Source organism: Oncorhynchus keta, chromosome 25 (assembly GCF_023373465.1).
Source record: "Oncorhynchus keta strain PuntledgeMale-10-30-2019 chromosome 25, Oket_V2, whole genome shotgun sequence".
NCBI lineage: Eukaryota > Metazoa > Chordata > Actinopteri > Salmoniformes > Salmonidae > Oncorhynchus > Oncorhynchus keta.
Window position 1 is genome coordinate 19,454,233 of NC_068445.1, and position 121,896 is coordinate 19,576,128.

Below are 121,896 nucleotides of genomic sequence, written 5' to 3' on the forward strand. Positions count from 1 at the left end.
TACCAAGAGATTCCATACCTTTGTGGCTAATAGGGTTGCTATGATCCGTGACCTATCGAAAGCAAAACAGTGGAGGTATTTGAACTCAAAACACAACCCAGCCGATGATGCCTCAAGAGGATTATACGTTGAAATGTTCCTGAACTCAAAGAGATGGCGTAAAGGACCAGAATTCCTGGAGAAACCAGAAACTCAATGGCCGAAAGTCCCAGAGGAGCTTAGCTCCATCCCTCCGGATGATCCAGAGGTGAGAAAAGACGTAATCGTAAACCATACAAGTGTGGAAGAAAAGAGTCCAACCAGCCAACTGATTGAGTACTATTCAACATGGAACAGCTTGAAGAAAGCAGTTGCCTGGATGCTGAAACTGAAGAAACGTCTTCTACAGTTAAGCCAGAAAAGGAAAATTCTCTCTCAAACTGGTCCAGATCAGAGTCTGACAAACTCACTGAAGGAACAAATTGACAAGTTGAAACTGACGTTTGGAAAAGAAAGTATGTCTGTGTATGACCTAGATGAAGCAGAAAAGGTCATCATTAGATTTGAACAACGACAGCACTTTAAACAAGACATTGCACTAGTTATGAAAGGAAAACAATGTGCCAAGAGAAGTGGCTCAATCTGTAAGCTTGATCCAATTGTTGACAATGGCATTCTGAGAGTAGGAGGAAGGTTAAGCAAAGCTGCTATGCCTACGGAACTAAAGAATCCTATGATCCTGCCCAAAGACTCCTACATCTCTAGACTGATCTTACTCCACATCCATGAGCAGGTTGGCCACTCTGGGAGAGGTCACATGCTTTCTAGACTTCGCCAGCGATATTGGATACCCTGTGCCAACTCTTTAGCAAGGAAGATCCTTAAGAGCTGTGTCTTTTGCAGGCGGATGCAAGCTAGAGCTGGAGAACAGAAGATGGCCGACCTTCCACAAGATCGGGTGTCACCTGATTTGCCGCCTTTCACCCATGTGGGCATAGATTACTTTGGCCCCATAGAGGTGAAGCGAGGCCGCGTTCATGTGAAGCGTTATGGTGTGATCTTTACTTGCCTTGTGAGTCGAGCTGTCCATCTAGAAGTTGCTAGTTATCTGGATACTGATTCCTGCATCAATGCCCTGTGCAGGTTCATCTGTCGAAGGGGCCCAGTAACAAGTATCAGAACAGACAATGGCACCAACTTTGTTGGAACACACAGAGAGCTAGGAGAAGCTATGAAAGAGCTGGATCACAACAAGATTCAAAAAGAATTACTGAAGGAAGGAGTGACGTGGTCATTCAACCCTCCATCTGGAGCCCACCATGGGGGGGTATGGGAGAGGTTGATCCGACTGGTGAAAAAGATCCTCTATTCAATCCTTAAAGAGCAAGTACTGGATGATGAGGCTTTGCAGACAGCCTTGTGTGAAGTTGAGGCGATTATGAATGACAGACCAATCACTACTGTAACAAATGACCCTAATGATCTAGAACCCCTGACTCCGAACCACCTGCTTCATCTGAAAGCTAAGCCAGTCCTGCCACCAGGACTATTCCAGAGAAGCGACCTATACTCACGAAGGAGATGGAAGCAAGTACAATATATCACTGACCTCTTCTGGAAGAGATGGATCAGGGAGTATCTTCCACTTATGCAGGAGCGGAACAAGTGGAACAAAACTAAGAGAAACTTCAGTCCTGGTGACCTCGTGGTCATCGTCGATGACACCACGCCAAGGAACTCTTGGCTAATGGGTCGTGTGGTGGAGGCTTTGCCAGGGGCCAAAGGTCTAGTCCGGAGCGTCATGACTAAGACCAATATCTTACAGAGACCTATCAATAAACTCTGTCTGCTCCTTGAGGCGACGGAGTGACACACACACACACAGTGCTCCATCTTAGAATCACGTGCACCTCTGATTCGTTGATGTCGTACTCTTACATTCTTTGATGTCATACATTTTTGGACGTCAAACTCTTGACATTTTTCGAAGTTGAACACCTTTACACTTCAACTCAGACTGAGATCTATGGACTATTTTCCTATATGGTACCTTGTATATTTGTATATAGCTATGAACTGCAATAGTGCTCTGGTATAGAATGTTTTGTGTATTGGCTCTACGTTTGAATTTAAAGTAATTGTTGTGCAGTCAACAATTAGGGGCCGGTATGTTAGAGCCGATTTGGACATATTTGTATAAAAGACCGAACATATGGAGCTCCATGTATATTTGTGTAAATATATTAAATATTAAATATTAATGTAAATTATTAAATATTAGGTACGTACCTTTATGATTTATATTTACCTGATTGAGATATATTAATTTGTTGTTAGTGTAACTCGGCCATTTGGCCCCCCCTCCATATAAAGTAACCTACGCTTTAAGTTGATTGGAGAATCATTTATTTGTTAGATATAAGAAGAATAAACATTTTTGTTGCACCATATCCCTGGATGTCATGGAATGTTTGGCCGTTTGGAAACCTTGAGTGTGGACTGTATGCGTACCAAACAACCCCGCTTCAGGCTTGGGCAGTGGCTATGGTAAAGACGAAAGGAAGCCACGACACCATCTTTTGTTCACTGAACCGCTCTAGACGCACGTGAAACGTGAGCAGCTTTACCTAGTCCGAACTGCACATGAGGAGTTTTGATTTTAGACATTGATCACGTCAGCACTAACATGTATATTTTTCCAAGGTTCATCGTGAGATACTCAAGCATTTTATGCTGAGACAGAAAGTGCTTTGCGGAAGACTACATGTGTGTGCGTAATCGTTGGATAGTGTGGTAGCTCTGTTCCGTTTTCCATTATTTAGGACAATAGTATAACTGTAATTCAATGTTTTGTTTAGAGGTCCATGCATGATATAACGTTAATGATAATGGTTTGGTCTAAAATATGTAAGTGCTCTGTGATTCCAATTAGTTAAATAGTGTAGGCTACAGCAATACATTTCTTAAGTCTTTAATAGCATGATAGAGTCTATTTAACGCGGACCGCGAGATTAGGGGTCATACAGATCATGTATTTATTTATTTTCAGCAAAAATGTATCTGAATATACTTGGGTTTTTCAAACAATTCGGTGCCTTTTGAGAAGTGTATCTTTGTCAAAAATTACTTTTAATTTCAGCTGATTTTAACAGTCTGTCATAAAAAGCAGGTTCGACTTTTTTTTAAAACAATTTCCCACTATAGTAAGTGCAAAATAAAATAACGGGTTGGACCAAGTGATACTAGCAAAGCAAGCAGCATGACAAGGTACAGCACAAAAGTTAAATTGATCCCCCAAAAATGCTAGCCTGTCTATCTGTATATTTGACCGTTCAAATTTTCACCACAAAAAAACATCAACAAAGAGTAGAACCAGCTTAACCGCTTTCACATTATGATTTGACTATTATATTTTCAATATTTCTTTAGAAAACACATGTTTTAAAAGGATAGTTTCACCATATTAAAGTGAGAGTTCAGTTCACATAACAGGGTTGACCTAAACATTAGGGATAGAAGTAAATGAATCACGCATTGAATAAATAAATATCTTCAGAAATTACTTTTTCAAAGCAGTAAAATAATTAAGGCTTTACAATGATGGTAAAGCTGGAGAAATGTTAGGATTAAGTGGGTTAAAATAATGTAAAACAGCACTTTAGTAAGTCTTTATTAATTTAAAAATCCAGATTGATTGAATTCTCCATGTGGTCTATATTAATGGTCTATATTAAAGGGCACCAATTTAATATAGCGGGCTTTTAAAATGCAATATTTGTGCACAATGTCGACTTAAAATATCAGAGGGACGAAAAAGGTTTATAGAACGACCCATTTGTTGTAATGCCTATACTCTCGGGATTCTCTTTATATTCCAATCCAGGGGCCTGTTGCACAAAAGTAGAATTAAGACATCCGGGATGAATGACTAAACTGAGCTCAATGAAGCCAAAACATGTGCGTCCAGGCTTAATTGGTTGCACAAAGACCAAGCCAGGATGAGCAGACACGGATTCATTAAGCCAGGTGAAACCAATCCTGGATAGGTGCGCGCTCACGGCTCACTCAAATAGACCCCGCCACAGATCACAGATTAACTGATTTACCATGGCAACTAGAGCCGCGTACTTTTCCCCGTCGGAAGCACAAATCCTCATGGAGGCATACGAGGAGGTAAAATATATAATTAAGAAGAAAGGCAACACCGCCACAGTGATAAAGCAAAGAGAAAAAGCGTGGCAAAGTATTGCAGACCGCCTGAATGCGTAAGTAGTGCACAATTACACACTCACCGCTCCGCTGAAACATCACAATTACAATTCAAATATTTAATTCACATCTCCAAAAACGCAGTTGTACTGTAATTATGAAACGGTTAAATTTTTAATTGAAATGCACTGCAGATATGAGTGAAATTGTGTAAAGTAAGTCCATCACACTGTATAAAGCTATGATAAATTATTAAAGCCTTACATTATTATTTAACATTACTACGCTCAGTACGGTTTAATCTTAGCCGTTGTACTCTGCTTCTTATGTTGTCCACCGTTTTTTTTGTGTTTCTCCTGCTTTCATTAATGTAAAGCTGCTTTGACAGAATGAAACAATTGTGAAAAGTGCTATATAAATAAAATGTAATTGAATAAATAGATGAGCTATAATAATAATCACTTTAATTTATATTGCGCCTTTCAAAGGACCCAAGGTCGGTTGCTCACTGCACTGCAAAAATGTCTTTCTTACTTAGTATTTTTGTCTTGTTTTCAGTAAAAAAAAATATCTAAAAAACATCTTGAATATTTTCTTGAGCAAAATTACCTAGGAAAATAAGCAAAAAAATCTGCCAGTGATGTGCATTGATTGGTGTAATATTCCTCATCTTATGATTTCAGATGGTCTGCAATGCTGACTGTGTGATCAGCAATGTTGTGGCAAAATGGCCTGGCTCAGTCCATGACTCCAGAATCTTTCGGGCCTCTGAAATCTATCAGTGCCTATCACAAGGTAAGCCACACAACCCCTATTTATAACCATCATGGCTGTGTCAAGAATATCACTGTGTTTATGAGGTAGTAATGATGAGATTTTGTGTTGACAGGTGAATTCTCTGGTGTGTTGCTGGGAGACAGGGGGTATGGCTGCCAGCCTTTTCTCCTGACACCTTTCACAGACCCCCAGGAAGTACAGCAGGCCTACAACCATGCCCATGCCAGGACCAGGGCCAGAGTTGAAATGACCTTTGGCCTCCTGAAGGCACGCTTTCACTGCCTTCACAAATTAAGGGTCAGCCCTGTTAGGGCATGTGATATTACTGTGGCTTGTGCTGTCCTCCACAATGTGGCCTGCCTGAGGAAGGAGAGGGCCCCCAGAGTGCCACCAGCCATGGACTGGGACAATCCGGCAATCTTCCCTGATGACGACAGTGGTCGGCTGCTGAGGGACCAATATGTGTTGAATTATTTTAGTTAGTATGTGTGCTTTCAATTTTGGTTAAATATGTCCTGCGGTGGCAGAGGAATTTGGTTTTTTTTGGGTTCGTTTTTTTACGAATTTGGCCTCTTATGATGTTTGTGCGGTATACTGTGTGTAATACAAGGCTGCAGGGAGGCTACTGCATCCATTCATTTGTCTGTTCAGTTGATGTGTATGGATTTGTCCTGCATTTATTTTAGTGTGCAGACATGCAGGGTGTGTTATATACAGACCTTTGAATGTGTATGTATCATTTTGTATAATATGCTTGGATTCTGTGCTTTCCATCTTGTAGAGTCACTGTGACTTCAGTTTCGAAAGGAGCTGATGGTTTACCTGCTTTGTTTTGTCCTTATTCAATAAAGGAACTTAATGTTACACATTGTGTTTTTATATTCATATGGAATGTGTATTTGTTTATATGACAGAGTACTAGGGCCACACTGAAGAAAAAGGATAAAGTCATAAATTTATGAGGCTGGTTCTTTCTGCAGAAAAGCTACATATTGTTTTTACAGTTTTGATACTTATGACAATGTGATACTTAATATTCTGGCACATCAGCATGTCTTTGTTTATGAAACCATACTGAAGTACAATTTCACGAAATGCCCCGCATCTGTCATTTTAACAACTGTCCTCCTTTAAAACAACTGGTTACAATATTATGACTTGTCTTTTTTTCCCTCTGTGGCCCTAATATTCTATCATTTTATATATAGTCTATGGGAAACTGTAAATTATCTAATGATAGCAACATCTAAAAATCATTTTTATCCAAAATCATTGAAATTAATGATCACAAACGTTTAAATAATGACAGTGGGTCTAGTTATATGTGATAACAATGTATAGTGAGCAGTGAAATAACTATTGGTTTCCATTTGTGGTGACTGCTGACTGACATTAGGGATGAGATTAAATAGATCCTGGAATTTAGCCTGGTCTGGAGCAGGCTAGCTCCACAGAATAAATCTCCATGGTAATTTATACCATAACATATCCTCCTGCCCCCTATCCATCTTTAGTGCAACCGGATTACGGATCAATTGAGCCAGGATCACCAAGATATCCTGGCTTAATCCCTTATCCTAGTTTTGTGCAACAGGCCCCAGATCAGTCAGGTTTGAGTCGTCAACATTTGCTGCCGCTGAGCAGAGGCCACTCGCCTAGATGTGTTCGGTCGAATCTGCCGCTTTTGGTAGCGCGGAGTCAAAATAGTCGCGACTCTTTTGGTAATGACAATGATATGGACCCCTGCAGCGCAGCCAGCGCAGCCAGAGGACACCGTGTAAAAATGGTCTGTACACGTATCTATAGACTGACCCAGTTTTGTACCCACGTTTAAATAATTAGTTCAGTAATTTATTACACACTGTCAATAACGTAAAATGTGAATACTACTAAAAAGGGTCGTAAAAGCAAGGGACACAAACGTGCATTTGTGAATACAAGCAAGATGCATTTCCTTCTGTATTGGGTATTCTCCTGCTAGGGAGGGAATGTAATTGAACGTTGTTTCCATTATCCAAATTATGACCATAATTTTAGCAATAGCCTACGTATTTTTGTAGGCCTATCTATAGGCGTATTTAATAATGCATGATGTAAGTTGAGGTGCCCATTAATTCAGTTACTAAAGTTTATAGCCTATAGACCCAGCAAATATAAATATAATGTATCATAATATGCAGGACAGTTAATACAGATTTGCTCTAACTTCCAAAGACATTATGTTTATCCTATTTTTCTTAAATGTAGCGGTGATCATATGGGTTAATCAATTTTAGTACATCACCATGCTAGCCTAAAACCAATACATTTAACAGAAATGTACGATATATTATGTTGTCTTAGACCTTATTAGGGGAATGGTGTGTGACAAAAGCTCTAAAATCCCCACGTCTCGTCCAGGGAAAGTGTTGTGTGACATCAGAGGAGTGCCCAGCGGAGTGCCCAACGGTGATTGGTTGCGGAGGGAGGTCCCCGCTGCGGAGTAGGAATAAAAACATCTTCTAATTCTCATCAGTGAAGTTGACCTGACTGTTGAGAAGTTTGCATTTTACCCTAAAACAGAAGTCTACTAAGGTAAAGTGAAACTTTACTTTGATTGTCTTGGTCTTAAAGCCTGCAATATATGTGCTTGTTTGGATTATTCATATTTTCTATTTATAGGGTCTGTTATTGAAGCAATTGTAAAAGCTTTAGAATAAAATTATAATATGCCTACATAATTAATTTGATGTAAGAAATATTATTATATTTAAGTACCTATTATAAGCACCTATTTTATGTATTTTGTTTACCTGTATTTTTACAAAGTTTGTATTGTCTTAGATTGTCAGTGTACTCCTTGCTTGCTTATAGGTTTTTATTGATGTTCTTTCTGTAGTGCTAATAGAGTGATATTGAACTCAACCTTTAATGTGGGGGATGTTCATTAATGTGGAGCTCTTCCTCTAATGCTTGTATCCACTGCTGGTCTTTCTCTGTGAATTAACACTTAAATAGCCTAGTGGTTAAGAGCATTGGGCCTCTGTCTATGTGCTCTTGATCAAGGCAATGATAATAATAATAATGTGGTGCATGAACACAAGAGTACAATCATGTTAAGCTCTTCCTCCACAATTATTGAAAATGTATGAATTAATGTGCTTTCACACTTGTAACACATTCATTAATCAACGTGTCTGTCCTCAGCTAGAGAAATGAACAACCCACAGGAGAGAGCTCTTCACGTGGCCACCCCACTGAGGGAGAGCCTTGCCCTTACCAAAATAGCAGGCACCTCTGTCTACCTGAAACTAGACTCATCCCAGCCCACAGGATCCTTCAAGATCAGGGGCATTGGACACCTTTGCAAGACAGTGAGTGAATCACCCATACCTATGAGTTAGGAGAGGAAAAGGATGTGGAGTGAGGGGGTGCTTGTGATAAGATGGGGTGATGTTGTTGTGCTAGAATGCATGTTAGGGGCCCCAGCAAAACAACATGGGGTGTGGATGTGCCGGCGAATGGTATATAGCATTTTCCCAGTAGGACCAGTCCAGACCAGTTTGAGGAGGTCAGTCCCTGTCTGAACACTGGACATGTGACTAATTTGGTTTAATTTGATATTTTCAATGTGGGGTCCCTTGAGTTCTTCTCATAAAGGGAACAGAACTGTGAGTCATATCATGTGCTCTTTGTTGTCTTTCAGTGGGCTGAACGAGGCTGTGAGAGATTTGTCTGCTGTTCAGGTAAGTAATCAATCACATCACAGCTTGAAATCACAGCTTAAAAATCTTTGTCACAATACAAGAAGCATAGCATATTATCTCAGAAATCTATATTCTTATGGGATCTTTCATCTAAGCACTCTCCGTATAGTATCCGTTTTCCTAAAGTGGCCAATGTCATTGCTCCATCACAGGAGGAAATGCTGGTATGGCAGCTGCTTACTCTGCCCGTAAGCTTGGGGTACCTGCCACCATTGTCGTGCCCAGTGTCACCCCGGAACCAACAGTTGAGAGGCTGAGGGACGAAGGCGCCGATGTGGTCATTCATGGCAAGACGGTGAATGTGAGTATCGAATATGGACAACAGCTTGTGGCCAACAACCCTGGATGGATCTTCATCTCTCCCTTTGATGACCCTCTCATCTGGTGAGTTACAGATACCATATCAATACACTTCAGCAACATCAGTGTTGCTCTATTTCCTGTGAATGTACTGATAATAATAGTCAAAGTAAGAGTGTCTTCCATGAAATAAGGAAAGCTGATAAGGGATAAGAAACATTCAACTCTATTCCAATCCAAATGAAACTTTGCGTGGCATATTTTCTTGTATACATTTATTATGCGTAGTATCCTGAGTGTTACCATGCTTTACTGAGTAAAACTTGTACATTGTTCTCTGTGCAATGATAGGATGATTGGCAGAATCTATGAGGATATCTTATCGTGCATTTTTGTGCTGCAGTTAACAAGAGGGATTGAAGATAATGTAATTCTACAAGATGACTGAACCCTCATGGCAGCCAAATGTTTCTGGTTAATTTCACAGCCAAACACTAACTATACACTTCAGCTGAATAGACTTCAATGTTATCAGCAGCATTATAGCAGAACCAGCAGCCTTTTCTTGTCTCATGAACGATTAACAACATAGCTTATTCCGAAAGATTGTTAGTGTTCCATTCCAGTCAACATAGAACGATCTATACAAAGCAGATTCTAAGGACTGCTTTGCAATGTATGATAAAATGTATTGTGAATGAAAAGTGAAAACACATTTTTTTTCAATGTGTGTGTGTAGGGAGGGCCATGCGTCTCTGGTGAAGGAAGTGGAGTCCGAGCTGCAGGAGAAGCCTGGGGCGATGGTGTTGTCTGTTGGAGGTGGAGGCCTCATGAACGGGGTTGTCGAAGGACTGCGTCGCGCCGGCTGGGGAAATGTTCCAGTCGTAGCGATGGAGACCATGGGGGCACACAGCCTTAATGCTGCTATAAAGGCTGGGAAGTTGATCACTCTGCCTGAGATCACAAGGTAAGAAATTGTAAGAGTCACACTCAAACCGAGAGACTTTTTAAATAACTTTTATTTAACCAGGTAGGCTAGTTGAGAACAAGTTCTCATTTACAACTGGGACCTGGCCAAGATAAAGCAAAGCAGTGCGACACAAACAACAACACAGTGTTACACATGGAATAAACAAGCGTACAGTCAATAACACAATGGAAAAAACGAAAGTCTATATACAGTGTGTGAAAATGGCGTGAGGAGGTAAGGCAATAAATAGGCCATAGTAGCGGAGTAATTACAATTTAGTAAATTAACACTGGAGTGATAGATGAGGAGATGGTGATGTGCAAGTAGAAATACTGGTGTGCAAAAGAGCAGAAAAGTAAATAAAAACAATATGGGGATGAGGTAGGTAGATTTGGTGGGCTATTTATATATCTCTTTAACATTACAGCCAAAAAGTAATATGTTAGCACAAAAAAAGAAGGCAAAGCCGTATGCACAACAACAATTCTATCATTTTCATCTACACAGCATTGCCACAACATTGGGCCTGACAAGAGTATCTGCACAGACCCTGAAACTTGCTGGCGAACATACCGTTTTCTCCGAGGTGGTCACAGACCAGGATGCTGTCAAAGCTGTCGAGCGCTTTGTTGGTGAGCATCACAAACAGTAGGCTAGACCTGTGTAGAGGATAATATGATTACTACTGTATACCTAAAAAAGCCCACAAGCCTCTCTGATACTGAATTCCTCTTCCTGCTCCAGACGATGAGAAGGTCCTGGTGGAGCCTGCGTGTGGCGCTGCCCTGGCAGCTGTGTACTGTGACATCATTCCCAGACTGCAGAAGGAGGGCAAGCTGAAGCAGGACCTGGGCCCTGTGGTGATCGTGGTATGTGGAGGCAACAACATCAGCATGGAACAGCTCCAGAAACTGAAGCAGCAGTTGGGCATGTCTTCTCGCTAGGCAGACAGACGGCTTTGGGTTCTGCTGATTCTTTCTCCATCACTCCATTCCCCAGATCGTTCCAGCTTTAGCTCCCCTACTTCATTGTGCACTACCAATATGTGCATCTGATTATGAGTCATGAACACCATTGTGCCAAATCATTCCAGACTGTGTGCAGTATACTCCTGAAAGGGCGTGACTGGCTGAAGGATGAACTGACTTTCGATTCAGCAATAGCTTACGGTTAAGATAGAAAAGCATTGAAAGGCGTTGATAGGCATACAGTCTACTGCTCTGGTAGTAGTAGTCTTTCAATTGAATTGCCTAGATGATAAAATTCTTGGTATAAAATTAACCAAGTAGAGTAGTATTGTTGTTTGTATTTAGCATGTTTTATGTTCATGTAAACTATACCATTGGTTGTATTTTCTTCATCCTCTTTTGTACTGTATGAGTGATATTTAAAAATAAATATAATTATACACATTTTTCCCGAATATCCTGTCTATAAAGTGTCCTGTGTGTAGCTGGTGAGAGAGTCAGGCGCAGGACAGCAGATATGAGGAAAAAACCTGTGTCACAATGCCTGGAATGGTGGGTGTGGAGTCAAATGCAGAGAGCAGAGGATACTGGGGAAACCTGACTTTATTAGGTTTCCAAAGCGAACGCCCAAAACAACAGGCAAAATCAGTCACAAAATTGGCCAACCCAACACAGGGCAGAAACGGACAGGAACACAACACGCACAACCTGATTAACAGAAAACAAGCCCGCACAAAAACAGACGGGCCTAACAGGCTTAAATAAACTGAATCTAAAAACGAAATAAGAGACAGGTGCGACCAATAAGACCAAACAAACAGAAAAAGAAAAGGGGATTGGTGGCGGCTAGTAGACCGGCGACGACGACCACCGAGCGCCGCCCGAACAGGCAGGGAGCCACCTTCGGTGGGAGTCATGACAACGTGCTTTACTCAAAAAAAGGCAAATATACAAAGAAACATATTTAGCACACACAGACGGACCGGAATATACAATAAACAATCACTCACAAAAACCATGTGGGGAACAGAGGGTTAAATAATGAACAAGTGATTGTGGGATTGACAACAGGTGTGTGAAACAAAGACAAAACAAATGGAAAATTAAAAGTGGATCGGCAGTAGCTAGAAAGTCAGTGACGTTGACCGCCGAACGCCGCCCCGAACAAGGAGAGGGACCGACTTCGGCGAAAGTCGTGACACTGTCTGGAGTACCATTTCTTATCATCTGTGTTATGAATTTACTATTTAGATTCTGGTGAGGCTTCTTTCCACAGTGCAAATAAATAAACTAAAACAACAAACTAAATTTAACGAAACTTAAACATCTTTTTTTTGTATTATTGGATGAAATTCTGACCAAAATCGATATTAGACATTAAATACATCTAATTGGCCAGTCATATTGTTCACGGCAGCGCAGGGTTTCATCCTAAAGATGATATGGTGAGGTTGGGAGATATTCATGCACTAAACATTTGAAGGTCTTTTATTTTGTATTTATTTTTACTTAACCTTTATTTAACTTGGCAAGTACATTTTAGACTATTTTATTTCACTGGAAGGAGGCAATTTTTCAATGTCCCAAGTGCTGCTCAATCAACTTCAACGAGAATAATTCGGAATAAAATTAGACATTTAAAAAAATATTTACACATTTTCTTCATTAAATGTTATCTTATGTATAGAACAAGCAAATCATTGCGAAAGTGACCTCTGTTAATATGTTGAACAAGTATACACTTCAGAAGTATGCCCAGACGGTGTTGGGCTTTTCAAATAAGAGAGCCAACGTTGGAAGGGGACCTTTGCTCTTTTTGACGAGGAAGGAAAGCAGAACAGAAACAGAAATCAAAAGGAAAGTGAAGGATTTCTTTCTCCGTGATGATGTAAGTCATATAACGACCGGCCGCAAACAAACCATCACATAACTAAAGAACAAAATGCAGAAGAGGCTTTTGACTGACACAATGACAAATCTGCATAGGAAATTCCTGTCTGAGGAACTTGGCCAGTTGTCCTATACCTCCTTCTGCCGCCTCAGAACATTTGGGGTTGTTACGCCCAAATGACACTGATTGTGAAACTTGTCACTGCAAAACCCATGAGAATTTACAGTTCATGGCAAATTCCCTTCACAGCCTTGGGCTTTTGTCCACCAAAAACCTTGAGGACATGGTCAACTCAAGTATGTGCGACCCGAAATCGAAGCTATGTGCTTATGGTGAATGTTTGCTTCCTCACCACTCATCCAACTCTGAAACCTACTGGGAATGTAGAAGTTCCTCTGACACAATGGAGACGATCCAAAAGATGAAGAGAAGTGCTCCATGATAACCGCGAAGAGGGAGGTCACAATAACAGAAACTGAACTGGTCAGTCAGTTTCAAGATAGGCTCGCCAAGTTTAGGCAACCCATCTTTAATATCAAGTGGCAATACCAGGCCTATAGGGAGCTTAGGGAGAGTCTGAAGAACAATGAATGCTTGATGTACATTGACTTCAGCAAAAACTATTCATGCAAATACAGTCAAGAGATCCAGTCCGTGCATTTTGGAGGATCTCATCAGCAAGCCACTCTCCACACTGGAGTGCTCCACACTGCTACATATCAACCACCAATTGCTTTTTGCTCCATTTCACCATCACAGAGACCATCATGATCCACCTGCCATTTGGGCCCACCTTGATCCGGTTCTTGCTATGTTGAAGCAGAAGTACCCTGAAGTCATTCAGCTTAATTTATTTAGTGACGGGCCGGCTACACAATACAAGCAAAAAGGAAATGTGGAAGGACCACCAGAGGGCAGGCTGGGCTCACGGATAGCAGCCCAACAAGGAATGGGAGACAAGAGTTCTTGTTAGCTAGGAGGAAGACATGGAGGGTTCAACGCTGACACAGAGGAGGGCTGAGTGTCAGTTGAAGGAAAGGGAGATCCAGACAGACTACATGATGGAGCTGGGAGCCAGGTTGGCTCTGGTGAGAAAGATCCAGAGGGAGCAGGAGAAGGAGATGAAGAGGGAAAAACTATCTCTGGAAGATGGCCACCGAGAGAGAGGAGCTATCCAGGAAGAACCACTAAGACGGTGACAATCCCGTGACTTTTTGTTGTAGTTTAAAGATAATCCTATTGTGTTCCTGTTTCATCTGGAGAAGAAGATGTATGTTTTGCTTTGGAAGATTTTCATTGATTATGTTGGAGTGTTTGTGTTGACCAAATGCCCTCAATAGAGAACTGTGTTCAATCAAGAAAACCTACTCCTGACTCGTTTATTCCACCTTTGCGCTTTAGAGTGACACCCAATTACTTGGTCCGCTCACATTGGTGGAGGATGCAGGCATTAGGTGGACGAGTGACACAAGGATAAGTGAGTAAATCAAGATTCTTCCAGTAGACCCGGAGGAACCATTCAAGAACGATGGATAACGCCCTACTGCAACAATTGATCATGGCACAGCAGACAACCATGACCGGGGTGGCTCAGGAAGCCTATTTTGACCTGGATTCCCGCGAAGCTGCGGACTATGGCCGACTAAAAACCGAGATCCTGTCCCGGTACCAGCTGACTGCCAGAGATAGGGCTGTAAAGTTCCATCAATGGACCTATACAGCTGATCAACCTGTCCGTGCCCAGATCTTCGCATTAATATGACTGACGAAACAGTGGCTAGAACCTGGAAAGGGAGTAGGACATGTGATAGAGACTCTCGTAGTGGACAAGATATTGAGAGAATTACCCAGTGACTTAAAAAGGGTTGTGGGGCAAGCCAACCCGTTGTCAGCCGACGACATAGCCCAGGCGGTTGAAACATATCGGTCTACAGGGGAGTTGTTAAAAAGTGACAAGGATGAACGGAAGGAGTCTTCCAATCCCGTACCACGACTCACACCGGCGCGCCCGCCACCGAAACGTCCAAGCCCCCCGGAGGTGGGAGACTAAGACCAATATCTTACAGAGACCTATCAATAAACTCTGTCTGCTCCTTGAGGCGACGGAGTGACACACACACACACAGTGCTCCATCTTAGAATCACGTGCACCTCTGATTCGTTGATGTCGTACTCTTACATTCTTTGATGTCATACATTTTTGGACGTCAAACTCTTGACATTTTTCGAAGTTGAACACCTTTACACTTCAACTCAGACTGAGATCTATGGACTATTTTCCTATATGGTACCTTGTATATTTGTATATAGCTATGAACTGCAATAGTGCTCTGGTATAGAATGTTTTGTGTATTGGCTCTACGTTTGAATTTAAAGTAATTGTTGTGCATTCAGTGCAGTCAACAATTAGGGGCCGGTATGTTAGAGCCGATTTGGACATATTTGTATAAAAGACCGAACATATGGAGCTCCATGTATATTTGTGTAAATATATTAAATATTAATGTAAATTATTAAATATTAGGTACGTACCTTTATGATTTATATTTACCTGATTGAGATATATTAATTTGTTGTTAGTGTAACTCGGCCATTTGGCCCCCCTCTTGCCTGTTCATTGTATTGTGGTAAGTGTGTTAGGATAAAGGCAGGAAGTTGGGCCTTCGGGAGAGGGAGTCCTTGCTAGATGCGGGAGCGGTATAGTTTTTGACCATACAGACATACAGACATAAGACCTAATATGTATTTTCCATATAAAGTAACCTATGCTTTAAGTTGATTGGAGAATCATTTATTTGTTAAGATATAAGAAGAATAAACATTTTTGTTGCACCATATCCCTGGATGTCATGGAATGTTTGGCCGTTTGGAAACCTTCAGTGTGGACTGTATGCGTACCAAACAACCCCGCTTCAGGCTTGGGCAGTGGCTATGGTAAAGACGAAAGGAAGCCAGGACACCATCTTTTGTTCACTGAACCGCTCTAGACGCACGTGAAACGTGAGCAGCTTTACCTAGTCCGAACTGCACATGACGAGTTTTGATTTTAGACATTGATCACGTCAGCACTAACATGTATATTTTTCCAAGGTTCATCGTGAGATACTCAAGCATTTTATGTTGAGACAGAAAGTGCTTTGCGGAAGACTACATGTGTGTGCGTAATCGTTGGATAGTGTGGTAGCTCTGTTCCGTTTTCCATTATTTAGGACAATAGTATAACTGTAATTCAATGTTTTGTTTAGAGGTCCATGCATGATATAACGTTAATGATAATGGTTTGGTCTAAAATATGTAAGTGCTCTGTGATTCCAATTAGTTAAATAGTGTAGGCTACAGCAATACATTTCTTAAGTCTTTAATAGCATGATAGTCTATTTAACGCGGACCGCGAGATTAGGGGTCATACAGATCATGTATTTATTTATTTTCAGCAAAAATGTATCTGAATATACTTGGGTTTTTCAAACAATTCGGTGCCTTTTGAGAAGTGTATCTTTGTCAAAAATTACTTTTAATTTCAGCTGATTTTAACAGTCTGTCATAAAAAGCAGGTTCGACTTTTTTTTAAAACAATTTCCCACTATAGTAAGTGCAAAATAAAATAACGGGTTGGACCAAGTGATACTAGCAAAGCAAGCAGCATGACAAGGTACAGCACAAAAAGTTAAATTGATCCCCCAAAAATGCTAGCCTGTCTATCTATGTATATTTGACCGTTCAAATTTTCACCACAAAAAAACATCAACAAAGAGTAGAACCAGCTTAACCGCTTTCACATTATGATTTGACTATTATATTTTCAATATTTCTTTAGAAAACACATGTTTTAAAAGGATAGTTTCACCATATTAAAGTGAGAGTTCAGTTCACATAACAGGGTTGACCTAAACATTAGGGATAGAAGTAAATGAATCACGCATTGAATAAATAAATATCTTCAGAAATTACTTTTTCAAAGCAGTAAAATAATTAAGGCTTTACAATGATGGTAAAGCTGGAGAAATGTTAGGATTAAGTGGGTTAAAATAATGTAAAACAGCACTTTAGTAAGTCTTTATTAATTTAAAAATCCAGATTGATTGAATTCTCCATGTGGTCTATATTAATGGTCTATATTAAAGGGCACCAATTTAATATAGCGGGCTTTTAAAATGCAATATTTGTGCACAATGTCGACTTAAAATATAAGAGGGACGAAAAAGGTTTATAGAACGACCCATTTGTTGTAATGCCTATACTCTCGGGATTCTCTTTATATTCCAATCCAGATCAGTCAGGTTTGAGTCGTCAACATTTGCTGCCGCTGAGCAGAGGCCACTCGCCTAGATGTGTTCGGTCGAATCTGCCGCTTTTGGTAGCGCGGAGTCAAAATAGTCGCGACTCTTTTGGTAATGACAATGATATGGACCCCTGCAGCGCAGCCAGCGCAGCCAGAGGACACCGTGTAAAAATGGTCTGTACACGTATCTATAGACTGACCCAGTTTTGTACCCACGTTTAAATAATTAGTTCAGTAATTTATTACACACTGTCAATAACGTAAAATGTGAATACTACTAAAAAAGGGTCATAAAAGCAAGGGACACAAACGTGCATTTGTGAATACAAGCAAGATGCATTTCCTTCTGTATTGGGTATTCTCCTGCTAGGGAGGGGAATGTAATTTAACGTTGTTTCCATTATCCAAATTATGACCATAATTTTAGCAATAGCCTACGTATTTTTGTAGGCCTATCTATAGGCGTATTTAATAATGCATGATGTAAGTTGAGGTGCCCATTAATTCAGTTACTAAAGTTTATAGCCTATAGACCCAGCAAATATAAATATAATGTATCATAATATGCAGGACAGTTAATACAGATTTGCTCTAACTTCCAAAGACATTATGTTTATCCTATTTTTCTTAAATGTAGCGGTGATCATATGGGTTAATCAATTTGAGTACATCACCATGCTAGCCTAAAACCAATACATTTAACAGAAATGTACGATATATTATGTTGTCTTAGACCTTATTAGGGGAATGGTGTGTGACAAAAGCTCTAAAATCCCCACGTCTCGTCCAGGGAAAGTGTTGTGTGACATCAGAGGAGTGCCCAGCGGAGTGCCCAACGGTGATTGGTTGCGGAGGGAGGTCCCCGCTGCGGAGTAGGAATAAAAACATCTTCTAATTCTCATCAGTGAACTTGACCTGACTGTTGAGAAGTTTGCATTTGACCCTAAAACAGAAGTCTACTAAGGTAAAGTGAAACTTTACTTTGATTGTCTTGGTCTTAAAGCGTGCAATATATGTGCTTGTTTGGATTATTCATATTTTCTATTTATAGGGTCTGTTATTGAAGCAATTGTAAAAGCTTTAGAAGAAAATTATAATATGCCTACATAATTAATTTGATGTAAGAAATATTATTATATTTAAGTACCTATTATAAGCACCTATTTTATGTATTTTGTTTACCTGTATTTTTTACAAAGTTTGTATTGTCTTAGATTGTCAGTGTACTCCCTTGCTTGCTTATAGGTTTTTATTGATGTTCTTTCTGTAGTGCTAATAGAGTGATATTGAACTCAACCTTTAATGTGGGGGATGTTCATTAATGTGGAGCTCTTCCTCTAATGCTTGTATCCACTGCTGGTCTTTCTCTGTGAATTAACACTTAAATAGCCTAGTGGTTAAGAGCATTGGGCCTCTGTCTATGTGCTCTTGATCAAGGCAATAATAATAATAATAATGTGGTGCATGAACACAAGAGTACAATCATGTTAAGCTCTTCCTCCACAATTATTGAAAATGTATGAATTAATGTGCTTTCACACTTGTAACACATTAATTAACCAACGTGTCTGTCCTCAGCTAGAGAAATGAACAACCCACAGGAGAGAGCTCTTCACGTGGCCACCCCACTGAGGGAGAGCCTTGCCCTTACCAAAATAGCAGGCACCTCTGTCTACCTGAAACTAGACTCATCCCAGCCCACAGGATCCTTCAAGATCAGGGGCATTGGACACCTTTGCAAGACAGTGAGTGAATCACCCATACCTATGAGTTAGGAGAGGAAAAGGATGTGGAGTGAGGGGGTGCTTGTGATAAGATGGGGTGATGTTGTTGTGCTAGAATGCATGTTAGGGGCCCCAGCAAAACAACATGGGGTGTGGATGTGCCGGCGAATGGTATATAGCATTTTCCCAGTAGGACCAGTCCAGACCAGTTTGAGGAGGTCAGTCCCTGTCTGAACACTGGACATGTGACTAATTTGGTTTAATTTGATATTTTCAATGTGGGGTCCCTTGAGTTCTTCTCATAAAGGGGAACAGAACTGTGAGTCATATCATGTGCTCTTTGTTGTCTTTCAGTGGGCTGAACGAGGCTGTGAGAGATTTGTCTGCTGTTCAGGTAAGTAATCAATCACATCACAGCTTGAAATCACAGCTTAAAAATCTTTGTCACAATACAAGAAGCATAGCATATTATCTCAGAAATCTATATTCTTATGGGATCTTTCATCTAAGCACTCTCCGTATAGTATCCGTTTTCCTAAAGTGGCCAATGTCATTGCTCCATCACAGGAGGAAATGCTGGTATGGCAACTGCTTACTCTGCCCGTAAGCTTGGGGTACCTGCCACCATTGTCGTGCCCAGTGTCACCCCGGAACCAACAGTTGAGAGGCTGAGGGACGAAGGCGCCGATGTGGTCATTCATGGCAAGACGGTGAATTTGAGTATCGAATATGGACAACAGCTTGTGGCCAACAACCCTGGATGGATCTTCATCTCTCCCTTTGATGACCCTCTCATCTGGTGAGTTACAGATACCATATCAATACACTTCAGCAACATCAGTGTTGCTCTATTTCCTGTGAATGTACTGATAATAATAGTCAAAGTAAGAGTGTCTTCCATGAAATAAGGAAAGCTGATAAGGGATAAGAAACATTCAACTCTATTCCAATCCAAATGAAACTTTGCGTGGCATATTTTCTTGTATACATTTATTATGCGTAGTATCCTGAGTGTTACCATGCTTTACTGAGTAAAACTTGTACATTGTTCTCTGTGCAATGATAGGATGATTGGCAGAATCTATGAGGATATCTTATCGTGCATTTTTGTGCTGCAGTTAACAAGAGGGATTGAAGATAATGTAATTCTACAAGATGACTGAACCCTCATGGCAGCCAAATGTTTCTGGTTAATTTCACAGCCAAACACTAACTATACACTTCAGCTGAATAGACTTCAATGTTATCAGCAGCATTATAGCAGAACCAGCAGCCTTTTCTTGTCTCATGAACGATTAACAACATAGCTTATTCCGAAAGATTGTTAGTGTTCCATTCCAGTCAACATAGAACGATCTATACAAAGCAGATTCTAAGGACTGCTTTGCAATGTATGATAAAATGTATTGTGAATGAAAAGTGAAAACACATTTTTTTCAATGTGTGTGTGTAGGGAGGGCCATGCGTCTCTGGTGAAGGAAGTGGAGTCCGAGCTGCAGGAGAAGCCTGGGGCGATGGTGTTGTCTGTTGGAGGTGGAGGCCTCATGAACGGGGTTGTCGAAGGACTGCGTCGCGCCGGCTGGGGAAATGTTCCAGTCGTAGCGATGGAGACCATGGGGGCACACAGCCTTAATGCTGCTATAAAGGCTGGGAAGTTGATCACTCTGCCTGAGATCACAAGGTAAGAAATTGTAAGAGTCACACTCAAACCGAGAGACTTTTTAAATAACTTTTATTTAACCAGGTAGGCTAGTTGAGAACAAGTTCTCATTTACAACTGGGACCTGGCCAAGATAAAGCAAAGCAGTGCGACACAAACAACAACACAGTGTTACACATGGAATAAACAAGCGTACAGTCAATAACACAATGGAAAAAACGAAAGTCTATATACAGTGTGTGAAAATGGCGTGAGGAGGTAAGGCAATAAATAGGCCATAGTAGCGGAGTAATTACAATTTAGTAAATTAACACTGGAGTGATAGATGAGGAGATGGTGATGTGCAAGTAGAAATACTGGTGTGCAAAAGAGCAGAAAAGTAAATAAAAACAATATGGGGATGGGGTAGGTAGATTTGGTGGGCTATTTATATATCTCTTTAACATTACAGCCAAAAAGTAATATGTTAGCACAAAAAGAAGGCAAAGCCGTATGCACAACAACAATTCTATCATTTTCATCTACACAGCATTGCCACAACATTGGGCCTGACAAGAGTATCTGCACAGACCCTGAAACTTGCTGGCGAACATACCGTTTTCTCCGAGGTGGTCACAGACCAGGATGCTGTCAAAGCTGTCGAGCGCTTTGTTGGTGAGCATCACAAACAGTAGGCTAGACCTGTGTAGAGGATAATATGATTACTACTGTATACCTAAAAAAGCCCACAAGCCTCTCTGATACTGAATTCCTCTTCCTGCTCCAGACGATGAGAAGGTCCTGGTGGAGCCTGCGTGTGGCGCTGCCCTGGCAGCTGTGTACTGTGACATCATTCCCAGACTGGTAGTGCAGAAGGAGGGCAAGCTGAAGCAGGACCTGGGCCCTGTGGTGATCGTGGTATGTGGAGGCAACAACATCAGCATGGAACAGCTCCAGAAACTGAAGCAGCAGTTGGGCATGTCTTCTCGCTAGGCAGACAGACGGCTTTGGGTTCTGCTGATTCTTTCTCCATCACTCCATTCCCCAGATCGTTCCAGCTTTAGCTCCCCTACTTCATTGTGCACTACCAATATGTGCATCTGATTATGAGTCATGAACACCATTGTGCCAAATCATTCCAGACTGTGTGCAGTATACTCCTGAAAGGGCGTGACTGGCTGAAGGATGAACTGACTTTCGATTCAGCAATAGCTTACGGTTAAGATTGAAAGGCGTTGATAGGCATACAGTCTACTGCTCTGGTAGTAGTAGTCTTTCAATTGAATTGCCTAGATGATAAAATTCTTGGTATAAAATTAACCAAGAGAGTAGTATTGTTGTTTGTATTTAGCATGTTTTATGTTCATGTAAACTATACCATTGGTTGTATTTTCTTCATCCTCTTTTGTACTGTATGAGTGATATTTAAAAATAAATATAATTATACACATTTTTCCCGAATATCCTGTCTATAAAGTGTCCTGTGTGTAGCTGGTGAGAGAGTCAGGTGCAGGACAGCAGATATGAGGAAAAAACCTGTGTCACAATGCCTGGAATGGTGGGTGTGGAGTCAAATGCAGAGAGCAGAGGATACTGGGGAAACCTGACTTTATTAGGTTTCCAAAGCGAACGCCCAAAACAACAGGCAAAATCAGTCACAAAATTGGCCAACCCAACACAGGGCAGAAACGGACAGGAACACAACACGTACAACCTGATTAACAGAAAACAAGCCCGCACAAAAACAGACGGGCCTAACAGGCTTAAATAAACTGAATCTAAAAACGAAATAAGAGACAGGTGCGACCAATAAGACCAAACAAACAGAAAAAGAAAAGGGGATTGGTGGCGGCTAGTAGACCGGCGACGACGACCACCGAGCGCCGCCCGAACAGGCAGGGGAGCCACCTTCGGTGGGAGTCATGACAACGTGCTTTACTCAAAAAAAGGCAAATATACAAAGAAACATATTTAGCACACACAGACGGACCGGAATATACAATAAACAATCACTCACAAAAACCATGTGGGGAACAGAGGGTTAAATAATGAACAAGTGATTGTGGGATTGACAACAGGTGTGTGAAACAAAGACAAAACAAATGGAAAATTAAAAGTGGATCGGCAGTAGCTAGAAAGTCAGTGACGTTGACCGCCGAACGCCGCCCCGAACAAGGAGAGGGACCGACTTCGGGCGAAAGTCGTGACACTGTCTGGAGTACCATTTCTTATCATCTGTGTTATGAATTTACTATTTAGATTCTGGTGAGGCTTCTTTCCACAGTGCAAATAAATAAACTAAAACAACAAACTAAATTTAACGAAACTTAAACATCTTTTTTTTGTATTATTGGATGAAATTCTGACCAAAATCGATATTAGACATTAAATACATCTAATTGGCCAGTCATATTGTTCACGGCAGCGCAGGGTTTCATCCTAAAGATGATATGGTGAGGTTGGGAGATATTCATGCACTAAACATTTGAAGGTCTTTTATTTTGTATTTATTTTTACTTAACCTTTATTTAACTTGGCAAGTACATTTTAGACTATTTTATTTCACTGGAAGGAGGCAATTTTTCAATGTCCCAAGTGCTGCTCAATCAACTTCAACGAGAATAATTCGGAATAAAATTAGACATTTAAAAAAATATTTACACATTTTCTTCATTAAATGTTATCTTATGTATAGAACAAGCAAATCATTGCGAAAGTGACCTCTGTTAATATGTTGAACAAGTATACACTTCAGAAGTATGCCCAGACGGTGTTGGGCTTTTCAAATAAGAGAGCCAACGTTGGAAGGGGACCTTTGCTCTTTTTGACGAGGAAGGAAAGCAGAACAGAAACAGAAATCAAAAGGAAAGTGAAGGATTTCTTTCTCCGTGATGATGTAAGTCATATAACGACCGGCCGCAAACAAACCATCACATAACTAAAGAACAAAATGCAGAAGAGGCTTTTGACTGACACAATGACAAATCTGCATAGGAAATTCCTGTCTGAGGAACTTGGCCAGTTGTCCTATACCTCCTTCTGCCGCCTCAGAACATTTGGGGTTGTTACGCCCAAATGACACTGATTGTGAAACTTGTCACTGCAAAACCCATGAGAATTTACAGTTCATGGCAAATTCCCTTCACAGCCTTGGGCTTTTGTCCACCAAAAACCTTGAGGACATGGTCAACTCAAGTATGTGCGACCCGAAATCGAAGCTATGTGCTTATGGTGAATGTAAGGATTGCTTCCTCACCACTCATCCAACTCTGAAACCTACTGGGAATGTAGAAGTTCCTCTGACACAATGGAGACGATCCAAAAAGATGAAGAGAAGTGCTCCATGATAACCGCGAAGAGGGAGGTCACAATAACAGAAACTGAACTGGTCAGTCAGTTTCAAGATAGGCTCGCCAAGTTTAGGCAACCCATCTTTAATATCAAGTGGCAATACCAGGCCTATAGGGAGCTTAGGGAGAGTCTGAAGAACAATGAATGCTTGTTGTACATTGACTTCAGCAAAAACTATTCATGCAAATACAGTCAAGAGATCCAGTCCGTGCATTTTGGAGGATCTCATCAGCAAGCCACTCTCCACACTGGAGTGCTCCACACTGCTACATATCAACCACCAATTGCTTTTTGCTCCATTTCACCATCACAGAGACCATCATGATCCACCTGCCATTTGGGCCCACCTTGATCCGGTTCTTGCTATGTTGAAGCAGAAGTACCCTGAAGTCATTCAGCTTAATTTATTTAGTGACGGGCCGGCTACACAATACAAGCAAAAAGGAAATGTGGAAGGACCACCAGAGGGCAGGCTGGGCTCACGGATAGCAGCCCAACAAGGAATGGGAGACAAGAGTTCTTGTTAGCTAGGAGGAAGACATGGAGGGTTCAACGCTGACACAGAGGAGGGCTGAGTGTCAGTTGAAGGAAAGGGAGATCCAGACAGACTACATGATGGAGCTGGGAGCCAGGTTGGCTCTGGTGAGACAGATCCAGAGGGAGCAGGAGAAGGAGATGAAGAGGGAAAAACTATCTCTGGAAGATGGCCACCGAGAGAGAGGAGCTATCCAGGAAGAACCACTAAGACGGTGACAATCCCGTGACTTTTTGTTGTAGTTTAAAGATAATCTTATTGTGTTCCTGTTTCATCTGGAGAAGAAGATGTATGTTTTGCTTTGGAAGATTTTCATTGATTATGTTGGAGTGTTTGTGTTGACCAAATGCCCTCAATAGAGAACTGTGTTCAATCAAGAAAACCTACTCCTGACTCGTTTATTCCACCTTTGCGCTTTAGAGTGACACCCAATTACTTGGTCCGCTCAAGGATGCAGGCATTAGGTGGACGAGTGACACAAGGATAAGTGAGTAAATCAAGATTCTTCCAGTAGTTCAAGACGATGGATAACGCCCTAAACAATTGATCATGGCACAGCAGACAACCATTACCGGGGTGGCTCAGGAAGCCTATTTTGACCTGGATTCCCGCGAAGCTGCGGACTATGGCCGACTAAAAACCGAGATCCTGTCCCGGTACCAGCTGACTGCCAGAGATAGGGCTGTAAAGTTCCATCAATGGACCTATACAGCTGATCAACCTGTCCGTGCCCAGATCTTCGCATTAATATGACTGACGAAACAGTGGCTAGAACCTGGAAAGGGAGTAGGACATGTGATAGAGACTCTCGTAGTGGACAAGATATTGAAAATTACCCAGTGACTTAAAAAGGGTTGTGGGGCAAGCCAACCCGTTGTCAGCCGACGACATAGCCCAGTCGGTTGAAACATATCGGTCTACAGGGGAGTTGTTAAAAAGTGACAAGGATGAACGGAAGGAGTCTTCCAATCCCGTACCACGACTCACACCGGCGCGCCCGCCACCGAAACGTCCAAGCCCCCCCCCCGGAGGTGGGAGAAGTCAGCCACCACACAGCAGGGTCGGTGTTATAAATGTCAGTCTCCCAACCATTATGCCCCACAATGTCCTAACAAGGATGAGCCCATGGTCACGGAGTCATCACTGCCTACCCCCACACATCCCGTTTTGAGGGGGCAGGATCAACACTGTTGGTTAGCAGAGATAGCCCCAGCCTCAGAGATTCCGGTGCGAGTCGAAGGACAAGATGTGGTAGCTATTCTCGACTCGGGAAGTATGGTTACGTTAGTAGAGGAGCGGATGGTGACCTCCGCAACACTGCTACCAGACAAAGTAGCCGTATCCTGTATCCATGGAGACACCCACTATTACCCCACTGTGAATCTGCCTATTCTCACTCCAAAAGGAAGGTGTACAGTCAGGGCAGGGAAAGTGCCCCAGCTGAAGGTGCCATTATTGATCGGGAGAGACTGTCCCTTATATAAGGAGCTTCGGCAGATGACGTTATGCACGGGAAGAAGGGGGACAGGAAAGAAGAGAAAATCCAAGCCCGAGGTAGTAGTCCTACAAGGAGATGTAGCTGTGTCCTCTTCCTCTGCAGTAGAGGATGAAATAGCGACCCAACGTTTACGACAGATATTCCAGGAAACCACTGATGAAGACACATGTGAAGGCTTATACACAACGCAGAAAGGAAGTAGCAACCAGGCGCTAAGGGATATATTTGAAGCTCCATCCGAGGAGGGAACCTGGAAGGGATTCTCCTCGGTCACACCTGATGGGGATGTGGAACAACCTCCACATCCCTCTACCGAGGTCGACCTGCCCCAGGAATTAAAGGGACAGTGCGGCACCTCGCAGCATAGAGACCCAGACCTAAGGGAGGCCATGAGGAAGGTGAAGGTGATCGACGGGAGGAACGTCAACGGATCAGGTGAGCCCCCTCTTCCTTACTATGCAATCAGGCGGGGTCTCTTATACTGGGTCGTACGACGAAGGGGGGGAAACCAGGAATTACTAATGGTGCCTAGGCCATACAGGGATACAGTTCTACAGTTAGCCCATTCCCACGTCCTAGGAGGACACCTGGCACGAGACAAGACTATTGACAGAATCATGCAGAGATTCTATTGGCCCCGGGTCACCCGGGACGTGGCCAGGTATTGTAGGACGTGTGATCAATGTCAACGGTCAGCCCCACGGCCACACCTACGTAACAATTTGATTCCTCTCCCCATCATAGAGACTCCCTTTGAACGCATAGCTATGGACCTCGTAGGACCCCTCCCAAAATCTGCCAGAGGACACGAGTACATCCTAGTGGTTATAGATTACGCTACCAAGTTCCCGGAGGCCATACCCCTGCGTAACATGTCGTCAAAGGGAATTGCCAAGGAGTTATTCCTGATGTTCTCTCGTGTGGGCCTCCCCAAGACTATCTTAACTGATCAAGGGACCCCGTTCATGTCCCGGTTGTTGAAGGACTTGTGCCGGTTATATCAGGTTCAACAGATACGTACAAGCATATTCCACCCTCAAACAGACGGGTTGTGTGAACGCTTGAACAAAACGATTAAAAGCATGTTAAGAAGAGTGGTGTCCCGAGACGGGAAAAACTGGGACATGCTTCTCCCACACTTAATGTTTGCCCTGCGAGAAGTACCCCAGGCATCCACTGGATTCTCTCCGTTTGAATTGCTCTATGGCAGACCCTGTCGAGGAATCCTCGACTTAGCCAAGGAGACCTGGGAGACCCAACCATGCCCCTTTCGATCCACAATAGAACACGTTACCCTGATGAGAGACCGCCTGTCAGCAGTGTGGCCCATAGTCAAGGAGCATATGGAGAAGGCCCAAAGAACCCAAGCCCGGGCCTATGATAAGTCTGCGACCCCCCCGTGAGTTCACCGTGGGAGAGAAAGTGATGGTGCTTGTGCCCACGGCCGAACATCGCTTGCTGGCGCAGTGGAGGGGGCCCTACGAGGTAATGAAAAGGGTCTCACCGGTCAATTACCTCATCAAGCAACCTGACAGGAGGAAGAAGGTCCAACTCTATCACATAAACCTGCTGAAGACGCACCATGGACGAGAGGAGGAGGTGGCTTTGATGGCCCTGGAGGGCAAAGGAAAAGAGGAGGCTCTACCACAGGTGCGCCGTGGCCAAACTCTCCTACCGGAGCAGTCAAGACAGCTAGACAAGCTGATTATGAACTTCGGTCTAATATTCTCTCCATTCCCAGGACAAACAGATGTCCTGTTCCACCATATCCACACTGAACCTGGCAAGAAGGTGCATATCCGCCCTTACAGGATTCCTGAGGCTCGCAGAGTCATCGCTAAGAAAGAGGTGAGGGAGATGTTGAGGATGGGCGTGATCGAGCCCTCGACGAGTGAGTGGTCCAGTCCCATAGTCCTGGTCCCCAAATCCGATGGTAGTATGAGACTCTGCAACGACTTTAGGGGCGTGAATGCCATCTCTACATTCGATGCGTATCCCATGCCCCGCGTGGATGAACTCTTGGAGCGCTTAGGAAAGGCCAAGTTCATCACTACCCTGGATTTGACGAAGGGATATTGGCAAGTGCCGGTGGCTCCGGAGGATCGCCCAAAGACTGCCTTCGCCACCCCAGAGGGGCTTTTCCAGTATGTGAGGATGCCCTTCGGACTGCACGGTGCCGCTGCAACCTTTCAACACCTCATGGATGCCATTCTACGGCCCCATCAAGAGTATGCAGCGGCGTACATAGACGATGTGGTCATCCACAGCGAGGACTGGGATATTCACCTCCTGCGATTACAGGCGGTGCTCGTGAGTTTGGAAGCCACAGGGTTGACAGCCAATCCAAATAAATGCTGCCTGGGCCTGTCCGAAGCGGAATACCTGGGGTACACCGTGGGGAATGGGAAAATACGCCCACAGGCAGAGAAGACCAGGGCAATTCGTGACTGGCCTCGACCCCGGACCAAGCGAGACGTTCGGGCCTTCTTAGGGATAACAGGATATTATCGCCATTTTATCCCGGGATATGCAACCATTGCCAACCCCCTCACAAACCTCATCAGGAAAAACCTGCCAAACCAGGTAGAGTGGAAAGACGAGACGGAAGAGGCCTTTCAATTGCTAAAAGATGGCCTGTGTTCTGATCCCGTTCTACAGGCTCCGGACTTCTCACAAGAGTTCATTGTGCAGGTCGACGACCCGGATACAGGGCTCGGTGCCGTACTAGCTCAGGGTAAAGGTGAAGCAGAGAAGCCGATTCTCTTCATTAGTAGGAAGCTCAGCGATCGGGAACAGAGGTATGCGACCGTAGAGAAAGAGGCCTTAGCCATCAAGTGGGCCCTCGATTATCTCCGGTACTACCTACTGGGTCAGAGGTTTGCATTAGTTACTGACCATGCGCCCCTCACGTGGATGGCTGGTAAGAGAAACAATAACAGAATAGCCAGATGGTTTTTGTCTTTACAACCTCGTTACTCGTTATATCTTATAATATGCTTTCTCTTCTCACCTCAGATGCCTGTCTTAGATGCCATTAAAGGAAGGATGAAGATTCATCCGGTTATCAGTGTCTCACCAGGCCAGATAACATATGGGGACATTACTTGTCTGTGCAAGAAGGATAGTGGCATGTTGGACTGTCTTTGTTTTCAGCTCAAAGAGGCAACTCTGGGTGACCCTGCAGCGTCTAACCAGCTCCCTGTATCTCATGACAAGCATGACACCATATGGCGACCTGGCACCATTGAACTTAATCACGTAGAGGAGTGGTGTGTTGTCAATTATGACCATGAAGGATACCCTGGCATCATCATGGATGTAGAGGAACAGAACATTAAGGTGAAATTGCATCAAGTCCAAAGGAAGATATTTGTTGGTACTCAGATAGACAGATCATTTGTCTGATGCCAGAGCCACAGACTGTTAATAGATGCTCTGTGCAGATGGAAAAATCCACCTGGAAGTATGTGGAAGAGCATTTGGGGTGAAAGGGGGGAGATATGGAAAGAGGGGGAGCGATAGAGGGAGAAAGGGACAGGAATGTGTTTTAATGCTAATTCCAATGATTTTGTACTGCCGATGTATTTTTTAGTTGTTTTTCACAATGAATATGTACCTAATAGCAGTTCCAGTGTTGTTACTACATGTATTACTATGTAGATGTCTATTCAGGGTTTAATTCATGTTCTGTCCCGTTATAGCTATCCACCCTGTTACCTTGGCATCTTATTCAAATTAATTCAGTTTCATTGTCAAATATCAAGAATTTGTGTCATGTATTTTAGAGTAAGACACGGCCAACACCACACAATTGTAAACTTGGATAAAATATAATTAATACCGGTCTCAATTTAGAGAGATAAGGTGCAAATTAGATGATGTTCTGTATAAAACCACACATTGTATACAAAATCTGTTATTTCTTTATAATTTGACCTGAACAAATGGACAGGGTTGACAAGGGGACACAAAAGCTTTATGAAAATGTAAATATGATTAAAATAGTCCAATGAAAGTAATTAAAGACAGTTAAGTGCATGTCCGTGTGAGTGTGTCTCCTTGGGCGCATAGGGCAGTCCGTGTGTTTTTCCTGAGTGTGTCTCCTGACACTAACACAAGAGAAATAAGTGAACAACAAGACGCTTACATCAAGAAATGTTTTATTGTGACACAGAAATCTCAAACGCCATCTTATTCTTTACCCCTCTATAATCCATTTTAGAGATCTGTGTTATGTTTCTGATGTGCAGAGGTAAGACAGTAAAAGTTAAGTTAATGCAAACATAAATAATTGTAATAAATATCAAGTAAATGTACAGCACACATTTTCTTACCGCAACACCCCTTTGTATGAATATGTCCATTTTAATGGTCTATTCAAATCCTCCAAAAGGAGGTAAGAACAGAAAGAGAGTGTCCTTGTTAGCAGCGATTTACCCTTTAAAAGAACAAAACCAAACTCATTTGGCAAGCAATCCAAACATCCATCTCAAATATTTTGTGGTAGCTTTCATTGTGTTCTTCAAGTCCCATCCAAGTCAAATAGCTGTTTAACTCACACAAGAAAACATGTTTCACCATTGAGTAGAAGAGAATGAGCGGTAGAATCCATCTGAGTTCCAAGACATTAAGGTGACATAACTAGTCATTTCAAAATTGGTAAAAAATAAAACCCCAACAAACTGGATATCCAATAAAGAATATCCTAGATATATCATTTTTATAATCATATTTTTTCCCTGGAAGAATAGCGCAGAACAAAACAAAAAAATAATTGTTGAAGTGAAGCATCAAATATAATGTAGAAGTCTATTTACATGTTTTCTTCTGTGAAGTCCTTACACAGCTAAAACATTTTGGTTATGGGTCAAACAAAAAAGCAGCAGAACCACTGCTCATTCGTCACAGGAAATATATAAAAAGGCTAGACCCCCTGGTGAGTGGATTGTGTGTGTTTGGCAGGGGGATTCGGCGCACATTCAGTAGCACACAAGCAGTGTGGGAGGGCAGCTCGGAATAACAACATCTCCCTCAAATTTCACAAAGCAACACAAGTTTCGTAACCTGAAATTCAAGTATAGCAGACCTGGCAACCCAGAAAGCCAGACTTGACAACCAGGTAGAGCTTTAGTCTGTTAGTCCAACTTCAGTGTACCTGACCTTACCCTGCTGCCACGGCTACTAGGATAGTTTCAAAACTCAAAACTGCAACCTCACGTTATAGATTAATATGACTTTTTACAAGACTTATATACATACCCTCTTTATAGACTTAAATAAACCATATTACCTGTATATATAGGCTGATAGTTAGTTTAGTCTTTTAGCAGTCTATCTTTACAGGCAGTAACTATATAATGCCATACAGAGTGCTTGTCAACGTTTTGACTGCAGAGAGCTGACCTGGTAAAAAAAAAACAGAGTTTCCTTTTCTATGTCAAACATCAAACAATACACAAGCCTTGATTCCAGAGGAATATTTGGAGTTTCCTTTTCACACAGAGACTCCCTCTCCCCTTCTTGAGGAGGAGGTGCTTGTGGTAAAGGCATGCCTTAGAAAGAGTACCCTCTGGAAGGGTGGGAGGGGAGCAGTAAGAACTAAGCGTAGAAGACCAAGTCCTCTGAAAGAAGCATGGGGAAAAAAGTGAGGGGAAATAAGGTGGAAGAGAGAGTACCTTTCCCTATAATCAAAAAGGGTATGTGCCCTGTCACAGGTCCCTCCCACTATGTGTGTAGTGATCAGTTAGCTCACTGCCACTTCAAAACAGAAGAGATAACAACATTAGTGTCAAGGAAAGTGGGGTTGAACTCCCCTACATCAGCTCTGAAAAAAATTGTCAAAACACACTCCTGAAATGCTCAACCTGATTAGAATGTTTTTGAAATTAAGCAAAGCCAAACATAAAACAAGTAGAAAAAAGAAAAGCTTCAGTGTCTTCTTGGAAAGCAGGTTGGCCTTCTGTTCTGTGGGTAGCTCCAGGAGAGGGTGGAAGTAAAGTTGGGCAGGAGAGGGGTTGAGAGGGTGGGACTGTATGGGTAATAAATAGTAGGGTTGGTGTTCAAGCTGCATTTATACAGAGGTGGTGTACTCCATCCATCAGGTCCCTTTAGCCGCTGAGAGGGTCCTCACGGTAGTGGATGGAGTAGCGCAGCTTCTCCAGCATCACATCCAGGGAGCTGTACTGGGGCAGCTTCACCATAAACATACAGGTCTCCACCCGGATGTAGCGAGAGTCTGGCGAACCTGGCAAACACACAAATAGGTAAACATACTGGATTAAGAAAAATCATCTTAAAACATTAAATGTAATATTTACATGTGAGGTTTTTTTGTAGGACACTGGCTTCTTACTTTATCTTAATGAAAAAAAAACATCAGTTGCAAAGATGTGAAGAAGTTTTGCATTGCTTATGTTTTTGCTATTGTGAACTCGTGAAGTGGTACATACAACAGCCGGATCGGCTAGTCACGGTAAAACATTGATATGTTTCACTCTTGTTTCTATTCCTCTGCTACTACTAGGATGTAATTGACATTTGGCACTAATTGCAGGTGGAAATGTTACATGTATAATATAACCTTTAAAACATTAAACATCTGCAGAAAGAGCCACTGCACTTCTACTATGTTCAAATTCTGTTCTGCTGAGAGCATTATGTGCCGTCTGGAAAGTCATTTTCCATCAATTCCATGTTCTCCATGTCATTAATGGCCCATAGTATGATTGTTATTGCCTGGAACAGAAGCAGGCTGTCTCGTTTAGGGACCCTAACCTCTAATCTATGGAAGCTACTGTACTCATCAATCTAGTTTTACTGTTCATACTGTTGTGGTTGGAGTCTGACATTGGTCACATTTTTTTGTTGCTATCTAAAATATAAAAAGTTGGTGTAAAAAGTCCTTTGAGCAGCTTTGACACTTTGGTCTACTCTAAATATTCTTTGGAGTTTGATCATAAGGTCTGAGGTGATCAGTTTTAAGATAACAGCTCTGCATCTTCTCCCCATAGAACATCCCCTACTAATTAACACACAATACATCCAGGAAGGGTGAAAATAGAAAATCATTGTTTCAAAGTCCGTCCAAGTTAAGACAGTGTGAGCTAATAAGGACGATAAACACAATCCTCCCAAGAGTTTGTGCACAAACAGCACAGAGGACATCAAGCACTTAGTAACCCGTGTGGCTTTGACTCGTGTGTCTGTTGTCCCACTACAATCTCCTATGACACACACCACTGACTTTTCCAGGCACTTACCTGCTCCCCCGTCCGGAGGGGCGATCTTCATGGGGTAGGGAGGTACGTGGGCGGTGTCCGGGCCCCCGTCCTTGCAGGGGCAGGTGAAGGGGACGCGCTCCTGGTTGCAGGAAAACTTGATGAACTTGCAGAGCTCCTCCTGAGTGAAAGCCTCCAGCGCCATCCAGAAGAACTCAATGTGCTGGTCGGTCTCCATCAGACCCACCTGATACATGGTGTGGGCCTACAGAGAGAGAGGTAACAGGGGTTCATGCAAAACAGGGACAATTATGGGACTCTTCTAGGCAAAGATATTCACTATTACTGCCCACCAAAAATATCTTCTCATTACTCTATACAATAACTCTTACTTCTTAGTGGTGGATGAGGATGGTGGAGTGATGACTGAAGGTGTGTGTGTCGTAGGGTTTCAGAAGGGGATATGTACAGTAAGTGTGAGAGTCCTAGGGTTTCAGAAGGGATTGTGTACAGTAGGTGAGAGTGTCCTATGGTTTCAGAAGGGATTGTGTACAGTAGGTGTGAGTGCCCTAGGGTTTCAGAAGGGGATGTGTACAGTAGGTGTGAGTGTCCTAGTGTTTCAGAAGGGAATGTGTACAGTAGCTGTGAGTGTCCTAGGGTTTCAGATGGGGATGTGTACAGTAGGTGTGAGTGTCCTAGGGTTTCGGAAGGGGATGTGTACAGTAGGTGTGAGTGTACTAGTGTTTCAGAAGGGGATGTGTACAGTAGCTGTGAGTGTACCAATGTTTCAGAAGGGGATGTGTAGAGTAGGTGTGAGAGTCCTAGGGTTTCAGAAGGGGATGTGTAGAGTAGGTGTGAGTGTACTAGTGTTTCAGATGGGGATGTGTACAGTAGGTGTGAGTGTCCTAGGGTTTCAGAAGGGGATGTGTAGAGTAGGTGTGAGTGTACTAATGTTTCAGAAGGGAATGTGTAGAGTAGGTGTGAGAGTCCTAGGGTTTCAGAAGGGGATGTGTAGAGTAGGTGTGAGTGTACTAGTGTTTCAGATGGGGATGTGTACAGTAGGTGTGAGAGTCCTAGGGTTTCAGAAGGGGATGTGTAGAGTAGGTGTGAGTGTACTAGTGTTTCAGATGGGGATGTGTACAGTAGGTGTGAGTGTCCTAGGGTTTCAGAAGGGGATGTGTAGAGTAGGTGTGAGTGTACTAATGTTTCAGAAGGGGATGTGTACAGTAGGTGTGAGTGTCCTAGGGTTTCAGAAGGGGATGTGTAGAGTAGGTGTGAGTGTCCTAGGGTTTCAGAAGGGAATGTGTAGAGTAGGTGTGAGAGTCCTAGTGTTTCAGATGGGGACGTGTAGAGTAGGTGTGAGTGTACTAGTGTTTCAGAAGGGGATGTGTAGAGTAGGTGTGAGTGTACTAGTGTTTCAGAAGGGGATGTGTAGAATAGGTGTGAGTGTACTAGTGTTTCAGAAGGGGATGTGTACAGTAGGTGTGAGTGTCCTAGGGTTTCAGAAGGGGATGTGTAGAGTAGGTGTGAGTGTACTAGTGTTTCAGAAGGGGATGTGTAGAATGTTTCAGTAGGTGTGTACAGTGTACTAGGGTTTCAGAAGGGGATGTGTAGAGTAGGTGTGAGTGTCCTAGGGTTTCAGAAGGGGATGTGTAGAGTAGGTGTGAGTGTCCTAGTGTTTCAGATGGGATGGAGATAGTGTGAGAGTAGTGTTTCAGAAGGGGATGTGTAGAGTAGGTGTGAGTGTACTAGTGTTTCAGAAGGGGATGTGTAGAGTAGGTGTGAGTGTACTAGTGTTTCAGAAGGGGATGTGTACAGTAGGTGTGAGTGTCCTAGGGTTTCAGAAGGGGATGTGTAGAGTAGGTGTGAGTGTACTAGTGTTTCAGAAGGGGATGTGTAGAGTAGGTGTGAGTGTACTAGTGTTTCAGAAGGGGATGTGTACAGTAGGTGTGAGTGTCCTAGGGTTTCAGAAGGGGATGTGTAGAGTAGGTGTGAGTGTACTAGTGTTTCAGAAGGGAATGTGTAGAGTAGGTGTGAGTGTACTAGTGTTTCAGAAGGGGATGTGTACAGTAGGTGTGAGTGTCCTAGGGTTTCAGAAGGGGATGTGTAGAGTAGGTGTGAGTGTACTAGTGTTTCAGATGGGGATGTGTACAGTAGTGTTGTCCTAGGGTTTCAGAAGGGATGTGTAGAGTAGGTGTGAGTGTACTAGTGTTTCAGAAGGGGATGTGTACAGTAGGTGTAAGTGTCCTAGGGTTTCAGAAGGGGATGTGTAGAGTAGGTGTGAGTGTACTAGTGTTTCAGAAGGGAATGTGTAGAGTAGGTGTGAGTGTACTAGTGTTTCAGAAGGGGATGTGTACAGTAGGTGTGAGTGTCCTAGGGTTTCAGAAGGGGATGTGTAGAGTAGGTGTGAGTGTACTAGTGTTTCAGATGGGGATGTGTACAGTAGGTGTGAGTGTCCTAGGGTTTCAGAAGGGGATGTGTAGACTAGGTGTGAGTGTACTAATGTTTCAGAAGGGGATAGGGTTTCAGAATGTGTAGAGTAGGTGGATGTGTAGAGTAGGTAGGTGTGAGTGTGAGTGTACTAGTGTTTCAGATGGGGATGTGTACAGTAGGTGTGAGTGTCCTAGGGTTTCAGAAGGGGATGTGTAGAGTAGGTGTGAGTGTACCAATGTTTCAGTGGGATGTGTAGAGTAGGTGTGAGAGTCCTAGGGTTTCAGAAGGGGATGTGTAGAGTAGGTGTGAGTGTACTAGTGTTTCAGATGGGATGTGTACAGTAGGTGTGAGTGTCCTAGGGTTTCAGAAGGGGATGTGTAGAGTAGGTGTGAGTGTACTAATGTTTCAGAAGGGAATGTGTAGAGTAGGTGTGAGAGTCCTAGGGTTTCAGAAGGGAATGTGTAGAGTAGGTGTGAGTGTACTAATGTTTCAGAAGGGGATGTGTAGAGTAGGTGTGAGAGTCCTAGGGTTTCAGAAGGGATGTGTAGAGTAGGTGTGAGTGTACTAGTGTTTCAGATGGGGATGTGTACAGTAGGTGTGAGAGTCCTAGGGTTTCAGAAGGGGATGTGTAGAGTAGGTGTGAGTGTACTAGTGTTTCAGATGGGGATGTGTACAGTAGGTGTGAGTGTCCTAGGGTTTCAGAAGGGGATGTGTAGAGTAGGTGTGAGTGTACTAATGTTTCAGAAGGGGATGTGTACAGTGGTGTAGTGTCCTAGGGTAGGTGTGAGTGTCCTAGGGTTTCAGAAGGGGTGAGAGTCCTATGGGGACGAGTAGGTGTGAGTGTACTAGTGTTTCAGAAGGGATGTGTAGGTGTGAGTGTACTAGTGTTTCAGAAGGATGTGTAGAGGGTGTGAGTGTACTAGTGTTTCATGTGTAGGTAGAGTGTGTAGAGTGTAGTGTGTCCTAGGTTTCAGAAGGATGAGTGTGGGGATGTGTAGAGTAGGTGAGTAGAGAAGGGGATGTGTAGGTGAGTGTACTAATGTTTCAGAAGGGGATGTGTAGAGTAGGTGATGTGTACAGTAGGTGTGAGTGTCCTAGGGTTTCAGAAGGGGATGTGTAGAGTAGGTGTGAGTGTACTAGTGTTTCAGAAGGGGATGTGTATGGTGTGAGTGTAGGTTTCAGAAGGGGATGTGAGTAGGTGTGAGTGTCTAGGGTTTCAGAAGGGGATGTGTAGAGTAGGATGTGTTTCAGAAGGGATGTAGGTGTGAGTGTACTAGTGTTTCAGAAGGGGATGTGTAGAGTAGGTGTGAGTGTCCTAGGGTTTCAGAAGGGATGTGTAGAGTAGGTGTGAGTGTACTAGTGTTTCAGAGGGGATGTGTACAGTAGGTGTTGTCCTAGAAGGGGATGTGTAGAGTAGGTGTGTGTACTAGTGTTTCAGAAGTGTGAGTGTGTGGTGTACCTAGGGTTTCAGAAGGGGATGTGTAGAGGTGTGAGTGTGTGTTTCAGTGTGTGTTTCAGAAGGGGATGTGTACTAGGTGTGTGTCCTAGGGTTCAGAAGGGATGTGTAGAGTAGGTGTGAGTGTACTAGTGTTTCAGAAGGGGATGTGTACAGTAGGTGTGAGTGTACTAGGGTTTCAGAAGGGGATGTGTAGAGTAGGTGTGAGTGTACTAGTTTCAGAAGGGATGTGTTTCAGAGAGGGATGTGTACAGTAGGTGTGAGTGTCCTAGGGTTTCAGAAGGAATGTGTAGTGGTGAGTGTACTAATGTTTCAGAAGTGTGTAGAGTGGTGTGAGAGTCCTAGGGTTTCAGAAGGGGATGTGTAGAGTAGGTGTGAGTGTACTAGTGTTTCAGAAGGGGATGTGTACAGTAGGTGTGAGTGTCCTAGGGTTTCAGAAGGGGATGTGTAGAGTAGGTGTGAGTGTACTAGTGTTTCAGAAGGGGATGTGTACAGTAGGTGTGAGTGTCCTAGGGTTTCAGAAGGGATGTTCAGAAGGTGTGAGTGTCCTAGGGTTTCAGAAGGGAATGTGTGAGTAGGTGTACTAGTGTTTCAGATGGGGATGTGTAGAGTAGGTGTGAGTGTACTAGTGTTTCAGAAGGGGATGTGTAGAGTAGGTGTGAGTGTACTAGTGTTTCAGAAGGGGATGTGTAGAGTAGGTGTGAGTGTACTAGTGTTTCAGAAGGGGATTTGTGAGTGTCAGGGTTTCAAAGGGGATGTGTAGAGTAGGTGTGAGTGTACTAGTGTTTCAGAAGGGGATGTGTAGAGTAGGTGTGAGTGTACTAGTGTTTCAGAAGGGGATGTGTACAGTAGGTGTGAGTGTCCTAGGGTTTCAGAAGGGGATGTGTAGAGTAGGTGTGAGTGTACTAGTGTTTCAGAAGGGAATGTGTAGAGTAGGTGTGAGTGTACTAGTGTTTCAGAAGGGGATGTGTACAGTAGGTGTGAGTGTCCTAGGTTTCAGAAGGGATGTGTAGAGTAGGTGTGAGTGTACTAGTGTTTCAGATGGGGATGTGTACAGTAGGTGTGAGTGTCCTAGGGTTTCAGAAGGGATGTGTAGAGTAGGTGTGAGTGTACTAGTGTTTCAGAAGGGATGTGTACAGTAGGTGTAAGTGTCCTAGGGTTTCAGAAGGGATGTGTAGAGTAGGTGTGAGTGTACTAGTGTTTCAGAAGGAATGTGTAGAGTAGGTGTGAGTGTACTAGTGTTTCAGAAGGGGATGTGTACAGTAGGTGTGAGTGTCCTAGGGTTTCAGAAGGGGATGTGTAGAGTAGGTGTGAGTGTACTAATGTTTCAGATGGGGATGTGTACAGTAGGTGTGAGTGTCCTAGGGTTTCAGAAGGGGATGTGTAGACTAGGTGTGAGTGTACTAATGTTTCAGAAGGGAATGTGTAGAGTAGGTGTGAGAGTCCTAGGGTTTCAGAAGGGAATGTGTAGAGTAGGTGTGAGTGTACTAATGTTTCAGAAGGGAATGTGTAGAGTAGGTGTGAGAGTCCTAGGGTTTCAGAAGGGGATGTGTAGAGTAGGTGTGAGTGTACTAGTGTTTCAGATGGGGATGTGTACAGTAGGTGTGAGAGTCCTAGGGTTTCAGAAGGGGATGTGTAGAGTAGGTGTGAGTGTACTAGTGTTTCAGATGGGGATGTGTACAGTAGGTGTGAGTGTCCTAGGGTTTCAGAAGGGGATGTGTAGAGTAGGTGTGAGTGTACTAATGTTTCAGAAGGGGATGTGTACAGTAGGTGTGAGTGTACTAGTGTTTCAGAAGGGGATGTGTACAGTAGGTGTGAGTGTACTAGTGTTTCAGAAGGGGATGTGTACAGTAGGTGTGAGTGTACTAGTGTTTCAGAAGGGGATGTGTACAGTAGCTGTGAGTGTACTAATGTTTCAGAAGGGGATGTGTAGAGTAGGTGTGAGAGTCCTAGGGTTTCAGAAGGGGATGTGTAGAGTAGGTGTGAGTGTACTAGTGTTTCAGATGGGGATGTGTACAGTAGGTGTGAGTGTCCTAGGGTTTCAGAAGGGATGTGTAGAGTAGGTGTGAGTGTACTAATGTTTCAGAAGGGAATGTGTAGAGTAGGTGTGAGAGTCCTAGGGTTTCAGAAGGAATGTGTAGAGTAGGTGTGAGTGTACTAATGTTTCAGAAGGGAATGTGTAGAGTAGGTGTGAGAGTCCTAGGGTTTCAGAAGGGGATGTGTAGAGTAGGTGTGAGTGTACTAGTGTTTCAGATGGGGATGTGTACAGTAGGTGAGTGTCCTAGGGTTTCAGAAAGGGATGTGTAGAGTAGGTGTGAGTGTACTAATGTTTCAGAAGGGATGTGTACAGTAGGTGTGAGTGTCCTAGGGTTTCAGAAGGGGATGTGTAGAGTAGGTGTGAGTGTCCTAGGGTTTCAGAAGGGGATGTGTAGAGTAGGTGTGAGAGTCCTAGTGTTTCAGATGGGGATGTGTAGAGTAGGTGTGAGTGTACTAGTGTTTCAGAAGGGATGTGTAGAGTAGGTGTGAGTGTACTAGTGTTTCAGAAGGGGATGTGTAGAGTAGGTGTGAGTGTACTAGTGTTTCAGAAGGGGATGTGTACAGTAGGTGTGAGTGTCCTAGGGTTTCAGAAGGGGATGTGTAGAGTAGGTGTGAGTGTACTAGTGTTTCAGAAGGGATGTGTAGAGTAGGTGTGAGTGTACTAGTGTTTCAGAAGGGATGTGTACAGTAGGTGTGAGTGTCCTAGGGTTTCAGAAGGGGATGTGTAGAGTAGGTGTGAGTGTACTAGTGTTTCAGAAGGGATGTGTACAGTAGGTGTGAGTGTCCTAGGGTTTCAGAAGGGGATGTGTAGAGTAGGTGTGAGTGTACTAGTGTTTCAGAAGGGAATGTGTAGAGTAGGTGTGAGTGTACTAGTGTTTCAGAAGGGGATGTGTACAGTAGGTGTGAGTGTCCTAGGGTTTCAGAAGGGGATGTGTAGAGTAGGTGTGAGTGTACTAGTGTTTCAGATGGGGATGGGTAGGTGTGAGTGTCCTAGGGTTTCAGAAGGGATGTGTAGAGTAGGTGTGAGTGTACTAGTGTTTCAGAAGGGGATGTACAGTAGGTGTAAGTGTCCTAGGGTTTCAGAAGGGGATGTGTAGAGTAGGTGTGAGTGTACTAGTGTTTCAGAAGGGAATGTGTAGAGTAGGTGTGAGTGTACTAGTGTTTCAGAAGGGGATGTGAGGTGTGAGTGTCCTAGGGTTTCAGAAGGGATGTGTAGAGTAGGTGTGAGTGTACTAATGTTTCAGATGGGGATGTGTACAGTAGGTGAGTGTCCTAGGGTTTCAGAAGGGATGTGTAGACTAGGTGTGAGTGTACTAATGTTTCAGAAGGGATGTGTAGAGTAGGTGTGAGAGTCCTAGGGTTTCAGAAGGAATGTGTAGAGTAGGTGTGAGTGTACTAATGTTTCAGAAGGGATGTGTAGAGTAGGTGTGAGTCCTAGGGTTTCAGAAGGGGATGTGTAGAGTAGGTGTGAGTGTACTAGTGTTTCAGATGGGGATGTGTACAGTAGGTGTGAGAGTCCTAGGGTTTCAGAAGGGATGTGTAGAGTAGGTGTGAGTGTACTAGTGTTTCAGATGGGGATGTGTACAGTAGGTGTGAGTGTCCTAGGGTTTCAGAAGGGATGTGTAGAGTAGGTGTGAGTGTACTAATGTTTCAGAAGGGGATTTCAGTGTAAGTGTTTCAGAAGGGGATGTGTACAGTAGGTGTGAGTGTACTAGTGTTTCAGAAGGGGATGTGTACAGTAGGTGTGAGTGTACTAGTGTTTCAGAAGGGGATGTGTACAGTAGCTGTGAGTGTACTAATGTTTCAGAAGGGGATGTGTAGAGTAGGTGTGAGAGTCCTAGGGTTTCAGAAGGGGATGTGTAGAGTAGGTGTGAGTGTACTAGTGTTTCAGATGGGGATGTGTACAGTAGGTGTGAGTGTCCTAGGGTTTCAGAAGGGGATGTGTAGAGTAGGTGTGAGTGTACTAATGTTTCAGAAGGGAATGTGTAGAGTAGGTGTGAGAGTCCTAGGGTTTCAGAAGGGAATGTGTAGAGTAGGTGTGAGTGTACTAATGTTTCAGAAGGGAATGTGTAGAGTAGGTGTGAGAGTCCTAGGGTTTCAGAAGGGGATGTGTAGAGTAGGTGTGAGTGTACTAGTGTTTCAGATGGGGATGTGTACAGTAGGTGTGAGTGTCCTAGGGTTTCAGAAAGGGATGTGTAGAGTAGGTGTGAGTGTACTAATGTTTCAGAAGGGGATGTGTACAGTAGGTGTGAGTGTCCTAGGGTTTCAGAAGGGGATGTGTAGAGTAGGTGTGAGTGTCCTAGGTTTCAGAAGGGATGTGTACAGTAGGTGTGAGAGTCCTAGTGTTTCAGATGGGGATGTGTAGAGTAGGTGTGAGTTTCAGGGATGTGTAGAGTAGGTGTGAGTGTACTAGTGTTTCAGAAGGGATGTGTAGAGTAGGTGTGAGTGTACTAGTGTTTCAGAAGGGATGTGTACAGTAGGTGTGAGTGTCCTAGGGTTTCAGAAGGGGATGTGTAGAGTAGGTGTGAGTGTACTAGTGTTTCAGAAGGGGATGTGTACAGTAGGTGTGAGTGTACTAGTGTTTCAGAAGGGGATGTGTACAGTAGGTGTGAGTGTCCCTAGGGTTTCAGAAGGGGATGTGATAGGTGTGTGTACTAGTGTTTCAGAAGGGGATGTGTAGTAGGTGTGAGTGTACTAATGTTTCAGAAGGATGTGTACAGTAGGTGTGAGTGTCCTAGGGTTTCAGAAGGGGATGTGTAGAGTAGGTGTGAGTGTCCTAGGGTTTCAGAAGGGAATGTGTAGAGTAGGTGTGAGAGTCCTAGTGTTTCAGATGGGGATGTGTAGAGTAGGTGTGAGTGTACTAGTGTTTCAGAAGGGATGTGTAGAGAGGTGTGAGTGTACTAGTGTTTCAGAAGGGATGTGTAGAGTAGGTGTGAGTGTACTAGTGTTTCAGAAGGGATGTGTACAGTAGGTGTGAGTGTCCTAGGGTTTCAGAAGGGATGTGTAGAGTAGGTGTGAGTGTACTAGTGTTTCAGAAGGGGATGTGTAGAGTAGGTGTGAGTGTACTAGTGTTTCAGAATGGGATGTGTACAGTAGGTGTGAGTGTCCTAGGGTTTCAGAAGGGGATGTGTAGAGTAGGTGTGAGTGTACTAGTGTTTCAGAAGGGAATGTGTAGAGTAGGTGTGAGTGTACTAGTGTTTCAGAAGGGATGTGTAGAGTAGGTGTGAGTGTACTAGTGTTTCAGAAGGGATGTGTACAGTAGGTGTGAGTGTCCTAGGGTTTCAGAAGGGGATGTGTAGAGTAGGTGTGAGTGTACTAGTGTTTCAGATGGGGATGGGAGGTAGTGTACAGTAGCTAGGTGTGAGTGTCCTAATGTTTCAGAGGGGATGTGTCAGTAGGTGTGAGTGTCCTAGGGTTTCAGAAGGGATGTGTAGAGTAGGTGTGAGTGTACTAATGTTTCAGAAGGGGATGTGTAGAGTAGGTGTGAGAGTCCTAGGGTTTCAGAAGGGGATGTGTAGAGTAGGTGTGAGTGTACTAATTTTCAGAAGGGGATGTGTAGAGTAGGTGTGAGAGTCCTAGGGTTTCAGAAGGGGATGTGTAGAGTAGGTGTGAGTGTACTAGTGTTTCAGATGGGGATGTGTACAGTAGGTGTGAGTGTCCTAGGGTTTCAGAAGGGGATGTGTAGAGTAGGTGTGAGTGTACTAATGTTTCAGAAGGGAATGTGTAGAGTAGGTGTGAGAGTCCTAGGGTTTCAGAAGGGATGTGTAGAGTAGGTGTGAGTGTACTAATGTTTCAGAAGGGAATGTGTAGAGTAGGTGTGAGTGTCCTAGGGTTTCAGAAGGGGATGTGTAGAGTAGGTGTGAGTGTACTAGTGTTTCAGATGGGGATGTGTACAGTAGGTGTGAGAGTCCTAGGGTTTCAGAAGGGGATGTGTAGAGTAGGTGTGAGTGTACTAGTGTTTCAGATGGGGATGTGTACAGTAGGTGTGAGTGTCCTAGGGTTTCAGAAGGGATGTGTAGAGTAGGTGTGAGTGTACTAATGTTTCAGAAGGGGATGTGTACAGTAGGTGTGAGTGTCCTAGGGTTTCAGAAGGGGATGTGTAGAGTAGGTGTGAGTGTCCTAGGGTTTCAGAAGGGAATGTGTAGAGTAGGTGTGAGAGTCCTAGTGTTTCAGATGGGGATGTGTAGAGTAGGTGTGAGTGTACTAGTGTTTCAGAAGGGGATGTGTAGAGTAGGTGTGAGTGTACTAGTGTTTCAGAAGGGGATGTGTAGAGTAGGTGTGAGTGTACTAGTGTTTCAGAAGGGGATGTGTACAGTAGGTGTGAGTGTCCTAGGGTTTCAGAAGGGGATGTGTAGAGTAGGTGTGAGTGTACTAGTGTTTCAGAAGGGGATGTGTAGAGTAGGTGTGAGTGTACTAATGTTTCAGAAGGGGATGTGTACAGTAGGTGTGAGTGTCCTAGGGTTTCAGAAGGGGATGTGTAGAGTAGGTGTGAGTGTCCTAGGGTTTCAGAAGGGAATGTGTAGAGTAGGTGTGAGAGTCCTAGTGTTTCAGATGGGGATGTGTAGAGTAGGTGTGAGTGTACTAGTGTTTCAGAAGGGGATGTGTAGAGTAGGTGTGAGTGTACTAGTGTTTCAGAAGGGGATGTGTAGAGTAGGTGTGAGTGTACTAGTGTTTCAGAAGGGGATGTGTACAGTAGGTGTGAGTGTCCTAGGGTTTCAGAAGGGGTGTAGAGTAGGTGTGAGTGTACTAGTGTTTCAGAAGGGGATGTGTAGAGTAGGTGTGAGTGTACTAGTGTTTCAGAAGGGGATGTGTACAGTAGGTGTGAGTGTCCTAGGGTTTCAGAAGGGGATGTGTAGAGTAGGTGTGAGTGTACTAGTGTTTCAGAAGGGAATGTGTAGAGTAGGTGTGAGTGTACTAGTGTTTCAGAAGGGGATGTGTACAGTAGGTGTGAGTGTCCTAGGGTTTCAGAAGGGGATGTGTAGAGTAGGTGTGAGTGTACTAGTGTTTCAGATGGGGATGTGTACAGTAGGTGTGAGTGTCCTAGGGTTTCAGAAGGGGATGTGTAGAGTAGGTGTGAGTGTACTAGTGTTTCAGAAGGGGATGTGTACAGTAGGTGTAAGTGTCCTAGGGTTTCAGAAGGGGATGTGTAGAGTAGGTGTGAGTGTACTAGTGTTTCAGAAGGGAATGTGTAGAGTAGGTGTGAGTGTACTAGTGTTTCAGAAGGGGATGTGTACAGTAGGTGTGAGTGTCCTAGGGTTTCAGAAGGGGATGTGTAGAGTAGGTGTGAGTGTACTAGTGTTTCAGATGGGGATGTGTACAGTAGGTGTGAGTGTCCTAGGGTTTCAGAAGGGGATGTGTAGACTAGGTGTGAGTGTACTAATGTTTCAGAAGGGAATGTGTAGAGTAGGTGTGAGAGTCCTAGGGTTTCAGAAGGGAATGTGTAGAGTAGGTGTGAGTGTACTAATGTTTCAGAAGGGAATGTGTAGAGTAGGTGTGAGAGTCCTAGGGTTTCAGAAGGGGATGTGTAGAGTAGGTGTGAGTGTACTAGTGTTTCAGATGGGGATGTGTACAGTAGGTGTGAGAGTCCTAGGGTTTCAGAAGGGGATGTGTAGAGTAGGTGTTGTACTAGTGTTTCAGATGGGGATGTGTAGAGTAGGTGTGAGTGTACTAATGTTTCAGAAGGGAATGTGTAGAGTAGGTGTGAGAGTCCTAGGGTTTCAGAAGGGAATGTGTAGAGTAGGTGTGAGTGTACTAATGTTTCAGAAGGGAATGTGTAGAGTAGGTGTGAGAGTCCTAGGGTTTCAGAAGGGGATGTGTAGAGTAGGTGTGAGTGTACTAGTGTTTCAGATGGGGATGTGTACAGTAGGTGTGAGTGTCCTAGGGTTTCAGAAGGGGATGTGTAGAGTAGGTGTGAGTGTACTAATGTTTCAGAAGGGGATGTGTACAGTAGGTGTGAGTGTCCTAGGGTTTCAGAAGGGGATGTGTAGAGTAGGTGTGAGTGTCCTAGGGTTTCAGAAGGGAATGTGTAGAGTAGGTGTGAGAGTCCTAGTGTTTCAGATGGGGATGTGTAGAGTAGGTGTGAGTGTACTAGTGTTTCAGAAGGGGATGTGTAGAGTAGGTGTGAGTGTACTAGTGTTTCAGAAGGGGATGTGTAGAGTAGGTGTGAGTGTACTAGTGTTTCAGAAGGGGATGTGTACAGTAGGTGTGAGTGTCCTAGGGTTTCAGAAGGGGATGTGTAGAGTAGGTGTGAGTGTACTAGTGTTTCAGAAGGGGATGTGTAGAGTAGGTGTGAGTGTACTAGTGTTTCAGAAGGGGATGTGTACAGTAGGTGTGAGTGTCCTAGGGTTTCAGAAGGGGATGTGTAGAGTAGGTGTGAGTGTCCTAGGGTTTCAGAAGGAATGTGTAGAGTAGGTGTGAGAGTCCTAGTGTTTCAGATGGGGATGTGTAGAGTAGGTGTGAGTGTACTAGTGTTTCAGAAGGGGATGTGTAGAGTAGGTGTGAGTGTACTAGTGTTTCAGAAGGGGATGTGTAGAGTAGGTGTGAGTGTACTAGTGTTTCAGAAGGGGATGTGTACAGTAGGTGTGAGTGTCCTAGGGTTTCAGAAGGGGATGTGTACAGTAGGTGTGAGTGTACTAGTGTTTCAGAAGGGGATGTGTACAGTAGGTGTGAGTGTACTAATGTTTCAGAAGGGGATGTGTACAGTAGGTGTGAGAGTCCTAGGGTTTCAGATGGGGATGTGTACAGTAGGTGTGAGTGTCCTAGGGTTTCAGAAGGGGATGTGTACAGTAGGTGTGAGTGTCCTAGGGTTTCGGAAGGGGATGTGTACAGTAGGTGTGAGTGTACTAGTGTTTCAGAAGGGGATGTGTACAGTAGGTGTGAGAGTCCTAGGGTTTCAGATGGGGATGTGTAGAGTAGGTGTGAGTGTCCTAGGGTTTCAGAAGGGGATGTGTACAGTAGGTGTGAGAGTCCTAGGGTTTCAGAAGGGGATGTGGACAGTAGGTGTGAGTGTCCTAGGGTTTCAGAAGGGGATGTGTACAGGAAGCGTGAGGTGGCAGGGAGGGTATGGTATATGTATTAGCTACCTCGCACTCTCTGCGGGGTTGGAAGAAAGCGGATATTTTCGGTTTTCAGGGATACAGTATTTTCAATCTAACTTCCGTTTCCCCTGAAAAACGGATGTGGGGACTCCGCTAACGGCGTTTCTACGCCTGCTACGTTAGGTTAGCTACCTTGAGAAAATCCAGGTTGATGTAGGGCAGGCCACAGGTTCGTAGCTCCACCTCCAGGGGGCTGAGCATGGTGAGGAGCTGCAGGGGAATGATGGAGCCCAGGCCTGCACGCACCGCTGTCATACACTCCACATTCTGCAGCTCCCTCAGGCGCAGGCCCCGCACTGCTCGCGCATACACATCCTTATTCTGCCAGCTACAAACACACACACAGGACAGACAGTGTAGAGGGATAGAGGGGTTAAACAGAGAGAGCACATTCTGTGAAAGTCAGACATTACTGTGCTGAAAGGACAAAATTATTTGGAGAGACAAATTGACAGCTAAAGGGAATCGCATTAGATAACATCAACAAAGACCCATACGGACTAAACAAGTCCCTGGGCCATAGAGACAGAATGTCACTGTACCTGACACCAAGGTTGTGCCCCCCCTGGCACAGGTCCACCTCCTCTCCAGTCATAGTGATGTAGGTGAAGGTGCAGCAGGGCTGGCTGGGGGAGTCAGGACTCTCTCCTGAGTGGTGCTGGGTCGAGATCTCTGCACACAGGGCCTCCAGATCGTCCTCGTCACTCACCTGGGTTGCAGAGGGAAAGGGTCAGGTAGAGGTCAATGGAACACTGTTGTTTGGGAACAAGGGTGGGAAGTGGTATGGTGAAACTACAGTCTGGGTTTGAACTGTAGAAGTCAGTAGTGACTGTATGGAGTTTACAGTAGAAAGGGACTGGTCAATAAGCTAGCTATTGGCCGAACCATGGAACATCTGCATACAGCATCATCAGTTTTTTGATGGGTTCGTTTCTGGTCAGAGCTTTCAAAACTTCCAGGGAGTCAGGGAGTAAGTCAGTTCCTCCTTTCATTATATAAATCACCTCAACTTCTCCAGAAACATGACCAATATGCATGTCTAAATGACTGTCTCTTACACCCTCAAACTTCTTGACGTAGTTGTATGTGAGCAGGTCGGCCTCCTGCAGGTCCTGCTCTGGGTCCAGAGGCTCACCCACCAGGCTCTTCCAGAAGGAGCCCAGCAGGTCCAGGGGCAGGGGCACATCTGCCCGGATGGCAATGCCCAACAGCTGGCCAAAGAACTGCAGCAGCTGCTCCTCCGCATAGCTGATCGGACAGGGCGTCAGAATATACTTCCCCTTTGGAACAAAACAGCACAGAAGCACCACAATCAAGTTAGAGACTCTTCTAGCCTATCAGTAATACAGTGATCACTGGCCATGTAGTGCCCAACTGGTTTGTAATCCAGACACGGTTTACACTCCTATTATAAACTGGGTGGTTCGAGCTGTATCCATTCCGGCGATGCGTCGTGCCTAAGAACAGCCCTGAGCTGTGGTATATTGGCCATATACCACACCTCCTCGGGCCTTACTGCTTAAGTATATACTGTGGGGAGTAGGATTAATACATATGTGCACTAACTATTGAGACATTATCATCGTTCCTAGTGTTAAAATGGTGCTGCAACCAGGGAAGGCAGATGGGGTTGGGGGGGTCACTGTACCTTGTTGCAGTGAAGGCAGATGGGGGTTGGGGGGTCACTGTACCTTGTTGCGGTTGGCTGCTGCACTGGGGCAGGGGAGCAGCAGGGAGAGGGCGGAGCTCTGGAGTTCCTTACACACCTGCCACAGGAAGTGACGAAAGGAGCCACCTGGGAGAGTCACAGAAGTCAGGGGTCAACTTAGACAGTGTTTCAGTCTTATTAAACAGATTTTATTCCTATAGGACAAAGGTGGGAGAAGAAGGTTGATACTAACTGGTGCCGTGGACCTCCTCTCCAGTGAAGCGGATGTTGAAGGCATAGGTGGGGTCTCCTCCGCTGGCCAGCTTCACACACAGCTGGGACGAGGGCACACAGGCTAGCTGGCGTGCCGCCTGGCAGAAGTAGGTGTTCTCTGAGGAACGGATCTCTCCTGGAGGAACACACACCATCAACACTCAACGTAGAGGGCATCATATGAATGAAGGTAAAACAGGGCTCTGGGCTTGTCCTGTGAGCTCACCTCCAACAATCTCCAGAGGGTCCAGTGTGATCTCGGGGGCAGCGTGGTCTGCAGTCCGCTGTACTGTGGCGTTCAACACCTGGTTCATCACTATCACTTTGTTATCATAGAACACCAGGCCTGCATAGAGATAGGGTGGAGGTAGAATGAGTAGGTCAGCAAGACTGTTTTAATACTATTCATATGCCCCACCTACAGCTTAAACGATTTAACAACCAGCCAATTCCCTGACACAACACCACTCCTTAATGATCCATACAGCACACTGTTGCTGTGTGCCATTGACCTGACAGAGCAGTTCTGATATGTTATTTTTGTGTGTGTGTCACCTTTGGCCCCAGAGAGCAGTGCTGCGATGCTGTTCTGGTAGGTGTGTGTTTGTCTCAGCTCCACCAGGGGCAGGAAGAAACTCTCCAGGGTGTTGTTGAGAGACTGCAGGAGAGCAAAGCGCAGACGCAGGCTCTCCACAGGCACATCTACACACACAGGGGAAATGTGAACACAGCAACACATATACGCAAATACACATATTCCCACCCACTCACTAACATGCGCTTACACTCATGATTACTGATGTCCAATACCACACAAACACGTGTAATAATAGACTGTGTATGTAAACTAATGACGTGGTATGTCAGTGAGAAGGTCACATACTGAGAAGACAGGCCAGGCGTGGGTCAGCGACGTCACTGGGCTCCAGGTAGGCCTCATGGGGGTGCAGCCTGGCAGGTGTGATGGCCAGGTGACCACACAGCCTGTTGATGTACTGAACCAACGCTACGTCCATCTCCAGGCTCCACCTCCTACAGGCCTTTTGGGCATGCCGCGTGTCTATACAGGTACATCTGGAAAACCAGAGGAGAGGGAATACAACAGAGTGGATAACCACTACATATGAACAGATCCTCTTAATGCAGATGTAGGATCTTAATTTGATCACTATTGTTGCTGAGATTTCCTGCACAGCAGGAAAACGTGTAGTATATTTGATGTTTAAAAGGCTTCTGAAGTTTGTAATTTCCACTTTAAAATGTCAGACTTGATTTGCCCTAACAAAAAATGTATCAACCCTTACAAAAATGTAAATGAATTATAATCCACATTTCCTGGCTCAAATCAAGATCCTACATCTGTGTATAAAATGGCTTAATCTGGCACCAGCTGGCTTTCTCTAATTACAGAGATTACATGTACTGTACAGTGCAGTATAGTGTGTGATTCAGATGATTACACGTGACATCATTTCTTAGAGTACATCATGTGTAAATGTGTGATGTGTGTTGACGTAACAATCACAGTGTGTTCCATGCTCCAACTGTTTACAACATGCTCCAGTCATGTGTGTTCCTTTCCACACTCGGAATGTGAAGGCTGACTGCAGGGCCTGGTGGGGGGCGGGTCGCCAGGCTCACCTTTCAAAGTGAAGGTCGTAACCGCAGGCCAGAATGGCCCTCCACACGCTACGGATGTCCTGCTTGGCCCGGTCCACAGCAAACTTATGGAAGCCCTCCAGAGTCAAGTACTTCTCCTCTGGGACTACGTGAGAGGGGTGAGGGAGGAGACAATACATGTAGAAATACATTAACAGCCAAACTCACAGATGCATGGACTTTATGCTCTCAGTTTCCATCTAGTCATCTACATTCTAACTGGAGGGAACTGTTCCTCAGCTCCAGAGAGATATTGGCTGGACAGATGGGTAACATGAGAGGGTACAGAGTGGTCAGTACCTTCAGGCTTCTTGGCAGGAGATTTCTCTGTGTCCTTCTCATCAGGCCTGGATTTCTCAGGGGACTTGGGCTTCAGTACAGTCTTCTTCTCACTCAGTGCAGTCCTGACAGAGACATGGAAAAAGGTCAGGAACAGGGGCCAATGGAAAATGTCTGTCCAAATGAGTACTGACGAAAGTTATGTCTGAAATAACAGTATACTGAACGAGGCTTGATTTGATGATTAAGCATAATAAGCAACATTTAATTACTCTCCATTTTCCTTCTGTAAGTGGATAAAGAATCCACAGAGAACAGTTTTTATTGCTATTTTTTTGTTTCTTAACATGAGAATTGAATTCGTAAGACTCGCTATTTAAGTAACACATTTCATAGTGGGAAGCATAAGAGAAGGCTCTTGGGGGGAGTGTAATTTTGAAACCCACTACTTTCCATAATTACAGGTGGGAGTGGAAACTATTTCAGAAAATGGTGTTCAGGGTGGCATTGTGTGTGTGGTGAAGGACAAAACTCACCTGACGCTGTTGAGCACAGACTTCTCCTTGCTGGGTGGTTTGGTGATGGTTCTCTTGGTGCTCACCACCTTGACTGCATGCTGTTCCTTACCCGCCTTGCTGTATTTGTTCTTGTTGGGCTTGGGGGTGCCATATTTACGCAGAATCTGTGGAACATATAACCCTGCTCAGACAAACATGGCTGCAGATGCATATAGATGAGTGTGTGTGTGTGTGTGTGTGTGTGTGTGTGTGTGTGTGTGTGTGTGTGTGTGTGTGTGTGTGTGTGTGTGTGTGTGTGTGTGTGTGTGTGTGTAAAATCATGTGGATGAGGCAGGGTCAATTAAGCATATATCTATTTTGTTGTCTTCAAACACTCATGGTGGGGGGGTGTACCAACCTGCGTCAGTTGGTCCTCCAGCACCTTCTTAGGCGGCCGTACATTAGTGAAGAAGACGTGGAGGAGGTTTCCAGTAGTCTGGGAGTTGATCTGCTCCTTGCTCAAGTAGATGTCTGACACTTTGACAGGCTTGGCTGGTGTGAGGCTGAGCATCTGCTCTGAGTGTACACAACTCTTGAAGATGTCCATCAGCACGTCTCGTGCACTTGGAACCAACTTGTCCCCTGGGAACATAGGAGAAAAGATTAAGACCCCTCCAGATGTAGGACTTTTATCTGTATTGATAGAGTACAGATGATTGAGCCATAAACTACTTACCTCTGAGAGACTTGTTCAGGAAGTAGTCCTCAAGGGCGGAGCTACCCTGTGTGTCAAACAGGCTTGGGTTGACGCTGGAGGCTGTGAGGATCTCCTCATTGGTCAGTTCCATCAGCTCCTCCTCACCCTCCAGGCTGGATAAGCCAATCAAGTCGCTGCTGTTGAAGAGACTAGCGCGGATCTTTTCCACTTTGGCTCGGGCGCGAACCTACATTCAGGATGTGCAAAACAGATGAAGGACATGCAAGTCTGTCTCCATCAAAGCAAAACATATATATAAATCAACAATATCAATATATCAAGTTCTTTGTAAAATGCACTTGTGACCCACCTCTATGACAGCATAGCCCTTGATGGGTCGGGCCAAGATGGAGTTGCTGTCCAGAGAAGTGACGGTGTACATGGAGCCCCCGTCTGACACAGAGGCTGTTTCTGCGTTGTCCAGAGGTTCCCCCAGGCTGCCAAGACTGCCCAGGCTCCCCGTGCTGCACAGGGAGATATCCAGGCTCTCCTGGCTGGACACCGTGTGGGGATCCAGGGGCACTTGCTGTGGGGAGGGTATGGTCGAGGCTGCAGCCACAGGGGTGAGAGGTGGGGCAGCCAGCAGCTCCTGGTCCACAGAGAGTTCACTGGCGGTGCGGGACACGCCCCCCTGAGAGGAGCTGCAGATGGAGGTCTGGCTGGTGGAGGCTGAGGCCGAGACACTCAAGGCTGGAGTCAAGCAGCTGGAGCTGTCTGGGCTCTCGTTGCTGGGGAAGGAGCGCCCAGGCTCGGGGGCTGTTTTGCCGTCCAGGGGGATGGACACCCCGGCTCCTGCCTTGGGCTTCTTAGGTTCTTCCTCCTGCAGGGGGATGAAGATCTCGTCCTTGAAGAGACCCCCGTGAGCATGGCAGGCTCTGCGGATGGCGCTGCGCACCACAGCCTCCTCCAGGTGGGTGGGGATGCCAGAGAGCACCAGCAGACGGCTGTGAGCGGTAGGTCCCACCAGGGCCTGGCAGGCGTCCGTCACAGCATCACTTGTTACACTCAGCCCCTGGGGATCCTTGTTGGCCAGGTGACGGAGGATCATGAGCAGGGTGAGGCCACGGTGGAACCACAGCATGTCCTCAGGTTTACTACCGGCCATGTTGAGCAGGGCGCTGTCGCTCTCTGACAGACGAGCCCCTCCAGCAGAACCCCTCTTCCCTGAGGCCACTGCGGCCACTGCTGCTGCCGCACGCTCCCTCTTCATCTTCACCTTCTTACGCTTGGAGAGCAGGCTGGGGCTCTGGGGGGTCTGGCCTGGGGAGGAGGAGGAGGATGAAGAGGAGTCGCTGAGATTAGGGGCACTGGTGGAGGACAGGGCTCCCACTCCTGAGCACCCCATGTTGAGGGGGACGGTGACCTCAGCTATAGCCAGGCACACCTCCATCAGGGCGTGGAAGTAGGTGGAGAATCTGCTCTGCTCAGTCCCCAGGGCCAGGCCACCGCCACCAGAGGAGGAGCACCCTGCTCCGGCCCCTGCAGTCACCCAGCCCTGGGTCTCCCGGTCATACAGCTTGCGGAGCTCTGTCTGCAGGGCCATGAGCACGGCCAGGCAGGGGTTAAGCAACAGAGCGATGGAGTTGGACAGGCCTGCAGGGCTTTTCCGCTGCTCCAGGTGGTGGATCTTACGGAAGAGCTCAGCCAGCAGATGGAAGGAGAGTTCTTTGACGCAGGGGGCCAGATCTGTGGTCCATAACAGCCCACCTAGAACGTCACAGACAGGAAGAGAGAGGGAACAGAAACTCTTAGAAAATAGTGACCAACTTGTTGTCAGCACAAAACAGGATGCGATATTAGTCCCATACAACGAGTGACTGAAGGTTATGTAAAAGATGTAGACGTTGGACACCTTCTGTAGCTCAGTTGGTAGAGCATGGCGCTTGTAACGCCAGGGTAGTGGGTTCGATTCCCGGGACCACCCATACGTAGAATGTATGCACACATGACTGTAAGTCGCTTTGGATAAAAGCGTCTGCTAAATGGCATATATTATTATTATATATTATTATATATATATCATGGATCGCCATGGAGGCAGACATTTCAAAGATTTTACGAAAGTGTAGCACCTACCCAGCAGCTCCACCACCTGCAGCAGCACAGACGAGGGCACAGTGTCCAGCTCCTCCTCAGAGTACTCATTATTCTCCCCTAGCTTCCACGTCAGCAGCTGCTCAGCAAATGCCATAGCCAGGGGGAACTCCAGTGGCAGGGAGTGCAGCACCAGCACCACGCCAGGAGGGGGCGACACCCCTGAGAGAGAGACAATGAAACAAACCAAGCTATTATCAATACATGTTAATCATTTGAAACAGAGAGAAACATAATTAACATATATACGCTGAAAATAGTTATTACTGTAAGCCAGGACTAGGGGAGATCAAGCACTCACCCAGTTTGATGTGCACTTTGTCGGTGGGGATGATGACAGTGGGGAACTGGTTGGTAGTGGGAGGGGGGGTGAGGCCTGTGTTGGAGGGTGAAGCATCCAGAGGGTAGCACACCGCCTCCATCAGGTTGAGCTGGCCGTTCCTGCGCACCTTGTGACCAAGGCCATAAACCATAACCCGCGCCCATGGGGCTTTGTACAGGGAGGAGCTAGTGGGGAAGAGAGGAAACGTGAGAGAGGCAGAAAATGGGGGCAAAATGGGGGCACTGTAAGACATCTAGGATGGTCAAGGGTCAAACAAAAAAGTTTGTTAAATTAGCTCACTCTTTGCGGCAGCCTAGTTGGCTCTCTTTGCAGGAGACGATCACGAAGGCAGCACCCGGGAAGTTGACATCCATGCTGACCTTTGACTCTGATACTGGGAAGTCCTCTGAAGTGAACTGCTCTGGTGCATTCTACATAATGGAACAAGGGAAATAATATATGAACCATATAAAAACAAAAGATCTCCATCCCTAGGGAAATATCCATTCAGACAGACTCAGGTCATTAGTTAACCCTGTGCAGACCTGTAGGAAGCAACAGATCTGCTTGGTGAGCTCCAGCAGGCTCTCCTCCCCCTGGTGCAGGGCGCGGGTGATGGCCACGGTGAGCCACTCCCGGATGGGCTGTGCGTTTCCCTGGTAAAACAGTTCTGTGGGAGAACAGCTCTGGCCCTGCAGATTGTGGAGTAGAGACTGGGCCACCAGGATGGAGCTGGAGCTGATGGTCCCATCTGCAGGACAAACAGAGAGCACAAAGATCATGGAAAGGTTGCCTAATAAATCAGTCTGTGATACCAGCTCGGGTAACACAGTCTGAAATAAAGCACTGCAAAAATGTTGAAAGATTTCTTACAAGCCAGAATGTCACATTAGGTGACAACAAATCGTGATAGCCACACACAGAGACCTGCGTTTTGAAGTCGGTTCAATAATATTTCCTGTGGATATTTTATCATAAATTTACACCGGCAGCAGGACAAAATCAGTGGACAACAGGTATATATTCAACATTCTGACATGTAAAGGGACTGTTTGGAATTTTGGAATCTAAATGTTAGAGACGGTAGTGGATGCTTGTCCAGTCTACACTCGGATTCTTAAAAGCAGACTCCAAATCACTCCATTCATTGAATTGTACACCTAAAAATCCATGTGTTATTTCAGTCTAGTCCATTTTCTAACTTCTATTTAACCCATTATTTTCCGTGGATCATCATGTCATCCAGAGAGAGTCTGCTCACCAGGCAGAGGCGGAGCCAGCAGCTGATTGGACAGCAGCTGCAGGTGTTCCAAAGTGATGTCTCTAATGGCTGGGATGTGGAGGAGGCGGGTGAAGGTGTGGGGGCTCTTGGGGGCAAAGATGTTGAGTAGCGCCATGCGGCAGTAAAGCCGAGCCAGGGCACTCTCACAACGTAGAAGCTCCCTGAAACACAGCAGGCCACGGGGGATGATTTACAGTTCATAGCAGTGTGTTATTTCAGTGTGTGTGTGTTAGTTACCTATGGATCTGGATGTTACTGCTGTCGAGATTAACAAGGCCATTGGCAGCAGTACGGCGGGACCCAACAGGGGGACGCTCCAGCATTTCAATGGGGTACCAGTACCTCACCAGCACCCCCTCACTGCGCAGGTACGTCTCTACCTGTACCAGCTCATTCACCTGAAAACACAGACACACACAGTAAATAACAAAGGACAAAGCTTAACTTATTTTCGCTTTGTTTCTATGACAACTGAAGTGAAGTGTTCCACACTCACTGAGTCCACGTCCAGAACCACTCCGTGCAGGCCGAAGGTTTTCAACATTCCTCGGATGGCAAACTTGGGCAGGGCTGTTCCACCTGTGGTGCTGTTGGTGTTGTTGTTGTCTGGACAGCGGATGACCACGGTCAAACCTGAGACGAGGAAACATACTGTATAAGTAAGGGCAAAGCTGGGTAACACTACAGCCTATATGTTCATAATGATAATGATCATTACAAAAAATTCTTAAAAGAAAATATTGCTTCAGTAATTGTTAAACCAGCTATCAGGAAAACTCCTGTGTTTAATAATGTATTTACAGTTAGGGTCAAAGGTGATGAAAACAATCACGGTTCAATAACCGAGGTCTCTGTCATGGTGGTGGGTGCAAGTGCAGGGTACCTTTGCGGACTTTATCGATGGTGAACTTGTTGGCCTCATCCTTGATGTCCTCGATGGTGGGGAGGTAAAGGTCCCGGGGGATACCCCCGTTCTCTTCATACAGGAACTCCACTGTCTGCCGGGCTATGTCAACCATGCCTGAACAACATTTCAAGCAATAAAAACACCACAAAGAACAAACGTCAAAAAGCATCCCTTCAAAAATGTCAAACAGTGGAGTCAATGGGGAGCTGCTCTTTAAACAGAGCTACAGGGTTGACCACCTCTTACCACCTGGTTTTCAGGTGAGTGTGAGTGTCCCAAGCTGCTCAAAGAGCAGAGGAGCAGAAACGAGAGACTGAACATAAATCCTCACCCAGCTGCAGTGCTCCCTTGATCTGGTCCAGACCAGACTTCCTCTCTGCCTCATTGCGGAAGCGACGGCGGATGGTGGGGAACACCTTGGTCTCCCAGGCCTTCACCAGCAGGGCATAGTGGTCCTCCTGGGTGGGTGAAACAGTACATTCATGCCAACAGTGAAAATCCAGGATACCAAAAAGTGAATGTGTTATTTGAAGGCTCTTCTCAGAACAATAAGCACCAGAAAGATATTCAACTCACCCTGGGAACATCGTCATCATCTTCGTCATCACTCTCGTCGTCAGCGATAGGCGGGGGGTGTGCTTCAGGCCCTGAGGTGACCAGGTTCTCGTAGCTCAGCTCTACCTTGTAGAGGCACGACGAGTCACTGTTGTACTCTGTCTCGACAGGGGAGGACAACAACAAAGCCAGTTCTTACAAACGCTACCAACTGGGACAAATACACGGACCAGACAGTGAGGGTGAGGGTTAGGGCTGCGGGGCGGGGCGGGGTGGGGTTGATCAAACAGCAAACGCTACCAGCTGGGAGACATATACACAGACCAGACAGTGAGGATGAGGGTTAGGGCTGCGGGGCGGGCGGGGTGGGGTGGGGCGGGGGCGGGGCGGGGTGGGGTCGACCAAACAGCAAACGCAACCGAGGACTGAAATCACACCAGGTTAAAAGGTCCAATGCAGTTGTTTTCGATATCAAATCATTTATGGGGAACATTTAAGTACCTTACTGTGATTGTTTTCAATTAAAATGGTAAAACGTTTCTCAAGGAATAATTTTGCTCGGACTGTCTGGGAGTGGGGAGGAGAACACTGAAAAGTAGCTGTTATTGGCAGAGTGGTTTGGAACTCTTTCTTGTTGGTCTATTAACTAATTTACCGCCTAATGATGTCACTAGGAAGGCCAATACTCCCTCCCACCAAAAATCAGGCAGACATTTCAGACAGTCTTTTCAAACAGCTCTTACACTAAAAGGATCAACATAATTTACACAATTTCACAGTATTATTTAACCTCAGTGTGACAATATATTTAAACACAGGAAAATCACATTTTTGACTGCACTGGGCCTTGAAGTAAAACAATACATTTTAGGTTATGTGACCGGAAAGTAACTGAAACACATGCATTTGGTGAAAGGTGAAAGTGAAAGGAACATACGTTGCTGGGCAACTGCTACCGCGGCGATCCGACAGGGAGGTCCGTGAGATCCAGAGTCAGATGCCACACTAGCACCCGCATCATTGTCGCTGTCGGATGCCATGGCGAATGGGAGGGCCTCGAAGTTGGCACTGATTTCCTCTGCCAGGTCAACACAAAAGTCAGCAGCATTGCGGTGTGCTTGGCCCTCTGCGTACGCAAATGCCCGGCAACCAAAGTTGGCACGAATCTTTGTGTTCTAAACAAAATGCAAAACACACCATGATGACATTGAGCTGCATTAATTAGGCTTCAACTTTTTTTATTTTTTTTATTTCACCTTTATTTAACCAGGTAGGCTAGTTGAGAACAAGTTCTCATTTGCAACTGCGACCTGGCCAAGATAGCAGTGTGAACAGACAACACAGAGTTACACATGGACTAAACAATTAACAAGTCAATAACACAGTAGAAAAAAAGGGGAGTCTAAATACAATGTGTGCAAAAGGCATGAGGAGGTAGGCGAATAATTACAATTTTGCAGATTAACACTGGAGTGATAAATGATCAGATGGTCATGTACAGGTAGAGATATTGGTGTGCAAAAGAGCAGAAAAGTAAATAAATAAAAACAGTATGGGGATGAGGTAGGTGAAAATGGGTGGGCTATTTACCAATAGACTATGTACAGCTGCAGCGATCGGTTAGCTGCTCAGATAGCTAATGTTTGAAGTTGGTGAGGGAGATAAAAGTCTCCAACTTCAGCGATTTTTGCAATTCGTTCCAGTCACAGGCAGCAGAGTACTGGAACGAAAGGCGGCCAAATTAGGTGTTGGCTTTAGGGATGATCAGTGAGATACACCTGCTGGAGCGCGTGCTACGGATGGGTGTTGCCATCGTGACCAGTGAACTGAGATAAGGCGGAGCTTTATCTAGCATGGACTTGTAGATGACCTGGAGCCAGTGGGTCTGGCGACGAATATGTAGCGAGGGCCAGCCGACTAGAGCATACAGGTCGCAGTGGTGGGTGGTATAAGGTGCTTTAGTGACAAAACGGATGGCACTGTGATAAACTGCATCCAGTTTGCTGAGTAGAGTGTTGGAAGCCATTTTGTAGATGACATCGCCGAAGTCGAGGATCGGTAGGATAGTCAGTTTTACTAGGGTAAGCTTGGCGGCGTGAGTGAAGGAGGCTTTGTTGCGGAATAGAAAGCCGACTCTTGATTTGATTTTCGATTGGAGATGTTTGATATGAGTCTGGAAGGAGAGTTTGCAGTCCAGCCAGACACCTAGGTACTTATAGATGTCCACATATTCAAGGTCGGAACCATCCAGGGTGGTGATGCTAGTCGGGCATGCGGGTGCAGGCAGCGATCGGTTGAAAAGCATGCATTTGGTTTTACTAGCGTTTAAGAGCAGTTGGAGGCCACGGAAGGAGTGTTGTAATGGCATTGAAGCTCGTTTGGAGGTTAGATAGCACAGTGTCCAATGACGGGCCGAAAGTATATAGAATGGTGTCGTCTGCGTAGAGGTGGATCAGGGAATCGCCCGCAGCAAGAGCAACATCATTGATATATACAGAGAAAAGTTGTTTAACTTGTTATCTTGTTTTACCCACCTTCTTCTGAATGTGCACCAGAGGCCACATGCCCCCTGCTACATCCTCCAGGAAGGGGCTGAGGCGGTGGCCGCAGTAGGTGAAGTAGACCCGCCCTTTAGAGACATGGCCAGGGGGTGGAGGGGTGCCCTCAGAGCGCTCCCAGCCAATGCCCGCCACATCCCCTGTAAGCAGGAAGAGAATGGTCACCATCCCAAGATACAGTTCAAAATCAGATGTTTCACCAAAATGTTATAAATATGCAATACACATTGGTTCCATAAGCAAAAACAGTCAAAAATAGGAGGTAGGTGATATTATGAAACTAGATGAGAGGATTGTTTCCCATCTCACCAGGAAGTAGGGCTACGTCCAGCCTCACACTCTTCCACTGCAGCAGACTGGAGCCATTATAGTGCACAGCCCTGCCATTACTGAAAGGGAGAAACACAGAGACAGCACTCAATCTCAGACAGGGCAGTGGGAAACCTCACAGAGATTACATATGTCAAATCCATAGGAGCATATACTTGTGAAAGAGGCAGGTGCCAACAGGGTTGGTCCATGCTCCGTCTCTCTTCTCCGCCTCTGTGGCAAAGCCAAAAGACACAATAGGGCCGCTGTCGTCTTCCGAGTCTCCATAGGAGACAATCTCTATTTCCCAGTAAAATGAAGGAGCCTACAGGAAAAAGAGGGAGAGGAATTTAAAGATTCCAAATGAGTTAGCCTGCTTCCTAAGCATGCAAAACTGAATTATCATTAATATAAAACCTAGCATGTGCCATTCCCAAGACATCCAGTAAGTTTAGGGGTGCCCACCTGAACAGGTACAGGTGAGGTGGCATAGATGAAGGTTCCCCTGGGCAGACCTCCTCCAGCGCTGGGGTCGGCCAGGAAGGTGACGGAGGTAAGGCGAGATGAGAACATGCAGGCACGCACTGGAGGGAACACCCTAGTTGGACTCCATGTAATCTCCTTGGGCTAGGGAGAGATATAGACCGGAGCAGAGAGCGTTACAAGGCCCCACAAACTTCAAACGGAATCCCTTCATCCCTCAAAAAATCCTAGTATGGTTTTGTGTCAGTTATTCGATCAGTAGATCAATGAGTACAGCGACACCCACCTGGCACCTGTCTGTCTGGAGGGGAGGGGGTGGCGGTCGAGCGCAGTCTCGGTACAGCATCCTCACTCGCTCACACTGTGCCTCGACCATGCCCAGACGCTCCCCTGCACAACACAGCAGAATCAATACTACGGTCATAGAGAAAATATGGCCAGTAAAAGTACAGTCATGCTGCATTGTAGAAGTTGTGTCATCATTGAGCACTATGCTACTGGGTGAGAGTGGGTGGTCACTCACCAGGACTGCACTCCTGGGCCACAAGGTTAAGCACCTCCACAGCAGCAGGACACTGCTGAATGAACTCTTCACAGAACGAGCTGTCCTCCAGGAGCTGGGCCATCACCAGACATGCCCTGGGAGCCAAACACAACAGACACATTTAAACCTGCACACTAACTAAGAAAAACAAATGTATGACATACAGGTGCAGACACACACTTGAAGGAGCAGCAAAACATATTGACCGAGGTAATTTCCTCCTTAGTGATTTACCTGGTCCTGATTTCAGCCAGCAGGCGGACAGCGGCCATGACAGGACTAGAGCCATCTCCTGAGGCGGGGAGGGAGGTGTGGATGGACAGACTACCCTCCTGTGGCAGGAGCATGGACTGTACCGCCTGCACCACCTTCTCTGTGATAGACAGCTTGTAGAGGGGCAGCGCCTGGGAGAGAGAGGGGGAGAGGGACATTGACGAGAAGAGAACATTAAATGAGTCTACTGCCATCGTGCATTAAAGCCTTATGTGCACTTGCATCAATTCCAGTCGATTTACATGTGTTAGTTGTATGTGTTAGTTGCACGTGTTTGTTGTATGTGTTATTTACATGTGTTAGTTGCATGTGTTAGTTACATGTGTTAGTTGTATGTGTTAGCTACATGTGTTAGTTACATGTGTTAGTTACATGTGTTAGCTACATGTGTTAGTTACATGTGTTAGCTACATGTGTTAGTTACATGTGTTAGTTACATATGTTAATTGTATGTGTTAGTTACATGTGTTAGTTGTATGTGTTAGTTACATGTGTTAGTTGTATGTGTTAGTTACATGTGTTAGTTACACGTATTAGTTACACGTATTAGTTACACGTATTAGTTACATGTGTTAGTTACATGTGTTAGTTACATGTGTTAATTGTATGTGTTAGTTACATGTGTTAATTGTATGTGTTAGTTACATGTGTTAGTTACACGTGTTAGTTACACATATTAGTTACACGTATTAGTTACACATGTTAGTGACACATGTTAGTGACACGTGTTAGTTACATATGTTAGTGACGCGTGTTAGTTACATGTGTTAGTTGCATGAGTTCGTTACATGGGTTAGTTGTAGGTGTTACACATGTCAGTTGTATGTGTTAGTTACACGTGTTAGTTGTATGTGTTAGTTACACGTGTTAGTTACACGTGTTAGTTACACGTGTTAGTTACACGTGTTAGTTACACGTGTTAGTTACATGTGTTAGTTACATGTGTTAGTTACATGTGTTAGTCACACGTGTTAGTTGTAGGTGTTAGTTACATGTGTTAGTTGCATGTGTTAGTTGTATGTGTTAGTTACATTTGTTAGTTGTATGTGTTAGTTACACGTGTTAGTTGTATGTGTTAGTTACACGTGTTAGTTGTATGTGTTAGTTACACGTGTTAGTTGTATGTGTTAGTTACACGTGTTAGTTACACGTGTTAGTTGTATGTGTTAGTTGTATGTGTTAGTTACATGTGTTAGTTGTATGTGTTAGTTACACGTGTTAGTTGAATGTGTTAGTTGTATGTGTTAGTTACACGTGTTAGTTCCATGTGTTAGTTACATGTGTTAGTTGTATGTGTTAGTTACACGTGTTAGTTACATGTGTTAGTTGTGTGTGTTAGTTACACGTGTTAGTTCCATGTGTTAGTTACACGTGTTAGTTACATGTGTTAGTTGTATGTGTTAGTTCCATGTGTTAGTTACATGTGTTAGTTACATGTGTTAGTTACACGTGTTAGTTGTATGTGTTAGTTACACGTGTTAGTTCCATGTGTTAGTTACATGTGTTAGTTACATGTGTTAGGTGTTAGTTACACGTGTTAGTTGTATGTGTTAGTTACATGTGTTAGTTGTATGTGTTAGTTACACGTGTTAGTTGAATGTGTTAGTTACACGTGTTAGTTACACGTGTTAGTTGTATGTGTTAGTTACACGTGTTAGTTGTATGTGTTAGTTACGTGTTAGTTGTATGCGTTAGTTACACGTCTTAGTTGCATGTGTTAGTTACATGTGTTAGTTGCATGTGTTAGTTACACGTGTTAGTTGTATGTGATAGTTACACATGTTAGTTACACATGTTAGTTACATGTGTTAGTTGTATGTGTTAGTTACACGTGTTAGTTACACATGTTAGTTACACATGTTAGTTACAAGTGTTAGTTGTATGTGTTAGTTACACGTGTTAGTTACGTGTGTTAGTTACATGTGTTAGTAACATGTGTTAGTTGTATGTGTTAGTTGTATGTGTTAGTTGTATGTGTTAGTTACATGTCTTAGTTGCATGTGTGACTTCTCTAACCCTCCCTGTCCTTACCTCAGAGCGGGGAGTGCAGAGGCGGGAGATGGGCACCGTCAGGATGTCGGAGGCCTTGCAGGCCTTCCTGTACTCGCAGGAAGGGAACTTTACTGTTGCGAGGCCTTCTTGCTCATTGATGGACATGACCAGGCCCACGCTGTCCAGCACTCCTTTACCCACCACCTGAGGAAGCAGAGGGACCATGAAGAGAAACATTCACTGATAGACCATTCACTAATATAGATCTTTCTGCCCACAGCATTATTGACTTGGTATAGTGTTGTTGGCATGTGAATGTTGGCATGTGAATTTCAGAGACAGGTACAATTTGTATTGCTAAGTCTTCTAATGGATCTATCAACTTCTGCTCATCTCCTAACCCACCTGGACCTCTGAACCGATCTTGATGGTCTCCTTGAAGCCTCCGAGGGCGCAGAGTGCCGCCACAGCCTGCCTGCCGATGGCCTGGAGTTTGGCCAGCTTCCTGCTGCTGCTGCTACCGTTCTCCAGGATGCTCTCAGCATACTTCCCCAGCTGTGGGATGAACATCAGTGCTCTGGACAGCACCTGGCACAGTCAAATCAAATCAAATCAAATGTTATTTGTCACATACACATGGTTAGCAGATGTTAATGCGAGTGTAGCGAAATGCTTGTGCTTCTAGTTCCGACAATGCAGTAATAACCAACAAGTAATCTAGCTAACAATTCCAAAACTACTACCTTATAGACACAAGTGTAAGGGGATAAAGAATATGTACATAAAGATATATGAATGAGTGATGGTACAGAGCGGCATAGGCAAGATACAGTAGATGGTATTGAGTACAGTATATACATATGAGATGAGTATGTAAACAAAGTGGCATAGTTAAAGTGGCTAGTGATACATGTATTACATAAGGATGCAGTAGATGATATACAGTATATACGTATACATATGAGATGAATAATGTAGGGTATGTAAACATTATATTAGGTAGCATTGTTTAAAGTGGCTAGTGATATATTTTACATCATTTCCCATCAATTCCCATTATTAAAGTGGCTGGAGTTGAGTCAGTGTGTTGGCAGCAGCCACTGAATGTTAGTGGTGGCTGTTTAACAGTCTGATGCCTTGAGATAGAAGCTGTTTTTCAGTCTCTCGATCCCAGCTTTGATGCACCTGAACTGACTTCGCCTTCTGGATGATAGCGGGGTGAACAGGCAGTGGCTCGGCTGGTTGTTGTCCTTGATGATCTTTATGGCCTTTATGGCCTTCCTGTAGCTCAGTTGGTAGAGCATGGCGCTTGTAACGCCAGGGTAGTGGGTTCGATCCCCGGGACCACCCATACGTAGAATGTATGCACACATGACTGTAAGTCGCTTTGGATAAAAGCGTCTGCTAAATGGCATATATTACTGTGACATCGGGTGGTGTCGGTGTCCTGGAGGGCAGGTAGTTTGCCCCCGGTGATGCATTGTGCAGACCTCACTACCCTCTGGAGAGCCTTACGGTTGTGGGCGGAGCAGTTGCCGTACCAGGCGGTGATACAGCCCGACAGGATGCTCTCGATTGTGCATCTGTAGAAGTTTGTGAGTGCTTTTGGTGACAAGCCGAATTTCTTCAGCCTCCTGAGGTTGAAGAGGCGCTGCTGCGCCTTCTTCACGATGCTGTCTGTGTGTGACCAATTCAGTTTGTCTGTGATGTGTTTTGCCGAGGAACTTAAAACTTACTACCCTCTCCACTACATCGATGTGGATAGGGGGTGTTCCCTCTGCTGTTTCCTGAAGTCCACAATCATCTCCTTAGTTTTGTTGACGTTGAGTGTGAGGTTATTTTCCTGACACCACACTCCGAGGGCCCTCACCTCCTCCCTGTAGGCCGTCTCATCGTTGTTGGTAATCAAGCCTACCACTGTTGTGTTGTCCGCAAACTTGATGATTGAGTTGGAGGCGTGCGTGGCCACGCAGTCGTGGGTGAACAGGGAGTACAGGAGAGGGCTCAGAACGCACCCTTGTGGGGCCCCAGTGTTGAGGATCAGCGGGGTGGAGATGTTGTTGCCTACCCTCACCACCTGGGGGTGGTCCGTCAGGAAGTCCAGTACCCAGTTGCACAGGGCGGGGTCGAGACCCGGGGTCTCGAGCTTGATGACGAGCATGGAGGGTACTATGGTGTTGAATGCCGAGCTGTAGTCGATGAACAGCATTCTCACATAGGGATTCCTCTTGTCCAGATGGGTTAGGGCAGTGTGCAGTGTGGTTGAGATTGCATCGTCTGTGGACCTATTTGGGCGGTAAGCAAATTGGAGTGGGTCTAGGGTGTCAGGTAGGGTGGAGGTGATATGGTCCTTGACTAGTCTCTCAAAGCACTTCATGATGACGGAAGTGAGTGCTACGGGCGGTAGTCGTTTACCTCAGTTACCTTAGCAGCGTTAAATCCATGTGTTATCACTATAACCTTCATATACAGTATATTCTTAGAATTACATGGATCTAGCATTGCAAGTAGATCTTAAAATGGCTGCAGCGGCCTCCAAAACCTATGCATTCTGATGGTGCTTTACCTTCTCTGCAGTGCTGGTCCAGATCTGGGCGGTGTTGGACTCGGGAGCTGTGAGCAGGCTGTGCAGCAGGGCAATAACCTCAGCAGCCATACTGTTGGCCACATGGCCACTGATGAAGGGCCTGATTGGGTCGGACCTGAACAGTGGAGGGAGAGAGGAGAACGCTCAGAACCACTATCCCCGGTGTTATTTTTTAAACATTTTTTACCTTGACACATTTTGGGGACTAAACTATTTTTCTTTATTAAAAGGTTTCTTTATTATAAAAAATACTTTGACATTTTTGGGGTGGTTATTTAATTCCTAGGCTTTTTTCCCTTCTCTTTATTAAAAAATATATATATCATAGGCATGCAATACCATTGACATATGTTACAAATACAATCCCACAATAGGGGAGTGGAAGCTAAAGGTTCATTGTCCCCAAGAACACCTCACCATTTTCAGCCCACTACCTCAGTGCGGTGGACACACAGAAGCGTACAAACAAGCAATTACCCTAACAAACTACAAAGAACATAAACATGAATTACATACAAAAAATACCACAATAAATACAACTAAACAAACAAAAGAACCAACAACTACAATTATCATACGACTGGCGATCCAGGAGCACCTTTCCTTTGTCTCTGAAATCAAATCACGCCCAACCCTCGACGACCTCCCACTTTCTTTTGCAATCAAGCCTTCTAGTGTATAATAGTGTTTGACAGTTCTTTTAAAGAATCCAATACTAACATATTTGTTTTCTGAGTTTTAAAAATCAAAAACTTCCCCAGCTGAACCAAGAGATTGTATATCGTGTTGCATCTGTCCCTTAAGTCACCCAATGGAACTGTTTGTGGAGAGATCAAAAACAAGGAGGAGCCACTCTTGTACTTTTGTCCAAAAGTTAGCAACTATGGGTCATTATCAGAAGATGTGGAACAAAATCCTCTACTTCCACACCACAAAAAAGGCACAAATAAGAATCTTCAATAGCCCATATTTGTAACTTTCAAAGACCAAAGAAACACATAACAAAAACAGAGGGTTGAAACCCAACCAAAAGAGCGAGGAGTACCTTGAATAAAAAACACACGCACAATGATTAACACACGGGGCGAGACCCGTAATCATCTGCCCAATCCACACGGGCACGAAAGCCCAAAACACACAGCAAAGGTACTCACACACACCAATGGACACTGTAACAATAATGAACAGCACCATGGTGAACAAAGGGCACATACAGTGCCGTGCGAAAGTATTCGGCCCCCTTGAACTTTGCGACCTTTTGCCACATTTCAGGCTTCAAACAAAGATATAAAACTGTATTTTTTTGTGAAGAATCAACAACAAGTGGAACACAATCATGAAGTGGAACGACATTTATTGGATATTTCAAACTTTTTTAACAAATCAAAAACTGAAAAATTGGCTGTGCAAAATGATTCAGCCCCTTTACTTTCAGTGCAGCAAACTCTCCAGAAGTTCAGTGAGGATCTCTGAATGATCCAATGTTGACCTAAATGACTAATGATGATAAATACAATCCACCTGTGTGTAATCAAGTCTCCGTATAAATGCACCTGCACTGTGATAGTCTCAGAGGTCCGTTAGAAGCGCAGAGAGCATCATGAAGAACAAGGAACACACCAGGCAGGTCCGAAATACTGTTGTGAAGAAGTTTAAAGCCGGATTTGGATACAAAAAGATTTCCCAAGCTTTAAACATCCCAAGGAGCACTGTGCAAGCGATAATATTGAAATGGAAGGAGTATCAGACCACCTCAAATCTACCAAGACCTGGCCGTCCCTCTAAACTTTCAGCTCATACAAGGAGAAGACTGATCAGAGATGCAGCCAAGAGGCCCATGATCACTCTGGATGAACCGCAGAGATCTACAGCTGAGGTGGGAGACTCTGTCCATAGGACAACAATCAGTCGTATATTGCACAAATCTGGCCTTTATGGAAGAGTGGCAAGAAGAAAGCCATTTCTTAAAGATATCCATAAAAAGTGTCGTTTAAAGTTTGCCACAAGCCACCTGGGAGACACACCAAACATGTGGAAGAAGGTGCTCTGGTCAGATGAAACCAAAATTGAACTTTTTGGCAACAATGCAAAACGTTATGTTTGGCGTAAAAGCAACACAGCTCATCACCCTGTCTACACCATCCCCACTGTCAAACATGGTGGTGGCAGCATCATGGTTTGGGCCTGCTTTTCTTCAGCAGGGACAGGGAAGATGGTTAAAATTGATGGGAAGATGGATGGAGCCAAATACAGGACCATTCTGGAAGAAAACCTGATGGAGTCTGCAAAAGACCTGAGACTGGGACGGAGATTTGTCTTCCAACAAGACAATGATCCAAAACATAAAGCAAAATCTACAATGGAATGGTTCAAAAATAAACATATCCAGGTGTTAGAATAGCCAAGTCAAAGTCCAGACCTGAATCCAATCGAGAATCTGTGGAAAGAACTGAAAACTGCTGTTCACAAATGCTCTCCATCCAACCTCACTGAGCTTGAGCTGTTTTGCAAGGAGGAATGGGAAAAAATGTCAGTCTCTCGATGTGCAAAACTGAGAGAGACATACCCCAAGCGACTTACAGCTGTAATCGCAGCAAAAGGCGGCGCTACAAAGTATTAACTTAAGGGGGCTGAATAATTTTGCACGCCCAATTTTTCCGTTTTTGATTTGTTAAAAAAGTTTGAAATATCCAATAAATGTCGTTCCACTTCATGATTGTGTCCCACTTGTTGTTGATTCTTCACAAAAAAATACAGTTTTATATCTTTATGTTTGAAGCCTGAAATGTGGCAAAAGGTCGCAAAGTTCAAGGGGGCCGATTACTTTCGCAAGGCACTGTATATACAAATACAATCAGTGGGAATAGGGGCCAGGTGTGCGCAATGAAAGTTACAGAGGGATCCGTGACAGTAACATAGTAGAGGGATCCGTGACAGTAACAAAAATGTGTACAATATCTTCAATTGAAACATTCAGAGAGTGGAGTCTAATGATGTTTTATAAATCAAACCAAAAACCTGCTTCTAAAGGATGGGAGTATAAAATTATACATTTTTACAAATGTTCTCTCGTTAAACATCTGAGATTTAATATGCCTACAAACAGTTTCTATTTTCTTTCCCTTTTCCCTTTTTCTTCCATTCCGTTGGAATTTTTTATTTGATTTTTCATCTTTATTTAACCAGGTAGGTTAGTTGAGAACAAGATCTCATTTACAACTGCGACCTGGCCAAGACAAAGCAAAGCGACAAAAACAACAACACAGAGTTACACAAACAAACATACAGTCAATAACACAATAGAATAATCTACGTACAGTGTGTGCAAATGTAGAAGAGTAGGGAGGTAAGGTAGTAAATAGGCCATAGAGGCGAAATAATGACAATTTAGCATTAACACTGGAGTGATATATATGTGCAAATGATGATGTGCAAGTAGAGATACTGGGGTGCAAAAGAGCAAGAGGATAAATAACAATATGTGGATGAGGTAGTTGGATGGGCTATTTACAGATTGGCTATGTACAGGTACAGTGATCGGTAAGCTGCTCAGACAGTTGATGCTTAAAGTTAGAGAGGGAGATATAAGACTCTAGCTTCAGTGATTTTTGCAATTCGTTCCAGTCATTGGCAGCAGAGAACTGGAAGGAAAGATGGCCAAAGGAAGTGTTGGCTTTGGGGATGACCAGTGAAATATACCTGCTGGAGCGCGTGCTACGGGTGGGTGTTGCTATGGTGACCAGTGAGCTGAGATAAGGTGGGGCTTTACCTAGCAAAGACTTATAGATGACCTGGAGCCAGTGGGTTTGGCGACGAATTTCTAGTGAGGGCCAGCCAACGAGAGCATACAGGTCGCAGTGGTGGGTAGTATATGGGGCTTAGGTGACAAAAAACGGATGGCACTGTGATAGACTACATCCAGTTTGCTGACTAATGTGTTGGAGGCTATTTTGTAAATGACATCACCGACATCTTTTGCTGCCAGTAACTGATTTGACTTATGATGTGTACCTCCACTGAGTATACAAAACATTATGAAAACCTTCCTAATATTGAGGTGCACCATTCTAAGTGCTAAACATTTTGCTAGAATACGGGTGTCACAGCACAATAAAGCGAGATGTCTCCAGTTGAGGTGTACAGGGCTTTTATATTGGCCATTTGCCTCATGCTCCAATAGTAATGTAACCAGGCCCTCTCTTTGGGTTGTTGATAGTTCTCCCTGTTCAAATGAAAAAGCATGCAAGCAAAGGTTCTTTGATTTCTGTAAAAAATAATAATAATAATAATTTGCCCATTCAGAAAGAGTTCATTGCCATTAATAGTTAAACATCAGCTGTCAACCTCTCATAACATAAATACAAACATTATCCTAAGTGGATATTATCATAGTCTTCAGTGAAGATGACATTACAATCAAGTTTTGAAAACAGGGTTGGATCCTCCTCGAAATAAAAAAATGAAATATTGTACTTGCACCTGTAATATCTAGTGGGGTAATAATAAATGAAGCCCTACAGAGGAATGCAGTTATGTGACAGTTTTCTTATATTCTACTAGTATTACTAGTGGAACAGTGTTATGATAGTTTCTAATCCACTTGTATTACTGTTATGAAAAATGCATAATCTAATGTTTGCACAGCTCGAGTCAGACTGACCTGGCCAGTTCAGAGTTCCTGTCCCGACACACAGCGGTCTGAGCGGTCTTCTTCTTGTCCCCCGTGGTGACTCCTCCAGCAGCTTCCTGTGCCAGAGCCTCCACAGGCGGGCCCACGCTCACTATCAGCCCAGACTGGGCCCACTTATTGGCCTTCCTCAGGGCGGCTGCAGCCTCCTCTGTGATTACCTCACAGCTACCACTCTGGTGGGGTGAAGGAGCAGATCAGCCAGGAATAATGGTATGATTAATGAACACGCCTTCACAAGTAAAAATGCTTCTTTCACTTAGTGACAGCCAAATGACATATGAAGCCACATTAAACAGGCCTGACCTTGGTCATGTCTCTGTCCATCTTCACCACTTTCTCCATGTTTGCTCCAGTTCCAAGGCGGAATGGCCGGCCCTCTGAACTGCTGCAGGCCACCAGAAAGAAGGTGTCAGAGAAACTTTATGGATGGTTTGGCACACAAAACGTATCAGGAGGTATTATGATGAGTCTTACCTGAGCAGTGGCTGGAGCACCTCATGAGAGGACTGGTCCTCCCTCTTGTGGATAAAGATGGACAGTTTGCCATCCACAGCCTCGCTCTCCTCCCCCGCATCCTTATCAGACTTCAGGGTTCCTTTGGGGCTGGAGCGGCTCAGGCTGGTGTCTGGCTCTGAGGAGCTGGGGGACAGCAGGGTCTGGCAGCCTGGTGAGGGACATGGTGTTAGAAAGATCACTAACTGAGACCAGAGATCTCCTGACCAACATGTCGAGACCAAAGGCTCCTACCTGGTACTACGTAGTCAGCCAGTTTGGCCAGCAGCAGGGCAGCAATGCGCGAGGCGGGGTCGGCGGCATCCTGCTGCTCAGCATCCAGGGTGTTGATGGAGTAACTCCAGGCGGGCAGCGCCACGTTGCCACAGTCCTCCACACTCATCAGGGGCAGGGCAGCGCGGCACAGCTGCAGGATGATCAGCACCAGCTTGGGAGACGGCCGCTGGTCCAGCAACAGGGACAGGAGCTTGGATACACAGGCTGGCTGGCTCAGGATGGCCTTCCCTATGTGGCTCCTGGAGAAGCACCAGACAGTCAGGAATAATTAGAAGACGAAAACCTAACAGTAATTTCTAAAACACAGAACACGAAATAACATTAAGCCCTCATGTTGATAGGAGTTTGTTTAAGGTCTTGTTGTCTGGTGGTGTTTACCTGGACAGGTCGTTGAGCAGGCTGAGGACATCTTGCAGGGCATCGTTCCCTGCTGCCTGGTTCCCACAGCACTCTGTGGCTCTGGCCAGGTGGTTGGTCAGCAGGCTGGATACCTGCCGGGCCAGACCCGAGTGCACCGCATCTGTTGAACCACCTTTAGAAAGGGGTAGAGGGATTTCTGTAGTTGCTAGAATCACCACACTGACTATTATTGTAAATAAACACTGATGTGAGGTTGCATCTTAATATATGCCATTTAGCAGACGCTTTTATTCTACGTATGGGTGGTCCCGGGAATCGAACCCACTACCCTGGCGTTACAAGCGCCATGCTCTACCAACTGTGCTACAGAAGGACCATCTTAAAGTCTGATCATCTGTATTCAAAGGTCCTGTAGTGGCTTCCTTTCGTCTTTACCATAACCACTGCCCAAGCCTGAAGCGGGGTTGTTTGGTACGCATACAGTCCACACTCAAGGTTTCCAAACGGCCAAACATTCAATGACATCCAGGGATATGGTGCAACAAATTTTTTTATTCTTCTTATATCTAACAAATAAATGATTCTCCAATCAACTTAAAGCATAGAATACTTGATATGGAAAATACATATTATGACCTGTCTGTATGTCTGTATGTCTGTATGGTCAAAAAACTATACCGCTCCCGCATCTAGCAAAGACTCCTCTCCCGAAGGCCCAACTTCCTGCCTTTATCCTAACACACTTACCACAATACAATGAATAGGCAAGAGGGGGGGCCAAATGGCTGAGTTACACTAACAACAAATTAATATATCTCAATCAGGTAAATATAAATCATAAAGGTACGTACCTAATATTTCATAATTTACATTAATATTTAATATATTTACACAAATATACATGGAGCTCCATATGTTCAGTCTTTTATACAAATATGTCCAAATCGGCTCAAAACAGGTCCTCAAAGATGAAGTCATACTTATGTTTCTGAACATAAGCTATTTTAAATCAACCCATCTTTCCTCTGGTTTCTGAATTAGTGGCCTAATTCAACTTTTGTCAAGCTTGCCTAACTTTTACCTCCAACTATTCTTCTGCATCTTGTCCTCACTTTGATAGTAGACCCTGAAGACATTGAGACCGTCTTTCAAACCTTCCTCTTCAGCTAAAGGCACAGTGTAATATCAATATATTGGAAACTGAAATGTTCTTACATGCTCTGCTTGAGTGCTGAAGTTCTCTTAATTTCTTGGAGTGAGCTACCTGCTTCACAAGCGGATAAGTCCCCCACCCTCAAAAAACTATATTGCATACCTTCCACCTTCTCCCACTCAATGCAGCGGTTGGCCAGCACCTGGAAAGCAGCCCAGGCCATGGTGGCCACCTTCTGCTTCTTGGTTTGCTTCTCATTGGAGCTGCAGTCCCTCTGGCCACTCAGGCTGCACAGGCGGTCCATCAGATGTACCAGACCACTGCGCACCAGGCACTGCTCCTCACTCCTACAGGAACACAGGACCAGACGGGTTGGGATTTGGAGGATGGCAATTATTGGAAGTCAGCCATTTTTGGGTGCCAGGAGAATGAGTTAAGTTGTTTGTTACAAAAGCAGTTACAAAACAGTTTTCCAAGAGTAGCATGAAAAAGATGGAGGATCATTTTCTTGCCTGGTATAGGGGATGGTGCAGAGCATGCCGATACTGTTAGCACAAGCGATGGGGTAGCGGGCACATAGTGACACTACAGACGTCATGGTCTCCCCAAAGGCCTCCTGCACCTGCTCCACCATTCCCCCACAAGTCAGCTCCTCGATCCTGCAGAGGACACACACAGATACACATACATTTAGAAAACTACATTTTATTTCAGAATGTTAATTGATGATAGGTTTGTGTGTGAGTGTGTCTGTGTCCATCCCTTACCTGGGCCCTCCCTGCAGCACCATGGTAACAGGGCCCACCAGATGAGTGACCCCGCCCACCCTGACTGCGGCAGTGAGCAGCTCCCTCATGTGAACCAAGGCCTGCTTCCTCGTGCTGCCCCGCCTCCACCGTGTCTGAGCCGCAGATAGGAAACTGCTGCTGGACACCTGGAGGAGGAAGAATTAGGGTAAAATATGAGTAGACTCATCTTCTCTAATCATTTGGCACCAAAAACAATTTCAGTGTGTATGTGCAGTGACTTTGTGGTGGAGGGCTGGACTTACAGACTGGTCGGGCGTGGTCCCAATGAAGGCAAAGAGCTGTCCCAGCAGCACACTGTACGTTGGCTTGTCCCGGCTGTCCTCCATGGCTAGAGACTGCAGCAGTGTGAAGGAGCTGCTGCGGTGACTGGTAGGGTGGTGTCGCCTCCTACAGTAGGGGAGGACATCAAAGTGGAGGGGTGAGTACTCTCTCCATTCATCATCAACTTAGTGTAGTTACACTTGTAATCCACTTTCTTGGTGTCATCAAAAACAGTTCAGTGTACAGAAAACCTTTGGCTGCTGTGTGTGAACTCCAGGTCCTGGTTGGCGATCATTTCCAGGTCGGAGGGTGCAGACATGCTGCGCAGGAAGACTGGCTGCTTCACCCCGGGGACCACCGTCTTAGTGTCTGACACAGACTTACAGGCTGCAACAACAAAAAGCCAGTATTGGTTACCCCTATTTCATCATACTACATGCAGGCAGTCAAAGTAAATCAGGGAGGGCTATAGAGGAGCAGGTGAAAGCTAGGGAAGTGTAGTAGGTTGGGGAGGTGCAGTAGCTGGGGAGGTGCAGTAGCTGGGGAGGTGCAGTAGCTGGGGAGGTGCAGTAAGTTGGGGAGATGCGGTAGGTTGGGGAGGTGCAGTAGGCTGGGGAGGTGCAGTAGGCTGGGGAGGTGCAGTAGGTTGGGGAGGTGCAGTAGGCTGGGGAGGTGCAGTAGGTTGGGGAGGTGCAGTAGGCTGGGGAGGTGCAGTAGGTTGGGGAGGTGCAGTAGGCTGGGTGCAGTAGGCTGGGGAGGTGCAGTAGGCTGGGGAGGTGCAGTAGGTTGGGGAGGTGCAGTAGGCTGGGGAGGTGCAGTAGGTTGGGGAGGTGCAGTAGGCTGGGGAGGTGCAGTAGGTTGGGGAGGTGCAGTAGGTTGGGGAGGTGCAGTAGGTTGGGGAGGTGCAGTAGGCTGGGGAGGTGCAGTAGGTTGGGGAGGTGCAGTAGGTTGGGGAGGTGCAATAGGTTGGGGATGTGCAGTAGGCTTGGGGATGTGCAGTAGGCTTGGGAGGTGCATTAGGTTGGGGAGCTGCAGTAGGTTGGGGAGGTGCAGTAGGCTGGGGAGGTGCAGTAGGTTGGGGAGGTGCAGGTTGGGGAGGTGCAGTAGGTTGGGGAGGTGCAGTAGGTTGGGGATGTGCAGTAGGCTTGGGAGGTACATTAGGTTGGGGAGCTGCAGTAGGTTGGGGAGGTGCAGTAGGCTGGGGAGGTGCAGTAGGTTGGGGAGGTGCAGTAGGCTGGGGAGGTGCAGTAGGCTGGGGAGGTGCAGTAGGCTGGGGAGGTGCAGTAGGTTGGGGAGGTGCAGTAGGCTGGGGAGGTGCAGTAGGCTGGGGAGGTGCAGTAGGTTAGGGAGGTGCAATAGGTTGGGGAGGTGCAGTAGGCTGGGGAGGTGCAGTAGGCTGGGGAGATGCAGTAGGCTGGGGAGGTGCAGTAGGTTGGGGAGGTGCAGTAGGCTTGGGGAAGTGTAATGTAGGAAGGTGTAAGCTTAGTTGTACCTGGTGTGCCAGCAGGCGTGGTGCTCAGGCTCCTGCAGTGAGGAGCGATGGTGACGTGGAGCAGCAGCTCTGTGCGGTTCATCAGGCTCTTCACCAGGGCTTTGGTTTTGGCCAGCAGCACACCACTCTTCAGGTGGACAGAGTTCACCTCCTGGAAGAACTTCTCCCTGTGGACAAATTCAGATGATAACAAACCAAAAGACAACATGGAGTCTTCGAAAGCAGTGTAGATGTTACCTCATCAGTCAACATCTGTATTGTCACGTCGCTCTTCTCTTACCTCAGTGTGAGGACAACGTTTTCCAAATCACTGCAGTCCAGTGGCACCTCTTTTAGTGAACACAGCAATTCTAGTTCCTTCATTTTGTTCTGGGGAAACAAAAACAAATTATGTGAGCTGAACAGTGAACAATTTTAAGAGAATCTGTAGAGAACTAGAGGTAGAGGGATGTGTACCTCAAAGAAGTGGTAGTCATGGAAGAATGGAGCATTGTTCTCCAGCTTTCCCTGCTGAGCTTCCTCCACCTCATTCTGCCACTTCTGTTCCAGCTCTGCTACACTCTGGGGGGGGCAACAGACAAAGTTATACACACATACACACACTTGGAGAGGGAAAAGCTGAATTGTGCCACTTGTGTACCTGCAGCTGGCGCTCCATGGCGTTGATCTTCTTGAAAGTCTCGGCCATGATCTTACAGAGCAGGTCGTACTCCTCAGCGTGCTCCTCGCGGTACTGGAAGTTGACGAGTGACTGGAGAGCATCCACCAGCGTCAGGTGCTTTATCACACACGACACTATGACCTCCTCCATAACATCTGGCCTGATCACCTCCCTGACACGGGCAAGTCAGAGAGAAAGGGGGAGAAAAGGATAGACAGTAATGACTGGTTAAAATAGAATTAGGATGGCAGTTGTGCAAGCCTGCCGTAGATATCGTCACCCCTTCTCACTTGATGCTGGGACGGAACTGTGGTCGCCCCCTGCCGGACACCTCTCGTAGCCGGCCCATGATTCCTGGAGGCAGGCGGATACGCGGCAGGTCAAAGTAGGCCCCAGGCATGAGGCCCGGGGGAGGGATGAGGACATCAGAGGGGTAGGTGAACTCCTGGTCCTCCTCTATGGTGAGGGGTAAGGGTGAGGGGCTGGGGGTGAGGGCTGGAGAGAGGGCACCGTTAGCCTCCACCTGCCATTGGCACCTGAAGGAAACACAAAGCAGAAACACAAAGCAGCCTCTGCTGTGTCACACATGTTATTTTACTAATTTATTCTTATACATTGGTTATAGCTGTGTACGACTGTGCTTCTATATTGCAGTGCATTTGTGCTATCTATAGGGTGGGCTCTGTATCATTCTCCATTTATGCTGTGTCACCTTTGGAGCAGCTTGGAGCAGAGCAGGTCATGGCAGGCGTCCTCCTCTCGGGTTACTTCAGGTCCATTGTATAGGATGCGGAGCATGGAGCAGGCTAGTACAGACAGACCCAACGCCAGGTCTGCCAGGAAGGGGAGACCCCCAGAGACATCCTCCGATGACTCCTGGAGTGGGAAAACAGATACAGTTCAATGTAACACTGTAACAACGTCTGGGTGTGTATGTCCAACATGGCAGCAACATGCTAGAACTCATGCGGTATTTTACAACTCCACAGCTGTGTGTACCTGGGCTCGGACAGTGCAGGAAAACCCCCACATGGCTTTATCTGGGGTGTTGTGCTCACGCCCACTCCTCATCTCAAAGGAGAACGTCACTGTGTCCCCCTCCACCTTGACCAGGTCTTTGGGCCAACCTGTCCCTAGGACACTGCGACTGCCATAGCCCAGAGTGTTGCCTCCATACTCAGTCACCTTGCGACTGTTAGTGTTGGGCCCGGCATACATCACCAACTGGAACATCAGAGAGAAAAGATCAAGTATAATACTAGACATGTTATGCCATAGCTTTACCAGGGAAATATGATGTGGGGTGTAGAGGTGCAGCGATTGGTCACCTTGTCGTAGTCGTATTGTGAGGAGCAGCGGGAGTCGAAGCGCAGATAGAGGCAGCGTGCTCCTGGAATGTGTACCGTCTCTTTGAACTTATAGTTGTCTCGCACCGGGTGGACCGTCTCCACCGTCTTCCCAGCAGCCCACGGGGCAGGGATCTTCAGGCCTGTCAGGAAGCCTGGCTCCTCCCGCTCATCTAGGATTCTAAAGCTGGAGAAGGACAGACCGTCATTGGCGACAGAGGAACAGTCGTCAGGGACAGATACACAAACACAGTTTGAAAACCAGGCTTATGGTCCTGATAAACCTGGCCTACACAGAGGACCGTGCGTGCACTTACTTGTCATCAGCAGCAGCAGGCGTCTTTTGGCCCAGCGGCCCTCCTACCAATGGAGTGCTGTCAGTGAAGAGAGGAGACTGGGTCTTGAGCAGCAGAGCAGTCTGGGAAATGACCAGGGGAAACCCATATAAATATATACTCATTCTCCGTCCAAATTATCATCAACCTTCATTTAACAATCACCATATGTCTACACATATTCCACCACAGAAACTAGAGATGACGGCCACAAGTTCTAAACCAGAGAAGAATATCTGCATTGAGGTGAGACTGTTTGAGTGCCCCCACCTGGCTGGTGTAGAGGACTAGCTGCACTAGTTGGGGCATGAGGGCGTCGGCGAGCGCAAGTGTCTGCAGGTTGGGATGCATCAGAGAGGTGAGTAGAACCGGCAGCAGGTGCCCCAGCATTGTAGCCTTGGTAATCTGCTCCAAGCCCTTCAGCCTGCGGCCCAGGAGGAGAGGAAGAGGGGAGAGGGGGAGGAGGGGAGAGGAAGAGTAGGGACAAGAAGGAGAGAGGAAGAGGAAGAAAGAGAATGAGAGAGAAATGTTAGATGAAAGGTATGTAGAAGAAGAGGCAGTCAGAAAGGGAACATGCAGATACACAGGCAACAGGTTGAGGGCTTAGGGGTAAGCAGACAACAGGTAAAATGACAGGTAGACAGGCAACAGGTAGACAGGTAAAGCAGAGAGGGGAATGGTGATGGTCACCTGGTCTCTCGGTCAGTGATGTCACTGTTGATGAGGGCAGTGGTCACCTGCTGCAGGCTCTCCAGCACCTCGTCACACCCCACCAGGATCTTGGTGGCCAGCGACAGGATACTGGTCTGCAGCTCCTGGAAACCACACACAGAAAAGGCAATGCTTCCGTAACAGTGCCTACTTGCTTACAACAGGAAAAACAACTACATGAATTCCAAAAAAATTTACAGTCGCAGCTATACTATGTGCCTGTGGGTAAGAAAACAAACACCCATAGATAAAATCACGAAGAAAAAAGGGCTTACTGTTGAATATGCTAAATGGGGTGGCTATGCTGTGTCATGATTGAACATTTCCTTGCTCCATTGCAGCAATTGAGGCCGCTCAGAGAGAGAGAGAGAGAGAGAGGGAGAGCGAGAGAGAGAGGAAGAGAAGAGAGGGGCGGACATATGGACTCCACATGGACAGACAGCAGTAGGGGTATTTAAAGGGGGTGTTTACCTGTACCTTCATTGTTTCCCCTTGTAGGGAGTTGTCACTGTCGTCGTTGTCGTCGGGGCGGATCAGAACAGTGTTGCTAAGCAGGTGGTTCTGAATGGCCATGAGGTAGCGCAGGCTTGATGAGGCCACCTGGTAGAAGGGAAGGAGGGAAGTCAGTATACAAGAGGTAACACACAATCTACTGCTGATTAGACAACAGACGGTCTGACCAGACAAAGCCCAGTTGATCCTCGGTGTAGTTGAGCAGTGACAGAGACACATACTGGCACAGTGGAGAGAAGCTTCTGGAAGTCATCCCTGGCGACAGTCTGACATTTGGTGATAAGACGGCAGGATTCACGGACAACGGTCTTCAGGATGCTGTGCAGGAGTTCATCACTGAGTCTGATGGGGAAACACAGGAGAGAGATGCTCAGACTGATTCAGCTGAACAACCGTCTAATACAGAGACAGTGTCATATTGCATTATTATTAATGGGATAGAACATTTTATGGCATCAGGTTACTCAGAAAAACCCTTTAGCTCTGGTGAGGGGAGGAATTGAGAGTTCTTTTTCAAGCAGGAATGCATGAAATTGCAAAGTGTTGAGCAAATCTCTGCAATAGCTGTGCTCTACCTGTAGTGGTCATCTTCGTCACTCCCAAATCGATTTTTCTGCAGCTGGTCAGCCAGGTTGGTGAGGATGACATCACGGAGCTGGGACAGACCACTGTTCCTCTCCCCTAAAGATCACACAGATACACACAGACCACATTCAGCGATTCCATTGTACCAGATACAAGCCCTATACGAAGATGATTAGAATGTGTTAAGAGTGTGCATAAAACCCAATGAGTAGGTTGCAACTATCACCTTCTGTCAGGACCAGCTTCAGCAGGTTGTTGAGTTCAGACTCCCCCTGATACAAGGTATTCAAACCCGAGCTACAGAGAGGGAGAGATAACCGAGACAGTAGATGCCAATCAAGGGACCGATAGTCGTCTCAAAGTCCAGGTCTTTATGTGTGTCCTGTGTTTATGGTTATGAATTTGTGCTGTACTGTGTTTACCTGATAGCCAGACACACCTCTGCCTGGATCTCTGGTCCGATCTGATCCACCGGTGTCATGAGCAGCTGCCACAGGAGCAGACCTGAACGCCGCACGCTCTCCCTGTTCTGCTCCGACTGAGGGTTGAAGAACCTGAACACCACCTGAACGGCAAACACCAATGTGTAAATATGAGTGATTTAGACGTCAGTTGGACTCCAGGTAGCATCACAGCAGCAGGCTGGATCTCCAGCTCCACCGTACCTGGAATACCACCAGGATGCAGCGGATGATGCAGCTGTCTCCATTGACCATGGCTTTCTCCATGATGTCACAGATGCTGCTGAAGTGGCGAGCATCGATGGGGTGCTGCTTGCCCAGGAGGGTGCCCAGGGGCAGGCTGCTGCTGGCTGCCAGCAGGTTGAGCTGGTGGATGCACATAGCGCCCACATGGTGAAGCAGCTGGTTGATCACCTCACCGGTGGCCACGGTCTCCTCTGCAGCAGGGAGAGAAAGGAAGGGAGGGTAGTAACTATTAACTGCCTGATCTCACGTGAATGAAGAAGCTGGTTCAGACACTACTTAGCCTATGATTCTGCAGCACATCACTTGAGGTCAGCGTCGATTGACAAACAGGATTAGGGCTATTTTTGTTACCTTGGGGTTCTTTGATGACATTGCTGACGCCAAGCCTATGGCACATGTGATGGAAGGCCTGGTTGCCAGGGTTACACCACTGGTCCATGTAGTCACTGGAGCAGGTCCAGATCAAGTTGTTGAGGGCGTCATAGCAGGCTCCTACAGCACATAGGAATGGGTGCAGGGGTTACAACACAAATATGTGCTGCACTTTATACATTTCAGCTCACACAGAAAAAAACGAATTCCTGAACAGGAGCTTACCTAGCCCTGCCACCTGGGCACCCCTGCCCAGAGAACTGCCAGGGGCATCAATGAGGTCTGCCCGGCTGCTGAACTGACCATCAGCTAGGTTGAACACCAGACTGGATGAGAGGACTGATCAGAGAAAGAGAGGAAAGCAGTCAACAAACATGCCACTGACAGTAGAAAGAAGAGACTTAAAAACACAACAGAGATTCCCAGTGAAGATGAACATGTCTGCTCTTACTTTTCAGGGAGGACAGACCGCTGGTGCCTCCAAACAGGGAGCGTGTGGTAGAACTGCCAGACACGCCGGGCGGAGACGCCAGCATCACCAGAGAGGTCCCACACACATACATGGGCGTTTTCCTCAGAGTCTTCAGAGGGAGGCCACAGCTAGTGTTCACTGCTGTGGAAGAGGAGCAAAGACATGCTTCAACACACAACATAAATATACAGGACTAAGGGACGTGAAGTGTGAATTGCACAATGTGATGAGGATAATGGATTCAATCATAATTTTCACTGCCTGGTTATTTCACATTTAATTGAGTGTGAAACAATGTGTACAGTATATATATCTAAATAGTATGAGTGTATTATGACTATTGAGTGTGAGTATTACCGGACTGCTCCTCCTTGACAGTGTTGGAGATGGCAGAGCCGGTGAGAGCGGCCAGCGTGGCGGAGTGGGAGGCGCGGAAGCGCGACATGCGACTCAGCAGCAGCTCGTTGAGACATTTGGAAGACTCGCCCTCCTTCCGTGTCAGGATCACCCTCTCCTGCAGGACGTCTGCCACACACAACCCTGTCTCCGTCTGCACCGGGAGGAGGAGGAACAGAGGGGTGAGAGAGGGGAACGAGGGAAGAGCTTTGCTAAGCATAGTTGAGAGGCTAGATGACGCATGCTCACTTACCGACAGCTGAAAGACATCCATGAAGATTGAGTGGCCTTTCTGGGTCTTCTCGTTAAGGCTGGCGGGAGACCACACCCAGTACAGGTAGGTTCCATCTGAGCACAGGTGCAGCGTGGTCACACTGCTGCCCACAGGGAAGTGGTGGGCTGGCATTGACACGATCTGGCACACCTGAGATGGGTAGAAAGAGCACAGTCAGTCTTTTAGTGGAGATACACTACTGTGTAATTTGGTCATCATAAGTGACGTCATGAAGCCTGTCACTAGATGCCAGCTGGCATTACCTGAAGGGTGAAGGGGTCGATGACGTGGCACAGCTGATGGGGCTTGAAATCAAAGGAGGCGGGACGGTGGAGAAGGCGGTCGCTGCTGAACACCACCCAGCCCGCCTCAAACTCCTCATTCCGACAGTACACAAATCCCCTGCACAAACACAAAACCAGGCTCTCCATTTCCTTTGACATCTTGCTCAGAAAGTGAAATCAGAGGGGGATTTCCAGTAGGGCAGAAGAAGGGAACAGGAGGTATCCCTGTGGCAAGGGTATTTTATTGTGGCACTCTCACTTTTTGGGAGGGTAGATATTGTAGATAGATTGTGGCTTCCATCAATGTAATTGTCTGCATAATTTCCAACCCCCCCCCATACATTTGTTTGTAGCAGTAGCAGTAGCAGTCAAAAGTTTGGGCACACCTACTCATTCAAGGTTTTTTCTTTATTTGAACTATTGTCTACATTGTAGAATAAAAGTGAAGACATCAAAACTATGAAATAACACATAGTAATCATAGTAACACATAGTAACTACATGGAATCATGTAGTAACCAAAAAAAAGTGTGGAACAAATCCGAATATATTTTTCGAGATTCTTCAAAGTAGCCACCCTTTGATGACAGTTTTGCATTCTCTCAACCAGATTCATGAGATAGTCAACTGGAATGCATTTCAATTAACAGGTGTTCCTTGTTAAAAGTTTATTTGTGGAATTTCTCTCCTTCCTAATGCATTTGAGCCAATCAGTTGTGTGACAAGATAGGGGTGGTATACAGAAGATTATTTTGGTAAACGACCAAGTCCATATTATGGAAAGAACAGCTCAAATAAGCAAAGAGAAACGACAGTCCATCATCACATGAAGGTCAGTCAATGTGGAAAATTTCAAGAGCTTTTAAAGTTTCTTCAAGTGCAGTTGCAAAAACCATCAAGCGCTATAATGAAATTGGTTCTCATGACGACAGCCACAGGAAAGGAAGACCCAGAGTTAACTCTGTGCAGAGGATAAGTTTTTGATTTTTGGTTCTATCTGCCATGTGTTTGTGAGATGCAGAGTAGGTGAACGAATGATCTCCGCATGTATGATTCCCACCGTGAAGTATGGATGAGGAGGGTGATGGTGTGGGGGTGCTTTGCTGGTGACACTGCCTGTTATTTATTTAGAAGGCACACTTAACCAGCATGGCTACCACAGCATTCTGCAGCGATATGCCTTCCCATCTGTTTTGCACTTAGTTTGACTATCATTTGTTTTTCAACAAGACGATGACCCAAAACACACTTCCAGGCTGTGTAAGGGCAATTTGACCAAGAAGGATAGTGATGGAGTGCTGCATCAGATGACCTGGCCTCCACAATCATCCGACCTCAACCCAATTGAGATGGTTTGCGATGAGTTGGACGCAGAGTTAAGGAAAAGCAGCCAACAAGTGCTCAGCATATGTGGTAACTCATTCAAGACTGTTGGAAAAGCATTCCAGGTCAAGCTGGTTGAGAGAATGCCAAGTGTGCAAAGCTGTCATCAAAGCAAAGTGTGGCTACTTTGAAGAATCTCAAATATAAATTATATTTTGATTTGTTTAACACTTCTTTGATTACTACATGATTCCATGTGTGTTATTTCATAGTTTTGATTCACTATTATTCAAAAATGTAGAACATTTTAAAAATAAAGAAAAACCCTTGAATGAGTAGGTGTGTCCAAACTTTTGACTGGTAGTGTGTATGTCTGAGCGTGTGTGTGTGTGTGTGTGTGTGTGTGTGTGTGTGTGTGTGTGTGTGTGTGTGTGTGTGTGTGTGTGTGTGTGTGTGTGTGTATATATATATATATATACACACACATACACTAATGGACAACAACTCTTAGGCTTCCACCTCCAGCATATACATACATTTTCCTCTCACTCTCTCTCTGCATTATCACTCTCCCTGCATTATCTATCCATCTGCATTATCATTCCATCTACATTTTCTCTCTGCGTTATTGCTCCCTCTGCATTATCACTCCCTCTGCATATGAAAGCAGGGGTGCCATGTTACCTCAGTGTCCCGTGCAAACCGGAGCCCAGCTTGCTGATTCCTCTCCCAAAGGAGTTAGTGGTGTAGAGATAGAGCCCGTCTGTGGCCAGACAGCGCCCCAGGTCTGTGTCTGCAACAGCAGGGAGGGAGGAAGAGACGGAGTGAGAAACAGCAGAAGAGGGAGAAAAACGGAAGGAGGGGTAAAGAAACAGGGAAGGAGGGGAAAGAGGGAGGACAGTATAGAGAGCACGGGACAACAACAGTGAAAGGGTTGAGGCAACAAGACGATGTCCATCCGTTTGCTTTCTCACATCTTCCCGCAAGTGTGAGGAACCATGGTGCAGGCAGCAGTGACAGTCATAGTATAGCCCTTATTGTCCGATTGATCATTTGTGTTTACATATACTACTACTAATAATAATAATAGTAATACACTACGTGACCAAAAGCTTTTTAATTCTGTCATGGAAATAATTGTATTTCCTATTACCACGTCATATATGATTTCTATGCCTTTAGTTTTCCATGTGGGCCAATTTCTTGATTAATTCTGAAAAGCTATCCAAGGACTGTTCCATAAAGGTGTGTTTTAGGGTGGGATATTGTATTTTATAGAATCCATTTTCTTTTCTTCCATACTTTTATAGTGTTCTTAACTATGAACTTGTTAATGTTTTTAGCTTTATCCTTTGAAAATAGACATGTAAAAAGTTTCTGGGGATGAGCATGTGGATCTTCAATATGTACCCATTGTTGCTCTTTAGTACATTTAACTACACTACTCAAAAAAATAAAGGGAACACTTAAACAACACAATGTAACTCCAAGTCAATCACACTTCTGTGAAATCAAACTGCCCACTTAGGAAGCAAAACTGATTGACAATAAATTTCACATGCTGTTGTGCAAATGGAATAGACAACAGGTGGAAATTATAGGCAATTAGCAAGACACCCCCAATAAAGGAGTGGTTCTGCAGGTGGTGACCACAGACCACTTCTCAGTTCCTATGCTTCCTGGCTGATGTTTTGGTCACTTTTGAATGCTGGCGGTGCTTTCACTCTAGTGATAGCATGAGACGGAGTCTACAACCCACACAAGTGGCTCAGGTAGTGCAGCTCATCCAGGTTGACACATCAATGCGAGCTGTGGCAAGAAGGTTTGCTGTGTCTGTCAGTGTAGTGTCCAGAGCATGGAGGCGCTACCAGGAGACAGGCCAGTACATCAGGAGACCTGGAGGAGGCCGTAGGAGGGCAACAACCCAGGAGCAGGACCGCTACCTCAGCCTTTGTGCAAGGAGGAGCAGGAGGAGCACTGCCAGAGCCCTGCAAAATGACCTCCAGCAGGCCACAAATGTGCATGTGTCTGCTCAAACGGTCAGAAATAGACTCCATGAGGGTGGTATGAGGGCCCGACGTCCATATGCTGGTGCAGTTGGCCCTGGGTTCCTCCTAATGCAAGAAAATGCTAGACCTCATGTGGCTGGAGTGTGTCAGCAGCTCCTGCAAGAGGAAGGCATTGATGCTATGGACTGGCCCGCCCGTTCCCCAGACCTGAATCCAATTGAGCACATCTGGGACATCATGTCTCGTTCCATCCACCAACGCCACGTTGCACCACAGACTGTCCAGGGGTTGGCGGATGCTTTAGTCCAGGTATGGGAGGAGATCCCTCAGGAGACCATTCGCCACCTCATCAGGTGCATGCCCAGGCGTTGTAGGGAGGTCATACAGGCACGTGGAGGCCACACACACTACTGAGCTTCATTTTGACTTGTTTAAAGGACATTACATCAAAGTTGGATCAGCCTGTAGTGTGGTTTTCCACTTTAATTTTGAGTGTGACTCCAAATCCAGACCTCCATGGGTTGATACATTTGATTTCCATTGATAATTATTGTGTGATTTTGTTGTCAGCACATTCAACTCTGTAAAGAAAAAAGTATTTAATAAGAATATTTCATTAATTCAGATCTAGGATATGTTATTTTAGTGTTCCCTTTATTCTTTTGAGCAGTGTATATGTCACAACTTAAAGCCTTGGGTGGCGAGTTGATACAATTCCAAGTCTGGGAGGTTAAAACCACTCTCAGACTTAGGAAAATGTAGAACCTTCCTTTTTATTCTAGGAGTTTAATTTACCTATATAAAGACTTATGACCAAGTATACTTTTTTAAAAGAATGTCTTCGGTAGGATAATTGGTATTATCCAAAATAAATAAAAGAACTTTGGCAGCCATACCCTTCTAAAAAGGTTTATTCTACCTGTAAGATTTAAGGTAAAATTGTTCTATTTAAATAAATCTGTTGTTTTCATGTTGTTGAATAATTGGATGAAGTTATCTTCATGTATTTGTTCATATATTTGTCCCTTAATAAGCATCTTAAGTACTGTATATGCCATTTAGCAGACACTTTTATCCCCCCCCCAAAGACCAATGGAGCTAATGTTCTCACATACACAAAGGCTTTAAAAAAGCGTCAGTATAGAGACAAAGTAGAGTCGCAATTCAACGGCTCAAACACGAGACGTATGTGGCAGGGTCTACAGTCAATCACAGATTACAAAAAGAAAATCAGTCCCGTCGCAGACATCGACTTCTTGCTCCCAGACAAATTAAACAACTTCTTTGCTCGCTTTGAGGACAATAGAGTGCCACTGACACGGCCCGCTACCAAAGCCTGTGGGCTCTTCTCCGTGGCCAACGTGAGTAAAACATTTAAACATATTAACCCTCGCAAGACTGCAGGCCCAGATGGCGTCCCTAGCCGCGTCCTCAGAGCATGCGCAGACCAACTGGCTGGTATGTTTACGGACATATTCAATCAATCCCTATCCCAGTCTGCTGTCCCCACATGCTTCAAGATGGCCACCATTGTTCCTGTATCCAAGAAAGCCAAGGTAACTGAACTAATGCCACGTTACACTCACTTCCGTCATCATGAAGTGCTTTGAGAGACTAGTCAAGGATCATATCACCTCCACCCTACCTGATACCCTAGACCCACTCCAATTTGCTTACCACCCCAACAGGTCCACTGATGATGCAATCGCCATCACACTGCCCTATCCCATCTGGACAAGAGGAATACCTATGTAAGAATGCTGTTCATTGACAATAGCTCCGCATTCAACAGCATAGTACCCTCCAAGCTCATCATTAAGCTCTCCTGTACTCCCTGTTCACCCATGAATGCGAGGCCATGCACGCCTCCAACTCAATCATCAAGTTTGCAGACGACAACGACGAGACGGCCTACAGGGAGGAGGTGAGGGCCCTCGGAGTGTGGTTTCAGGAGAATAACCTCTCACTCAACGTCAACAAAACAAAATAAATGATTGTGGACCCCGCCATCCACATCGACGGGACAATAGTGGAGAGGTGGAAAGTTTTAAGTTCCTTCTGCGTACACATCACGGACAAACTGAAATGGTCCACCCATACAGACAGCATGGTGAAGAAGGCGCAACAGCGCCTCTTCAACCTCAGGAGGCTGAAGAAATTTGTCTCATCATCTAAAACACTCAAGCTTCTACAGACGCACAATCGAGAGCATCCTGTCGGGCTGTATCACCGCCTGGTACGGCAACTGCACCGCCCTCAACCGCAAGGCTCTCCAGAGGGTAGTGAGGTCTGCACAACGCATCACGGGGGGCAAACTACCTGCCCTCCAGGACACCTACAGCACCCGGTGTCACAGGAAGGCCAAAAAGATAATCAAAGACAAAACCACCCGATTCACTGCCTGTTCACCTCTTTACCATCCAGAAAGCGAGGTCAGTATAGGTGCATCAAAGCTGGGACCGAGAGGCTGAAAAACATTTTTTATCTCAAGGCCATCAGACTGTTAAAACAGCCATCACTAACATAGAGAGGCTGCTGCCAACATACATACTCAAATCTCTGGCCATCTAAATAAATGGACTTAATAAAGGTATCAGTTGTCACTTTAAATAATGGCACTTTAATAATGTTTACATACTCTACATTACTCATCTCATATGTATATACCATCTACTGCATCTTGCCTATGCCGCACAGTCATCGCTCATCCATATATTTATATGTACATATTCTTATTCATCCCTTTACATTTGTGTGTATACATAAGGTAGTTGTTGTGAATTTGTTAGATTAATTGTTAGATATTACTGCATTGTCGGAACTAGAAGCACAAGCATTTCGCTACACTCGCATTAACATCTGCTAACCATATGTATGTGACAATAACATTTGATTTGATTACCTTTGCTCTCTGCCCCTCCATTGCTGCTGTCAGGTGTAGGCAGCATGTCCTCAAAGCCCCAGGAAACGCTGTGCTTGCCCCCGAGCAGACAGGACGGGGAGCCTGGCCCCCCCTCCAGCACTAGGAGTCTGGGTGGGACAGACAGGGAGAGAAAGAGGTCACAACCACGGCAAGACAGGGAAGGGACACAAGGGTGTCTCACCAAGCACATCCAGACATATGGATACTAGACTCAGCTTCTGTCTCGGGGCCATCAGACTGTTGAACAGCCACCACTAACATTGAGTGGCTGCTGCCAACACACTGTCATTGACACTGACCCAACTCCAGCCATTTTAATAATGGGAATTGATGGGAAATTATGTAAATATATCACTAGCCACTTTAAACAATGCTACCTTATATGATGTTACTTACCCTACATTATTCATCTCATATGCATATGTATATACTGTACTCTACATCATCGACTGCATCCTTATGTAACACATGTATCACTAGCCACTTTAACTATGCCACTTTGTTTACTTTGTCTACACACTCATCTCATATGTATATACTGTACTCGATACCATCTACTGTATGCTGCTCTGTACCATCACTCATTCATATATCCTTATGTACATGTTCCTTATCCCCTTACACTGTGTACAAGACAGTAGTTTTGGAATTGTTAGTTAGATTACTTGTTGGTTATCACTGCATTGTCGGAACTAGAAGCACAAGCATTTCGCTACACTCGCATTTAACATCTGCTAACCATGTGTATGTGACAAATACAATTTGATTTGATTTGATTTTTTTGACTCACTTGTAGAGCACATCAGCCACAGGGAGCTGGCCCAGGTCTGTCTGTTTCTGCAGCAGGTGAACAGTGTGGATAAAGGTCTTTAAGGACCCCCTGGAAACACAAAGCACGTGTGTTAAACTAGGGAAACGGAGGGAGCGAAAGTCAGTGCAGTTGAGAGGTCTTCTCAGGTAGTTCCAGTTGTGTGCACTAGTGGGAATGCTCCAGCTGTGTCGTGTGTGTGTGTGTGTGTGTGTGTGTGTGTGTGTGTGTGTGTGTGTGTGTGTGTGTGTGTGTGTGTGTGTTTGTGTGCTTCTAGGATAGTACAAAATGTTACTTTACAGTCATTCTAAAAATGGATTACATTTTGAAAATCGTCATCTACACACAATACCCCATAATGACAAAGTGAAAACAGGTTTTTGGAAATGTTTGCAAATGTATTAAAATTAAAAAACAGAAATACTTTTACATAAGTTTTCAGACCCTTTGCTTTGAGAGTTGAAATTGAGCTCAGGTGTATCCTGTTTCTATTGATCATCCTTGAGATGTTTCTACAACTTGAATTGGAGTCCACCTGTGGTAAACTCAATTGATTTGACATGATTTTGAAAGGCACACACTAGTGATGCACCGATATGACATTTTTGGCCGATGCCGATATTTTCCTTGCCCCAAAAAATTGATACCGATAATAGATTTTTACAATTTTAGCAGCCTTTTAAGCATTCTAGTACAGTTACCGTAATTTCCGGACTATAAGCCGCTACTTTATTCCCACACTTTGAACCTCGCGGGTTTATACAATGACACGGCTAATTTATGGATTTTTCCCGCTTTCACAAGATTCATGCCGCCAAAAAACTGAGCACCGTCACATAATGTGACGTAAATCGAGCGCGCTCTAACTTCCCATCATTCTGATTACGGTAGTAATTTTGTCACCCTCATCATGGCAAAGACACGAAGAAATGCATATGATGCAGCTTTCAAGTTGAAGGCGATCGATCTGGCTGTTGGAAAAGGAAATAGAGCTGCTGCACGGGAGCTTGGCCTTAATGAGTCGATGATAAGACGTTGGAAACAGCAAAGTGAGGAACCGACTCAGTGCAAAAAGACAACAACAGCTTTCAGAGGGAAGAAAAGCAGATGGCCCAAAGTATTTGCAGCCACTCGACATCAGTGTAAATCGTGCATTTAAGGTGGCGCTCCTTGTTCAGTGGGAGGCTTGGATGACAAGTGGGGAGAAATCCTTCACTAAAACGGGCCACATGCGAAGAGCAACTTATGGTCAAGTCTGCCAGTGGGTTCTGACAGCGTGGAGCATTGTCAAAAAATCCACTATCATCAACGGGTTTCGAAAGGCTGGACTGCTGCGTGTTGAAGGGGCAGCATGAGCTCAGCGGGGTATTTGCCTCCGGATGAAAGTGACGAGAGCGACAATGAAAACGATCCAACATCGGATGAAGCAATTCTGAGGCTATTCAACTCCGACACCGAAGGAGATGGCTTCAGTGGTTTCAGTGCACAGGAGGAGGAAGATAGTGACCAATGACTTTCTTGGTAGGCCACTGTTTAATTTGTTACAAGCCGTGTTTCGTTTAAAGGCTGTGTAAAGTTCATTTGTTTCAATGTACCGGTAGGCACCTGCGGCTTATAGACATGTGCGGCTTATTTATGTACAAAATACATATTTTTTAATAATTCAGTGGGTGCGGTTTATATTCAGGTGCGCTTAATAGTCCAGCAATTACGGTAAATAGTTAACATGTAACGATATTCGTCTTTCTCTGACAAGGAGTATGAAGGATCGGACCAATATGCAGCGTGGTACGTGTCCATGTTGACAATTTATTAACATTGAACACCAAAAACAAAATAACAAGGAGAACAAATGAAAATGAAACAGTTCTGTCTGGTAAAGACAGAGACAGAAACAATCACCCACAACTATAATGGGGAAAACAGGCTACCTAAGTATGATTCTCAATCAGAGACAACAAACGACACCTGCCTCTGATTGAGAACCATACCAGGCCAAACACATCAACACAACATAGAAAAAATAACATAGACTACCCACCCCAACTCACACCCTTACCAAACTAACACAAAGACATAATAAAGGAACTAAGGTCAGAACGTGACATAACACACACATGGACGCAGCGGTCTAAGGCACTGCATCTCAGTGCAAGAGGCGTCACTACAGTCCCTGGTTCAAATCCAGGCTGTATCACATCTGGCCTTGATTGGGAGTCCCATAGGCTGGCGCACAATTTGCACAGCATCGTCAGGGCCGTCATTGTACATAAGGGTTTGTTCTTAACTGACTTACCTAGTTAAATCAAGTTTTTTTATATATATATATACACGCACGCACGCACACACCAAAAGTTATTTTGTTGGCATTTACTTACGTCCCCATTACCAGTAAAACATAATCAAAACCTATTTCTTTCACTTACTTGCTGTGCTGTTCCGTTGTTCATTTGTTCAGTCGTTTCATTCTCAACCCGGATATCTATGGAATGCCGTTTGGGTCTTTGCGTGTCAAAAAAGATAACACGACATAATCTGTTTCAGTAGCTACAGTTAGCTAGCTAACAATATAGCAAGGTGTCGTCACCTAAAATAACCCTCATTTATAAGACAGTTCTTATTTGTAGAATGGTTGTCGGACCCATCTATGTGAAGCTAGCTACAATAAGGATTAGGCACAATAGTGGACCCTGCGGGTAGCCTTCAAAATAAAAGTATGGCATAATGCTACTATTTGTATTCAATACAAATATCAATGACGGCGGCAGCGTAGCCTAGTGGTTAGAGCATTGGACTAGTAACCGAAAGGTTGCAAGTTCAAATCCCTGAACTGACAAGGTACAAATCTGTCATTCTGCCCCTGAACAGGCAGTTAACCCACTGTTCCTAGGCCGTCATTGAAAATAAGAATGTGTTCTTAACTGACCTGCCTAGTTAAATTAAGGTTTAAAAAAAAAAGGCAAACAGCAAATTCCACTATTGTGGCTAGCTTCACAACACATGAACCGGTCCGGTCACAAGCCAGATGAAGCTAGCTTGCTGCTTATAACGTTAGCTTTGGGCAACACAGTTAAGTAGCGGCTAGCTATTTATTTTCATGAACTGAAGTTCAATTTCAATAGGCGAACAACAAGTGGCAACCTAGCTAATACTTACTCACAAGGATTCCTAAATCATGGCTAAGAATAATGACAATGACTGCAGTTTCTACTGATCATTGTTTTTAGGCTGGTTGTATTGGTGCTATCTAAATACCAAGCTAAAATTAGCTACCCCAGAAGTTGCGGGCGAACAAATTATGCCTTATTACCAACGCGGTATTGTAAACGCATCATTCGTGGCCTGTGCTTGCTTGTTTGCTGACTTTTTTGTACAGCTTTGACAGGACTACTGTATCTTTTTGGACATGCAAAGACCCTAACGGCGTTCCATAGTATGTATGTCGTGAAGCTCATAGCAGTGACGCTATTACTGTGTAACTCCGGTAGGGCAACATCTGAAAAATAGCACACTTGGTAGTGTGTACCGGTACTCGACCAGTCAGGAAAAACCAACATCACCAACAACAGAACGGCATATTGTCAAGGGTTGTCTCGCAGAAATATTCTTACTCTTTCAAATGACTGCTCGACTTGTTGACTGCTCGATCCACACAGCAGACATTGTGGGCTAGGTTAGGAATGCTGTGTTGCACATGTTGTGCAAAGTTTTATATGCCGTTATTACGTCATTATTACGTCATGCACGGTACCTTTGACATCGGTTTTTAACATCGGCATTAAACTAGACATCGGCCAATACCGATGTTGGCATTTTTAGCTAATAACGGCCAATTCCGATATGTTCACCGATATATTGTGCATCCCTAGCACACACCTGTCTATATGGTCCCACAGTTGACAGTGCATGTCAGAGCAAAAACCAAGCCGTGAGGTTGAATAGACACAGGATTATGTAGACACACAGATCTGGTCTAAGGGTATCAAAACATTTCTGCGGCATTGAAGGTCCCCAAGAACACAGTGGCCTCCATCATTCTTAAATGGAAGTTTGGAAATGCAGAGACTCTTCCTAGAGCTGGCTGCCTGGCCAAACTGAGCAATCAGGGGAGAAGGGCATTGTTCAGGGAGGTGACCAAGAACCCGATGGTCACTCTGACAGAGCTCCAGAATTCCTCTGTGGAGATGGTTGTCCTTCTGGAAGGTTCTCCCATCTCTGCAGCACTCCACCAATCAGGCCTTTATGGTAGAGTGGCCAGACGGAAGCCACTCCTCCATAAAAGGCTCATGCCTTTTGTCAAACTCCAAGCAGGCTGTCATCAAAAGGACTCTCAGACCATGAGAAACAAGATTCTGTGGTTTGATGAAACTAACATAGTACACTTTGGCCTGAATGCCTGAATGCCAAGTCTAGAGGAAACCTGGCACCATTTTTACAGTGAAGCATAATGGTGGTAGCATCATGCTGTGAGGATGTTTTTCAGTGACAGAGACTGGGAGACTAGTCAGGATCGAGGGAAAGATGAACAGAGCAAAGTACAGAGAGATCTTTGATGAAAACCCGCTCCAGAGCGCTCAGGACCTCATACTAGGGCTAAGGTTCACCTTCCAACAGGACAACGACCCTAAGCACACAGCCAAGACAATGCAGGGGTTGCTTCGGAACAAGTATCTAAATTTACTTGAGCGGCCCAGCCAGAGCCCGGGCTTGAACATCTCAGGAGAGACCTGAAAATAGCTGTGCAGCGACGCTCCCAATCCAACCTGACAAGAGCTTGTGAGGATCTGCGGAGAATTGTAGCATCACACCCAAGACTCAAGGGTGTTATCGCTGCCAAAGGTGCTTCAACAAAGTACTGAATAAAGGGTCTGAATACTTATGTAGATGTGATATTTCCATTTATTTTTTGTACACATTTGCAAAAAAGAAAAAAAAATGTTTTGCTTTGTCATTATGGGGTATTGTGTGTAGATTGATGAGGAACAAATATATTTAATACATTTTACAATAAGGCTGTAATGTAACCAAATGTGGAAAAGGTCAAGGAGTATTTGAAAGACATTGCACTGTATTTGAAAGACATTGAAGTTATCATTATTTGTGTCTGTGAGTGTGTTTGTGCCTGTGAGTGTGGCTTAGGTAACTGTATTCACATGAGTCTTGCTGGTTCCCACATGTAATAAACAACAGATGATTCAGCCTGGAACCAGCATCCCCCTCCCCACCGCAGACCACTTTACACTAACACATTAACAAGACGTGGTGTGATCATAACAACATACAGGAACTCAAGTCCTTCTGTTCACCTGACTTAGAATTCCTCACAATCAAATGTCGACCGCAATATCTATCAAGAGAATTCTCTTCGATTATAATCACAGCCGCATATATTCCCACCCAAGCAAACACATCGATGGCCCTGAACGAACTTCATTTGACTCTATGTAAAATGGAAACTACATATCCCGAGGCTGCATTCATTGTAGCTGGGGATTTTAACAAGGCTAATATGAAAACAAGACTCCCTAAATTCTATCAGCATATCGATTGTGCAACCAGGGTTGGTAAAACCCTGGATCATTGTTATTCTAACTTCCGCAATGCATATAAGGCCCTCCCCCGCCCTCCTTTTGAGAAAAGCTGACCACGACTCCATTTTGTTGCTTCCTGCCTATAGACAGTGTGACGTAGAAGTCCGTCACTGGCCGCGGGCAGCATTTGGTTCTTTAACGCACACACATATTCATCACTCCTCCCTGCGCCATTATAAGATAAGTTAACAATGTGGGTCGACACACAAATTAACTTCTGTCTTGGTGCATGCATTTCACACTTGTCAGTGTTCATATTTGAGAGATACAATAATTATTATACTTATCAATGTTGTGGATGAGCGCATTGTTTGTTTGTTCTGTTCCTCTCTCTCCATCTCTGTAGCTTCCGGGTATGCTGGAAAAGGACCCGAGCTAAGGGAATTGGGTTGGCTTTATAGTGCCTGTCCCAAATGGCTCATTAATGCATATGGGCATATTGAAAGATATTGTCAGTAGTGATGTAATGTTGTAAATGTTATGTTGTGATATTGTTTAAAACCGTGTTGCAATGTATATCCTTTAGTATGTTTAGTTCATGGAAAATGTAGGTTTGTATTGTTAATTGATTAATTAATTAGGGTTAATTGTTCTGAGGGGAGGGGATAGCCCTACAAAAGGAGCCTCCCTTTCAGTCATAGAGGGGAATTTTGGATTGAGCTGTGGATGGGGCAGCATTGTTTTTAAGCTGTCCCATAAGGTAGACGTTGATGGCAGTACTGTTGTTTTTTGTTCCGGAATCACTTGTAAATAAACACCTTTGCACAGAAGAACTTTTGTGGCTCCGCCATCTTTTTATTTGATAGAGGTTAGGTTATCCAGTTTAGCCTTCTGGCCGACACTACGTGACATATGGTGGCAGTGGTGGGATGGCGTACCGTAAATCAGTGAATTCCAACAAGAGAGGTAAAGGAATGCGTACAGGATTGCGTTCTCAGCAACAGCATCAACTGTCAGAAAAAGTACCTGAAGTTGAACCGGGGTGGAATACCATGGAATCGTCTGGTGAAGAAGAGGTCAAGTATGAGAAACTAGGAGCCCGACCGCGGGGCCAAAGACAACCAGAACTGGGTGAGCTGCTGACTGAAGGAGCAGTTGGGGGACCAGAACCACACCCAACCATGGTAACCCTTTTTCAGCAACTTTTCACCTGCCTTGAGAGGAGGGACGAAGACCTCAAGCAGGAGTTACGTGGCCTACGCCAATCTATCCTCACAGCTCCCCACCAGGCGGAACTCGTCAGTGAGAGCCCAAGATTGGGTCTTCCAACACCAGGACGACAAAGGCTCGATGCAGCAGGGACTTCAACTCCACAGCAGGCACCCCCAAGCAGTAATGAGGCCAGCACCAGGAGACCAGTCCAGCAGTGTTAACGTCCATCTTCCAGCATTCCTGAGGAAGGAGCCAAAGATGCCCTCATACCAGCAGGGGGAGGACATTGAAAACTACCTGCTGAGGTTTGAGCGCATGGCTAAGACGTGGCAGTGGCCTGAGGTAGAGTGGGCCTGCAGGCTTGTCCCATTGCTCACGGGCAAGGCCTTAGAGGCTTACACAGCAATGGATGAGGGGCTGTCCAATGTCTACAAGGGCTTGAAGGAAGCGCTGCTGGTGAACATTACATTTAAGTCATTTAGCAGACGCTTGACATCTCACCGGAATCCTACCGTCAACGCTTCAGAGCTGCATCAACGCCATCGGGTGAGTCGCCGACAGAGACGTACCACCGCCTCAAGGGTCTCTACCGACGATGGGTTCGACCGGGGGAGAAGACACAGGACGAAATCGGGGAGGTCATCATCCTCGAGCAACTTCTACAAGTTCTACCACACGACATTCGAACCTGGGTCCGAGAGCACGAGCCCAAGGACGGGCTTATGGAGGCCAAGCTTGCACTGCAGTATCTTAATGCATGTAAAGGGGGCCCACCACAACCTGCAGCACCCGCTCCAAGGAGTCTCAGAGACACAAGGGACATCAGAAACGCCAGAGATGGTGGAGGTAACTCTGGGGGTTATGTGTCTGGGAGGGAGGTAAGGGATCATGCAGTTTGCTCTGATGGGAGGGGTCTGACCTGTTTTTACTGCCGGCAGCAGGGGCACAAAGCTTCAATGTGTCCGCTACGTAAATCCAAGCTCTCAGGTTACTGTTATGTACCCAGAGAGGGGGATGGTGTTCAGAATAGACAGACTCGGGAAGGGTCATGCTTGGTACCTGTAAAAGTGAATGGTAAAAGTCTTACTGCAATGATTGACACCGGCAGTTCCCTGTCATTGATCAGAAAAGGTAATGTACCTGTTAATGACATTGATTATGGTCATCAGACACTGATACAATGTGTCCATGGTGACCAGTCACAGCAGCCCACAGCTGAGCTCACAGTTGAGATTCAGGGTCAGAAATACCTCCTCAAAGTTGGGGTAATGGAGAAGCTACCTTTTGAGATGATTTTGGGGAGGGATGTGCCTGTACTCTCTGATCTGTTGGGAAGTGTGGGGGGTCAGCTATATGAGCAGTCAGTTTGCCAGTCTGATGTTCAGATGGCATGTTCAGTTGTCACTCGTGCCCAGGCCAAAGCTGGTTTACAACCTCTGCCTGACTTGTGTGATAGTCTGTGCGAGGGGGGAACCAAAGGGCCCAGAAAGTCACGCCGCCAGCGGCGTCTTGAGAAGTATGTGGGAACCCCTGTACCTGTTGCTGATGTGTATGGGTTAGAGGTGCAATGGGATGTTCCACAAAATGTTGCTACACTGCAGAAGTCTGACGCAACCTTGAAATGTTTGTTTGACAAGGCCTTAGCTGGGGACAGTCAATCTTCATGTGGGGGGATTTACACAGTAGACAACCACATACTCTACCTTGGGTCAGAGGCAGATAGCAGGAAGTTGGTGGTGCCATCTACCTGTAGACCACTTGTTCTCAAACTTGCACATACAGTTCCATGGGCAGGCCATCTAGGGCAACATAAGACCTATCTTAGGCTAGGCTCCCGTTTCTTTTGGCCCTCCATGTATACTGATGTACAAAAATACTGCAAATCATGCCCCACGTGCCAGAAAACCAGTGCTGTCCGTAGGTCTGAATGGGCTCCTCTATGTTCACTGCCTGTTATCTCTACCCCATTCAAGAGAATTGCAATGGACATTGTTGGACCCTTGGAGAAGAGTAGTGCAGGTTACAAGTATATATTGGTGATCTGTGACTATGCCACCCGGTTCCCAGAAGCCTTCCCACTCCGTTCCATAACCACTCCAAAAATAATCAGTGCTCTTGTTCAGCTCTTCTCTCGTGTAGGAATCCCAGATGAAATCCTGACGGACCAAGGGACAAACTTCACCTCACGACTGATGGTTCAACTCCACCGACAGCTGGGCATTAAAGGCTTGAGGACGACTCCCTACCATCCCCAAACGGATGAGCTCGTAGAGAGATTCAATCAAACGCTCAAGAACATGTTGAGGAAGTTTGTGGCTGACACTGGTAAAGACTGGGATAAGTGGTTACCCTTTCTGCTTTTTGCTTACAGGGAGGTGCCTCAGGCATCGACAGGTTTCTCGTCATTTGAACTCCTCTATGGATGGCCATTGCAAGGACCACTGGACCTGCTGAAGAAGTGCTGGGAAGGTTCCCCAGTAGCTACCTCAGGACAGGGGATTGTCCAGTATGTCCTCCAGATGCGAGACAGGTTGGAACGGTACCGAGAGGAAGCTAGAGCAAACCTTCAGCAAGCCCAGAAGGCCCAGAAGAGAGGCTATGACCAGCACGCTCGCCACAGAGAGTTTGAGCCAGGACAGAAAGTCCTGCTCCTCCTTCCCTCGTCTACCAGCACGCTCCTTGCGCAATGGCAAGGACCGTACCTAATCGGGAGGAAGATGGGCCCAGTGACCTACGAGGTGCTGCACCCGGACAAGGGTAAGAGGAAGCAAATCTACCACGTGAACCTTCTCAAGGCCTGGGAGGAGAAAGAGGAACTCTCCAAAGGAAAGTCCTTTCTGGTCCGCAGAGTAGAAGAGGATGAGTCGGATGGGGTCACAGAGGCATGGAAAGAACGAGCAGAAGTCATACTGGCTCACCTGGAAGAAGACAAGCAAGATGAGCTGAAGCAGCTGTTTGGCAAGTATCCGGCCCTCTTCAGTCAGAGACCAGGAAGAACCAAAGTCTTAGAACACGTCATTCGTTTGAAACCTGGCCAGAACCCTGTCCGCCAGCATCCTTACCGTGTGCCTGAGAGGCTGGTGGTAGCCCTCAAGGAAGAGGTCCACACCATGATAGAGATGGATGTTGTCGAGCCATCTTCAAGTAAATGGAGCAGCCCTATTGTCATTGTCCCAAAGAAGGATGGCTCTTTGCGCGTCTGCATGGACTTCCGTAAGGTGAATGCCATCTCCCAGTTTGATGCCTATCCCATGCCCCGCATCGACGACTTACTGGAGAGAATAGGTAGAGCTCATTACATCACCACATTGGATCTCTGCAAAGGGTACTGGCAGGTGCCCCTGGATGATCAATCCAAGGTCTACACTGCATTCCGGACGCCAATGGGCCTGTTCCAGTTCAAGGTCATGCCGTTTGGCCTTCATGGGGCCCCTGCGACTTTCCAGAGGCTGATGGACAAGGTCCTCCAGGACTGTGACGATTACTGTGCTGCTTACTTGGACGACGTGGTGATCTACAGCCACTCCTGGGAGGAGCACATACAGCATCTTAGCAGAGTCCTGGGGAAGATCCATGAAGCAGGCCTCACGCTTAACCTCCTGAAGTGTGAGTGGGCGAAACAGGAGACAAAGTACCTGGGTTACCAGCTGGGTAAGGGTGAAGTTCGGCCTCAGGTGGAGAAAGTGGAGTCCATCAGGAATAGCCCTCAACCCAGAACCAAGACACAGGTGAAGTCCTTCCTAGGTCTGGCAGGGTGGTACCGGAGATTCATTCCACAGTTTTCGACCATCGCTGTCCCTCTGACCAACCTCACTTCGAAGGGGGCCAGCAACCCTGTGAAGTGGACTGAGGAGTGTGAGGAAGCCTTCATGACACTGAAAAAACGACTGTGCTCATTCCCTGTTCTCCAGACCCCTGATTTTCAGAAGAGATTTCTCGTGCAGGTGGACGCTTCGGCTGTAGGAATTGGAGCTGTACTGGCCCAAGGGGAGCCAAGAGAAGAGCTTCCTGTGCTGTACCTGAGTCGGAAGCTGTTGCCCAGGGAAACCAGGTATTCTACAATCGAAAAGGAGTGCCTGGCTATAAAGTGGGCCCTAGATAGCCTCCGTTACTACCTTCTTGGGAGGGAATTTGACCTGCACACGGACCACAGAGCACTGACCTGGATCCAGACCATGAAGGACCGGAATTCTCGTGTGACCAGGTGGTATCTGGAGCTCCAGCCCTTCAGGTTCTGTGTCCGTCACAAGGCAGGAAAAGAGAACGTTACTGCGGACTACCTATCAAGGCTCCCGTACATGGTCGCTTCAGGAGAGGAGGAAGGTAATGTGACGTAGAAGTCCGTCACTGGCCGCGGGCAGCATTTGGTTCTTTAACGTGGTCCTTCTGTAGCTCAGTTGGTAGAGCATGGCGCTTGTAACGCCAGGGTAGTGGGTTCGATTCCCGGGACCACCCATACGTAGAATGTATGCACACATGACTGTAAGTCGCTTTGGATAAAAGCGTCTGCTAAATGGCATATATTAACGCACACACATATTCATCACTCCTCCCTGCGCCATTATAAGATAAGTTAACAATGTGGGTCGACACACAAATTAACTTCTGTCTTGGTGCATGCATTTCACACTTGTCAGTGTTCATATTTGAGAGATACAATAATTATTATACTTATCAATGTTGTGGATGAGCGCATTGTTTGTTTGTTCTGTTCCTCTCTCTCCATCTCTGTAGCTTCCGGGTATGCTGGAAAAGGACCCGAGCTAAGGGAATTGGGTTGGCTTTATAGTGCCTGTCCCAAATGGCTCATTAATGCATATGGGCATATTGAAAGATATTGTCAGTAGTGATGTAATGTTGTAAATGTCATGTTGTGATATTGTTTAAAACCGTGTTGCAATGTATATCCTTTAGTATGTTTAGTTCATGGAAAATGTAGGTTTGTATTGTTAATTGATTAATTAATTAGGGTTAATTGTTCTGAGGGGAGGGGCTAGCCCTACAAAAGGAGCCTCCCTTTCAGTCATAGAGGGGAATTTTGGATTGAGCTGTGGATGGGGCAGCATTGTTTTTAAGCTGTCCCATAAGGTAGACGTTGATGGCAGTACTGTTGTTTTTTGTTCCGGAATCACTTGTAAATAAACACCTTTCCACAGAAGAACTTTTGCGGCTCCGCCATCTTTTTATTTAATAGAGGTTAGGTTATCCAGTTTAGCCTTCTGGCCGACTCTACGTGACAGACAGAAACTAAAACAGGAAGCTCCTGCGCTCAGGTCTGTTCAACGCTGGTCTGACCAATCTGATTCCACGCTTCAAGATTGCTTTGATCACGTGGACTGGGATATGTTCCGCATTGCGTCAAACAATAACATTGACGAATACGCTGATTCAGTGAGCGAGTTTATTAGCAAGTGCATTGGCGATGTTGTACCCATAGGAACAATTAAAACATTCCAAACTAGAAACTGTGGATTGATGGCAGCATTCCCACGAAACTGAAAGCGCAAACCACTGCTTTTAATCAGGTCAAGGTGACCAGAAACATGACTGAATACAAACAGTGTAGCTATTCCCTCACAAAGGCAATCAAACAAGCTAAGCGTCAGTATAGAGACAAAGTGGAGTCGCAATTCAACGGCTCAGACACAAGAGGTATGTGGCAGGGTCTACAGTCAATCACGGATTACAAAAAGAAAACCAGCCCCGTCGCGGACTAGGATGTCTTGCTCCCAGACAGACTAAACAACTTCTTTGCTCGCTTTGAGGACAATACAGTGCCACTGACACGGCTCGCTACCAAAACCTGCGGACTCTTCTTCACTGCAGCCGACGTGAGTAAAACATTTAAACGTGTTAACACTTGCAAGACTGCAGGCCCAGACAGCATCCCCAGCCGCATCCTCAGAGCATGCGCAGACCAGCTGGCTGGTGTGTTTACGGACATATTCAATCAATCCATATCCCAGTCTGATGTTCCCACATGCTTCAAGAGGGCCACCATTGTTCCTGTTCCCAAGAAAGCTAAGGTAACTGAGCTAAACGACTGCCCCGTAGCACTCACTTTTAACATCATGAAGTGCTTTGAGAGACTAGTTAAGGACCATATCACCTCCACCCTACCCGACAACCTAGACCCACTCCAATTTGCTTACCACCCCAATAGGTCCACAGATGACGTAATCGCAACCACACTGCACACTGCCCTAACCCATCTGGACAAGAGGAATACCTGTGTGAGAATGCTGTTCATCGACTATAGCTCAGCATTTAACAACATAGTACCCTCCAAACTCGTCAAGCTCGTTCAAGCTCGAGATCCTGGGTCTGGACCCCGCCCTGTGCAACTGGGTACTGGACTTCCTGACGGGCCGCCCCCAGGTGGTGAGGGTAGGTAACAACATCTCCACCCCGCTGATCCTCAACACTGGGGTCCCACAAGGGTGCGTTCTGAGCCCTCTCCTGTACTCCCTGTTCACCCACGACTGTGTGGCCATGCACGCCTCCAACTCAATCATCAAGTTTGCAGACGACACTACAGTGGTAGGCTTGATTACCAACAACGATGAGACGGCCTACAGGGAGGAGGTGAGGGCCCTCGGAGTGTGGTGTCAGGAAAATAACCTCACACTCAACGTCAACAAAACAAAGGGGATGATTGTGGACTTCGGGAAACAGCAGAGGGAGCACCCCCCTATCCACATCGAAGGGACAGTAGTGGAGAGGGAAGTAAGTTTTAAGTTCCTCGGCGTACACATCACGGACAAACTGAATTGGTCCACCCACACAGACAGCCTGGTGAAGAAGGCACAGCAGCACATTTTCAACCTCAGGAGGCTGAAGAAATTTGGCTTATCACCAAAAGCACTCACAAACTTTTACAGATGCACAATCGAGAGCATCCTGTATCACCACCTGGTACGGCAACTGCTCCGCCCATAACCATAAGGCTCTCCAAAGGGTAGTGAGTTCTGCACAATGCATCACCGGGGGCAAACTACTTGCCCTCCAGGATACCTACACCACCCGATGTCACAGGAAGGCCATAAAGATCATCAAGGACAACAACCACCCGAGCCACTGCCTGTTCACCCCACTATCATCCATCAGGTGAGGTCAGTACAGGTGCATCAAAGCAGGGACCGAGAGACTGAAAAAAGCTTCTACCTCAAGGCCATCAGACTGTTAAACAGCCACCACTAACATTGAGTGGCTGATGCCAACATACCGACTCAACGCCAGCCACTTTAATAATGTAGAAATTGATGGAATAAATGTATCACTAGTCACTTTAAGCAATGCCACTTCATATAATGTACCCTACATTACTCATCTCATATGTATATACTGTACTCTATATCACTACTGCATCTCGCCTATACCGTCCTGTACCATTACTCATTCATATATTTTTATGTACATATTCTTCATTCCTTTACACTTGTGTGTATACGGTAGTTTTTGTGAAATTGTTGGGTTTAGATTACTTGTTGGTTAGTACTGCATTGTCGGAACTAGAAGCACAAGCATTTCGCTACACTCGCATTAACATCTGCTAACCATGTGTAAATGACAAATGAAATTGGATTTGACATCATTCTCACCAGCTGGTGACATCACACTGATGAGAAACAGTTAGCCTATGCAGTGCACACACAAAAAACGCAGTACAGCACGCCCATACCATCAGAGAGGGAGACAGAGAATAGCCTAGCTCTTTAACTAGCCACCACTGTTGGTGAAGACAGAGCACTAGGACTGGATGATTCCCTGACACAATGGGCTCTCAGGCTCTACAGAGGGGACACAAAGGGGGGATGGTTCTGGTTTTGACAAGTCAAGCTCAGTTGTCGACAGCAGAAGCTCGGGCCGCAGCCAGTGAAAAAAAAGGGTTCTTTCCGATGTGAAACACACAAGACCCCAGTTCAACAAGCATCACTGTCAAAGCAAACACAATAACTGAAAGGCCTTTTTCAAAGAAAGAATCTTGAAAGGGCACTCTATTTAGTGAACAACAGGCGCTGGCAACAACAAGCGCTGGCTAGCTACGACAGGCGCTGGCTAGCTACGACAGGCACTGGCTAGCTACGACAGGTGCTGGCTAGCTACAACACTGGCTAGCTAGGACCCTGACTAACTAGGACTAGGGATGCACGATATATCGGTAAGCATATTGGAATCGGTCAATATTAGCTAAAAATGCCAACATCTGCATTGTCCCGACGTCTAGTTTAACGCTGATGTACAAAACCGATGTCAAAGCTGATGTGCATACCTCTATAACGTAGGTAGATGACGTAATGACTCCACAAAAAATACAGCGCTACACGTGCAAAACAGCCTTTCTAACCGAGCCCACAATGTCTGCTGTGTGGATTTATTTTGAAGTTTCAAAGTGAAATCTTTCAATACCACAAACCTAATTACTGATTTGAAAGTGCATCACCCCCAGACGTTCAGCGACTACTTAGAACAAAGGCAAACAACTATTTAACTGTACTAGAATGCTTTAAAAGGTTAGCTAAAATTCTAAATATCGGTATCAGGTTTTTTGACAAGGAAAATATTGGATATCGGTATCGGCCAAAAATCTTGTATCAGTGCATCCCTAGCTAGGACACTGAATAGCTCGGACACCTACACGGGCTAGCTACAACACGGGCCAGCTACGACACAGGCTAGCTACGTCATGGCTAGCTACGACACTGACAGGGGCAAGTTAGGAAACTGACAGGGGTTAGCTAGGACACTGACAGGGGTTAGCTAGGACACTGACAGGGGCTAGCTAGGACACTGACAGGGGCTAGCTAGGATACTGAAAGTGAAAACAGAAATGGGATGACACTATATAGCTTGCATAATCACCATCTGGGCAGTATTTTGAAGGTGGAGTAAATGAGCCAGACAGGTAAGCAGAATCAGATGATCCAGAATACTACTATATCCTCTTATGGGCTCCCGAGTGGCGCAGCAGTCTAGGCACTGCATCTCAGTGCCAGAAGCATCACTACAAACCCTGGTTCGATTCCAGGCTGTATCACAACCGGCCGTGATTGGGAGTCCCATAGGGCAGCGCACAATTGGCCCAGCGTCGTCTGGGTTTGGCCGGGGTAGAATTTGTTCTTAACTGACTTGCCTAGTTAAATAAAATAACAAAATACATTTTAGTCACTTGTGGTGTTACGGGTGTGGTCTCACCTGGCGCAGGCGAGGGCTACCAGGGCAGCGGCGGCATTCTCCCTCTGCCTGTGTGCATGGAACATGTATGTCGGAGCCTGTCCCTGCTGGGTCTGTGCTGTCTGCTGGACCCCCTCCTCCAGCCAGGAGCAGAGCAGCCCCTCCAGGCCGTTGAGGCAGTCTGCGGGTTCCTTGCTGAGGCTGAGGGGCTGGCAGTCACGCAGGCAAGACAGCAGCACCTCCGCCGTGACCCCACAGAGTGCAGGGTCACTGCGTGTCTGGGACTGCAGCAGGGGGAAGACCAGTAGCAGGCCCACACGGGAAGTGAAAGGCGCCTGTTCAGGCTGCTGCAGCAGGCCCTGACGTTTTAGCATGGCCAGGGCCTCCTCATCCCCCCCCCCGGCCCCCTCCCGGTCCTGCTGTTCCTCCAGGGCCAGCTGACGCTGGGCCCCCCACAGGCCCCGCAGCGCATTCAAACGGTACTCAAACAGGCGGGCATACGCATTGCTTTGGTTACCACAGACGGCACGGAGACGCTCAGCCAGCTCCGCAGGGTTCTTTGTTTCGAATGTGAGGATCTAGAGAGAGAGGAAGAGAGAGAGAGAGAGGAAGAGAGAGACAGAGAGGAAGAGAGAGACAGAGAGACCGAGAGAAGGAGAAAATGTGAGTGATATATAAAATAGCAATGAAGATCTATAACCAACAGGAGAAAGTACAAATCCGTGGGGAGACAATGGGTAGAGATCTTAAAGTGATGACCGCATCCAGTATAGTGCACTGACTGTAAATCACCATCTAGCTGGGATCTGGCTACCTCTTAATCCAATTTACAACAGAGCACTGCTACAATATGAGATGTCAAATCAAATCTCATTTTTCACATGCTTTGTAAACAACTCTTAGACAAAGAGTGAAATGCATACTTAAAGGGCCCTTCCCAACAATGCAGAGAGAAAAATATAGAACAATTACAACATAAGGAGTAAATACACTAACGATAACTTAACGATAACTTGGCTATGGTGTACCAGTAACGAGTTGATGCGCAGGGGTACAAGGTAATTGAGGTGTCTTCAGAAAGTATTACTGCCTGAATATAAAATGTACTTATGTCACTGGCCTACACCCAACACCCCATAATGTAAAAGTGGAATTATATATGGAGCGATTTCCAATGCCAACAGAAATTCTATTTGAATTTCATATTTTTTGTATTTGTATTAGGATATTGAATTTGAATGTAATATTATTTTAATTTGTAATGCAATTCATGAATTGAACATGTATTTCAGGATTTGAAATTGAATTAATTTTGCATTCAGTTTAAAAATCCATTTAAATTCAATTTAATACACATAGTAAATATTTATATATTTGGTTTCAATATGGTAGATACTGCATTCATTTTTCATGTATCAACTTTACAAACTATAATTTCGAGTTGATCCAAGTTTCATAAATTCAACTTCTCAGATGTATTCAGATTCAGTGCTCTAAATTCAGAATAAAACCCAGAGACATCATCATGGTACTGTGCCAGCAAGGAAAGGTAAAGGAGACCAGATAGAATCAAACGCTCTCTGTGGTAAACAGTAGATTCTATTGGTTTCTGAATTGATTTTCTTCCTATGAATTTGGCTCTAGCATTTTAACCATTTTGGATATAAGCTATTATGACCCCATTCATGATAGCAAAGACACTCTGGAACATGGACGTGACCATCACAGGCTGAGCAGGACACGATAGAAAGTGGATATAGTTGAATAGCCCTATCATATACTTCTAAGAATAGCCTTTCCATTCTATTTCATTTTGCTCTTGTGACTGACTGGGTTCAAACCAGGTCTCCTGTATGTCACAATACTATTAGCCCACTTAGCTAAAGACTATAGGGATAAGTTCAGGAAGTGCATGAAAAGGACAACACACTACTTGCTTAGTGAGTAGCCTACCGGTTTTTGCAAAAGAGTTCTTTAGCAAAAACCACCTAAAGGACTGACCATGAGAAACAAGATTCTCTGGTCTGATGAAACCAAGATTGAACTATTTTGCCTGAGTGCCAAGCGTCACGTCTGGAGGAAAACTGGCACCATCCCTACGGTGAAGCACGGTGGTGGCAGCATCATGCTGTGGAGATGTTTTTCAGCGGCAGAGACTGGGAGACTAGTCAGGATCGAGGGAAAGATGAACAGAGCAAAGTACAGAGAGAATCTTGATGAAAACTTGCTCCAGAGCACTCAGGGCCTCAAGACTGGGGTGAAGGTTCACCTTCCAACAAAATAATGACCCTAAGGACACAGCCAAGACAACGCAGAAGTGGCTTAGGGACAAGCCTCTGAATGTCCTTGAGTGGCCCAACCAGAGCCTGGTCTTGAACCCGATTTAACATATCTGGAGAGACCTGAAAATAGCTGTGCAGCGTCACTCCCCATCCAACCTGATAGAACTTGAGAGAATCTGCAGAGAAGAATTGGAGAAACTCCCCAAATACAGATGTGCCAAGCTTGTAGCGTCATACCGAAGAAGAGTCGGGGCTGTAATCGCTGCCAAAGGTGCTTCAACAAAGTACTCAGTAAAGAGTCTGATATTTCAGGTTTTAATTTTTAACACTGTTTTTGCTTTGTCATTATGAGGTATTGTGTGTAGATTGATGAGGGGGGTAAAAAACAATTTAATACATTTTAGAATAAGGCTGTAACATAACAAAATGTGTAAAAAGTCACAGGGTCTGAATACTTTTTGAATGCACTGTAGGTAGGGGTAAAGTGGGGCAACAGGATGGATAAACAGTAGCAGCAGTGTAATATTTGTATTTATTTAACCTTTATTTAACCAGGATAGACCCAGAGGTTAAAAACCTATTTTGCGAGGGCGACCTGGCAAGATGGAAAACTACACAAACGCGTGTACATAAAATCTTGCAACAACAAGAAATACACAAAAAAAGACAGTGTCACAACTTACAGATACATTTATTAGAAACAACTGCAGCCATCAAAAACAGTGTCGTCGATCAGTCTTAAACAGGCAAGTACGCTAACTCCCCTAACTGTAATATCTTTGGAAGCATGTTCCAGATGAAGGGGCATAATGGGAAAAACATTGTTTCCCCATCTCAGTTCTCGCCTTCGGAACAGACAAGGACAGCAGCGACTGTGAAAGGAGACTATTGAGTGACTGATCTGGTCAGTAAGGAACAGAGGGAGTTGTCCTATCAATACTTTGTACACAAAAGTACACCAGTGCTTTAGACTCCTGGTGAACAGAGGGTCCATTGCATCATGGCATACAAATCACAGTGATGGGTGAGTGATCTAGCATTTGTGATAAATCTTAACGCACCATTGATACACCGTGTCCAGAGTTAATGTTCCTAAAATAGAAACCCAATTTCAACTTCAGTTTCTTGGTCAAGTTATCAATGTGCTGTTTAAATGTGTTGCTAAATTGAATATATGCGGGAGGAATAAAAGGTTAGACCCTTTAAACCCAATGATATATTAAAGAATCAGAATACATTAGTGTGGAAATAAACTACTCCTTGTTGAATTTCTAACGCACAGTAATAATACATTACAATTCTATTCATGTTGCAGATGTTCTTACCCAGAGAAACAGTCAAATACAACATTACATACTTTTTCTAAATAAGTGGTATGAAAAATTGAGATTGTGGGGTTATTTCAGAGGAGATAAAAATACCAATATTGCGCATCATCTGCATTTAGGCAGCACTTAAGCCAGGTATCTATTACAGTGTGTAGTCCAAGACGCCACTACACCATTTAGTAGGCACATTTTTTATTGACTCAAATTCAGATAGACTAATGTTCATTGGAGGCTGAGATTGTGCACCAACCTTCTCCACCTTGCTCTGCAGAAGGGCTTCTACTCCATGATGCTGGTATAATTAGCCAGAATCTAAGCACCATGGGCTGATGGGATGCTGGATGACCTGATCAATCATGAGTTTGGCAAAGTTAGCCCAAAGAGAGGCAGGTATAAAAAAAACACACTAGACCATAAGGTCACATGACATAGGGAAACATAGAGAAACAGTAGAAATCCACTTTTTCAAGCGGAAAGACGATGGCCAGAGCTGACCCATAATGTTAAGTCATCATTTTAGTCAAAGTATGATATAAACTCAGCAAAAAAAGAAACGTCCTCTCACTGTCAACTGTGTTTATTTTCAGCAAACTTAACATGAGTAAATATTTGTATGAACATCATAAGATGCAACAACTGAGACATAAACTGAACAAGTTTCACAGGCATGTGACTAACAGAAATTGAATAATGTGTCCCTGAACAAAGGGGGGGGTCAAAATCAAAAGTAACAGTCAGTATCAGCTGTGGCCACCAGCTGCATTAAGTACTGCAGTACATCTCCTCCTCATGGACTGCACCAGATTTGCCGGTTCCTGCTGTGAGATGTTACCCACTCTTCCACCAAGGCACCTGCAAGTTCTCGGAAAATTCTGGGGGGGGAATGGCCCTAGCCCTCACCCTCTGATCCAACAGGTCCCAGACGTTCTCAATGGGATTGAGATCCGGGCTCTTCGCTGGCCATTGCAGAACACTGACATTCCTGTCTTGCAGGAAATCACGCACAGAATGAGCAGTATGGCTGGTGGCATTGTCATGCTGGAGGGTCATTTCAGGATGAGCCTGCAGGAAGGGTACCGCATGAGGGAGGAGGATGTCTTCCCTGTAACGCGAATCAGACCTTCACCCCTGGTGAGACAAAACCGCGACTCGTCAATGAAGAGCACTTTTTGCCAGTCCTGTCTGGTCCAGCGACGGTGGGTTTGTGCCCATAGGCGACGGCATTTGAAAATTGCTCCCAAGAATGAACCAGACTTGTCGAGGTCTACAAATGTTTTCTGAGGTCTTGGCTGATTTCTTTTGATTTCCCATGATGTCAGGCAAAGAGGCACTGAGTTTGAAGGTAGGCCTTGAAATACATCCACAGGTACACCTCCAATTGACTCAAATTATGTCAATTAGCCTATCAGAAGCTTCTAACGCCAATACATAATTTTCTGGAATTTTCCAAGCTGTTTAAAGGCACAGTCAACGTAGCGTATGTAAACTTCTGACCCATTGGAATTGTGATACTTTGAAATAATCTGTCTGTAAGCAATTATTGGAAAAATGACTTGTGTCATGCACAAGTAGATGTCCAAACCAAGTAGATGTCCAAACTTGCCAAAACTATAGTTTGTTAAGAAGACATTTGTGGAGTGGTTGAAAAACGAATTTTAACCTAAGTGTATGTAAACTTCTGACTTCAACTGTACATGTCCTGATCAAAGTAATTTTAGCGTATCATTTCACTTCCCTTGTGAGAATCATGAGCATGGGCTGGCTTGGCTTTGCTGTAACCACAGCTGAAGACTGCTAGCAGCCTACTAAAATATTGCACCGTATCCAATACAATGTAGAAAAACATATCAGCTAGCGTATCTTTCAATATCACCGGCGCTTCATCTTATTCTAACTATTTCTTGACGTATTTCCAGCCGCAATTGATTAGGGATGCATATTAGGGATGCACCGATATGAAATTTGTCCGATACCAATATCCAATATTTTCCTTGCCGAAAAACCCAGTACCGATATTAAAAGATTTTGCTTCCTTTTAAGCATTCCACTACAGTTAAATAGTTGACACACACACACTGACCAAAAAGTTATTTTGTTGGCATTTACATATGTCCCCATTACCAGCAAAACATTTTTCACTTACAGCTGTAATGTTTTGTTAAATTGTTCATTTGTTTAATTCTCAACCAGGATTTCATCATACATGTCAAGCACTGAAGTTTCAGCTCTGTCTGTCCGTGGTCTCATCTGTCGTGGGTCCTCTTCCTCTGTGCCCACTGTCACTGTGTCTGTTTCCATCTTGTCCAGCTGTGTCTGTAACATTTCACGTAAACCCTGTTTCTTGTCTGCATCGAAGTCGTGGTCCTTGTACCTAGCATCAAGCATGGTGGCGACACAGTATAGAGGCTCAGTGAGTGCCACCGAATCGCTTGTTCACAGCCTATAGTAGAGTACTTATGCAAGTTAACCCCACGGTCTGTGTCGGCAGTTTTGTTGTAGAAAATCCTCGTCGACCCACTGTGCTGTCAGACCCACTGTGCTGTCAGCATGCTCATGGGTAGTGTCCAAAATGTACTTTTTGTCTCACCTGCCAAGTGGACTGGTAAATGAAAAAAATCCACCAGCCAAACATATTCTTTACCAGCCAAAATAATAAATTGCCTTTTCGTGTCACAAATACATTCATTTCAGTACATGTGAATACAAACTTAAATTAGCAAGAGCAAGATTTGAAACAAAATTGTAATATATTGATCAAGAGTTAAATCAAGTTTATTTGTAGAGCACATTTAAAAACAACTGTAGTTGACCAAAAGTGCTTGTACAGAGTGCAAAAACACCAAACATTGGGCACACAATGAAATAAACAAAACATAAAAGATACAATGAATAAGAGTACATAGAAGTGAAGACAGGGCAACAGCAATGGTAAAATACAATTATGAGAAGTACAGTGGACATAGAACTGGTGCTCTCCTGATACAAAGGGGAAACATCAGAAATACCCTGATTAAATACAGTTTAAAAAAGAGGCTTATCAGATGCTGGTTAATTTTGGCTGTGGCTAGATTTCATTTCCCAGCCTGAATAGTCTTAAACTCAAAATTCTACTGAAGTATTTGCTATTAAATGTACTTAAGGATCAAACATAAAAGTACATTTGAAGGTTTTGTAAACCTATCAGATGCTTAATCATTTTAATCAACTTAAACCTCAACTCCTCACCCTCTCTTTACATGGTCCATGAAGTCTGGCCTCCTGCTCCTGACAGAGTCCTGGTGTCACAGCATCAATACTTTTAAAGGATCATACTCCCTGATCTCTGGAGAGGACAGCTGGACCATAAGGAGATCTGACAGTGTGTCAGACTTTAGGTTGGACCGCCAATCGGTTTTCACCTGTTTCATGGTATTAAAACATTCAGCTATGGAGGCAGGGAAGGACAGGACCAGGTCAACAAATGCCAGAAAACCAGGACAGGAATGCTGATGGCTCCTGTTGACAAGGAACCAGGACATCTGCAGGGACTGGGACTCTTGGTACATCAGCACCTTCAGGACAGTTCACTGGTCAGGGATCCTTTCAACATGGATGCCAGAGGTCTCCAGGACAGTTCACTGGTCAGGGATCCTTTCAACATGGATGCCAGAGGTCTCCAGGACAGGAAGTGGTCAGGGATCCTTTAAACATGGATGCCAGTGGTCTCCAGGACAGGAAGTGGTCAGGGATCCTTTAAACATGGATGCCAGTGGTCTCCAGGACAGGAAGTGGTCAGGGATCCTTTAAACATGGATGCCAGTGGTCTCCAGGACAGGAAGTGGTCAGGGATCCTTTAAACATGGATGCCAGTGGTCTCCAGGACAGGAAGTGGTCCACCAGGGTTTCCAGTTCAGTGTCTCCATAATCTAGAATAATTAAATACATTATAACAAGCATCATGCAATTTTAATTCTCAAACTATAAAAATATGATAATGAACCTGACTGACCTGTAATACAAAACATAAAGTAACCTGCTGCTGCATCTACTGACACTGGCCAGTTGGTGAAGCTGACCAGCTTGGTGGCACACAGGACCCTCACACTGGCATCCTGGAACCTGTCAGTCATACTCTCGACTAGCCTGTCAAGCATTATGTCTTGTGATGTGACGAGGGTCTTGCTGTCACCTCTGGTCAGCAAAATTCCCTCATATCTGTGGCCTTCATCATTGGCCCTTCTCTGATGATAAAAGGCCATCCTTTCAGAATTTTCCTTTACAACACACTCTCACTCCCACTCTTATTAACATAATCCTTTCTCTTAATTCTCTTAAATTAAGTATTTCTTATTGCAGTTTAAATAAACATACCTGTTTTTGTACTTCTTAAGTACTGCCTGTGTTGAGCACAAGGAGCTGTGGGCTTCTGCTATGGTGATGGTGGACCTCTGCAGACAGTCAGACAGGTTGCTCAGGTGTGTTAGAGTGTCATGCAGGAAGGCACAGAAGCGGATAACAACAGCCTCCCTTGCAGTACTGTTGTATTTCCTCGCCTTGGCCTGCTGGACACCTCTGGCATTTTGGGCATCAGCAGATTGGATCTGAAATACATAAAGAACAAATAGACAATTAATTGCTATCCAAAAAAAACTATTAGATATGACACATTTTATCAGTGCATAAAGTATTGAAACATGATGTAACCCTGTTTGTTGTTTTTTACTGGACATTACATATTGATGATGACTTTGAGTACTTAGCATAGCAATCTAGAGCCACTACCTGTTCCAGGTGCTGGACAAGCCACTGGTAACCTCGCAGGAAGTGGTCCAGTGCACGCAATAGGTGTAAACTCTTTGGCCTGCTTCTCATTTCTATATGTTGAGCCCACAGTGATTCCTTTTTTTCCCCATCCAAACTGCAAAAATGAAACATCAATTAATTCAATAATAATTAAATATACAATCATGTTATCCAATATAGCTGGCAGTTGATTGTGCAAAATTAGCCTTCCACCCTTTGTTTCCTTAAGAATCAACACAATAAGGCTAGTAAAGTCAATTGTGCCACAATGCTTTATAATGTAACCAGCATCTGGAGACAAACATTAAAATATTATGTTACAGAGCCATAGGAAAGCATGGAGATCCATGTCAGCATCAGTAGGCCTATAATTATCTGGAATTTATACACTATTTTGAGGTGAACCAAAGCTTATCAACAGCTGAGAAATAACCTACAATACTGGACCACGTCTGCTAAATAGATTTAAAAACTCGCTACAAAAAGTACTAGTCTAGCTACAAGAGTAACAACATTTTCACTTACTCACACATCCACTCCAAGTCAGAAAGTGGTCTCACCTTCTTGCCAATGGCATGTACAGTCTTAAACAGCATCTTCATCTTCGTGCTGGTCTGCTCTGACATTGCCATTAGCGCCATCACAGAGGGTGTCAAGAGGAGAGGCTCCGATTGAGGCCGGGACAGACATGTAGGCAATGTGACACTTGCTGTGTGCATGGTCACAAATGTTCTCCAGCTTCATAATTTTAAATCTGATGACAAATGAGTTGTTTCTGCTTTTATCTTTAGCATACTGGCGACACACAGAACAACTCATCACCACAGCCTCCGCATCATACTGTAGCCAGCCTCTTGAATCTCCATCTCCAAACCTCCATTTCTCTTAAAAACTCTTCGTGATTCGTCCTCCTTTTCTTCGGTGGGTTTTCATTTTAAAGGTTGGTTTACTCCAGGTAAATGTTGCCACATAACAGCTATTTAATGAACGGTAGCTAGCAGCAGACCCGTGGCAAGTGAGCGATGTCGAGTAGCCGATGTCCCATACGGTAAACAGTGCCGTGAAACTAGAGACAGTCTGTGGTAAGGTGGCAAATGGCCATCATGCCAGATATTTTATTACATGGCTATTATGGTACAAACATTCACCCTCCCGTGTGGCGGACAGCCTTCTGAGATTCTCGCCAAATGGACAATCTACCTGCATTTGGCACTTGGCAGGTGTTCATTTCAAACTGTGCTCATGGGGCTGACATCACTGGTCCAAATGTCAGTTGTAAAGATAATAGCAGTGACGCCAATAGCAAGTAGCTCATGGATGTGCGTTTCAACAATACTGTGTAACTACGGTAGGGCAACATCTGAAAAATAGAGCCTACTTGGTAGTGTGTACCGGGACTCGAGGTGCTCAACCAGTCAGCAAAAGCCAACATCATCCACAACAGAGAACGGTTGATTGTCAAGGGCCATGAATTCCATTATCTTGGCGTTAATGGATTTCACCTTTGAGTTGTCTCATTGAAATTCTCTCTCTCTTTCAAATGACTGCTTGACTTGAACTGGTTTTGTTTTTTTCTGCTTTAGTCCTAAGTAGTCGCTGAACGTCTGGGGGTGATGCACTTTCAAATTAGTAATTAGGTTTGTGGTATTGAAAGATTTCACTTTCTCCCCTCTGGAAATAATAGCAGCACAAACGTTGCATATGGCCTTTTTGTTATCTTCCTTTGAAACGTCAAAATATATCCACACAGCAGACATTGTGGGCTCGGTTAGGAAGGCTGTTTTGCACGTGTAGCTCTGTATTCTCTGTGGCGTCATTACGTTATCTACCTACATTATATAGGTATGCACATCAGCTTTGACATCGGTTTTGCACATCGGCATTAAACTAGACATCGGGCCTATGCCGACATTTTTAGCTAATATCGTCCGATTCCGATATATCGTGCATCCCTACAATTTATGAAAGATGCCAAAACTTAAGATAACAATAGATGGCGAAGTCAAAGACAGGCCAGTGGTTCCCATCTGTGGCGAAGTTCTCCCTAAATCAATGCTTATGACTATCCAGCTCGAAAACCAGCCAGAAGCCTTGTTCACATTGGCAGTTTGAAGTAACTCAAATCCAATTTTTTTGCATATCCGATTCTGTTCTTTTTCCTGCAGTCTGAACAGCAAAAAAATGCACAAAGTATCAGATATTTCACGCCACATTTCAAACCATCTTCGTAGGTGCTAGATAACGTTACTCTTAACAGTTTGACAAGAACATGTGTTAGCTAACTAACTTGTTTATTGTTTACAAAACAAATGTGTGAATGCACAAGAAAGTTAAACAGCTACCTAAGTGACTGCTGTGGTTAGCCAAAAATAAGTCATTTTGAAAGTTGGATCATCTTATCCCTTGAGGCTTTAAAGAGTGTACTTACACTATGACTTTGAACATTCAAAGCAAATGAGAAATGTCCATGGCAGGCATTGTTGTTACCTTAGCTTGCTAAATAACTTCTAAGTGATAGGAAGCATGAGTACCACTAAGCAGCTTACACCACAGCACACACACCCGCAGTTAATATAACAACTAGTGTAGCCATGTCAGCAAATGACTGCTGTCTGAACACACAAATCCAATTTGCTCACTTGTAACTTGCTGTTTGGACAGTCAGTACTCCAAAACAGATTTGAAAAACAAAACTGATTTGAGCATTAAGGATTGCAGTGTGAACAAGGCTATAGAGCGAGCTGGCTAATCTTTTGAAGACGGTGTACAAAAAAATATATAAAAAGCAACCGATAACATTAGCTAGCTAGATAAGGTTAGCAATACAGCATACTAGCTAGCCAGCCTGACAGCTGTTAGTGCCCTATTTGTTGATGTTTATCAACTCCACATGGAAATTATCACACCCAATTCGGGAATAAGTAGCCTTTGTTATTCTTTGGAGGTAGAACTGAAACATGCAACACATACTTGTCCTGTACTGCCATTGAACCAATGAGGAGTTTCATGGGCAATAAGGGCTTTGCTTTGACCTCCACCCGTCAGACCCAGAGCTTATCCAGTCCTACTATGAAACAGCATAAACAAGATGTCAGCACCTGGGGCGCGGGTCTATGGCTAGCTAGCACAGCTGCTCCATCGCCCCAGTCATTGCTCCATCCGTATGAAAAATAAGAACATTTTAGAAGCAGGAGGTGTACGCAGTGAAGTCTAGTCCTCTCTGGTTGATTCATTCTCAGTGTTCCTCTGTAGCATGCCATCTGTCTGTTACCATCTATCAATCTATGTCCCATTTATTTGTCTGTTTAGGTCTACCATCACTGATATGGCTTTAAAATATGGAGCGTGCAAAAATTGCGCATCGCCATTGCACGTGCACTAGGCTTCATTGCAAAGTTTATTTTGGACATTACATTTACTATTAGATTAATACCTGGTTACTAGCAGTAGGTGTTATAGTTAGTGATTGAGCGAATGTGTTTTGAGTTTCCACTTCCTCAGGTGGTGAATGAGCACCAACTGAATTAGGCCTATATAATATTAATGCACATAAAGATGAAGACAAATTCATGTCTATTAAACAAACAAATCAGACCCTATTTTGACAGTAAAATAACACAAATAGCCTAATTGTCAACCTAAAATGCATGACGATCACTGGATTAAGTTGCACAACAAAATATTTTGAATCAAGCATTCATGCTTGGAAATGTTAGATGTAACAACTTATTTACTTAATACCATCTCTGTAGTCTATTACACTTCTTAAAGTATTGTGAATGACTTTATAAGATGAATGAAATTAATTATATTGTGCGACACAGCGAAACACATTTCTTGGGTGCCACCAAATCATGGGCTAGTCCCACTAACTGAAAAAGTTAGTGGCACCAGTGACACCAGGGGAAAATGTTCGTCCGGAGCCATGATGATGTCAGGGTTGACTGGACAGGGCCTTTTAACATTAGAACCACCTGGCCTTTCAGCCTTCAAGTACCCACTAGAGAACATAGCTGGGCGTTCCATTTAGCATACGCATCAGCTGCATATCAACCCGCAAGGTGTACAAACATAAGCACCAACACTTGATAAATAGTGTAAATGATGAATTGAATGAAATAAACATTAAAAAGGATATGTTTTATATAATTCTACAAAGTCCAAGAAAAAAACCTAGGCCTATTGCCTATTTTCATTCACCTTACAAAAAAAAAAGTAATCTATTTGATCAACTTTATTTGTAGATTTGATTAGTAATGGAGTTACAGTAATGAATGAAGTCCAGTTACAGCTTATTTTTGACAAAGTAGAAACAAAAAATATTATAATATAATAACCAGCCAGGTGCACAGGTGAAATTGTTTTCCATTTTCCTAAACAAAAGTACAAGAACAACTGTAGAGGATAAATAGCATAAAGAAATATTTTTGTTAATATATTCATGACAAGATATAAAAAGTAATTTGTTGATTGTATGGGACACTGTATTGAGTTCTTATATGCGTGCCTTTACACATACATGAATCAATCTCCTCTTCATGCTTCGGGTGCACAGTCAGCACTAGAGGTCGACCGATGATGACTAACGCCGATACCGATTATTGGAGCACGAAAAAAGCCGATACCGATTAATCGACCGATTATTTATTTATTTATTTGTAATAATGCCAATTACAACAATACTGAATGAACACATTTATTTTACTCCCCAATTTCGTGGTATCCAATTGTTTAGTAGCTACTATCTTGTCTCATCGCTACAACTCACGTACAGGCTCGGGAGAGACGAAGGTTGAAGGTCATGCGTAATGAACACTTATTTTAACTTAATATAATACAACAAAACCAATTTAGCCTCAAGTAAATAATTAAACATGTTCAATTTGGTTTAAATAATGCAAAAACAAAGTGTTGGAGAAGAAAGTAAAAGTACAATATGTGCTATGTAAGAAAGCTAACGTTTCAGTTCCTTGCTCAGAACATGAGAACATATGAAACATGAGTCTTTAATATTCCCAGGTAAGAAGTTTTAGGTTGTAGTTATTATAGGAATTATAGGACTATTTCCCTCTATACCATTTGTATTTCATTAACCTTTGACTATTAGATGTTCTTATTGGCACTTTAGTATTGCCAGTGTAAAAGTATAGCTTCCGTCCCTCTCCTCGCTCCTCCCTGGGCTCGAACCAGCAACACAACGACAACAGCCACCATCGAAGCAGCGTTACCCATGCAGAGCATGGGGAACAACTACTAGAAGGCTCAGAGCGAGTGACGTTTGAAACGCTATTAGCGCACGCTAACTAGCTAGCCATTTCACTTCGGTTACACCAGCCTCATCTCGGGAGTTGATAGGCTTGAAGTCATAAACAGCGCAATGCTTGACGCACAACGAAGAGCTGCTGGCAAAACCCAAAGAGTGCTGTTTGAATGAATGTTTACGCGCCTGCTTCTGCCTACCACCTCTCAGCTAGATACTTAGATACTTGTATGCTCAGTCAGATTATATGCAACGCAGGACACACTAGATAATATCTAGTCATATCATCAACCATGTGTAGTTAACTAGTGATTATGATTGATTCTTTTTTATAAGATAAGTTTAATGCTAGCTAGCAACTTTCCTTAGCTTACTGCATTACTCCACAAGGAGTGCAACGAGAGAGAGGCAGGCCGTTATTGCGTTGGACTAGTAAACTGTAAGGTGGCAAGATTGGAATCCCCGAGCTGACAAGGTAAAAATCTGTCTTTCTGCCTCTGAACAAGGCAGTTAACCCACCATTCCTAGGCCGTAATTGAAAATAAGAATGTGTTCTTAACTGACTTGCCTAGTTAAATAAAGGTATAATATATATATATATATATATATATATATATATATATTTTTTTTTTTTTTTTTTTTTTTTTTTTTTTTTTTTTTTAATCGGCACCCAAAAATACCGATTTCCGATTGTTATGAAAACTTGAAATCGGCCCTAATTAATCGGCCATTCCGATTAATCGGTCGACCTCTCGTCAGCATACAGCGTTGGGGCTTTGTGTGAGCAAACCCCACCAACAAAATCCCACCACTGTGTGGGGCACTGCAGTTTTCATGGGCCTTGTTTCGTGTGCACCTGCCGCAGGTGTGGCATAATCTTTCTGAAGCGGTTGCGTGGAATGCTCCACCCCATACCCATCAGACCAAAATGACTCCACATCAACGCTCTTCCACCATGTGCCCCACAGAACATATAAAGGTCCAATAAAAGCTTTGAGTCCAGACACGTCCCACATACTGTTTCCTTTTCTGTGCGCATGAGCAACAGTACAATCGCTGATGTGCTGCAACATCTACACGTCACATACCGCAAACTCGTCACTATTTTCTTACCAAAACGTGCCATCCCTCCCCGATTCCAGTCTCATCGTGGCAGTTGAGATCACCATCCCAGTTTGCTCTGTTCTGTTTTTTCTGCGGCGAAGTTCAGGCATCGGAGGCGAAGGATCGAAGTGAACATCAGAATTAGATGAAGACTCATCAGCAACGTCGATTTCAAGTTCAATATCCGATCCTCCATCCTACTCCAACTTATCGAAATGCTGCATTTGCAATGCTGTCAGTGCGTACATTAGTTTGTTTCGGCTTGCTATTGTGAACTACACACATTGTATTTGGTACTCAGTGTCTGATTTGACTCTCAAGAGGGGAAATTATATACCATTTCCAGACTTTCATAATAAAATAATTAGACCACCCACAATTGTTAATCATTATTATTATTATTATATTTATCATTACACTATTGTTCTAAATTCAACCCTCATTATACAGATAAAATTCAATCACCCTTTTCACCCTCCTCATCATTCAGTTCATTGAAGTCACATGCACCATTATCTGTTTCAATCGGATTTCTATCGCCCACTCATCCATTGAAAACAGAATAGCATATTTTTATTGTACGTTTAGTATGTTACTCTTTTTTGCTTCGTAGCCAGAGCAATGCTGTCGTGCGAGTGGTCTTGTGCTGAATGCATGGACAGCATAGAAATTATTGGGAAATGTTACATTTGGACATCTTGAATTTTGAGATATTTGATTATGGTAAGTGTCGTAGAAACTGCAGAACATGCTCTTTCTGATACTATAGAAATCAAAATGTTTTATCTGCATGTGACTGAAGGAGGATTTGATAAAGTAAGCTGTGTGTGAATACTTTCTAAAGGAAGTGTAGATTAGGTGAAAGAAAAAAATCTTTGTAATTAATTTTGAATTCAGGCTGTAACAACAAAATATAGAATAAGTCAAGAGGCGGCAGGTAGCCTCGTGGTTAGAGTGTTGGGCCAGTAACCGAAAGGTTGCTAGATCGAATCCCCGATTCTCCCCAGGGGCAGAACCGCCGCCATTATAAATAAGAATTTGTTCTTAACTGACTTGCCTAGTTAAATAAAGGAAAAATATAAATGGCTACTTACTGGCTTGAGGAGCTTTCAAGAGCGCTGAATTTACTGTTTCCTATTGTATTTGTCCAGTTTGTGTGCCATGCCAATGTGCTTTGAAGAATTTAAGTGAGAATAGGTCGGTGAGCTGATGAATACAACAATAATAGCCTGCCACCACTCAAGAGCACCCAATGTCTGGACCAGAGGGGACACGGTTCCCACAAAGGGTGGGGATTTAAAGGCCATGATAATAAGCTACCCTTGCTAGCTAGCTACGTCGTGAGTCATCATGACTACACACACTGTAGCAACTAACAGCAACTAACACTACATTATCTTCAAATTATAGACTGTCTGCTAACTGGCCTGTTACTGTAAACAATGGTCAACGTTATGTTTCAATGTTATCTTTAGTTAACTAGCGTAGTTATTGGTCATGCTCCTCGTCAAGCCGACGTTGGCGTCCTTAGCTAGCTAATGTTACACATGGACATGACTAGCGAAACGTGTTGCTATTAATGTGACTTTATTCATATGGAATTATATAACTTGCTGCTTGTCAATCCCTACTAGTTAATGCTGAGCAGGTAGGTAGCTAGCGCCTGACAATTTAGCTAGCTAAGTTAACTAACGTTAGCTGTGTTCGCTTCCTCCAAGAAAAAAATTCTAAATGCAACCGTTGAGATGCAGACTAACAGTACTCACCTCCTGCTCAGTGTCCCCCTGCTCAGACACACCGATTTCACTGGGCAGTTCAGCCAGATCCGTGACCCGAATCAGTCCATCGTGAAGGAAAATAGTCTCTTCCTTCACTGACAACCACTGGGACGAATCCACGGCCCCGGAGCCCATCTCTCTCTCCTCCGAGTAAAATGCCAGAAAGGTCGAACATTAAAACAAATCCAATCCGAAATGACAACAACACTACCCGACAGACATGCTGTCAGTCAGATGAGAAACTCAGACCTACTCCGACCCAGCTAGCTAGCTTGGTAACGCCAATCGTACTACCAAATATTTGTGGGTACCACTTTGCTGCTACGGGTGCTTGCTATCGAGGCTTGCTAGCGAACATAGGTCGGCCAGCTGATCGCACTGTGTGGGGCAGGTTCTTTCTTCCGCTACCAACTGTACCATTGAGCATATCGTACTGTCTTTACAGAGCAGTGGGCGTGACACTGTCTCTAAACCGTAATATTTAGAGCATAGTTTAGTAATTGACTGCCTTCTCCAGCTGAACACGAAGTCTGAGCATAACCAAAACACGATTAAAATGCAGGAAAAACGGCTCCGATGGTGGTCCAACAACTGATTATTAGTGGCCGGAAAGATAATGGAAACCCCACAGCTGTCCGTGAGACGCCATGTTTATTAGGCCAACAGTTACTGTTCCCAGCATACATTGGGCTTTAGCCTACAATAAACACGTCAACAAATTGAACCACCAAAATATAATTTATTATCAATACTAAGATTGTATGTATGTATCGTCATAGTTAGTTTAATACTCATGGTTTCATTTGTACATTTTCTTATTGCGGTGACAATGTAGGTAAATTATGATAATCTGACACAATATTCAAAACAAAAAGCCTTTAGGTATGAAGTGCAACACTGTTTACACTACACAATTCAACATTATCCACTGATGACACTCAAATTAAGAAACAATGATTAATTAATATGTGTAAAGATAGGTGGTCAATCGCCTTACTTTTAAAAGTACGAGGGCGCCAACTCCTGTGCATTTTTTAAGGCTCT

General features: G+C 44.8%; 3 protein-coding genes across 8 annotated transcripts; 2 read left to right on the top strand and 1 right to left on the bottom strand.

Moving 5' to 3' along the window:
• The first annotated feature begins 7,396 nt into the window (after positions 1 to 7,396).
• Positions 7,397 to 11,396, top strand: LOC118381937 (L-serine dehydratase/L-threonine deaminase-like). 2 transcript variants are annotated; one of them, XM_052478800.1, is made up of 7 exons: positions 7,397 to 7,539; positions 8,152 to 8,318; positions 8,651 to 8,690; positions 8,864 to 9,095; positions 9,751 to 9,978; positions 10,489 to 10,613; positions 10,726 to 11,396. In XM_052478800.1, the coding sequence occupies exons 2-7, from the start codon at positions 8,160 to 8,162 to the stop codon at positions 10,923 to 10,925; spliced, it is 984 nt and encodes a 327-aa protein (XP_052334760.1). In that variant the 5' UTR covers positions 7,397 to 7,539; positions 8,152 to 8,159; the 3' UTR covers positions 10,926 to 11,396. The 2 variants fall into 2 exon arrangements, with proteins under 2 accessions (XP_052334760.1, XP_052334761.1); XM_052478801.1 differs by having other exon boundaries at positions 7,434 to 7,539; positions 8,156 to 8,318.
• On the top strand, positions 7,397 to 21,938 carry LOC127906001 (L-serine dehydratase/L-threonine deaminase-like). Of its 2 annotated transcripts, none has more exons than XM_052478798.1 (7): positions 7,397 to 7,539; positions 18,701 to 18,867; positions 19,201 to 19,240; positions 19,414 to 19,645; positions 20,300 to 20,527; positions 21,036 to 21,160; positions 21,273 to 21,938. In XM_052478798.1, the coding sequence occupies exons 2-7, from the start codon at positions 18,709 to 18,711 to the stop codon at positions 21,476 to 21,478; spliced, it is 990 nt and encodes a 329-aa protein (XP_052334758.1). In that variant the 5' UTR covers positions 7,397 to 7,539; positions 18,701 to 18,708; the 3' UTR covers positions 21,479 to 21,938. The 2 variants fall into 2 exon arrangements, with proteins under 2 accessions (XP_052334758.1, XP_052334759.1); XM_052478799.1 differs by lacking the exon at positions 7,397 to 7,539 and adding an exon at positions 17,914 to 18,086.
• Positions 21,939 to 30,012: 8,074 nt separating this feature from the next.
• Positions 30,013 to 121,524, bottom strand: LOC118358345 (probable E3 ubiquitin-protein ligase HECTD4). Of its 4 annotated transcripts, none has more exons than XM_052478804.1 (75): positions 120,841 to 121,524; positions 104,340 to 104,896; positions 88,384 to 88,473; positions 87,573 to 87,700; positions 83,346 to 83,454; positions 81,318 to 81,456; positions 81,034 to 81,204; positions 80,742 to 80,934; positions 80,364 to 80,525; positions 80,138 to 80,251; positions 79,892 to 80,032; positions 79,499 to 79,731; positions 79,256 to 79,398; positions 79,060 to 79,130; positions 78,824 to 78,929; positions 78,470 to 78,590; positions 78,213 to 78,335; positions 77,715 to 77,839; positions 77,295 to 77,448; positions 77,007 to 77,107; positions 76,672 to 76,876; positions 76,343 to 76,567; positions 76,056 to 76,219; positions 75,634 to 75,879; positions 75,323 to 75,515; positions 75,139 to 75,243; positions 74,963 to 75,051; positions 74,683 to 74,849; positions 73,442 to 73,577; positions 73,172 to 73,316; positions 72,888 to 73,054; positions 72,633 to 72,779; positions 72,283 to 72,467; positions 70,986 to 71,139; positions 70,566 to 70,846; positions 70,293 to 70,482; positions 70,122 to 70,203; positions 69,789 to 69,991; positions 65,108 to 65,243; positions 62,947 to 63,129; positions 62,581 to 62,745; positions 60,511 to 60,680; positions 60,256 to 60,371; positions 60,019 to 60,122; positions 59,715 to 59,876; positions 59,426 to 59,574; positions 59,250 to 59,329; positions 58,917 to 59,080; positions 57,320 to 57,557; positions 56,404 to 56,540; positions 56,159 to 56,285; positions 55,804 to 55,941; positions 55,417 to 55,553; positions 55,158 to 55,318; positions 54,900 to 55,081; positions 54,184 to 54,389; positions 53,939 to 54,069; positions 53,618 to 53,823; positions 53,299 to 53,478; positions 51,533 to 52,929; positions 51,202 to 51,409; positions 50,884 to 51,107; positions 50,505 to 50,650; positions 49,990 to 50,093; positions 49,672 to 49,795; positions 48,914 to 49,104; positions 48,586 to 48,732; positions 48,257 to 48,376; positions 48,011 to 48,166; positions 47,801 to 47,904; positions 47,168 to 47,389; positions 46,652 to 46,818; positions 46,242 to 46,437; positions 33,129 to 33,351; positions 30,013 to 32,113 (listed from the first exon to the last, which is right to left on the bottom strand). In XM_052478804.1, the coding sequence occupies exons 1-75, from the start codon at positions 120,985 to 120,987 to the stop codon at positions 31,977 to 31,979; spliced, it is 13,350 nt and encodes a 4,449-aa protein (XP_052334764.1). In that variant the 5' UTR covers positions 120,988 to 121,524; the 3' UTR covers positions 30,013 to 31,976. The 4 variants fall into 4 exon arrangements, with proteins under 4 accessions (XP_052334764.1, XP_052334763.1, XP_052334765.1 ...); XM_052478803.1 differs by having other exon boundaries at positions 70,122 to 70,200; positions 78,207 to 78,335; XM_052478805.1 differs by having other exon boundaries at positions 47,249 to 47,389; positions 78,207 to 78,335.
• Between the last annotated feature and the right edge of the window lie 372 nt (positions 121,525 to 121,896).

What these genes read in the sequence shown, in the direction of transcription:
- LOC118381937 (XM_052478800.1), top strand. Translation starts at nt 8,160, where the DNA reads ATGAACAACCCACAGGAGAGAGCTCTTCACGTGGCCACCCCACTGAGG. An exon ending in GAGATTTGTCTGCTGTTCAG is followed by an intron (nt 8,691 to 8,863) that starts GTAAGTAATCAA and finishes GCTCCATCACAG; the next exon opens with GAGGAAATGCTGGTATGGCA. An exon ending in AGCTGTCGAGCGCTTTGTTG is followed by an intron (nt 10,614 to 10,725) that starts GTGAGCATCACA and finishes TTCCTGCTCCAG; the next exon opens with ACGATGAGAAGGTCCTGGTG.
- LOC127906001 (XM_052478798.1), top strand. Translation starts at nt 18,709, where the DNA reads ATGAACAACCCACAGGAGAGAGCTCTTCACGTGGCCACCCCACTGAGG. An exon ending in TTTGATGACCCTCTCATCTG is followed by an intron (nt 19,646 to 20,299) that starts GTGAGTTACAGA and finishes GTGTGTGTGTAG; the next exon opens with GGAGGGCCATGCGTCTCTGG. An exon ending in AGCTGTCGAGCGCTTTGTTG is followed by an intron (nt 21,161 to 21,272) that starts GTGAGCATCACA and finishes TTCCTGCTCCAG; the next exon opens with ACGATGAGAAGGTCCTGGTG.
- LOC118358345 (XM_052478802.1), bottom strand. Translation starts at nt 120,987, where the DNA reads ATGGGCTCCGGGGCCGTGGATTCGTCCCAGTGGTTGTCAGTGAAGGAA. An exon ending in CCTGCTGCTGCTGATGACAA is followed by an intron (nt 76,877 to 77,006) that starts GTAAGTGCACGC and finishes GTCCTTCTCCAG; the next exon opens with CTTTAGAATCCTAGATGAGC. An exon ending in GGCTGACTACGTAGTACCAG is followed by an intron (nt 70,483 to 70,565) that starts GTAGGAGCCTTT and finishes GTCCCTCACCAG; the next exon opens with GCTGCCAGACCCTGCTGTCC.